At 45.3% G+C, this 141,495-nt stretch overlaps 4 protein-coding genes and 2 long non-coding RNA genes across 18 annotated transcripts in view; 4 read left to right on the forward strand and 2 right to left on the reverse strand.

Moving 5' to 3' along the window:
- The window catches only part of CHD8 (chromodomain helicase DNA binding protein 8), a 74,916-nt gene extending 49,249 nt beyond the window's left edge, over window positions 1-25,667 (forward strand). For 3 of the 4 annotated variants that reach the window (XM_084767329.1, XM_084767332.1, XM_084767330.1), the window contains 25 exons: window positions 209-385; window positions 1,455-1,598; window positions 1,789-2,044; window positions 3,511-3,721; window positions 3,879-4,074; window positions 4,852-5,019; window positions 5,561-5,740; window positions 5,873-5,983; window positions 9,356-9,552; window positions 9,753-9,952; window positions 10,033-10,213; window positions 10,291-10,380; window positions 10,906-11,009; window positions 12,874-13,003; window positions 15,091-15,166; window positions 15,818-15,872; window positions 16,023-16,230; window positions 17,789-17,997; window positions 18,088-18,804; window positions 18,998-19,149; window positions 19,302-19,604; window positions 20,649-20,768; window positions 20,965-21,144; window positions 21,538-21,654; window positions 24,677-25,667. In XM_084767329.1, the coding sequence (XP_084623455.1) occupies window positions 209-385; window positions 1,455-1,598; window positions 1,789-2,044; window positions 3,511-3,721; window positions 3,879-4,074; window positions 4,852-5,019; window positions 5,561-5,740; window positions 5,873-5,983; window positions 9,356-9,552; window positions 9,753-9,952; window positions 10,033-10,213; window positions 10,291-10,380; window positions 10,906-11,009; window positions 12,874-13,003; window positions 15,091-15,166; window positions 15,818-15,872; window positions 16,023-16,230; window positions 17,789-17,997; window positions 18,088-18,804; window positions 18,998-19,149; window positions 19,302-19,604; window positions 20,649-20,768; window positions 20,965-21,144; window positions 21,538-21,654; window positions 24,677-25,240 (5,046 nt within the window). In that variant the 3' untranslated portion in view covers window positions 25,241-25,667. The remainder of the gene's footprint in view (window positions 1-208; window positions 386-1,454; window positions 1,599-1,788; window positions 2,045-3,510; window positions 3,722-3,878; window positions 4,075-4,851; window positions 5,020-5,560; window positions 5,741-5,872; window positions 5,984-9,355; window positions 9,553-9,752; window positions 9,953-10,032; window positions 10,214-10,290; window positions 10,381-10,905; window positions 11,010-12,873; window positions 13,004-15,090; window positions 15,167-15,817; window positions 15,873-16,022; window positions 16,231-17,788; window positions 17,998-18,087; window positions 18,805-18,997; window positions 19,150-19,301; window positions 19,605-20,648; window positions 20,769-20,964; window positions 21,145-21,537; window positions 21,655-24,676) is intronic. The other variant, XM_084767331.1, reaches the window with a different exon arrangement.
- Window positions 25,668-26,528: 861 nt separating this feature from the next.
- SUPT16H (SPT16 homolog, facilitates chromatin remodeling subunit) lies at window positions 26,529-65,350 on the forward strand. Its single transcript, XM_084767339.1, has 26 exons — window positions 26,529-26,706; window positions 40,970-41,062; window positions 41,862-42,032; window positions 42,687-42,839; window positions 43,301-43,447; window positions 43,799-43,950; window positions 44,859-45,031; window positions 45,419-45,509; window positions 47,010-47,083; window positions 47,211-47,323; window positions 48,544-48,609; window positions 48,720-48,815; window positions 49,033-49,148; window positions 49,246-49,399; window positions 50,497-50,624; window positions 51,887-52,022; window positions 52,116-52,242; window positions 52,418-52,536; window positions 53,570-53,695; window positions 53,959-54,071; window positions 54,388-54,463; window positions 55,467-55,636; window positions 60,735-60,864; window positions 62,098-62,227; window positions 62,568-62,645; window positions 63,982-65,350. The coding sequence occupies exons 1-26, from the start codon at window positions 26,641-26,643 to the stop codon at window positions 64,125-64,127; spliced, it is 3,144 nt and encodes a 1,047-aa protein (XP_084623465.1). The 5' UTR covers window positions 26,529-26,640; the 3' UTR covers window positions 64,128-65,350.
- Window positions 65,351-65,524: 174 nt separating this feature from the next.
- Window positions 65,525-115,323, reverse strand: RPGRIP1 (RPGR interacting protein 1). Its single transcript, XM_084768082.1, has 25 exons — window positions 115,236-115,323; window positions 114,758-114,826; window positions 112,105-112,246; window positions 107,766-108,007; window positions 106,751-106,850; window positions 105,652-105,780; window positions 103,049-103,154; window positions 99,405-99,428; window positions 97,738-97,884; window positions 96,773-96,846; window positions 93,224-93,558; window positions 90,417-90,616; window positions 87,631-87,774; window positions 87,127-87,244; window positions 84,356-84,802; window positions 83,966-84,117; window positions 82,387-82,729; window positions 79,943-80,157; window positions 79,526-79,726; window positions 78,895-79,027; window positions 75,410-75,525; window positions 70,451-70,643; window positions 68,969-69,053; window positions 66,497-66,627; window positions 65,525-65,713 (listed from the first exon to the last, which is right to left on the reverse strand). Exons 1-25 carry the CDS (start codon window positions 115,309-115,311, stop codon window positions 65,601-65,603), a joined length of 4,035 nt encoding a protein of 1,344 aa, XP_084624208.1. The 5' UTR covers window positions 115,312-115,323; the 3' UTR covers window positions 65,525-65,600.
- A 4,339-nt stretch (window positions 115,324-119,662) lies between these two features.
- On the forward strand, window positions 119,663-121,734 carry LOC311589074. Its single transcript, XR_014776403.1, has 2 exons — window positions 119,663-119,926; window positions 121,414-121,734. It is a non-coding gene; the product is annotated as an uncharacterized lncRNA (long non-coding RNA).
- Window positions 121,735-126,219: 4,485 nt separating this feature from the next.
- On the reverse strand, window positions 126,220-131,190 carry LOC311589072. Its single transcript, XR_014776400.1, has 2 exons — window positions 131,098-131,190; window positions 126,220-126,340 (listed from the first exon to the last, which is right to left on the reverse strand). It is a non-coding gene; the product is annotated as an uncharacterized lncRNA (long non-coding RNA).
- The window catches only part of HNRNPC (heterogeneous nuclear ribonucleoprotein C), a 24,363-nt gene continuing 9,099 nt past the window's right edge, over window positions 126,232-141,495 (forward strand). For 6 of the 10 annotated variants that reach the window (XM_084767351.1, XM_084767357.1, XM_084767358.1 and 3 more), the window contains exon 1: window positions 131,494-131,631. The gene's annotated coding sequence lies outside the window, so the exon portion shown is untranslated. Of the gene's footprint in view, window positions 126,345-131,133; window positions 131,264-131,493; window positions 131,632-131,665; window positions 132,330-141,495 lie in introns of those variants that run through there. The other 4 variants (XM_084767354.1, XM_084767356.1, XM_084767355.1 and 1 more) reach the window with 4 other exon arrangements.

The following is a 141,495-nucleotide window of genomic DNA, read 5'->3' on the forward strand; positions in this document are numbered from 1 at the left end:
AATCCAGGTCCTCTGGAAGAGCACCCAGTTCTCTTAACCACTTAGCTACCTCTCTAGCCCGGGATCCCATTGTTAACCATTGCATGAGTTAAGACAAATTTACACCGGCTAAGCATACAGCAGTCAGAAATGTGCAGCAATTCAGAATTCTGCAAGTGGGCGTGTGTTTTGGAGGTGCCTCCTCTGACTGTACCAATTTCATGATCAGGGTCGCCTCATCCCAGGTGCATATAAGTTTGATGCCTTGATCACCACTTTTGAGATGATTTTGTCAGATTGTCCTGAGCTTCGTGAAATTGAGTGGCGCTGTGTGATCATCGATGAGGCGCACCGGCTGAAGAACCGTAACTGCAAGCTGCTGGACAGCCTGAAGCACATGGACCTGGTGAGCCCCACAGCGGCTGGAAAGCCAATCTAATTTTCCTGTGCAATAAAAATTGCACTAAAATGAGAACCTTGTATTAAGGGGCCCCTTAAGATCATAAAAGCATTGTAAGTTTCAGAGTTGGAAATGAATTGTAAATGAGGAACAGTTGAGCCATTTGGGCCACATTTGGCTAATATGTTGTTCTGGTAGTCTTTCCTGGGTTGGTTTTTTTCCTTTTTCTTTCTTTTCTTTTTTTTTTGTTTTTTGTTTTTTGTTTTTGTTTTTTTGTTTGTTTGGTTTTTTTTGTTTTGTTTTGTTTTGTTTTTTGTTTTTTGTTTGTTTGTTTTGTTTTGTTTTGTTTTTGTAGACAGGGTTTCTCTGTGTAGCCCTGGCTTTCCTGGAATTCATTCTTTAGACCAGGCTGGCCTGGAACTCAGCTTTGCCTCCCAAGTGCTGGGATTAAAGGCGTGTGCTGCCATACCCCCACACCAGCCCTGGCCTTTTCTGGGTTGTTGCCGCTGCTGCCGCTGCCTGTTGTGGTAGTTGCTTGTTGGAGCACTTAGGCTCTCTTACACATGGCCTCCTGTCTTCAGTGGGCTGCACTGGGTGGCTTCCTTACAGAGTGTTCTTTGGGCCAAGGGGAGCTGCAGAGTCCTGGAGCTCTGGGACTCACCCACCCTTTCAGTGCATTCTCTGTCAGGACAAGCCGAAAGGGAAGCCTAAATTAAAGGGGCGAGCCTTACTGAGAGGAAGGACAGAAAACTAACAGCCATGTGTAGTCCACCCTAGAAACATTCCACGGAGGGCCAGATAAAGATTTCTGTGAGTAGTTGAGTGTTTCAGAAAGACAAGAATTTGGAAACAGTGTATCTGGGTTACTAGTACTTTATTTGACTTAAGTCAGTATTTAGTTAGTTTCAGTATGTTAGATAAGGGCATTGTTCCTAAGTGGCTTTTGTTAGTCAACAAGTAGGCAAGAAAACAAAAGGTTAAAGCAGTAATCTGGCCTGTTACCATAATAGTATAAGTAACTAAACTAACTGTGTATTTGACGGGATCTCTGCAAGTTCTGCCCTCTCACCCACAGGAGCATAAAGTGTTGCTCACAGGAACACCATTGCAGAACACCGTGGAGGAGCTGTTCAGCCTGCTTCATTTCCTGGAACCTTCACAGTTCCCCTCAGAATCAGAGTTCCTTAAGGATTTTGGGGATCTCAAGACAGAGGAGCAGGTAAGAAATCTGTCTTAACTCAGGACCTGAGGCCTTGCTGAAGTTTTGCCTCATCACCAGTAACATTGTCTGCAGTCTTCAGATAGTGGAGAAGTAATTTTTTTATGTTTCCAAATAATCTTGCGTGCTTACTTTTCTCTTCATAATGTAGTGTAATGTTAGTGGTCGTTTTCTCTCTGTAATGAACCAGGTTCAAAAGCTTCAGGCCATTCTAAAGCCAATGATGCTGAGAAGACTCAAAGAGGATGTTGAAAAAAATTTGGCTCCAAAACAGGAAACTATTATTGAAGTAGAACTGACCAATATCCAGAAGAAGTACTACCGAGCTATTTTAGAGAAGAATTTCTCCTTCCTTTCCAAAGGGGCAGGACATACCAACATGCCTAACCTCCTGAACACGATGATGGAGTTACGCAAGTGCTGCAATCACCCATACCTCATCAATGGTGAGGAGTTAAAGCCTTGGGAAGATGCATTGACTGCTGTATCCCAATGTAACTGGGAAATGGGCTGTGGCTTGGGAAAAGATTCTCCTTTTAAAAACAAGATTCTCAGCAGGACATGGTGGCGCACGCCTTTAATCCCAGCACTTGGGGAGGCAGAGGCAGGTGGATCACTGTGAGTTCAAGGCCAGCCTCGTCTAGAAACCAAGTCCAGGACAGCAAGGGCTACACAGAAACCCTGTCTTGGAAAAGCAAAAACAAAACAAAAAAATCCAAGATTCTCATGTATACCATCTTTCTGTAAATATTTCTGAATGTTTCTGTGTTAGCTGCTCTGTGTGTGTGTGTGTGTGTGTGTGTGTGTGTGTGTGTGTGAGAGAGAGAGAGAGAGAGAGAGAGAGAGAGAGAGAGAGAGAGAGAGAGAGAGACAGAGAGACAGAGAGACAGAGAGACAGAGACAGAGAGACAGACAGACAGACAGGGTTAGGGCTGGCGAGCCACAGCACACACGTGGATCTCAGAAGACAGCAGTGTGCAGTCTGGTCCCCCTTTCAGCGGTGTGTGGATTATAGGGATCAGACTCAGGTTGCCAGGCTTGCATGGCTGAGTCTTTTCAGACATCTTCCAACTCTTCTTTGGTTATTTCTACTGCCGTGGTTTTGCATAAAATCCAAAATTAAATACAAATTTTTATGTAGAATTTCATGAGTAATAACTCAAGTTATTCTGTGTTCTAGATAAATGTTCTTATGATGTATAATTTTGAATTTTGGGGGGGGGGAAATGGCTGTATGCTAACAATAATGCATATGTTCTTTTTTAGTCCTTGCCCATGTAATTTTTTTAAAAAATCAGTTTATTCAGAGAATACCTGCCTTAAAATGTTTTATATAGCAGAATGGAATATTAGTTTAGATATTTTGTCGCTGAACTTTTCGTGAGGAGTACTGATATTAGCATTAAAGGTGATGGTAAGAGCATTTGCTGCATGAGCATGAGGACGTGAGTTTGAATCCCAGCACCATATAAAATTGGGCATAACTACCTACGCCTGTGATGTCAAGGCCATAGGGGGGTAGAGACAGGCGCCGGTCCTAGCCCCAGGTCGGTCAGCTGGAGACCCTCTGCCAATAGAATATGACAGAGAATGGTAGAGCAGGACACTTGACTTGGGCCTCTGAGAGAACAAATGTGTGTGTGCGTGTGTAGAGAGGGAGGGGAAAGGGTAAAAGATCACACTACTTAGTTATGGTGGCACACAATTTTAATCCCAGTACTCAGAGAGGCAGAGGCATGCAGATCTCTGTGAGTTCCAGGACAGCCAGGGCTACACAGAGAAGCCCTTTCTTGAAAAAAACCAAAATCATATTAGTTTTACTTTGCTCAATTACCTCAAGCAGCTATATTAAATAATAATTCATATGTTTTTCATTTATTCGAAACATTAACTTTTACTGTTTTATTTGCAGGTGCAGAAGAGAAAATCTTGATGGAGTTTCGGGAAGCTTGCCATATCATACCTCAAGATTTCCACCTGCAGGCCATGGTTCGGTCAGCTGGCAAATTGGTTCTTATTGATAAGTTACTTCCAAAGCTTAAAGCTGGTGGCCATAAAGTTCTGATTTTCTCCCAGATGGTACGCTGTCTAGATATTCTGGAGGACTATCTAATCCAGAGGAGGTAAGAAATGAGCCACTCTAAAATGTCTTGTGGTTATTACAGCTTCATAAAAGCTTCAGGGTTAGTTGGGATATAGCTGAGTGGTGGACTGTTTCTTTGGCATATGCAAGATCTTAGCCATTTTTCCTCACTTGTGACACCCGCCTCTCTTCCCCAGGTACTTATATGAACGCATCGATGGGCGAGTTAGAGGCAACCTTCGACAAGCTGCTATCGACCGCTTTAGCAAACCTGACTCAGACCGATTTGTCTTCTTGCTGTGCACCCGTGCTGGTGGACTTGGTATTAATCTTACAGCTGCTGATACCTGTATTATCTTTGATTCAGACTGGAATCCACAGAATGACCTGCAGGTAAAGGAAATTATTTTCATACAGACTGCCTGCCTAATCCAAAAGGTTTTTAATAAGATCAGGATCTCTATGGAAGACCCTTCTTTCAAAGAAGAGGAAGTTAGTTGTTCGTCTCGGGGTGGCAGCTAGGTCAGGAGGCAGCTAACACCTGCAAGAACCTATGAGGGCGGCGGTGGCGGCGTATGCCTTGGGCGGATCTCTGACTCTGAGACCAGCCTAGACTACAGAGCATGTTTTAGGACTGCCAGGGCCACACAGAGAAACCCTGTCTTGGAAAAACAAACAAACAAAGAAATAGAAGGAAGGAACAAAGGAAGAAAAACCTAATACTAAATGTTGCAGGCCTTAGAGTCTGTAGTTTTGGTTTCAGCTGCTCACTTGTGCTGCTGTGGCACAAAAGCAATAGTGGACAACATGTAAATGGATGGGTTTGTGTTTGAATGAAATATCATTTATAGAAAAAAATACAGCTGGATGAGGTGGTCACGCCTCTAATCCCAGCACTTGGGGAGATAGAGGCAGGTGGATCTCTGAGTTTGAGGCCAGACTGAACTACAAAGTAAGTTCAGGACAGTCAGGGCTATACAGAGAAACCCTGTCTCCAAAGACCAAAAAGGGAAAGAAGGAAGGAAGGACAGACAGACACCCAAACTATTTTGCTGACCCTCGTTCTACCAGATGGGCCAGAAATTTCTTTTTGAAATTAACTTTTGGTTTTGAGTTGGTGTGAAGAATTAAGACTTAATATTATGTATCGTTTGTTGTCTTTTTATCCAGGCCCAAGCACGTTGTCATCGAATTGGACAGAGCAAAGCTGTAAAAGTGTACCGACTGATCACTCGCAATTCCTATGAGAGAGAGATGTTTGATAAAGCTAGCCTCAAGTTGGGGCTGGATAAGGCTGTGCTTCAGTCCATGAGTGGTCGGGACGGCAACATTACTGGAGTGAGTCTGTAGATAAGTTTGTGGTGGGTCATACAATAAAAGGAGATTGAGAGCAAATACTTAAGATGATTAGTGTGTGTGTGTGTGTGAGAGAGAGAGAGAGGGAGGGAGGGAGGGAGGGAGGGAGGGAGGAGACATACAACTTCATGGAGTCAGTCTCCTTCTACTGTTACATGGGTCCTGGAAACTGAGTTCAGGTCACCAGGCTCTTAACACAAGCAGCTCTATTTGAGGAAGCATCTTGACTGCCCAAATGCAGTTTGCACAGGATGTGATTATGCAATTACCTTGTTTATATTATCAATTTAGATTTGTTTGTTTGTTTTGTTTTGTTTTTGAGACAGGGTTTCTCTATGTAGCCTTGGCTGTTCTAGACTCACATTGTAGACCACACTGGCCTTGAACTCACAGAGATACGCCTGCCTCTGCCTCCCAAGTGCTGGAACTAAAGATGTGCGCCACATACTCAGCCTGATGATTATTTCTTAGAGTCAAGACTTATTCTTATTGTATGATTTTATCTTTGTCTTGGTTTTTGCAGATTCAGCAGTTCTCCAAGAAAGAGATCGAAGATCTGTTAAGGAAAGGCGCATATGCAGCCATCATGGAGGAGGACGATGAGGGTTCTAAGTTCTGTGAAGAGGACATAGACCAGATCTTGCTGAGACGAACGACAACCATCACTATTGAGTCTGAAGGGAAAGGCTCAACCTTTGCAAAGGCATGTTCTGCGTGGGCAGACATAGGTGGACACAGCAGCCTCCAGGATTTAAATGTTTTTAAATAATTGCCAATTTCCTTTTATGCGTAAAAGCATTGTAGTTAACTTTATTCTGCATTTGTTTCTCTCTAGGCAAGCTTTGTTGCTTCTGAAAATAGGACAGATATTTCCCTGGATGACCCAAACTTTTGGCAAAAATGGGCCAAAAAGGCAGACCTAGACATGGATCTGTTGAACAGCAAGGTGAGCTTACCTTTCCTTTGAGCGAAGAACTGTAGAAGGCAAAGCACTTGCTTGCACTCTTTTGTTTGTTTGTTTGTTTTTTGTTTTTGTTTTTGTTTTTTTGAGACAGGGTCTCTCTGTGTTATCCTGGGCTGTCCTGGACTCACTTTGTAGACCAGGCTGGCCTCGAACTCACAGCGATCCACCTGCCTCTGCCTCCCGAGTGCTGGGATTAAAGGCGTGCGCCACCACACCCGGCTTGCTTGCACTCTTTAGCAGTTCTAGCTCTTTAATGATAATTGAAGCTCATGCTGGAACAGTATATACAAAAGTTTTGGAGACTTTGTCTAGGATACCCTCTAAAAATACTTAGATGCTATCCAGGCAGTGGTGGCACATGCCTGCCTTTAATCCCAGGAGGCAGAGTGAGTTTGAGGCCATCCTGGTCTTCAGAGAGAGAGAGTTCCACGATAGCCAAGGCTATACACAGGAAAACTCCGTCACCAAAAACAAACAAACCTCAGATGTTGTCTTAGTCACTGTTCTATGGCTTTGAAGAGGGACACCATGACCACAACAGCTTTTATAAAGGAAAGCGTTTAGTTATTGCTCACTTACAGTTTCAGAGCTTTAGTCTGTTACCGGTCAGAAGTGTGGTGGTTTACAGGCAGACATGATAGCAGCAGAAAGAAGACACTTGGCCTGGCTTGAACTTTGAAACCCAAAGCCCATCCCAAGGGGCACACTTCCTTGAACAAGGCCACATTTCCTGATCCTTTGTAATATTGCCACTCCCTGTGACCAAGCATTCGAATCTATGAACCTGTGGTGGCCATTCTTATTTAAACATTTATTTATCCATTAATTTATTTATGTGTACAGTGCTCTGCCTGCGTGTACACCTGAATGCCAGAAAAGGGCATCAAATCCCATTTTAGATGGCTGTGAGCCACCATGTTGTTCCTGGGAATTGAACTCAGGACCTCTGGGTGAACAGTCAGTGCTCTTAACCTCTGAGCCATCTCTCCAGCTCCTGGCTATTCTTATTCAAACCATCACGGATGTCTAACAGTTTTTCTTCCTGAGCCTTGTAGATTATTTTACATGCCCTAAAAATCTGAGTACTTTCATGTCTTAATTAGGGTTTCCATTGCTGTGAAGAGACACCATGACCACAGCAACTCTTATAAAGAGCACATTTAATTGGGGCTGGCTTACGGTTCAGAGGTTAGCCCATTATCATCATTGCGAAGGAGCATGACATCATGCAGGGAGATGTGATACTGGAGGAGCCAGTATCTTGATCCACAGGCTGCAGGAGACTGGATGTGTTTCATGCTGGGCTTAGTGTGCGCATTTAAGACCTCAAAGTCCCACCTCCACAGTAACACACTTCCTCTAACAAAGCCACACTTCCTAATAGTGCCACTGCCTATGGTCAAACACTCAAACACATGAATCTATGGGGCTAAACCTATTCAAACCACCATACTCCACTACCTGGCCCCCATAGTCTTGTAGCCGTAACAATGCAAAAATGCATTTAGTCTAACTTCAAATGTTCCAACAGTCTGTCACAGTCTCAACAATGTTTAAGATTCTGAGATTCATGTAATCTCTTAACTGTAATCCCCTATAAAGTCAAAATTATAAAGCAGGTCCCAAACTTCCAAGATACCATGTCACAGGAAATTCGTTACTGGTCCAAAGTGTAGAGAAGGGAGCATAGTGAGGAATATTGGACCAAAACTTGGCTTGGCACATATGGGTGTGGTGGTGCACACCTGTAATCCCAGCACTTGGGAGGAGGAGGCAGGTGGATCTCTGTGAGTTCGAGGCCAGCCTGGTCTACAGAGTGAGTCCAGGACAGCCAAGGATACACAGAGAAACCCTGTCTCAAAGAACAACCAACCAACGAACAACAAAACTCTAAACTCTGCATCTTCATGTTTAATGTCAAAGCACTCTTCAGATCTTCAACTCCTGTCAACTTTGTTGACCACCATACACTTCTTTCTCTCGGGCTATTTCACTTCCTGTTAGCAGCTTTTCTTGGCATGAGACGGCATCTCTAGCATCATGGGATCACCTCACAGCTTCATGCAGTGGACTCTCTGGGCCTCCATGCCGGGACACCTTGCCACACACCTGGCCTCAGTAACTTGACTTAGTTGCAGAGGGAGATTTCTTGACGCTCTAGCCAGAACCACGAGAGCGATGCTGCCGAGTTCTGCTGCTTTCTGGGGCTGGAACATGCCCCCTTGTTCAGTTAATGTCTTTACCAGCTTTCTGTGTGCCATATCTTTTTTCACTGCCCAAGCTTGGCTGTTCTGGAACTTGCTCTGTAGACCAGACTGACCTTGAACTCAGAGATCTGCATGCCTTCTGTGTCCTGATTGCTAGGATTAAAGATGTGTACTGAACCTAAGTTTTTCTTTAATTCCTTTTTCCAAGAAATTTAGCTGGGTAGAATTTTGCCCTGAGGTCACCATACCCTTAATCCCAGTCAATATCCTTTGAACACAGGATTTAGCGCTGTTCCACTTCCTAGTGCTCACTTAATCCTTGAATCATACGGTTTTGTATTTTATCTAGCACAACTTGCTTCTTTTCTTTTCATAAGAGTGAACCACACACAGGTCAGAGTCTGTGCTAGGCTGTTTTGATTTGCCAGTGTATTTCATCTAAGTCTCTGCATTTTAGCCTCAGGCATTGTCTTTAGACAAGGGTGAAAAGCAGTCATATTCTTCACCAAAATATCACAAGAACGCTGTTTGACCAACATACTAAAATTCTTATCCTCTGAAACCTCTTGAGCAGGTCCCATAGCTCAGCTCACTCCCGGCACCACTGTCTCCCGTGGTCCATTACGCAGTGCTTAAAGCGTTCCACTGCTTTTCTAGTCCCAGGGCCCCAAGTCCACATTTCTCCAAACGAAAGCTTAGTCGGGCTTATCACAGCAGTACCCCAGTCCTCGGCACAAACTTGTCTGAGGGTTTTGTGACTGTGACGAAACACCATGACAAAAAGCAAGTTGGGGCAGAACTCAAGCAGGGCTGGAACCTGCAGCTATGGAGGGTGCTGCTTGCTGGCTTGCTAAGCCTGATTTCTTATAGAATCCAGCACTGCCACCCCAGGGATGGCACCACCCACAATGGCCTGTGCCGTCCTCTCTCAGTCACTAATTGAGAAAATACCTTACAGCTTGATCTCATGAAGGCATTTTCTAAACTGTGAGGGTGTTTCCTCTCTCATGTCTCTAACTTCAGGTTGACACACAAAACCAGCCAGTATATTTCATAGCTTACATTTGCGATTCTGTCAATCCATAAGTGTCTTCACTCTTCTCCTGTGAGCATATCATAAGAGTTCTGTCTCCTGCTCTCTGCATAGAATAACTTGGTGATTGACACACCTCGAGTTCGGAAGCAGACTCGACACTTCAGCACTCTGAAAGATGACGACCTGGTTGAGTTTTCTGATTTGGAAAGTGAAGATGATGAGCGGCCACGCTCCAGAAGACATGACCGCCACCACACCTATGGGCGCACTGACTGTTTTCGGGTGGAAAAACATCTCCTGGTATATGGGTAAGAATGCAGCTTGCCGTGAGCGATAGGGCATCTCCGTTGCCTTCAGATTTGAGGCCAAGAAGCATTACAGAAACCTTTGAGGGAGTTTCTGTTTGTCTTCCACTTTTGGGGAGATGGCAACTCTGGGAGCCAAGATAATATCTCTGAATTTGATTTTCCCAAAACTATTTCTGTTGTTACCTTTCCTGTTTTGTTAGTTGGGGACGTTGGCGAGATATTTTGTCTCATGGACGCTTTAAGCGACGAATGACTGAAAGAGACGTGGAGACAATATGCCGCGCCATCCTCGTATACTGTCTTCTGCACTACCGTGGGGATGAAAATATCAAAAGCTTCATTTGGGACTTGATTAGCCCTGCTGAAAATGGCAAGACAAAAGAACTGCAGAATCATTCAGGTAATTATCAACTCCCACCTTTTCATCTTTCTACAGGTTATCTAGTCCTTTTCAGGTGTCAGGGTTTTTCTCAATCCAAGTCTTCGCTGTCCCCCCTTTGCCAGGTCTGTCTATCCCTGTGCCCCGTGGGCGTAAAGGGAAAAAAGTGAAGTCACAAAGTACTTTCGACATTCATAAGGCAGACTGGATCCGCAAGTACAACCCTGACACTCTGTTCCAAGATGAGAGTTACAAGAAACACTTGAAACACCAGTGTAACAAGTAAGAATGCTATTCAGAGGAATCCTCAGGAAGGCTTGCTATACTGTTGCTAACTGTCTCTCTGTCCCTTCCTTCAGGGTACTGTTGAGAGTCCGGATGCTGTACTACCTGAGGCAGGAAGTTATTGGAGATCAAGCAGAGAAGGTGTTAGGGGGTGCCATAGCCAGGTGAAGTTTCTTCGTTTAACATCTGTATTGTCTGTCTGTCTGTCTATCTCGTCGATCTCCCATCTGTCTATCATCTATCTATCTATTGATTGATCTGTTATTTTGTGTTGTGGGGAGGACAGGGACATGCCACAATATGAATGTGGCACTCAGATTAAGTTGCCAGCGTAAGTTCTCTCCTGTGTGGGTTGCTGGGCCTGGTAGCAAGCTCCTTTACCTACTGAGCCATCTCTCCAGCTTCTCTTTTTATTTATTCATTATTTTATTTTATTTCCTTTCTTATTCCAGGAATGACTGGTTTGCTTACTTCTTGCTATGCTGTCTGAGATAAATTAATCTTTTTTTTTTTTTTTTAATTAAAAATCTCTGCTGGGCCTTTAACCCTTCATTCAGCCTAAGTTCATGGGAGTATGGTAGAAGAAGCATAAGCATTTAAAGTCAGGGATAAAGCGAGCGACCTTGAACAATCTTTGGAAGGATTACCACTTCTATTTCTAACATTGCTTTACTGACTTACACATTTAGTGAGATTGACATATGGTTCCCAGTAGTGGATCAGCTGGAGGTTCCAACAACATGGTGGGATAATGAGGCTGACAAATCCCTGCTCATTGGCGTCTTCAAGCACGGTAGGTACCTGTCCCATGCTGCTTTTGTATTGAAGATGTATCCCAAGAGGTAATACGTTTGCCAGAGTGTTTGTGGTGAGAAGCTAGTTCTTAATCTCTGTAGCAAACTAGTTAGTTGTATACTGTAGTGTTCACGGCATTCCAGATGGACAGTTCAGTCAAAGGCAGCAGGCCGCTGTCCTCTAACACAGTCTCTGTCATGCCACCTCCCTGTGTGTTAAATGACTGTCCTTGTGGCATGTGCTCTCTGTACCCAGTGCCTCCAGTTCTCTGAGGTAGCAGTGAGAACTTACTGATAGCTTGTTTTGTTTTGTTTTGTTTTCCGAGACAGGGTTTCTCTGTGTAGCCCTGGCTGACCTGGACTCATTTTATAGACCACGCTGGCCTTGAACTCACAGCGATATGCCTGCCTTTGCCTCCTGAGTGCTCGGATTAAAGGCGTGCACTACCATGCCTGGCCTCTTACTGGTTTCTTTTCTTTTCTTTTCTTTTCTTTTTTTTTCTCTCTCTTTTGTTTTAAGATTGATTTATTTATTTTTATGTATACAATGTTTTTTTTGCCTGCATGTACACCTACACACCAGAAGAGGGCATCAGATCTCATTGTAGATGGTTGTAAGCCACCATGTGGTTGCTGGGAATTGAACTCAGGACCTTTGGAAGAGCAGGCAGTTCTTTTAGCCTCTGAGCCATCTCTCCAGCCCTCTTACTGATTTCTTAATAGCTTTTGCCTGATAAGAAATTTAAGCCGGGCATGGTGGTATATGCCTTTAATCCCAGCACGAAGGAGGCAGAGGCAGACAGATCACTGAGTTCGAGGCCAGCCTGGTCTACAAATGATGTATTGGAATGTTTTGGATTCTTTTAAACACATAGTTCTGTTTACTTCCAAAAGTAAAGATAATTAATTTATATATTCTTGAGAAATGGGACAAGATAAGTTGTGAACAAGCTAGGCATGGTGGTGTACACCTTTAATCCCAGCACTTGGGATGCAGAGACAGGTGGCTCTCATGTGTTCCAGGCCATCCAGGGCTACACAAAGAGACCCTATCTGAAAAAAAAAAGAAGGAAAGAAAGAAAAAAGTGAGCATTTGATTACTAGTAAGACACAGAAGTTTAGAAGAGTTTAATATAAGTATGCACTAAGAATTTCTTTACAGCCAGGCGTGGTGGCGCACGCCTGTAATCCCAGCACTCGGGAGGCAGAGGCAGGTGGATCTCTGTGAGTTTGAGGCCAGCCTGGTCTACAAAGTGAGTCCAGGACAGCCAAGGCTACACAGAGAAACCCTGTCTCGAAAAAACAAACAAACAAACAAAAAAAGAATTTCTTTACAGGGCTGGAGAGATGTCTCCCAGGTTGAGAGCACTGACTGCTCTTCCAAAGGTCCTTAGTTCAATTCCCAGCAACCACATGGTGGCTCACAACCATATACACTATGATCTGATGTCCTCTTCTGGCCTGCAAGTGTACATGCAGGCAGAGTACTGTATACATAATAATAAATAAATCTTTTAAAAAATAAAGGAGAGAGAGAGAATTTCTTTACTTTCAGCTGTGTTTCTGGTCCTTTGTTTGCAAATTGTAATAAAATCCATAAATTAGAAGGCTAATTCATGTGGAGCAAATGGCTGTATACACCTGACACTTAAGATGAGATATGAGTTATTGATTAAATTACTTTCTACCACTAGACGAAAACCATTGAAATTATAAATACAGTAGTAGTAACATTTACCCAAGATAGTTATATTTTTATTATGAGCAAAGAGGCACACATATTCTAGTGGTTCTAACACTATACAAAATAAGCACAGACAAATGAATGTCAGTTTCTTAACTCTGTGGCCCTCGTTCCTCTAGGCTATGAGAAGTACAATACCATGAGGGCAGACCCTGCCTTGTGCTTCCTGGAAAAGGCTGGAAGGCCAGACGACAAAGCCATTGCGGCGGAGCATCGGGTGTTGGACAACTTCCCCGACCTGGTAGAAGGGTGAGCACTGCTGTTCCCCTCCTCCCCTCAGTGTCCGCTCTGCGCTGCTTGGGCTGTGACAGAACGAAGTAGGGTTTCTTTTTGTTTTGCTTTACTTTTGTTTTCGTTTTTGTATTGAGACAGGGTTTCACAGAGTTCCGGGTCAGTCTGGCTGCCTGTAACCTGCTTTGTAGACCAGGCTGAACTCAAGCTCAGAGATGCACCTTCCTCTGTGTCTCAAGTTCTGGGATTAAAGGCGTGTTCCACCATGCCCCGCCCATCACTAGGATTCTTAGTGCTGGTTTATACTCATGTGTGATAAGTGCTTACTAAAGAATAGGGCTGGCAGATTGGAGCAGACACTGGCCTAAGTAGATCTGCGTTATTCCCAGAAGGCTCACACAATGATCTCAGTATAGCTATAGTAACTGGGAAGAGTCTATTGAAAAATAATAGACACCAGTTTTCATAGGTTGCAGAGCTTTAGACAGTTTTAGCCCTAACTCATCGTTTCCCCATGGTATCTAACACATTTTACCTGGGCATATGTCCCGATGATGAGTTGCCATGCTAATACTGAGTCACCAGGCAGGGCGGTGTTGCCCTGGTTTGGGTGCCAGTGAGTTTAACAAAACTTCTCATGTGGAGACCTGAGGGACATTATGCAGTGATGAGTTTTGTTAAAGACTATCTATAAATTTCTACATGACCAAGACTGTTGATTGCCTCTTTACCAGGACCAACAAAAGAAATGTAGTCATTGCAAATCATTCTGTCTCCCTTCTGCTCAAGGGCAAAGTACTGAAAAATAACACATTTCTTAAGCTATGAATAGGGCATGGAGGGGTGAATAGGTGGTATCTTAGTTAGCATTTGGACCAAAAACAACTTAAGAGGAAAGGGTTTATTTCATTCATAAATGAAGTAAGCTGTTCCTTGTAACAGTTCATCATCAAAAGCTCTGCAAGTAGGAACTCAAACAGGGCAGGAAACTAGAGAAGTCCACCCACAATGGACTGGGCCCTCCCCCATCATCACTAACTTAAAAAATGTCCTGCAGGCTTGCCTGCAACCGGATCTTATAGAAGCATTTTCTCAGTTGAGGTTTCTCTGCTCTGATGGCTCTAGCTCATGTCAAGTTGACATAAAGCTAGCCAACACAGATGGCTCAGGAGTTAGGAGCATTTTTCTGCTCTTTTGGGTGACCCAGTCTTAGTTTTTAGTACTCACATGGCAGCTTACAGTTTCCTATAGCTCCAGTTCTAGAAGATTGTAAATCCTTTCCGACAACGGGCGTGTACATAGTACACAAACACGCATTCAGACACTCATACATACACATAAAATAAATCTTTAAAGGGTGAGGGTACTGGAGAGATTTTTCAGTAGTTAAGAGCACTGGCTGTTCTTCCAAAGAACCCAGGGTTCAATTCCCAGCACCCACATGGCAACTTACTACTGTCTGTAATTCCATTCCAGGATTTCTGACACTCTCACACCAATGCACGTAAAATTAGATACATTATTAGAAGAAAGCTACACAAGCCATGCAAAATAAATAAATGGTAAATAGTTGTGAAGGAGGGGGAAAGTAATTAAACAATAAAAAGGAAGTGTGGATCTAAGTATTTGACACCCTGCTGGTTAAGACAGCATTGTATCTGTAGTCCGGATAGTCTGGAGGCTTAAAGTAGAAAGATTATGCGAGCCTGTCAGTTTAAGACTAGCGTGAGCAACACTTTAGCAAGATTTTATCCCAGGAAATCAGTGCTGGAGAGAGATGCTCAGAGGCAAAGAGCACCCCACATGGTAGCTCACTGCCATCCGTAACTCCAGGCCTAGGCACACTAGGCATGCACAAAGTCAGGACACCCACACACATCAATAATTATTAAAAAATGGTTAAGAGTGTTTTGTTTTTCCGAGTCAGGCAATTTTGATACATGCTTTGTCAATTTCTAGTTATTTGTTTCCTTAGTGAGGTTCTTAACATAACCACCGCTGAAAGCATAAAATTAAGGAGTAGTCTTTGCTGGATTGTCTGTTTCACCAGATCTTCTAGTGATAAAATATATTATTATTTTTTCTTTGTTTTTGGATAATTATAGGATTGACTTTGATAAAGATTGTGAAGATCCTGAATATAAACCCCTCCAGGGTCCCCCAAAGGACCCAGATGATGAGGTAAGACGTTGTTTTCAGTCTAGCTTTTTCAATTAGTAAGTCTTTTTATCATATCCCATTCTCTGAACCTTGACGTAGAATATGTTAATTATACTAATATATGTGTGTATATGGAAAATAGATAAACTATAAGAATGTAAACTACAAGGGCTAGGGAGATGTCCCAGGTTTGATTCTCAGAACCCACAGGGTGGCTCACAACTCTCTGTAACTCCAGTTCCCGAGGATGTGATGCCGTCTTGTGGTCTCCACAGCTACCAGGCACACACGTGAAGCACAGATGTACATGCAGGCGAAATACCCGTACACTTAAAATAAAAATAAGTCAGTCTTAAGGGGGAAAAAAAGAATGTGAAACTATTAATGACAAGGACTGTAGTGCCATCCTAGGGTATGGTTTGTGGAGGCGGCGGGACCCACCTGACAAATCCCTCCGTCCCGGAGCCTCAGTCTTAACTCAGGACTAACTGCTGAGGTTCCACTTGTTCTTTTCTTTGGTTGCTTCTAAGATTCTGTGAGAGTTCCTTTCATTAGAAATTTTTCTTATCCCTTGGTGCCCCGGAAGGACATACACCAGAAAGTGATTTCAGAGTGCCAACTTCTCCCCTTTCACTCCCCTCTCCATCCTGTGGGGTGGATCTCCTTCTCTAGGGTGATCCCTTGATGATGATGGATGAGGAGATTTCAGTCATTGACGGAGACGAAGGTAAATCTAGGTGAAGCGGTGTATCTTTGTACAGGTCAGGTTGGGGGATCACTGGCTGGGTTTTTCCTGTCCCCTTTTCATGGATTGAAACACAGTGTCGTGTCTCCTCTTCTTTCTATACTTCCTATTCATTCTACTTTGTCTCCACAGCTCAGGTCTCTCAGCAGCCAGGGCATTTATTCTGGCCTCCAGGCTCTGCCCTAACAGCTAGGCTCCGCCGCCTAGTAACAGCCTATCAGCGCAGCTACAAAAGAGAACAAATGAAGATAGAGGCTGCTGAACGGGGAGACCGGAGGCGCCGACGTTGTGAAGCTGCCTTTAAGCTCAAAGAAATCGCAAGGCGGGAAAAACAACAACGGTAGAGTATAGCAGGAATTTGGACTGAGCTCCAAGTTTGTTGTCAGCTATGGGCCCTGTACTGAGAACGGATGGGAGGAAAGATTTATTTGAAATTCCCTCCAGAAGGGTCATCTTATCTGCCTTTATCTCCACCTAGTACTTAAGAATTTTGCCATGGGGGTTGGAGATATGGCTCAGAGGTTAAGAACACTGTCTGCTCTTCTAGAGTTCAATTCCCAGCAACCACATGGTGGCTCACAGCCATCTATAATGAGATCTGGTGCCCTCTTGTGGCCTACAGGTGTATATGCAGATGGAGCACTCACAGAATAAATAAAATCTTTTTTTTAGAAAAGGAATTTTGCTATTGGCTGGGGATATAGCTCAGTGGTACGGCACTTAAACCTTCCATGTACAAGGAAGGTCTTGGGCTCAGAAATTCCTATTGCTAACATTAAAATAAAACAAAAAGACAATTTGCTTAGGTTGAATAACCAAAACGATAGGAAGATGTCCTGTGTAGATTTCATTTTATTTTATTTTTCAGTGTGTGCATGTGTGTGTCTGTATCTGTGTGAGTGAATGCCACTTGTTTGTAGTTACTCATGGATGCCAGAAGAGGGCAGTAGAGGCCCTGGTGCTGGAGTCTCAGGCATCAGGGAGCCTCTCCATGTGGGTGCTGGGAATTGAATAGTGCAGAGAACTGCAGAGTAGCAAGCATTCCTGACCACTGGACCATCTCTCCAGCCCCACTTTAATTTATTTTATTTTACTTTATTTATTTTTAAGGTGGGAATACGGCCCCAGTTGGCCTGGAACTTACTACGTAGAGCAGGCTGGCTTTGAACTCAGAGAGATCTGCCTGCCTCTACTTCCCAAGTGCTGGAATTAAACCATGCCCAGGAAAAAAAAAATTTTTTTTAAATTATATTTGTAGGAATGATTGTTTTGCCTGCACATATGTAATGTATGCCATGTGTGCCTGGTGCCCAACAAGGTCAGCAAGGGTGGCAGAGCCCCTGGAGCTGGAGTTGTGGATGGTGGTGAACCACCACGTGAATGCTGGGGATCAAACACCTCTGCAAAAGCAACAAGTACTCCTCACACCCAGCCATCTCTCAGCCCCTTCTTACTTACTATTTTTATGAAGCAAAAGTAGAATCCATTAAGAAAATGATTTGGGCCAGGCGTGGTTATGTACATGTTTAATCCCAGCACTCAGGAGGCAGAGGCAGGTAGATTGCTGTGAGTTCGAGGCCATCCTGGTCTACAAAGCAAGTCCAGGACAGCCAAGGCTACACAGAGAGACCCTGTCTTGAAAAAAAGGAAAAGAAGAAAAAAGAAAAGGATTTAGTATAGATGTAACCCTGTGTTTGAGTGAGAAGGAGATAGACAGAGACATAATAATGAAAGTGTGTGCCCAGTGGGTGGCTTGCACTTGATAAGGGAGAGGTGCCTCATCTGCTCATCATGTGTTTGCCTGCATCATTTCCCCTGTCCCTTGGTAATGCAAGTGTTCTAAACTACCCTACAAAGTCACCAGTTTCCCTGTGTTCTGATCACTTTTCGTGTCATAGATGGACAAGGCGGGAACAAACTGATTTCTATCGAGTAGTGTCCACCTTTGGTGTAGAGTGCGACCCTGACAGCATGCAGTTCCACTGGGATCGTTTCCGCACTTTTGCTCGCCTGGACAAAAAAACAGATGAAAGCCTTACCAAGTACTTCCATGGCTTTGTGGCGATGTGTCGGCAAGTGTGCCGCCTTCCACCGGCTGCTGGCGACGGTGAGACTGTTGAAGCTAGGGTAAGTGGGGCTGTGTTGTTACCAGGTCAACCTTTGGTTAATTTCTTTTTTCGCCTCTGTCTCTCGGCAGAACCCCCAGACCCTAACCTGTTCATTGAACCCATCACTGAAGAGAGAGCCTCACGGACGCTCTACCGTATTGAGTTGCTTCGGCGCTTACGGGAACAAGTTTTATGCCACCCCCTTTTAGAAGATCGGCTGGCATTGTGTCAGCCTCCAGGTCTTGAATTGCCCAAATGGTGGGAACCTGTCCGTCACGATGGGGAGCTTCTTCGAGGGGCAGCCCGGCATGGGGTGAGCCAAACAGACTGCAACATCATGCAGGACCCGGACTTCTCTTTCCTGGCTGCCCGTATGAATTACATGCAGAACCATCAGGCAGGGGCATCGGCTGCATCTCTGTCCCGATGCTCCACGCCGCTGCTGCACCAGCAGTGTACCTCACATACTGCCTCACCGTCACCCCTGCGCCCAGATGCTCCTGTTGAGAAGTTGCCTGAGGAGGCTGCCGTCCAGGTCCCCAATCTGGAGAGTCTGACTTTAAAGCTAGAGAATGAGGTGGTGGCTAGGAGCCGACTCACCCCACAGGACTATGACATGCGCGTGGCCTCTTCAGATACAGCCCCTCTGCCCCGGAGCGTTCCACCAGTCAAACTGGAGGATGAGGACGATTCAGACTCTGAGCTGGACTTGAGCAAGTTGTCACCATCATCCTCTTCCTCTTCGTCGTCATCCAGCTCCAGCTCCAGCACTGATGACAGTGAGGACGAGAAGGAAGAGAAGTTAAGTGAGTGCATGTACCGGGGTGCGGGCTCCTGCTCTGCTCTTCTTTTCTAAATCATCCTCTTGAGAGCAGTTTGAAGTTTTATTTGACAAAATGTCAGGGTCCATCTATTACTCGCTGGGCCTACTCCACATAATACCATTCCAATTTAACATTATTCTGTCCTCTTTGCTCACACATGTTGTGTGACCTCTAGCTGCTGACCGGTCCCGCCCAAAGCTCTATGATGAAGAGAGCCTTCTGTCCCTCACTATGTCCCAAGATGGATTTCCAAATGAAGATGGAGAACAAATGACCCCTGAACTGCTGCTGCTGCAGGAAAGACAAAGAGCCTCTGAGTGGCCCAAGGTACGGATCATCTGTTTATGGGCGTGAGAGTATTAACTAGCTCCTTTCTCCCTTTTCACTGTGGCCTGTGTAGTAACACCAGCTGGCTGTGTACCCGAGGACTGCACACTGTTCACACTCGAAGGATGCTGTGTTCTTTTTATGTCATTCAGGATCGTGTTCTGATCAACCGCATTGACCTCGTCTGCCAGGCTGTACTCTCAGGGAAATGGCCTTCTAACCGCCGGAGCCAGGAAATGACAACAGGAGGAATTTTGGGTCCAGGCAACCACTTATTAGACAGTCCCTCTTTGACCCCGGGGGAATATGGGGACTCTCCAGTCCCCACACCACGAAGTAGCAGTGCAGCTTCCATGGTAGAGGAAGAAGCATCTGCAGTCACGACGGCAGCGGCCCAGTTCACCAAGCTCCGCCGAGGCATGGATGAGAAGGAGTTCACAGTTCAGATCAAAGACGTAAGCTCAGCACTGAGCCCTTTGGAGTGGGGGAGGAGGCGGGACCTGCTAACCAGTTCATCAGCAGGGCCTTAACACGGGGAAGGCAGAAGCAGGCAGATCACTGTGAACTCAAGGCTAGCCTGGTCTACTAGTGAGGGCGATCTGACATAGTGAGACACTGTCTCAAAAAATAAAAAACAAAAAAAGGCTTTGATCCTAGTACTCTGGAGGCAGAAGCAGGCAGATCCCTCTGTAGCCTGGTCCACAGAGTAAGTTCCAGGACAGCCAGAGCTACACAGAGAAACAAACAAGAACACACCCAAAAAGGTACTAAACATGCTTTGTTAGTTAACTTTGAAAATTAGAGTACACAACAATCCATTTAGGAAAAATCTTTAGAGTAAAGGAGGGATGAACCTCCTGAAAATGAAAGTAAAACAAATCATAGGTTGTTTAATGAGAAATCATAATTTTGAGAGGGAAACTTACTAAACACAAAGCTTTTGGAAGGCTAAATTCTAGATTTTAGCCTGATTGTTTAAAAGGGAAAACATTGTGAAAATGCTGTTCAGATGAGACATTAAAACAAACAAACAAAAAAAGTTCCTACTAAAATTGGTTTGTTTTTGTTTTTTTAATTTTTATTTTATGTACATTGGTGTTTTGCCTACATGTATGTCTGTGAGGTTGCTGAGAATGGTCAGCCCTGAAAAACATACAAACAGCACCTATGTATGAAAAATGAGGTCATGAATATGAAAGGGAGTGAGGAAAGTATATGGGAGAGGGAGGAAGTTTGGAAGGAGGAAAGGGAAAGGGGAAATGATGTTAATATATTAACATGTCAAAAATAAACATAATTTTACAAATGATGAAAAACCTATATGGAGACTGTTAGTTGAAGACATGAATTCTTTGTGAGGAAAAGGCGTTGTGTATACTTGATTTCTGTGCTGTGGTTAGACAGCCCAGCTTCTTACCACCAAGCTAGAGGATAACAGTAGCCAGAGTGCTGCAGGCCTAATCCACCTCTGATGGATGTGTCATGTGATGTCTTCACAGGAAGAAGGACTGAAGTTAACATTCCAGAAGCACAGGCTGATGGCTAATGGTGTGATGGGTGACGGACACCCACACCCACTGTTCCATAAGAAGAAAGGGAACAGAAAAAAGCTAGTAGAGGTAAGTGGTAGGGCACCACTTACCTCATGATTCAATTACTGTGTGACTGGATAAGGTCTTTTTATCATCAATGATTTGTAACCATTGGGATTGAGGGACCAAAAGACTAAGCTTCCTCATGACCCCACTGACCCTTGCCTCCCTCCCTCCCCATAAAGAAGTGTCCACACTCATGGGGTGGGTTCTGGGTTTGCAGCTGGAGGTGGAATGCATGGAGGAGCCAAATCACCTTGATCTGGACCTGGAGACCCGGATCCCTGTCATCAATAAGGTGGATGGCACTTTGCTGGTGGGTGAGGAGGCCCCTCGCCGGGCGGAGCTGGAAATATGGTTACAGGGTCATCCAGAGTTTGCTGTCGATCCCCGATTTCTAGCGGTGAGTGGCAGTTCCATCTGGACAGATTTACAGTCTCTTGGTATTTAAAGTGTATGAGATCAGTAAAGCATTGCCATATTTTATTCCACTGTTTCTGCATCTGCAAAGTGAGAATGGTAACACCAACTCTTATTTTCTAGAAATATTCTGAGATTCAAAACACAGAAATATCCAGGCACTTCTTAAACTAAGTGCTTAGAAAATACTACTTTTAACCTGTTCCATAGATAACTCAGTTTGGTGACGTAGAACCCTTTAGTAGCAGTTTTCCACTCTTGACTAATCTTGATTTATAGAACACAGGTTTATTGACAAACAGAAGGCAATAATACCTTAATAATTAGCCCAGAGATTTCCATTACTCTAGGGTAACCATTTTTTTTCCTATTGCAGTATATGGAGGAACGTAGAAAACAGAAGTGGCAGAGATGTAAAAAAAATAATAAGGCAGAATTGAACTGTTTGGGAATGGAACCAGTACAGACAACCAACTCTAGAAATGGGAAAAAGGTGAGAGTGTAGCACATGTGCCATTCTGTCTGCCATGTTCTTAGGGATTCCGTCCGTGGAGATTGGCCCTTTCCCCTTTCCCCCTGTATGTTTTGAGTAAAATTACCTTCAGTTCACCAGAATACTGTATATTATTTTAGCTGTAGCACTTTTTTGCACTAAAAGACACAACAGGGCTTAGTCTTCTCTCCTAACATAACTAAAGAAGTTTCTGTAAATCCTTTACCTCTTTCAAAAGTTGGGTGTTTTAAGCCCAAAGTAGTAGAGAGGCGTACACCTTAATCCCAGTGTCCCAGCACTTACGAGGCAGAGGCAGGTGGATCTCTATGAGTTTGAGGCCAGCCTGGTCTATATAGAGTTCCAGACCAGCCAGAGCCACACAGCGAGACCCTGTCTTTAAAAAAACAAATACTAAAGATTAAACCTTAAGCTTACTAGACAAAATACTTTTATCACTAAGTTACATTATCAGCTAAATAATCTTCAAAAGTTTTATAATTCCATGTAGTATAGGAATAATTGGGGTTTCTTAACATTTGGGAAATTGAAAATAATATATCAGTAATAGAAAAAGCACAAGAAGCCACATTTTATTTTATTTTATTTTTATCGTAAGTGTGTGAGTGTTTGACTTCATGTATGTCTGTGCACCGTGTGCATGCTTAGTGCCCTCAAAGTTCAGAAGAGGGTGCCAGACTCTCTGGAACTAGAGCACACAGTTAGTTGTAAGCTGCTATGTGGATGCTAAGAATCCAGCCTGGCTCCTCTGAAAAAGCAGCAGGTACTCTTAACCACCAAACCATCTCGCCAGTCCCAAAAACATATTTTTCAAATTAATACCAATTTTAGTCAACTAGACTATTTTATACCAGGCCTATGGATCATTTAGAAGATTAGTGTGTATCATTCCTTTTTTCTACCAAAATATAACACTCTTTATCATGCCTGCCTTATTCTATATAGTTTGTGTGCATGTGTATATAATATATGGTATATATACCATACACAGTATATAGCATGTATGGTATATCTTATATACGAACATTTATCATATATATGCTATACAATAGTTTGTGGTATATATATTATTATAGTATATTTCAAATGTAAAGGCATTAACTTTGGTCATGTACTTTCAGTTTAGCATATCAATACTTTGGGCTGACGGTATGTATACATATACGTGCTTGCTGATAAGCTAAGCCTGACAGGCTGCTCACTCCTCAGAGCACAGATAACCATAGGCAGAGAGAACCAACTCCAAAGCTGTCTGTCTGTTCTCTGACCCCTGTATATATGTTCTGGGAAACTCTCATGTCCATATACATCATAAATGTATACATTGTGATTAATATAAAATTATCTTTTGAAAAATTTTTTTACTTTTGGGTGCTGGAGACTGCTCTTCCAGAGGTGCTGAGTTCAATTCCTAACAACCACTTGGTGGCTCACAGCCATCTATAATGTGTTCCGATGCCCTCCTCTGGTATGCACTTGTATACATTAATAAATAAATAGGTCTTTAAAATATTTTTTAAACTTGTTTATGTTCATTGATATTTTGTCTAAATGTGTCTCTGTGTGAGGGTATCAGAAGCTTTGGAACTGGAGTTGCAGAGAGCTCTGAATGGCCATGTGGGCGCTGGGAATTGAACCCAAGTCTTCTGGAAGAGCAGCCTATGGCGCTCTCTCCAGTCCCCCCCACCCACCCACCCACCCAGTCCCCTTTGTAAAGAAATAGATCTTACTATGTTGTCCAGGCTAGGGCCTGCCAAGCTCATGGGCTATAGTGATTATTCTCCCTACGTCTCCTCTGTAGCTGGGACTGTAGTCACATGCCTCCTTGCCAGATACAATTCTTAGCTCTTGGTGTAAAATTGGCAGGTTCTGGTACTACATTACTGCTGAGTCCTGCAGGTGTCTAGGTGTTACTGCAACTGTATTTTGAAAGTCTGTGCATGTGTGTTGATGCTTTTCCAGCCCAAAAAGGTGTATTCTATGTCAGGTGTTAGGCTTCCATTTAAGTCTTGTGATATCCAGAGACATATGTACCAATTGTCTGTGCTTAGTGTTTAGTGTATCCCATGTGGTGCTTGGGCCAATAGCAAAGCAAAGGTCCAGCCTTCCTGAGTGGTATAACAATGTCTAGGGGAAATGTTTAACACTCAGCAAATATATGAGATTTACTTTGTTGTAGAGGTTTATTTGTGTGTACTCTTGTCTCTCCTTTTGCTTGTGTCTGAGACAGAGTCTCACTCTAGCTAAAGCTGGTTTGAAGCTGTATTGGCCAGGCAGCGGTGGTACACACCTTTAACCCAGCACCTAAGAGGCAGAGGCAGGTAGATGTCTGATTTCCAGGCCAGCCTGGTCTACAAGGCTACACAAAAAAGAAGTCACTATATCCTGAACCTTTGAGCTCTTGGCAGTTACCCCGCCCTGTCCTCCGAAGGCTGAGGCATGAGCCACCACACCCAGAAGATGATGGTTTTAATCAATGTAGGAAGTTTTCATTAAATTTGGTAAGACGTTTCCCATAATCTTCTTGGATGTCTTAAACTGACCCTGCTCCTATGTCATAGTAGAGGGTAATGTAAACATCTGTGTAGTTGTGCTGCACACCTCACATAAGAGCATTTCAACAACTGCTGTCAGTCTACACTCACGTGCATTTTCCTGTGCATGTACTGATTGATTGTCTTACTCAAATCTCTTGCTAACAAAGGAAAAGACATTTGTAAAATGATTGGCTGCAGGAAAGTATGATATCATGTGAAGTGGAGGGAAAAAACCTTCCAGGTTAACATGGAAATCAATATCAAATTATTGATTTCACCTTCAATATCAGAATGCTTCAGCCAGTTAAGTACAGCATTTCCTTCCCCCATTAACACTAGTCAAGCCAAAGCTGACTAATGAGCAAGCATTTCTAAGCTAGGACACCTGTGGTTTCTGGGTCAAGTCCTATCTTCCCCCTACCCGAGCCTCCATCTTTTTATTGTCTTCTTTTGTTCCTACCTCACAGGGTCACTATGCTGAAACTCCATTCACCCGGGTTTTGCCAGGGCCTATTGCACCAGAGAACAGCAAGAAACGCGTCCGTAGGACAAGACCAGACCTCTCTAAGATGATGGCCCTGATGCAGGGTGGAAGCGCTGGGTCCCTATCTCTGCATAACACCTTTCAGCACAGCAGTAGTAACCTACAGTCTGTGTCGTCTCTGGGTCACAGCAGTGCCACTTGTGCATCCCTGCCTTTCATGCCGTTTGTGGTGGGTGGTGCAGCAGCATCCCCTCATGCAGACTCCAGCACCATGCTCCATCATCACCACCACCACCCCCACCCCCACCATCATCACCATCACCACCCAGGCTTGAGAACCACTGGCTACCCTTCTTCACCAGCTACCACCGCCTCGGGCACTGCCTTGCGGTTACCCACACTGCAACATGAGGACGATGATGAAGAGGAGGACGAAGAAGACGATGACTTATCTCAGGGCTATGACAGCTCAGAAAGGGACTTCTCACTCATCGATGATCCTATGATGCCAGCCAACTCAGACTCCAGTGATGATGCTGATGACTGAAGCCCCAGAATAGACCCCATAGCTGGGTGGCTGCTGGGATCTCTTACTCTGGCCCTTGGACTTTGGAAATGTGGGAGGGGCAGGGAACAATATGGGGAAACCCAAGACTTCAGGAGGTGAAAAGGAAAAGAAAAGAAAACAAAAAACCTTGTACCCGATTGCTCCCGATTTTGAGAGGATTGGGTGGGCAGGGGAAAACTCCTAAAAAATAATAAATGACCACTTCCTCGTTTCTGGGGAAGCAAAGGAGCCTTGAGCAGCTGGTGTGCTCACCCCTCCCAGGACACCTCCATTAACCACAGACTATGTAGCGCTGGCCCTAGCCTCTGGCAGAGCCTGTTCCTGGCCAAACTGTGGAATACAGCTGGAGGGTCAGGAACTGTTACCTTCCTTCCCCTTGGCATTAATAAATTTAAGTTAATCCTTTTCCATTCTTCCCATGTTCTGTTTGCTCTAATACAATATAAGCACGATTTTAGGCATGCTTGGATAATTTAAACATCACTCTCCCTTTGGTTCAATACTGTTACCACGAACTGAAAAGTCATTTGTATTTCCTTAAGCTAGAAAAATGGTCCAAGGTAAAGTGTTTTGAGTTGCATTCCACATTCTTAGATGAGGACGAAATTCAAGAACCGCGTATATTTTTCTTAATTCATTGAGATAACCAGTCCTGGGGAAAGCCAAAGAATAGTGTTGCTTTTTATGCAATACAGCTAAGATACGGGCTGATAGAAAGGATGCCTTCAAAACTTGGGTCTCCAGGGGGGTGGCAAGAACTACGGGGTTAGAAGCCCCTCAAGCCATTTGTTTCCATCCATCCTACCAGCTCATCTCTTAAAGGAAACCTGAACATTTATCTTCCTTCCTAGTCTGCCCTCCACACAGCTTATTCGCGAAGGTGGGCTCCGTCCCTCTGGGTTGCAGTGTTTTGGTTTAGAGTGCCTTCCCATTGGCAGGCACAGCTCTGCCCTGGGGCAGGGGACTCTGTCCCTTAAGCTCGGTTGCACGCGGGTCCCGCTCTTTCTAACTCTCCTCCCACCTCCGCCCGCCGCCCAGAGCGCCCGGAGCTCGGAAAGTGGGCGGGTCACGTGACTGTAGCCCCCGGCGGCGAAGAGGGGCTCGGGGCTCCGCGAGCCCGCACCGCGTATCGCGGTCCGTTGACTAGTCCACTTTTGCGTCCTTCTCTGTTGCCCTTCTACCCTGCCGAGCGAGGTTTGCTTTTTTTTTTTTTTTTTTTTTAAATCTTCGACGCTATAGGGACCCGGAAGCGGAAGGGGCACCTCGTCCGGTCGGTACTTCCGGGTCACAGAGAGTGCGGGATTCCGGGCCGAGCGCGGGTGGCGGAGCTGGGACCTCGCGTGATTCTCAGAGCCCGACGGGAAGCGGCGTCCAGGGCTATGGCTGTGACTCTGGACAAAGACGCGTACTACCGGCGAGTTAAGAGACTGTACAGTAACTGGCGGGTAAGGAGCCCGGCGCCCCCGGGAGCCCCACATCCCATAATAGCCTGCTTCCCGGCGCCCTTTTCCCCCCTCCGCCAGCAGTCTCCGGCTCCGCCGCGGTCCCGGCAGCGTCCCGCTCGCAGCCGCCGCGCCTGCGGGGTCCGCACGCGTCTGGCCGGCCCGCCCAGGTCCCGCCGGAATTACGGTTTGCGGGAAGGAGGGGCGCGAAAGATGTGCCCGGAGCTCTTGGCGCTCTCCGCTCGCGGGCCTCTGCTGGAGTTGAGAAATGGTGCTCCCGCGCTCCGCTGCCCACGTTAGGCCCTGCGTGGGTCACAGACCCAGCGCCGGAAACCTGCGGACTCTCACAATAATAAAATAGATAGGACGCAGCAAACCTCGTTTCCCGGGGCACGTGTTAAGGAAAGGGTTGTGGACGTTCCAGGGCTTCTTCAAAGATTGGGTAGTTTTCCTGTTTTATAATCGATCTAATTAAAAACTTATTTTTTCTAAGTAATAACTTGTTAACAAATGTTTCTGATTGCATACTGTGATGCTGTCCGAACGGTATAGCATACGTCTGGGCTTGGAACCTTGTGAGTGAGGGAAAATATAACCGATGAAAAGAAACCCGAAAATGCCCTTATAAAATATCAACTCCTGTTTCAGCTTTGTAAACTATCTTACTGGCTGGTCCTCTGCAGTCTGAGCGCATGCCTGTAATCCCATGATTTTGGAGGCTGAGGCAGGCAGATCGCTAGTTTCAGGCCAGCCTGTATCAATTAACCCCGTGGCAAGGGTCAATCAGCTACATTTCCCTGTCTAGAAAATAACTTCTAATGGTCATTGTATCATAGTGGGCTATGCTCATAATCAGAAGCGCTCAGTTTCTGCCATCAATCCTGAAATAATACATTTTTAAAAAAGGGTTTTGTTGTTGGTTTGGGTTTTTTTGTTTTGCCTATGGGTGTTTTGCCTTCATGTATGTTTGTGCACCCAGTTCATGCATTGCCCGAAAAGGCCAGAAGAGGGCGTCAGATACCCTGGAACTAAAGTTACAGGTTATTGGCAGCTGTGTGGGTCCATGTAAACACTAGTCTTCTGGAAGAGCAACCAGTGATCTTAACCACTGAGCATCTCTCCAGCCTCTGAAAAAAGTACACTTACTGCTGTTTTTTCTAGTCCCAGAGTTCATCAAGGTATTTCATTTTAAGGCTGTTACAAATAACATATTTCTTAATTCTAGTTTTCACAGCTTACATTGTAAATCAAGCACAGCATTACACACTTTTGAGTAGATATGTCTAACACAGTAAGCCTTCATCTGAATGTCATCTTTTGGTATTGGTATTTTGGGTGTCTGTTGTAGGAAGCCCTCACACCTGGAGCATGGTCTTTAAATGGTGAAATATTTCCATATGATTTATGCACATGATATGCCATAAGTCATCAGAATACCTACTGAATGTCAGTGATGTGTGTATGTTGTGTAGAAAATAATGTTTTAAATTTTGATGTTCAGAATAGATGTGATTTACCCCCACCCCCACCCCCCCTCAAACATTTTTCAGTCCAAAGTAAGTTGAATCTACAGGTGAACTCTTGGATATAGAAGGCTGATTCTGGGGTCATTTTGGAGATCAGAAAACATGTTCAGCCTCCAGACATGGAAATACATACCTTTCCCAGCACTCAGGGAGGCAGAGGCAGGTGGATCATTGAGTTCGAGGCTAGCCTGGTCTACAAAGCAAGTCCAAGACAGCCAGGACCACACAGAGAAACCCTGTCTTGAAAAACCAAAAAAAGAAAGAAAAGAAAAGAAAATAGGCTCAGTCAGAGATTAGGAATATATTATAGTTCAAGAGTAGAGAATGCTTGCCTAATGTGTGAGGTCCTAGCTTGAACCGCCAATACCACAAAGTTTGGGGAAGAAAAAAAAAGAGGAAGAAGAAGAAAAAAATCAAGTAGGAGCCTTTGATAATACCCAAACCTTACTATTTTACCATTTTAAAAAAGATGCATGTTTGCCAGGTGGTGGCGGCACACACCTTTGATCCCAGCACTCAGGAGGCAGAGGCAGGTGGATCCCTGTGAGTTCGAGGCCAGCCTGGTCTACAGTGTGAGTCCAGGACAGCCGAGGCTACACAGAGAAACCCTGTCTCGAAAAAAACAAAAAATAAAAGTAAAAAAGGTGTGTGTGTGTGTGTGTGTATGTGTGTGTATGAGTGCCACTGCGCACATGTGTGTGTGTGTCTGTGTGTGTGAGTGCCACTGCGCACATGTGTGTATGTGTGTGAGTGCCACTGCGCACGTGTGTGTGTGTGAGTGCCACTGCGCACGTGTGTGTGTGTGAGTGCCACTGCGCACATGTGTGTGTGTGAGTGCCACTGCGCACATGTGTGTGTGTGAGTGTGAGTGCCACTGCGCACATGTGTGTGTGTGAGTGCCACTGCGCACGTGTGTGTGTGTGTGTGAGTGCCACTGCGCACGTGTGTGTGTGTGTGTGAGTGCCACTGCGCACGTGTGTGTGTGAGTGCCACTGCGCACATGTGTGTATGTGTGTGAGTGCCACTGCGCACATGTGTGTGTGTGTGTGTGTGTGTGAGTGCCACTGCGCACATGTGTGTGTGTGTGAGTGCCACTGCGCACATGTGTGTGTGTGTGAGTGCCACTGCGCACATGTGTGTGAGTGTGAGTGCCACTGCGCACATGTGTGTGTGTGTGTGTGAGTGCCACTGCGCACATGTGTGTGTGTGTGTGTGAGTGCCACTGCGCACATGTGTGTGAGTGTGAGTGCCACTGCGCACATGTGTGTGTGTGTGTGTGAGTGCCACTGTGCACATGTGTGTGTGTGTGTGTGAGTGCCACTGCGCACATGTGTGTGTGTGTGTGTGAGTGCCACTGCGCACATGTGTGTGAGTGTGAGTGCCACTGCGCACATGTGTGTGTGTGTGTGTGTGTGAGTGCCACTGTGCACATGTGTGTGTGTGTGTGTGAGTGCCACTGCGCACATGTAGAGGTGAGAGGACAACTTTGTAGAGTCATTTCTCTTTAAGGTGGATACCTTTATTCAGGTGCAGAGCTGCGTGCAGTTTGCCAGGCTTGTATAGCAAGCACCTTTATCTACTGAGCCATCTCGACAGTCTGTCCAGTCCCACCTTTCCTATTGTCAGCATTAGAGCTGCTGAGAGTAAAAGGTTTTCAGTGCCTGTCTTGTTTCTGCTTTAGGAACTCCTAGGTGGTAGTGATGGGTCATGAAAGCGGGGTACAGGTTCGTCCTGTGGCTTTTCTGTTTATGGAGTACCTGTTCAGAGATTTCCCGCCTGCTCATTGTTGCCATTGCTTTTAATCATTACATTGATTTATACTGCTTACTGGGGACAGGGGTAAACAAAGAATCCTAAATTTCTGGCTGTTCAGGCATCTGTACTAGTGATTTGAGACTTGCCTCATTAGGACAGACCTGGCCCCCGCGTCTGCTTTTGTCTAGAGAACGGCATGAAGTGCCAAAATTGCAGCTGTCAGACAAGGACCACTGAACCAGTGCTTCTGTTGGTGTAGTTGTCTGGCAGCCGTCACCTTGAGGTAATGGGTAGCTATGACCCCAGAAGAAAAGAAAGAAGCTTCCGGGTCAGATCTTTGTGCTGCTTTCTGGCTTTGGCTGAGATTTTATTATGGCTGTTTTTTTCCTTTTTCTGAATTTTCTCAGAGAGTAGACGGTTCCAGAAGTTAGGGTTTTGTTTGTTTCTTTGTTTGTTTGTTTTTCAATGTAGAGAGTACCTGCAAAGTAGTGAGTTACTTTGATTTATCTCCATTTTTCTCTTTGTTTTCTGTTAGGGTCTCTGGCCTTCAACTCTCAGAGGCCCACCTGCCTCTCCATCCCAGAGCGCTGGGATTAAAGCCCCACTCCTAGCACCAACAGGTTTCTTATAAGTCTCTTATTCTAAAATTCTCAAATTCTATTTTATTTATTTACTGTTTTAAGCCCTGCCTCCTTTTCATATTATTTCCTCAGCCAGGTTGCTCTGTGAGCCTGTTGAATCATAGGATGTTTTGATGCTAGATTGCCTATATCCTTTAGCCCCTGTTTTTGTTGTTTTTATTTTTATGTGTATGACTACTTTGCATGCATGTGTGTCTGTTCATGTGCCCACTGTATGTGAGCAGTATTGTGCCCCTGGTGGCCAAAAAGAGGCATCATGCTCTGGAACTGGAGTTTCAGACTACGTGAACTACTGTGGGTGCTTGGAGCCAACCCTGGGCCCTCCCGGGGTGGGGGGTGGGGGGGAGAGAAAAGGCTTATGACTTTATTGTCTTCATAACAAAGCCAGCTTAGGACTGGGTCACTCGGCCTTTCTCGTGTCCTCTCCCAGGTCAGAGTGCTTGTATCTCTTACTTGACAGCATCTCCTTAAGTCTGCACTTGGGCTTGGCACACTCAAATCTCAGCACAATCTTTTTTGTAGTTTTAGCCTTTTTGAGGAAAGTAAGCTTAGTCCACCCACCATGCCACACTGTTCCTGTCATAACACCAATTGCCTGGTCAGAGGATCTTTGCCTTATACTGTGTCACTTCGTGGGGCCAGTGCTCGCTACATTTCTTGAAGAAAGTCTGGCAGGTTTTAGGAAGGGTTACTATGCTTTTGTGAGCAGTGTCTGTACAGAAAGTGCAACAACCACTGACTGAGCCGTCCTCCAGCTCTATGACCTTTGGTGTTCGTTTTGAGAACATTTTATCCACAAGTTTGTAAGGCAGGGTGAGTAGAATATAAACTTCTTAGGTCATTTCATGTATTAAGTGTATTATTTTAGGTGTTAGGCAGCTTCCTGCCACTCTTTTAAAAAAAAATCTGAGATATGCCCCGCGAGGTAGTGCACACCTTTAATCCCAGCACACGGGAGGCAGAGGCAGCCTGGTCTACAAAGCAAATTCAGGACAACCAAGGCTACACAGAGAAGCCCTGTCTCAAAACAAAACAAAACAAAATCTGAGATAACTTTAAGTAAAGGCTCAAGTGGGGCTCATGGTTTTAGAGGCTAGTCCGTTGTCACTTAGGCCCGTTCCTTTTGGCATCATGACAGGTGAGTGTACACCAAAGCCAGAACACCTGACCAAACAGCCATCGTACGTCATGGTACCCAGAAAATGAAGAAAGAGGGAGGGAGCAGTATCCCTTCACGGGCACCGCCTACCTAACTTGCTTCTACTAGACCCACCTTCCCAGTGTCGTGGGAGGGAGAGCAAGCCTTGGGCCTACGGACTTTCGGGGAACATTTCATGATTCCAGCTGTAGTAGTTTTCCTTGTTTTGGATTAATATTTTTTTAGATTTTATTTTTATTTTATGTGTCTATGTGAGTATATGCATATATTTCGTGTGCCACTTGCACGCCTGATGCCCACAGGTCAGAAGAGAGGGTCAGAGCTTCTGAAACTAGAGTACAGGTGGTTGTGGGAATTGGACTGCATTCTCTGGAAGAGCAGCCGCTGCTCCTGTTTGCTGAGCCATCTCTTCAGCCCACTTTGGGTTAATTAAAGACTTCGGTGGGCCAGGAAAACGCCTCAGTGGTTAGAGCATTCACTGAGTAAGGCTGACAGCCTGTATTCGACCCCCAGGTCGTCTAACTCTGAAAAGTTGTCCTCTGATCACCATACATGCACGCCCTATGCACAGTATAATCATGGGACCAGCTGAGACCCTGGGGCACTGCTGTGCAGGAGTGGCTGCATCTGAGCTCAGGCCCCAGAAGCCACATGAAGGCAGAAGAGAAGCAGCTCTACAAATTGTTTCCTGACCTCGCATGTGCATTGTGATATGTGTGCCACACATATGTACACACAATAAAATGTCTTCAGTGGAGACCTTGCCCTGGGGTACTGCTATGGCTTAGTGAAAGCCAGCCTGGATTGGCCCCACTTTGGCATTATGCCAAGGTTTAGCTGGTTTCCCAAAATCTCTGCTGAGAGCCCTGCAGTTATTTATTCAGGGCCTGAAGAAAGTGCTCAAATTGGTAGCTTAAAAAAAACTCCACTGTTGAGGAAGCTGTGCAGGATGTTTTGGTGGCTACTAAAGTGTGGGTATGGTTTTATATTTCAGAGATCATAAGCAAGTATGACGTTGTTGGTAGTATTGTTTAAATTCCACACTCTAACATCTGATAATGTTTGATGTATTGTTTGAATATTCTTAGACTGTGAGCCGATCTATCCAGAGAAAAAGAAAAAATTGATAGATAATATGCTTAGGTTGAGCAGGTGATGGTGACGAACACCTTTAATTCCAGCTCTTAGAAGAGGCAAATGCATACAGATCTCTGAGTTTCAGGCCAGCCAGGGCTGTATAGTGAGCGGGTTCTTCTCCTCCTCCTCCTCCTCCTCCTCCTCCTCTTCCTCCTCCTCCTCCTCCTCCTCCTTCCTCTTCTTTTTCTTCTTCTTTTGGTTTGTTTGTTTGTTTGTTTTTGAGACAGGGTTTCTCTGTGTAGCCTTGGCTGTCCTGGACTATCTTTGTAGACCAGGCTGGCCTCAAGCTCACAGAGATCTGCCTGCCTCTGCCTCCCGAGTGCTGGGATTAAAGACATGCGCTACCACGCCCAGCTTTTTTGACATTTTATAATAGTGTGTGTTCAAATAGGTCCCCTTTTCCTTTGCATTGATTTGTAGACCCTTTTCATATCAAATCCAAATGCCATGACACTAATGAGTTTCATTTGCAGTTTCTACCTTAATGCCTGACATCCTTGTCCAGTGATTTTATAGATTTGTGTTAAAATTTGTATTTTATCTTCTTTTTTTAAACTTATTTTTATTTTATGTGTGTTGATGCTTTGCCTGTATCTATGTCTGTATGAGATTGTCAGATCCTGGAGTTACAAACAGTTGTGAGCTGCCATGTGGGTGCTGGGAATTGAACCTGGATTCTCTGGAAGAGCAACCAGTGCTCTTAAGCACTGAGCTATCTTTCCAGCCTAGTATTTTATCTTTTTATTTTACTTCTTATCTGTCTTCTACTTCCAGGAACTGTTTATTAATTTTATTTTGCATCTTTCAACAAGGTGCTTTTTACTTGTTATTTATTTCTAACAGTTCTTGCCTCTTGTGTTACATATATACGTACGCACATACATACATACATACATACATACATACTCACTCCTGCGCTTACAACAGTTGTCATTGTTGGACACAGAGGAGAGTGGAGCTGAAAGTCCTATCACTCGGTGACATTGTAGCTTTTGTTGTGATGCGGCATACTGTTTACATGGTTTTACATGTTTGTGATAATAAAAATAAATATAAAAATAGATATCTTGGCAGTGGTGGCACACACTTTTATTCCTAGCATTTAGGAACAGAGGCAGGTGGATTTCTGTGAGTTTGAGGCCAGTCTGGTCTACAGAACGAGTTCTAGGACACCCAAGACTACACAGAGAAACCCTGTCTCAAAAAATCAAAATAAATAAATAAATATATGTGTGCTACTGGTCCTGTGGAGTGTATGCAGTTCTGTTCAGTAAAAGACACTTGATGATTGGTGGTACCATTACTAGTTGTGTCTTTGTTGCACTGTGCTTCTAGCATTGTTTCGTGTACCTTTTTGGTTATAGGGACTCCTGTAACTCACAGCCATCCTCCTGCTTCTGTCTCCCAGAGTGCTGGGGCCGAATAAGCATGAGCTACTCTACCCAGCTTTTGTACTTAGTTTTAAATGCTCATTGTTCCCTGGAGAGATGGCTGAACACTGGCTGCTCTTCCGTAGGACCCAGGTTGGATTCCCAGTACCCACATGACATTTTTCAACCAACTGTTAAGTCAAGTTCAAAGATCCAATGCCCTCTTCTGACCTTCGTGGGCACCAGGCACAAGCATTGTGCACGACATAGAAGCAAGTAAAGTACCCATACATTAAAGAAAAAAAAATCCTCCCAGTAGCCAGGCATGGTGGCCCACCCCTGTGATTCCAGGTCTTGGGACCTGAAAACAGGCGGGTTAGAAGTTCAAAGTCATCCTTGGTTACACAGGAAGTTTGAGGCCACCTTGTGCTGCATAAAATCTTGTCTGGAAGGGAAACAAAGAATCTTACTGTAAAACAGTGTCTTATGGGGGTGTTTTGCCTATGTGTATGTGTCACCATGTGCATACCTGGTGCCTGAGGAAATCATAAAAGAGCATTGGCTCCCAGCCGGGCCTGGTGGTACACGCCTTTAAGCCCAGCACTCAGGAGGCAGAGGCAGGCAGATTGCTGTTAGTTCTAGGCCAGCCTGGTCTACAGAGTGAGCCCAGGACAGCCAAGGCTACACAGAGAAACCCTATCTTCAAAAAGCAAAAAAAAAAAGGGGGGGGGAGAACAATTGGCTCCCCAAGAACTGGAGTTATAGACAGTTATGAGTTTGAATGCTGAGAATTGAGCCTGTCCTCTCAAAAAGCAACCACTGCTCTTAATAACCGAACCATCTCTCTAGCACCACCACACTTAATTTTAGCAAGGGGCTATGCTCAGTGTTTGACTTGTACCGTCTATGTGCCACCTAGCTTTGGGAGAATGTACTGTGATGTTCATAGTGCTCATTTCTTGTCAGTCGTATCCCTACTTTCTTTCTCTTACAGGAGCTTTTAAGGAAAGATGTTTCAGCTCTTTGTCCTGTTTGCTTCTTTCCTATAGGCGTGTTTGTACATACCTGTAATCCAACACTTGGGAAGCTGGGGTCATGGGGTCGTGAACCACATAACCTACATAGTGACATCTTGTTTCAAAGAAAAAAATTAATTAAGAGTCTGTTTCTCCACATTAAAAATGAGGCTTTAAGCCAGGAAGTGGTGGTGCCCGCCTTTAATCCCAGCACTTGGGAGGCAGAGGCAAGCAGATCTCTGTGAATTTGAGGCCAGCCTGGTTTATAGAGTGAGCTCCAGGACAGCCAAGACTACACTGAGAAACTGTCTGGGAAAAGAAAGGCTTTGAAAGCTGCATGAAGGGGACCTCTCATCTGGAAAGAGTAGACAGGCGGGCTAGGACTGTTCCATAGAAATCCACCAGATGTCAGTATTTAAGGTTTTTGTTTTTGTTTTTCCAGATACCTTAAGAATGTTCAAAGCCGGGTGTGGTGGCGCACGCCTTTAATCCCAGCACTCAGGAGGCAGAGGCAGGTGGATCGCTGTGAGTTAGAGGCCAGCCTGGTCTACAAAAAGAGTCCAGGACAGCTAAGGATACACAGAGAAACCCTGTCTCGAAAAACCAAAAAAAAAAAAAAAAAAAAAGTTCAAAGTTCAGCTGGGTGTGGTGGCCCTTCTTTAATCCCACGACTTGGGGAGGCAGAGGTGCATGGATCTCTGTGAGTTTGAGGCCAGCCTGGCCTGCAAAGTGAGCCCAAGACACCCTGGGCTACACAGAGAAACAAGTATTGTTATCTAGAATTATGTACAATTTTCAGAATTATATCAGGATTTTCCTGGTAATTTAGAGCATCTCTTTTTACCAGATCTAATATCTGAGTTGAGCATTTCTAAGCACATTTCTAAGCTTCAACAGGTGGTTTCTGAGGAAAATTAAGTAATTTTGCAAAATAATTAGATCAGGGCTTCTGAAAATTAGAGATGTGTTTGACCATACAGACCATATTCCCTTCTGTGGCACTTCTGTCTCCTGGGACTCTGAGGCTCATAGCATCTCTTCGCAGTAAGTGCGCCTGTCAGTGAGTTAATACAGGTGTAGCTAGCTCTGCTTGCCTTAGTCATTTACTGCTGTTTTTCTGGAAAAACTAGTGAACTCTTTACATTATTTTTAAATGATACTGTATGTCAGTGTACTGTGTATAAGCAGAAAAGTATGTCAGTTGTCAAAAATAAAAGTAATGTAAATGCCAACAGATTGTAACAAGTGGTAGGGAGCAGCTCAGACGCACACGTTGGGATTAAAAGAGCATGGGGAGCTTTTACTCTGGGTTGACTATGTAGGCTCACACCGTTTCCACACCATCCAGCAGCACAGGCTGTCAGAACCGGGGACACTGCCCCGACCTTGTGCTGCTTCTGTGTAATGGCCTAGCTTGATGGTAGTAACATTAGCTCTCTGATTTGCACTGAGAGTTTTAGTTTTTCGTAGAGATAAACACTTGTATAATGATTCCTATGAGCTAAACACTATTAAGAGCACAGTGACTCTACAGTTCTCAGGTAACACTTCAGGAGATAAGGACTGCAGAGTGAAGAAAGGTTAGGTCACAGTTAAGTGGCATTATGGTTTAAAGCCCACGAATAGTCTGGTCTTAGGAGTGATTTTCCAGTACACATACTGTTTCTCTGAATGCAGAGTACATACAACAGCTTAATAGTCATTACTTGGAACTGCTGAGGGAAATTGCTCAGGGTACTGAGGTAGAAGAAGATCATGCGGTTCAAGGCCTGTCTTAGCTACATAGTGAAACCTTGTCTCATAAGAAAGTCACCAATCTTAATACCCTATCTGATAAAGCTTGCTAGATACTTGGATAAAAATCAGAAACTTCAGGCTGGAGAGATGGCTCAGTGGTTAAGAGCATTGCTTGCTCTTCCAAAGAATCCGGGTTCAATTCCCAGTACCCACATGGCAGCTCACAACTGTCTTTAACGCCAAGCTCTGACATCCCCACACCAGTGCACATAATTTAAAATTAAATACATTTTTCTAAAATCAGAAACCTCCTAATAATGCTTTCCGACGACCTTTGTCTTCCGTAGCTCTGCTGAAAAGTGCTTGGTTTGTTAACAAAGAAGAAAATGGTAGCTGAAGAATAACGCCTGCTGTTCTGCTATTCCTGTCTCTGTAAGAGTTTTTAAGAGTGTGTGTTGTTGCACACGTGTGTGAGGCCAGAGGTAACTCTTGTGTGTGATGCCTCAGGTGTTACCCACTTTGTTTTGCGCCAGGCTTTCTTAACTTGGAACACACTAGGCCCCAGGAACCCACCCAGCTTTTGACGCAGGCCTATGCTTCAGACTCAGGCCTTCATGCAAGCATTTTACTTACTGAGCTTTCTTCCCATTTATATCTTAAACTTAGCATGTGTGGCTTTATTAGATTTTAACATTTTATTATTCATCAGGAAAATGCAACATGCCAGCAAAAATGGGGAGGAACAGAAAGTCTCAGATGCTATTCGTAGGAATGTAAGTTAATGTGGCCATTATGCAGAGTGGTATCAAGGTTCCTCAAAGTTTCAAGTTCCGCCATATGCTGCTGCTGCTGCCCTTGTGAGTACATGTCTAAAGGAGCTAAAGCTGCATTTCGAGGAGATGCTTGCACTCACGCTTGTTGCAGGACTGTTCACAACAGCCAAGATGTGCAGTCAGCCTACTCGTCTGTAGAGGGATGAGTGCACAAAAGGCATATGGTACATAAACACAAGGAATATTAACTACCCAAGCACAGACTAAGCTGGGTACAGTAAGTTCACCTCTGGCTTGAGCTACACGGCATTAGCATGTCTTTAAAAGAAGATAGAGGAGCTAGAGAAATGGCTCAGTTTTAAGATTGCGTACTACTGTTTCAAAGGAGTTGAATTTGGTTTCCAACACCCACAGTCAGCCAGCTTACAACTACCTATAACCAGCTCCAGGGAATCTAAATGTTGTTTAAAAGAAAAGAATTAAATTCTGCCACAGAATTATGTGACTTGATATTATGTTAATTGAAATAAGCCAAACACAAATAACACACTGCATATTCTCTCATGTGGAGGCTTAAAAGTCCACCTGCATTATGAATAGTGGTAACTTTTGCTTCAGAAAGAGGAGTAAGGACAAAGGGAGCTTGGATAATAGGTACCAAAACACAGAAGCAATGTGGTCGGGAGCCCTGCAACACAGTAGGATGTCAGAGTGCCTGTTTATATTTTAGCAATGTAAAAACGAAGAGGTTGGAAGCCCTATGGAGAAGCCATGAATGCCACTTATTATTAGCGTGGAGCTTTCCAAGAGTGGCCAGTAGTCAGAAGACTTGTACATCTCAGTGTCAGACTGCAAGTTACAGTACGATGTGCTGGACAAGAGAGACAACACAGTTCACTGAGAAAGAGTCTCTGGCAACTGAATATACATGTGCAGAGAGTTAAGTAGGACTTCCAGATACCATACATGAAAGTTATTTCAGAGTAAGGGGCTAGAAAGATGGCTGCATGGTTAAGGGAACTGGCTGCTCTTCCAGAAGGCCCAGGTTCAGTTCTTAACATTACATAGCAGCTTACAACAGCTTTTAATCCAATTTCCAGTGGAGCTGATACCCTCTTTCCTGCCTTCCATGGGCACCTGGTCACACCTGGTTCATGTATACTCATTTGTTCAGTCATAACACACAAACTCAGAAAATAAAGCTTTAAAAAAAACATTTCAGAGTAAATCACACACATCTAAGTGTAAGCACCAAAGCTAAGCAGTAAAAATTTTAATTTTTTATTTTTATAAGGGTGATGTGTGTGCCATGGTGCATGTGTGGAGGTCAGAGACAACTTGGGGGTACCTAGCACACACTTTGTACACATACAGGCATGCAAACAAAACACAAAATAAGACCCATATAATTCAGTAACAGATTATAAATTGTATAATAATCTAAATAGGCCTTTCTCCTCTCCTGCTCCCACCTCCCCAAAAGGCACAGTTAGCAAGATGCACATCATTAGTTATCAGGGAAAATCAAATGAACAGCAGTAAGATACTAATTTATACTTACTAAAAAGAATGTGGGCTAAAAAGGTGCTCACAGGCAAGACTGATGACCTGAATTCTATCCCCACAGGGCCTGTGTGCTAGGAGCAAGCCTTTATACAGTCTAGTAAAGAACATAAAGTAGTGTAGTTACTGGAAAGCCATCTACTAGCTCCTCAGAACTTTAGAGATAATAGAGTTACCATATAAACAAACAATTCCTCTCCTAAACATTTACCCAGGATAACTTTACAGACAAAGCCTTGTGCACAAATGCTCACAGTATCATTATTTATAATAGCTTGAAGTGGAAACAGTTTGCAGGATGGCTCAGCAGGTAAAGGCACTTGCTGTACAAACCTGGAGATGTGAGTTCTATCTCTGAATCAAACAGTGGACCACTCCTGAGAGCTGTCCTCCTAGTCCCACAGGAGCCACATGCACACCAGCCCACACCTGTCACACACACAATAAATAAAAATTTTAAAGCACGAATAACCCAGATGATGACTTAAATAAAGAAACTAGGGATTTGGCTCTCGTCATTAAGTGCTTTCTGTGCAAGCGTGTGAGCCCAAGTTCAGATTCTTAGCATCCAGGTAAAGTGCATGGGTCTGTGTGTGTGTGTACCCCAGTGCTGGAAATGGAGAGTTCAGACAGATGCCCCTGGAGCTCACTGTCAGCTCTCCTAGCTGAATCTGTGAGCTCCAGGTTAAGAGAGAGGTCAGGGCTCAAAGAATAAGATTGCACACTTGGGAGGCAAAAAATAGAAGGGTCTCTCTAAAAGCTTGAGATCAGTTGAAGAGGACAGCCGACATCTTGACGTGGCCTCCACACATGCCCAGTGAAATATTGATAATACCAAAACACAGATGAACTTTGAAAGCATGTTTGTTAAGTGAAAGAAAGAAATGCAGCACAAATGCTGCATACTAATGATACTGGTATATGAAATGCCCAGAGTAGGCAAATCATTAGAAGAAACAAATTGCTAATTTCCAAAAGCTGGAGAGGAAGCAAAGAGAGATGAAAATACTTGATAACGCATAAAAGGTTTCCTGTGGAGTTGATGAGGTGGCTTTGAAGTTTGGTGGCCGCACAGCTGAGGATGTTAAGGTGGCACTACGCTGAAAATGGGTAGCTTTTGTGTAGGAATGTATCTCAAGGTGGAGGGGATTTTGTTTGTTTGTTTTGTTTTGTTTTTAAGAGATAAATAATAACTGTTGTTACTAAGTAAGCATGCATGTCAGATTACTGTTAGTAAAAAGTATACCTTGGGCAGATACTGAAATCTGTATTTCTGTTACTAGTGTGTAAAAATAATAAGGTGCTGGGAAGGTGCACTTTTTTCTGCAAGCATTAGGACCTGAGTTAATCCCCCAGTACCCACATAAAGAAGTATTAAAAAGAAACAGGCCTTTAACCTCAGCACTGGGCCACAAAGACAGGTGGATCCCAGGAACTCGCCCGCCACCTGGCCAGCCTAGTGATAGGTTCAGTGAGAAACCCTGTTTCAAAGCAGTAAGCAGAGAGTCATGGAAGAAGATACCCCAGACCCTCCTGGCCTCCAGGAGCACACACAAAGAAAGTAATTAAATTTTACCCTCTATTTTCAGAAAGGAGAAGATGAATATGCCAGTATTGATGCCATTGTTGTATCTGTGGGTGTTGATGAAGAAATTGTGTACGCCAAGTCAACTGCCTTACAGGTAAGAGGCTTACAGCTTTCAGTTCCTGAGTCTAGTGCATAGCTCAGTAATAAAGACGTGCTTAGCGTTGGAGACTCTCTGTTCTGCTCTCCAGCTGGGCCCATTACCTGTGCGGGAGGGTCTCAGTGCTTCTGACTTACAGGTGAGAGTAGATGTACAGTTTATTCATCATCACACTGAAAAGAGTCTAAGAAAAAAAGGAATGTATGGAGCAAATGTATTTAATTGCATATAACAAAAATTCCTAAGTGTCAGTGCGTTGAGCAAAGAATATTTTTCTTCATATAATTTTCAGGAACCCAGCCTTTTCCATTTTGCTCGTGTTATGAAGTAGCTGCTAGAGCTCTGGCCATGCTCTCTGTACTCTAAGCTGAAGTACAGAGAGGAAGGCGAGCAGCCTTCCTGTTTTAAACTGGTTATTTGTGACACCGTACATCTTACTAACCAAGACATAATGTAGTAGCAAGCCATACTTATGTCTTAGGCATATAGAGGCCGTGCTTATGTCTTGGGCATATAGAGGCCGTGCTTACGTCTTAGGCATATAGAGGCCGTGCTTACGTCTTAGGCATATAGAGGCCGTGCTTATGTCTTAGGCATATAGAGGCCAGTGGAGCCGTACGTCTCACACACACCCTCACACTGTTCAGCACCTTATTTCACCCGTGATCCAGGTTGTTTTATTTGTACCTACTGCATAGCTACTCTATTCCAGAGCTTAAAGTTAACCCAGATATCTTATCTGTAAATGTTTATTTGTAACTTTTGTCACTGTTGTTTTTTTTTTTTTTTTTTGTAGACATGGCTCTTTGGTTATGAACTAACTGATACAATCATGGTCTTCTGTGATGATAAAATCATCTTCATGGCCAGCAAAAAAAAAGTGGAGTTTTTGAAACAGATTGCCAATACTAAAGGCAATGAGAATGCTAATGGAGCCCCTGCCATCACACTGCTCATCAGAGAGAAGGTTAGGACCAATTAATGTTGCTACAAATGTGGAATAGAATGTTAAGTGTTGAGCACAGGTGCTTTGGGGGCTTTTAGGATGCATGAGAAAAGATGGCTAGGCATGGTAGAACCCACTTTTAATCCCAGCACTTGGGAGGCCAGAGTGACATAGAGAGAAAGCCTGTGTTTAAAAGGGGGGAAGGGGAGGGTCAGTGACGGGGGCTGTAGCTGTAATTAGAGAGCTGTGTCTTCAGGTGAGTAGGAAAAACGCTCTGGAACTGTTAGCTTGGTGGCAGTAGAGGAGCCATGGGCTCTGATGAGCACTACTAACTTGATTGGCTGTGTATTGACGATGTTATTGTTTCCATTGCAATGACTAATTAGAGCTCATAACCTAAAAATCTTAAAGAAAACTTAGATGTACTCATTTCTCAGAATTTCTGTGAGTATTTGAGTTTGCAGTCTTTTCTTAAAGCAAGAGAATAGTCTTGTCAAAATACCCTAAGAAAATATCTGTCAGCATTCAGTATGTGCTAATCTGCCCTAAAGAAGTAGGTGGGCCTCAAAGAACTCATCTTTTCCATGGCTTAGATTGTTACTCTCTGCTTATTGCTACATAGAAAATAAGAGTCTAATTCTTGAATTAACATCTCTTTTCCCGTGGCATTGATAGAATGAAAGTAATAAGAGCAGCTTTGACAAAATGATTGAAGCCATTAAAGAAAGCAAGAATGGCAAGAAAATCGGAGTGTTCAGCAAAGATAAGTTCCCTGGAGAGTTCATGAAGAGCTGGACCGACTGTCTCAACAAGGAAGGCTTTGACAAAGTAAAGGCCCTGTGGGGAGCAGCGCAGTGAGAGGGAGGTGGGGCGGGCTGCCCTCACAGCAGAGGGTTTTCATTCGGGGAAACCTGTGCTCGTTCATGGTTCTGTTTTTCATGTCCTTGGGCTAAGTGATATTCCAGTTTAATTTTCTGTCACAAAACAAGGCATTCAGAAGTATATCAGCCACATTAAACAACTCACATTAGATAGCTGAGTCTCTCTTAAGGTCATCTTTTCCCTGCCTTGCCTGTCTCCCTTCAGCATTACCGTCACCTCTGGAGAGATCCGTTTATGTTTTAAGTAGTACATTAGCTTAATGTTTCATAGGATACACGCGTTCTAAGAGAGATGTTTTAAATGTTTACTCAGTTCAGGAAGAGACTGAGCATTCTAAATAGCATTACTGCTGATTCCCAAGCCATGTTTGGTGGCTGTGTTGGCGTTAGCATCATCACTGTCTGCAGGTCGACATCAGTGCTGTCGTGGCATACACCATTGCTGTGAAGGAGGATGGGGAGCTCAGCCTGATGAAGAAAGCAGCCAGCATCACCTCTGAGGTTTTCAACAAATTCTTCAAGGAAAGAGTCATGGAAATAGTGGATGCAGATGAGGTAATGAAAAGAGGGGCTCTTCTTACTGTATTGATTAAGCAGCACTGAGTCCTGTTCCGCTTGTGGTACATTTTCAGTGTCTGTTCTTTTGGTTCTTTTTTTCCTTTTGAAGTTTGTAACCGCCATCTCTCCTTCAAAATAAGCTAGCATGTGCTGTGATTTATTGAGGCTATCTGTAGTTTTACTCAAGAACACAGGAAAGCTATGGATCCCATGTAAGCTCCACATTTCCTTTGTATGTCAGTTCACTATACTATCTGGCACATACACCAGCATGGCTGTGCCTTCAGATGGCATATTAGATAGCATGCTACCCTCCAGTGAGAATTACTGTATTTCTGCATATTCTAGAAAGTTCGGCATAGCAAACTGGCTGAGTCTGTGGAAAAGGCCATTGAAGAGAAAAAATACCTAGCCGGAGCAGACCCTTCTACTGTGGAAATGTGTTATCCTCCTATTATTCAGAGTGGTGGCAACTATAATCTCAAATTCAGTGTGGTGAGGTAAGTATGAAAATGTCATCATAGAGCATTTTCACCTGTATTTTCTTTTGACTTTTTCAGCAGGTCAAAAGAGATAAAATAACTAATCTACTAGTCTTACCATGTATGTGTATTTTGTTACATCTTATATGCACTTGGTAATAATATTTTCCAGGTTATTAAATATGCTAGAAAGGGGGGCTGGAGAGGTAGCTCCAGAGCACATGTTGCTGCTGTATCACGAGGACCGCAGTTGAAATCTCACCACCTCCCTCCTCCTGGCCTCACTGGCACATACATACAACTAAAACGTTTTAAATACTAGAGAAGTCAGGTGTGGCAAATGCCCTTAACCCTAGTGCTTTAGAGGCAGGGGCAAGTGGTTCTCTTGAGTTCAAGACCAGCCAGCGCAACCAACGTAGGGAGGACCTGGTGGCGGGTTTTAGGAAAAAATGCAAAATAAATTGGGGGGAAAAAAGTAAAAGATTAAATATATGATCAGGTAACTTCCGTTCTAATTTTAAGACATACGTAAAGGGGGTGTGGCTGGGGCTCTCACTCAGCAGTAATGCACTGGTTAGGATGCTCAAAAGCCTAAAACTTGAGCCCCAACACCACCAAACAAATAAATACAGAGAGACAGAATTATAAGCCAGAGTTCATGGAGGACCAGAGCTTAAGTAGCTTCCCAGTGCCCACTAAGCTGCTCTGGTCTTCCTGATAGAATGCAGTATTCATCTCTCCCTGGGTTTTTGCTCTAAGTTTGGTCACTGATGTTTACTAGTAGCCATAGGTGGTATGGGGTGGGGTATGGCATTTACATCTTTATTCCACTGGAGTTTGGGATGTGTCAAGGAGAGCAGTGAGTGTGGATGTTGTGTGCCAGTGCTAGATTTGGTGGTGAAATGCTTTCTTTCTTTGGTCTATAGTGATAAAAATCATATGCATTTTGGGGCCATTACATGTGCCATGGGCATTCGCTTTAAATCTTACTGCTCCAACCTTGTTCGCACCCTGATGGTTGACCCTACTCAGGAAGTTCAAGAGAATTACAACTTTTTACTCCAGCTTCAAGAAGAGATGCTAAAGGAATTAAGACATGGTAAGAATCCTAAAAGGAGGTTTGGAGCTCCCATAATATTAGTGTTTCGTGGTCCCCCTGCATCGGTGATTCTGAGTAATGACTATCAGAGACTGGGAGTGCAGCATGGAGCACTTTGCTAGCCTGTTCAAGGCCCTGGGTTCCATCCCTAGCACTGCCAAAAAAGACTGGCTTCAGTCCCCGGTACTACAAAGAAACAAATGATTATATGCTTTCTTTTTTAAGAAATCAGATTCCCAATTCCATCATGGCAGACACGCCACCTTTTATACTTTGAGAAACACTGCTTTAAGGGACTTAGTAGGTGAAAACAACCTGATTATATGATGTCATTTTTGTAACTGTTTTCCTCTGAAAAATAACTACTGTCTCTTTGTGTCTTACTAGGTGTGAAGATATGTGATGTATATAACTCTGTCATGGATGTGGTTAAGAAGCAGAAGCCAGAACTGCTGAACAAAATCACAAAAAACCTAGGGTGTGTTATAGTGTGTATTGTGGCTCTTGGCTCAGTGTGGTTTTGTTTTGTTTTGTTTTGTTTTGTTTTTGGTTGGTTTTGGTTTTTCGGGACAGGGTTTCTCTGTAACAGCTCTGGCTGTCCTGGACTCACTTTGTAGACTAGGCTGGCCTCGAACTCACAGATCTGCCTACTTCTGCCTCCTGAGTGCTGGGATTATAGGCGTGCACCACTGCATCAGGCTAGTCTGTATTTTTTTTTTTTTTTAGATTTATTTATTTTATGTATATGAGTACACTGTCTTCATGCACACCAGAAGAGGGCATCAGATCCTATAATCTGGTTATGAGCCACTATGTAAGTTCTGGGAATTGAACTCAGGACCTCTGGAAGAGCAGCTGGTGATTTTAACCACCAAGCCATCTCTCCAGCCCCGCAACCTGTATTCTTAAGACTGATTTTGGCAATATTTGCTAGTGTTTGATTTTTTGTGTTTTGAAATGGGGTTTCCAGCAGTAACTTGGGCTGGCTTCCAACTCCCTATGCAACCCACACTGACCCTCCTGCCATCCTGAGTTACACAGAACCTCCCAGGTACTGGGATTACAGGCATCTGCCATCACAGCCACCTAACTGGTATTTCTGTTCATTTGTTTTCTCACCAGTATTTTACACTAACAAATTCATCTGTGCCAAGCAAATGGTGTTATAAGAGGGAAAGATTTAATTGCTTCTTCCAAGTTGATGTTATAGAAATCCAGACAGTAGATATCCTAGGATCAAATTAGCTCACTTACAAAATTCCAGGCTCTCCCACTGTATTTATTTTTAATTTAATTCACTGTCAAAAATAGGCATTTGACCATTAAGCAGTTAATCAGAAACACTGTTTACAGTGTTACAGAAAGCTCCTAAGGAACAGTTATAGGCATCTCCTCACTATGTGGGTTCTTTCTGGACTTAGGATTATAATTCTTTTCTTTTCTTTTTTTTTTTTTTTCTTTTTCTTTTTTCTTTCTTTTTTGAGCCCCATTATTTTCACTAGCAGTATTTTATTTTTAAAAAACTGCCTCTCAATTCAGTCTCTTCTATATTACTTATAGAAAAACTTCCAACTTCATTTTTATGGTATGTTAATTTTAAATGTTAAAAATACTAGTGTATATTAATATTAAATTTTTATAAATGTCCTATGAAATGACTGAGGAACATTTTGTTTGTTTGTTTTTATGAGACAAAGTTTCTCTGTGTAGCCTTAGCTGTCCTGGAACTCCCTTTGTAGACCAGGCTGGCCTCGAACTCACAGAGATCTGCCTGTGTCTGCCTGAGTGCTGGCATTAAAGGCGTAGGCCACCACCGCCTGGCTCCCTCACTTATTTTTCATTTCTTCCCTTACTAATAGATTATCAAGGATTAATCACTTCCACATGTTGGCCAATTTATCTGAAAGTTGAAATCACATTTGGGCCACATTACTGATGCTATAACTTGCTGCTTATATTTATCTTTGTTTGTTTTTAGATTTGGGATGGGAATTGAATTCCGTGAAGGCTCTCTAGTAATCAATAGTAAAAATCAGTACAAGCTAAAGAAAGGTAATTTTTATATGCATGCAATAAGAAAATAATTTTTGACTGGTTCCCTGACATTTCTTTTCTGTATGAATCCTACTTTTCTGCACCCTTCTGTAGCCACTGACTGATTTCTGTTTTATTATTGTAGGGATGGTTTTCAGCATCAACCTAGGATTTTCAGACCTGACTAACAAAGAGGGGAAAAAACCGGAAGAGAAAACCTATGCGCTGTTCATTGGTGACACAGTGCTTGTAGACGAGGTGTGCTGCTTCCTAAGCTGTTGATGCTCATGAAGTCTGTTGTGGACTCCAGTACTTGTGTCTGAGTTGATGGTTGCTAAGTGGGGAAGTGCGTGGCGCAGACCTGAGAGGGCAGTTAGGAATAGACTCTGGTCCAGACACTTGAGTGCTTTCAATCAGGAACTAACTCAAATATTGACACTTGACTTTCGCTACTCATTTATATGTGTGTGTTTCTGTGCACGTTCTCATGTGTACATGTGTGTGCAAGTATACACACAGACCAGAAAGGGACATTCGATGTCCTTATCACTCCATGTATTCCTTTGGGGCAGTGTTTCTCCTTGAATCTGAAACTGAAGTTTTGGTGACAAGGCTTAAAAACAATTCCCTAGAATCCTCCTGTCTCACTCAGAGCTGGGGTTACAGATACATTTGACTACACACAACTTTTTTTTGTGGGTTCCTCATTAGCAAGGGCTCTGTTCCTGTGGCTAACCATTTCCTTGACACCAGAATTGATTTTTTCCCCCCAAGTATGTATATGTATATATGAGTGCCCACAGAGGCCTTTGATCTGAGCTGGAGTTGCAAGCAGTTGTAGGTTGCCCAGCGTGTGTGCTGGGAACTGAGCCCAGGTCTCGACACCTGTGCAGTAGCAATGTGCGTGCACTCTTGGCCACCGAGCCATCCCTCCAACCCGGTGTTTGTACTAGAAACCGAACACTTCTATATATATCAGATCTTTAGATCTTTACAGCATCTGTATACAGAAAACAGCTTGTTATTCCCATATACAAATAAAGAGACTTTTTAAAAGCACAGTTGCCACAGAGCTAGGTAAAGAGCTGGGTTTCATATAAACCATTGCTCAAATTATAGTTCCTAAGCAAAACTGGGAGAATAAATTCTTTGCTCTTCTTAGAGATTTTACAATCTAGGGGCTGGAGAGGTAGCTCGGGGTTAAAAACACTGTCTTGTTCTTCCAAAGGTCCTGAGTTCAATTCCCAGCAACCACATGGTGACTGACTCACAACCATCTATAATGAGATCTAATGCCCTCTTCTGGTCTGCAGGCACACATGCAAGCAGAATACTTACTGTACAAATAATAAATAAATCTTTTTTAAAAAAAAAAGATTTTTAGAATCTAAAAAATTTGTGATATTGCCCAGCTATGTGGTAAGCTGAAAGCAAGAGTTGACTTTAAATTGGAGGTCTAAGTTCTGCTTTTGTTCTAGGACGGCCCGGCCACTGTTCTTACGTCTGTGAAAAAGAAAGTAAAGAACGTGGGGATTTTCTTAAAGGTGAGAAAGCAGTAAGTGATTGTTACAGGAATCTATGTACAGTGAAGAAGTTAAGCAACATCGCTTTCTTTAAAAGTAAACGGTATTTTTATTACTCCTTATTCCCACAGAATGAGGATGATGAGGAGGAGGAGGAAGAGAAAGATGAGGCAGAAGACCTTTTGGGAAGAGGCTCTAGGGCAGCGTTACTTACTGAAAGAACACGGGTAAGTTTTTAATCACATTGGCCATGTAGCTGGGTAAGCTGATCTGCATCTGTAATCTCACCCTTCAGCAGGCTGAGGCGTGGCAGTCACCAGACTAAGTCAGGTCAGGGCCACATAAGCAAGGTGCCGACCCACCATGGGGGCATTAGGCTGACAGACACTAGAGTCCCATCGTGTGCTCCCTGTGTTCTGCTGACTTGATTCTTTACTCGGCTAGAATGAGATGACTGCAGAAGAGAAGCGAAGAGCACATCAGAAGGAACTGGCAGCCCAGCTCAACGAGGAAGCGAAGAGAAGGCTGACAGAGCAGAAGGGGGAGCAGCAGATTCAGAAGTAGGAGGGGCCCACACTGAGCAGGAGATGGGCTAGGGGTGTATGACTACGCACATTTCTCACTTGTCTTTCTGTTTTGTTTTCAACCCAATGCCAGAGCTCGCAAATCCAATGTGTCCTATAAAAACCCATCACTGATGCCTAAGGAACCACATATTCGAGAAATGAAGATCTATATAGATAAGAAATATGAAACCGTGATAATGCCTGTGTTCGGCATTGCCACACCCTTCCATATTGCCACAATCAAGGTACCAGTATTCCCTGATCTGGTGACACCTGTCAAGGTTGTAAGATTCCAGTGTGTCTACCTAAAAACCTCTGCTCTTCTTTCACTGTGAACTTTCACACACACTTCTGTGTGCGTGTTCTCTGCTCCCTCCGTCATATGCTGCTGTCATTTTTCTTCCCCTCCAGTTTTCACTTTGTAAGGAATTAAATGAGTCCAGAAAGATAATTTGCCAGTCATTTGGCTTTTGAAAATGTGTGGTTGTGTTTGCGTGTGTGCCCCTGGACATGTAGATGCATTTGCCGTCTTGTCATCTGGTGTATAACTCCATAGCTCTCTCCACCTTATTTTTTGAGACAGGATCTTTCCTTGAGCCCTGTGCTTGATGATTGGCTAAGGCAGCTGCCCACCAAGCTCTGGAAGTCAGCTGTCTGCCCACCCTTAGCCCTAGGATTATAGAAGTACACATCTCACTTGGGTTTTATGAGGGTGCTAGGGCTCCAGACGTGGGCCCTTGTGTTTGTGCAGCAGTAACTACCACCTGAGTCACCTCTCTTGCCTCTGCGATTTCTGTGTCTTTCTTTGAGTTTGTAACCATTATTTAACCCTAAATTGTATTCCTGTCACAAGTTACTTTTATAAGTAGGTGTTTCTTTAAAAACAGTCAAATGATTATGTTTTTTAAAAAAAAAAACAAAAAAACAAAACACTGCTGGGCCGGATAGTGGTGGCGCACGCCTTTAATCCCAGCACTCGGGAGGCAGGGGCAGATGGATCGCTATGAGTTCAAGGCCAGCCTGCTCTACAAAGCAAGTCCAGGACAGCCAGGCCTACATAGAGAAACCCTGTCTTGAAAAAACAAAACAAAACAAAACCAAAAAACCCACTGCTGGATATGTCTCTCTCAATTTTGGTTCGGTTTCACAGGTTCAGTCCCAACAGCAGCAAACTCCAGACTTTTTCCCTGCAGCTAGGAATTGAACCAGACCTTGCATGCTCTAGATATATGCTCTGCCACTGAGCCTCATTCTCAGGTCTTCATATTCGTAATTGCTAACTTATTTTTTGCATCCCTATAATCTAGTAACAAGCCTACCCTTTCTCTCTCCCTTTGAACAGAACATAAGTATGTCCGTTGAAGGAGATTACACTTACCTGCGAATCAACTTCTATTGTCCAGGCAGTGCTCTAGGCAGGAACGAGGGCAACATCTTTCCTAACCCTGAAGCCACTTTTGTCAAGGAAATGTGAGTCCCCGGAAAACAACTGTCAGAGTCCTTGCCAGGGGAGCAGTAATCTCAGATGTTCATTCCTTGCTGTATCTGTTGCTGAGGAACCGCCAAGGCCTTGCCTGGTGGCACTTACTTATGGTTACCTTGTACAGATCCTAATCAAGACTCTTCGTGAGGCTATTTTATATTCACGGTACACATTTTACAATAGAACCCTCAGGTGAAAAATGTGTGGACCTACTGTGGTGACGTACAGCACACCTTGAAGTCTACATTAAAGAGTCTGAGGCAAAGCAAATGTGGTGGCGCACGCCTTTAATCCTAGCACTAGGGAGACAGGCAGGTGGATCTCTGTGAGTTCAAAGCCAGCCTGATCTACAAAGAGTCCAGGACAGCTAGGATTCTGTGTAACAAAAAACCAGGTTGGGGGGGGGCGGCAATCTGAGGCAAAATTCACAAGTTCAAGGCCATCCTGGGCAACACAGTAAATTCCACATAACCATGATCTATAGTGAGACCTATCTGAAAACATAGGAAGAAAGAAATGTGTGCTACGATGGATTCTGTTTCATCACGGAGTGGAATGGAATCTTGGAGATACTATGTCACATTTGAAAAACTAAAAGTGTAATTTCCCTACTCCAGTAAATTAGCTAATGATAGTTTCCATTTTAAAAGCTAGATTTTTTTTTAAATTTCCTACCATTCCCATATTTAGTGGTAGTTTTTCTTTTTTTTTAATTTTTAATTTAATTTTATTTATTTATTTATTTGTGGTAGTTTTTCTTATAAAAACATTAACCCATCTGGGCATGGTAGCACTTGGGGGGCAGTGCAACAGGAAGATCAAGAGTTCAGGGCCAGCCTTTAAACATAACAAGGTCAAAGCCAGGTTAGACTATATGATTGTCGTGTAAAAAGATAGTCTTAGAAAGACAGAATTGGGGCTGGAGAGATGGCTCAGTGGTTAAGAGCACTGACTGCTCTTCCAGAGGTCCTGAGTTCAATTCCCAGCACTGGGGAAGTGAAGACAAGGGGAAGCCTGGGTCCTGCTGCCCACCCCATCTAAGCTAGATGTGGGAGAGAACATCTCCAAAAAAAAAAAGGCAAGAGTGATTAAGAAAAACAGTCAGCATTGACCCCTGGCCTGCACAGATAGACACACATCCACACATCCACACGCGCTATTACAGTCGAAAGATTGATCCACTTATAAGCTATCATAACGGCTTCAGATTTCCTAATAAACTTCTATACCAATTTTCCTTCTTCTACAGCACATACCGAGCTTCAAATATGAAGGCTCCTGGAGAGCAGACTGTACCAGCCTTAAATCTTCAAAATGCTTTTCGGATTATAAAAGAAGTACAAAAACGTTACAAGACTCGAGAAGCTGAAGAAAAAGAAAAAGAGGTGGGTCCGTGCATGACAAAGCACCTTTGTGCAGGGCTTCAGAAGTTCCTGTGAGGACGCGTGCACATTCACGTACTGTTCTGTAACCTTTAGGGCATTGTAAAACAAGACTCATTGGTGATCAATCTAAACCGGAGTAATCCAAAACTGAAAGATCTGTACATTCGTCCAAACATCGCTCAGAAGAGAATGCAGGGCTCATTGGAGGCCCACGTCAATGGTATGTGTGGCCTGTGCTGCACTGTAGCAGGCTACGGAAGGGCTGGGAGAAGCCAACCTACAAGGGAGCCAGAGAGAAGAGCGGGATGCATGCTGTTTTCTGTGGCTTGTCAAGTCCACTGAAGCGCTAGGTGCGCTGCCGTTGGCCTGATCTGAGACTGTGCTCTTTGCTGCAGGTTTCCGCTTCACATCTGTCCGAGGAGACAAGGTGGACATTCTGTATAATAATATTAAGCACGCTTTGTTCCAGCCCTGTGATGGGGAGATGATTATTGTCTTGCACTTTCACCTCAAGGTACACCCTTACGAGCTCTCAGCAAAACCTTAATTTTCCTCATTTATTGTATAAAATCATAATCATTAAAGTGGTTTTAATAATATGTTTATAGCCAGGCATGGTGGCACGCACCTTTAATCCCAGCACTCGGAAGGCAAAGGCAGGCAGATGGCTGTGAGTTCGAGGCCAGCCTGGTCTACAGAGCATGTCTAGGACAGCCAAGGCTACACAGAGAAACCCTGTCTCGAGAAAAGAAAACAAAATAATAATAACAATAATAAGTTTATAAATTACAGTGGCCCAGTGACTTTGGTTAGGGTTGTGTACAGGAATATAGTTGAGGTTATTTGCAGTAATCTTGGTTCCTGTAAAGTGGCTACACCACTGAAGAAAATGTCACCACCTCCCCTGGCAACTAAGAACCTCTCTTTCTATGATAGGGCATTGCCAGGAAGTCGCAGCTGCTATGAGGTCAAGAGTACAGTGGTCATGTCATTCCCAGAAGACTTTCCTGCCCATCTTCCTCCTCTTACGTTGTTTCTTCCTTTTCCTCTACAATGTCCCTGAGCATGGAAGGAATGACGGGATGTCCATTTAACCCTGACCGTACAACAACCACTTAGTCTTAGCACTTTGGCCTGTCAAAGTTTCTGTGGTTAACACTGCCCAGTGCAAAAAGTAGCTTCTCCAACCACAGATGACGGACAGCAGGATTAATCCATAAGGAGTAATGCGATTATTTAGAAGGTAATCTGACGGGTGTATCATAACCACTCAGCAAAGCAGCAGCTGTGCTTTCCCCACCAGGGCCTGTGACCTCCCTACCCCATGGCTTTTCACTAGGTTTTCAGTAACAGATTTGAATTTCCTCCTGTGGAGTGAGCCTCAGATCCAGTCACGTCATTGATACATCTTACCTCTTGAGTCAGTGCGAGTACACTGTGTTTTTATGTCTTTAAACAGCGGGTTTGCTTCTTTGAGCAGCTTGTCTTTTTGTAGGCTGAGTGGCCTAAATCTGCTAATTGTCCTGCTGTCTCTGGTTTATCATTAGAATGCCATCATGTTTGGGAAGAAGCGACACACAGATGTACAGTTCTACACAGAAGTTGGAGAGATCACTACGGATTTGGGGAAACACCAGCACATGCATGACCGCGATGACCTCTATGCTGAGCAGGTCTGAGAAGTTCAGAACCATATTTACAGAGCACGGGGGCAGGGTTATGTGTGAGCTGAGATGGAGTTATGCTCCGTGTCGGCACTGCTGCTCCGTGTATTGACCTGTGGGTTAGGCGCAGCTTAGGGTTGGTTTATGGCATATGCCTTGAGTAAGATAGTGTCACTAAGAAGGGAAACCACACAAGAATTTTGAGCTTTTTGAGGGAAATAGTATTAACAAGTCACATGATGACTGCAGATAATACTCTTTTTCCTCTACAGATGGAACGAGAAATGAGACACAAACTGAAAACAGCCTTTAAAAATTTCATTGAAAAAGTAGAGGCTCTAACGAAGGAGGAGCTGGAGTTCGAAGTACCATTTAGGGACCTAGGGTAATGCACTTCTTCCTGCTCTTGTCTTGTCCTGCAGACTCGTGTGTCTAGCTTTTAGGGCATAGATTGCTGTTTCTTCTAGTAATTTCGCACCACATACACTCTTTTTCCTATGACTGATAACCTTTAAGATAACCACTCAAAAATTTTAAGATTTTTTTTTTGTAGCTGGAAGTACTCCTGGATATAAAATTTTTTTAAATCTCAAGGGTTTTCATGAGTGACTTCCTTGGGAGCTGTTTGGCAGAGGGGAAGATGCCTCTGTTGTGTCACCAGCAGGCTCATGGTGACTGGACTGTTCATCTTACTGTTTCAGGTTTAATGGGGCTCCCTACAGGAGTACCTGCCTCCTTCAGCCTACTAGTAGTGCACTGGTAAACGCTACGGAGTGGGTACGTATTCTTGCCTCCTCTTACTGTTACTTTTAATTTTCTGGTCCTTTCCTTTTCAGTTTTCTTGCTACCCTACTACTAAGAGATTGAACCCACAGTCTGCCACATGCATTACTGAGTGCCCCCCCATATTCTTCTTGCTTACTCTTAGTAACAGAATTGTTAGGAAGAGGAAGGGGAAATTTGATCGTTACTGTTCTGATTTTCATCTTTTGATGCTTAGCTTAGATTTAAAATTCAGGACACAAATGGTCCTTCTAAAGCCTCTGTAGTCTTTTCTGAGGTGCTCCTGAATTTTTTTTAATTAATTGATTGATTAATTTATTTATTTATTGTGTGTACAGTGCTCTGCCAGAAGAGGGCAGCAGATCACATTATAGATGGTTATGAGCCACCATGTGGTTGCTGGGAATTGAATTCATGACCTCTGGAAGAGCAATCAGTGCTCTTAACTGCTGAGGTATCTCTCCAGCTCTTTTTTTTTTTTTTTTTTTTTTTTTTCCTTAAAGTTTTTTTGTTTGTTTTGTTTTTGTTTTTTAGTTTTTTGAGACAGAATTTCTCTGTGTTATCTTGGCTGCCCTGGACACGCTTTGTATACTAGGTTGGCCTTGGACTCCCAGTGATCTGCCTGCCTCTGCCTCCTGAGTGCTGGGATTGAAGGCGTGCACCATCACGCCCAGCTATACTAACAAGTTTTAGTGCTTCACTCACAAATAAATTCAGAGCCAGGTGCAATGGCGCACACCTGTAATTCCAGTATTTGGGAGGCAGAGGCAGGTGGATCACTATGAGTTTGAGGCCAGGCTGGTCTACAAAGAGAGTCCAGGACAGCCAGAACTACAAGAGAAACCCTGCCTCAAAAAAAGAAAACAAAAGTTTTTAAATATATCACACCGTGTGTATCTTTAAAAACAACAAAATTTCCTCTGTGTGGTGATTAGATTCTGAAAAGTGTGCAAAGAGAAGTATTTCCATGATAATGATGCGGCTCCTGATTTGACAGCCACCTTTTGTCGTGACATTGGATGAAGTGGAGCTGATCCATTTTGAGAGGGTCCAGTTTCACCTGAAGAACTTTGATATGGTGATTGTCTATAAGGATTACAGCAAGAAAGTCACAATGATCAATGCCATTCCTGTCGCCTCACTAGACCCCATCAAGGAGTGGCTGAAGTAAGCAAGCCTCCCAGCCTCTTCCCCTTTACCCTGTACTATAAAATGCTGTCTGGTGTGCTATGGTGTGCCTGTGGGCCCAGCTGCTCAGGCGGTTGAGGTGTAGAAGGCAGAAGGCAGGATCTTGGGTCTAGCCCATATAACATATAAGGAAGGATCTTGTGCCTTAATTTTTTATTTACTTTTAGTTTTTTTTCCGTGTGTGTGTGTGTACACTATATATATATCCCTTTCTCTTCCTTTTAATCTCCTTCATTCTCCTAAACAGTTGAGTTCTGCTTTAATTTGACCTATTCCTATATGATTTTATATGGCTATATAAATCTAGGACCCACAAATGAGAGAAACATGTAATACTTATTTTCTGGGACTGACTCAGTTCTCTTACATGTTGTCTCCAGCTGCATTTAAGTGTATGTATATTACCTAGTCCTTGTCCATTCTTGTACTACTGGGTTGTTCCGTAGCTTAGCTACTGTGGACAGTGCTACAGTAAACACTGATGTGTTGACTTGGAGTGCTGTAGGTGGATAGGGAGGCAGATCTAGTCTTGAGAAACCTTCACACTGGTTACCACTAAAGTTGCACTCTCTTGTTTGTTTAAAGATTCTCTTGTCCACAGCCACAGTCATTTGGGGTTTTTTTTTTGGGGGGGGGGGGGGCTTTCCGTTGTGATTTATACTCTGACTAGAATAAGATGAAATAATCATTGTGGGTTTTATCTTAATTTCTCTGGCCAGTGAAGCTGAACATTTTTCATATTTTCATCAGCAATATATATTTCTCTCTTTTGTGAATCTGTTTGCCGTGTGTACAAGAAGCCATGGATGCCAGAAAAGAGATAGCTATTGGGCCCTGAGCCCAGGTCCTCTACAAGAGCAGTAAGCACTCTTAACCTCTGCGTCATACTTCCAGCCTGAAATGTTATTTGTTGGGAACAGGACACGCAGCATCGTGCCACAGCTCACATTCGGAGTCAATTCTTTCGTTCTACCTTGTGGGTTCAAGGGATCAAACCCAGGTCATCAGGCCTGGTGGCAGTTGCCCTTGCCTGCTGCGTCATCTAAGATTTTGTTGAGTCTCATGAAGCCAAGGCTGGCCTCAGCTCACTATGTAGCACCAAGGATAACTTGAACTTCTAGCCTGCCTCTGCCTCCTGAGTGCTGGGGTTGCCGCTGTGTGCCCTCACAGTTTATGCAGTGCTGGAGAGCAAACCAGGCCTCTGCATGCCAGGCAAGCACTACTGACTGAGCTGCAGCTGCAGCCTCCTGTCCGCTCATGAGCCCAGTTAGGGTTGGTTTTGTTTGATTTCTTGTTATGTTTTGGGCTCTTTGTATTTTCTCCTTTTTATTTTACTTGTTTGTATGTGTGGGTGTTTTGTCTATGCACTGTTTGCGTGTCTTGTGCCCATGGAGGCCAGAAGATGGATGGCATCTAACTCCCTGGGACTATGCTTACAGTACCCATGTGTGTAGGCATCTTTGTTTTACCTATTTTATTTTAGTTCTTATAACTCTACCTCCCTTCTCCACCCATTGTCCCTTCCAACATCCCAGTACCAGGTAGGAGAGAAGGAAGGCTAGTGGGGGAAAGGGCTGTGGGTCACTTTACTACATCCTGCTGATGAGGGTCGTTGGATTCTTTGGGGCAATACTAATCTTAGTTGTCAGGGTGCCCAGCAGTCCAGCAAACGAGCAATAGCAAACACAGCAGAAGGATGAACCAGCAACAACGTGGGGAACAGCAGCTTCCTCCTTTCTTTGAATGCCACATGGTGGCTCACAAACATCTATAATGTGACCTGATGCCCTCTTCTGACATGCAGGTGTACGTGTAGATAAAGCACTCATACACATTAAATAAATACATACACAAACAAACAAAATGGGTCTTCAAACATCACAGCCAACGATGCCACGTTTGCCTATAATCTTTGATATAAAACCACATCCACATAGCATCCTTAACGGTGAGCTATTTGAAGCTACCAGTTTTAGCACCTTGGCCTGGTGCCGAAATGTGGGCAGTTGTAGCTTCGAGTAAGTTGTGTCAGTGTTCACTAGCACTGTGGCCTTGGAGTCACAGCCAGTTTGACCATGGCCTAAGGTGAAAGCTAGTTTCATTTACTTGAGTGTTTTATATTTATTTGTTTCTTTTTTAGGTTTTTGAGACAGGGCTTCTCTGAGTAGCCTGACTTGCTCTTTAGACCAGTTTAGCCTTGAACTCAGAGATCTGCCTACCTCTGCCTCCCAAGTGCTGGGATTAAAGTGCTGGGGCTGGAGAGATGGCTCAGCGGTTAAGAGCACTGACTACTCTTCCAGAGGTCACGAATTCAATTCCCAGCAACCACATGGTGGCTCACAACCATCCACAGTGAAATCTGGTGCCCTATTCTGGCCTCTGGGTGTACATGCAGGCAGGCACTGTATTATAATAAATAAATATTTTAAAAAATTAACAATAAAATAAAGGCGAGTGCTACCGCTGTCTTTGTAATGTTTGGCATTTTCCCATTCCTGTCTTAATGTATTATCCTAATATGTTTTCTGTGGCTTCAAGGATGTGTTTATTTTGTCTTCAGTCTCATGATTTCCTTCTGGTATTTGACTTCAGTTTGGGTTTCTTTCCTCAGTGTTTCTCTGGAATTCCTCTTTCATGGCTTACATTCTTCTTTCCTTCAGCTATGGTGTTCTCCTGGAATTGGTTTGTGTGGTTTTTGCTTTCTGCGTTCTGGAAGTTTCACCTAGTCACTCACTACAGGGCATCATACAGGCTGATTTGGGAGGAGTAATGTTGCCCTGCTTTTTATATCACTTGTACTTTTGCCTATGAGGTCATTCATTGGTTTGGTTTTTCTTTTTTAGGACTACCCTTATTGTTTCAGAGAGAGTGTAGACTTTTGTAGGGTTGCAGTCTTGTTTTCCCCAGCTAGTCTAGCAGCCAGGATCCCAGCATGATCCCCAGTCTGAACCTTGGTATTAGAATATTGTCTGCAAAATTAATCACTATCAAAGGGTAATTTACAATGAAAGTATGCTTTTAAGTGCCAAGTTACTAGTTTAGGTAGTAAAGGGTTACTTAGAGTACTGTAGATAGCTGATGCATTCACAACCTTGGGTGCAAATAGAAAGATGGGAAAATCTCAGCAACACTAGTGACTAATACTATGTTGACAGAAAAAGAATAGGGCAGTGTGTTTAGAAAGGGGGATGGGAGAAGCAGTAGCAGGCCCAGGAGGCTGAAGTCATCTAGTCAGATGAGGGAATGGCATTCCCAGCCCTTAGGGGCTTAAAACTACAGCGACTCCTAAAGCCTGGCTAGCAAAGGAAACAGAAAAGGAATGTCGGGGTGGAGAGATCAGGGTGGTGTCGGGTATGAAAGCAATCTAGTGTGACTCTTGATTTCCTGTGTTCTGCCTTGAGTGCCCCAAGTAGAACTGAGGCAGATTTAAAACAGAACCCTGTTTGTTTTCCCCCAAAGAACTGGAATACACTCTCTCTCTTTTCATCATTTGTCTAGAAACTGTTCTTCCATTTGGCCTTTGAGTTGTTTCAATATGGAAAGGACTGTAGTCCATGCTTATCTCAATACTAAGAAAAGGAGGGTTTAGAGAAATGGTTCAACAGTTAGGAACTCTTGCAGAAGAGGTTAATTACTAAATATATGTATAAATTACTTAATTTATAAAACTATTCCTCACAATTTCTTAGAGGAGAAATTTTAGAAGGAATTTATGTTTTGTTTGTGGTTTCTTTTGAGGGGAGTTGGTTTTGTTTTTTGTTTGTTTTTGGTTTTGGGTTGTTATTTTTTGGGGGGGTTGGTTTTTTGTTTTTTGTGTTTTTTGTTTTTTTTGGTTTTGGTTTTCAAGACAGGGTTTCTCTGTATAGCCTTGGCTGACCTGGACTCAATTTGTAGACCAGGCTGGCCTCAAACTCACAGAGATCCACCTACCTCTGCCTCACGAGTGCTGGGATTAAAGGCATACACCGCCACGTGTGGCTTCAAAATTATTGAATTTTATTTAATTTAGAAATTATTGATCTGGGTGTGGTGGCACATACCTTTAATACCAGCCCTAGGGAGGCAGAGGCGGGCAGATCTCCGAGTTTCAGACCAGGAGGGTCTACAAAGAGAGTTCCAGCACAGCCAAGGCTAATGATTTATTTTATCTTCACTGTAGTCACTTTTCCTGTTTCCCTTTTCTTCTTCACCTTCTTCTCTTCCTTCTTCTTCAATAAAGTGTTTCTCTGTGTAGCCTTGGCTATTCTAGACTTGCTTTGTAGACCAGGCTGGCCTCAAATTCACAGAAATCTGCCTGCCTTTATCTCCCCAAGTGCTGGGATTACAGGCATGCGCCATCCGGCCTGGCTTTTGCTCTTTCTTTCTTTCTTTTTTTTTTTTTTTTTTTTTTTTAAGATGTATTTAATTTTATGAGTGTTTTACCTGCATGATTGTAAATGTGTGCCTGGTGTCCGTGGACCTTAAAAGAGGAAGTCAGATACCCTGGACCTGGAGTTGCAGGTGGCTGTGAGCCGCCATGTGTGTAATTGGTCCTCTGCAAGAGCTCATAACTGCCGAGTCGTCTCTCTTCACCCTCCTTTTCTCCTTCACTCTAACTTAATAATCCACAGCACAGGTTAGTAAGTCGTTTAAGCGCCTTATAAATTGAAGACATTTTACATACTTAGAAAGAGATGCCTCTGATTTCAGATAGAGTCTTTATCAAATAAGCAAGATAGGAAAGCAGAGGACTGTTGATGGGCAGGGCCAGTGTCTTCATTAGAGGTAAAGGAATGAAGAGAACCTCAGCACTGGTTATCAGTTAAGGTGGTGTGAGGACTAAGGGAGCCGGGGTGAGTCATACAAAGACAAGAACAAAACCATTGGTGCTGAAGAGGGGGAGAGGATGAACCTGGAACTGTTTGAAGGACAAAGCTTGTGTTGGTTGGAATGCTTCTCTCCCATGAGGGTCGGTGCTCTGAGAATGAATGCAGATAGCAGCCATTGGGGCATGCCCAATGCCCGCTAATGGTCATAATGACAGTTTACATTGCAGGAAACACAGAAGCTTGACTCACGTTTGCTAATGTCATTTTAGTTCCTGTGACCTAAAGTACACAGAAGGCGTTCAGTCCCTCAACTGGACTAAAATCATGAAGACCATTGTTGATGACCCTGAGGGCTTCTTTGAACAAGGTGGCTGGTCTTTCCTGGAACCTGATGGGGAGGTGCGTGAGTGTGGGGTTTTTATTTAGGATGCAGTGTTGCCTAATGTCATTTAGGTACTTAAAGAATGTCATCGACGTGTAGTATGTAAAGGACCTGACCAGCACAGGTGTGACCTAAAAACACAGCTTGCGGGGGAAACACAATTTGGGATTATTGTTTCTTAAGGTTAGCTTTACAGGTAAATAATGAATTCACTGTGTATTAGTAGTCACCACCCACATTACTCAGTTTCTTAGTGTTGCAAGGTAATAGGATTGAGGCTTATTACAAAACGTACTTTTAAGGAAAGCAGTCCTCCCGGGATGGAGAGACAGATGGCTCAGAGGTTAAGAGCACTGATTGCTCTTCCAGAGGCCCTGAGTTCAGTTCCCAGCAACCACATGGCAGCTCACAACCATCTATAATGAGATCTGGTGCCCTCTTTTCGCCTGCAGGTGTACATGCAGGCAGAGCACTATATACATAATAATAATTTTTTTAAAAAATTTAAAGCAGTCCTCCCAAAGCTGAAGAGATGACCCAGCAGATGAGAGTACTGCCTAATCCTCCAGAGGACCTCAGTTCCAGAGGATGTGAAGCCCCCTTCTATCTACCACAGCACTGCCACACCGGGTACACAGACATACACAGGCAAAACACCCATACACATGAAGTAAAAAGAAAGGAGCCTTTAGGGGCTAGAAGGATGGCTCAGCAGTTAAGAGCATTGATTGCTCTTCCAGAGGACCTGGCTTCAATTCACAGCACCCACTGGCAGCTCACACAGACATGTGTAGGTAAAACATCAGTGCATATAAAATAAAAATTTTTAGAGAAATGAACCTTAAAAAATAAAGTCACCAAGCACAGTGATACACACCTTTAGTTTCATCATATCACTCAGGAGGCAGAGGCAAGCAGATCTCATGAGTCCAAGACCAGCCACAGTGAGACCCTGTCTCAAAAAAAAAGTTAAATTAAAAGCTTGTTTTTAATAGAGCTCCCATCTGAGCATATCACACTAAATCAAAGTGTGTTTCTGTCATTGATTTCCACAGACAGAAACGAAAAGGCTGTTCCACCATCTAGTAAATGCCTGACAGCATCATGTTAAGACGAGCCCTTTATCTCTTGGTTGGTCCACTTCCTTAGTTTGGTTTTTATATATGAAATGCTGCTGTTCCGAGTACATTGAGTTACTTTGATAATAAGATGAATATGAGAAAAGCAGTCTGCTGTCTGTACTTCATCAGGGCAGTGAAGCTGAGGACGGAGATTCTGAGTCTGAAATTGAAGATGAGACCTTTAATCCTTCCGAGGAGGACTATGAAGAGGAAGAGGAGGACAGTGATGAAGACTACTCATCAGAAGCCGAAGAGTCAGGTTAGCGCGTGTCTGTGGGCTGGAGAGATGGCTCAGTGTGTGTAACAGATTCCCTGCGTGTGTGTAAAAAGCCAGCCACACTCCTGTCACAGCACTAGGCACTGGCAGGGTCAGGAGCCCCAGGCCTGCTCACTGAAGGGAGTAAGGAAAAGGAGACGGCCATCAACACCCTCCCGCCTCCCTGCTCTCCTCGCTGTGCCTGCACACATAACAGTAATTCTGAAGGAGAAAACACTATGGCTTGCTAATGTAGTCTCACCCCTAGAGACTGCTTTCTAAAAAGAGAAACACGCGACATTCTGTTGAGTCTCTGCGTGATTACTGTGCAATCTTTTTCCAGACTATTCCAAGGAGTCTCTGGGCAGTGAAGAAGAAAGTGGGAAGGACTGGGACGAGCTAGAAGAAGAAGCTCGAAAAGGTAGTTTGAAAAAGTGGTATTTTGAATGACTCATTTATTCATGTTTTTTTTTATTAATTTATTCTTGTTACATCTCAATGGTTATCCCATCCCTTGTATCCTCCCATTCTTCCCTCCCTCCCATTTTCCCCTTATTCCCCTCCCCTATGACTGTTCCTGAGGGGGATTACCTCCCCCTGTATATGCTCATAGGGTATCAAGTCTCTTCTTGGTAACCTGCTGTCCTTCCTCTGAGTGCCACCAGGTCTCCCCCTCCAGGGGACATGGTCAAAGGTGAGGCACCAGAGTATGGGAGAAAGTAATATCCCACTCTCCACTCTACTGTGGAGAGTGTTCTGTCCATTGTCTAGATCTGGGTAGGGGTTTAAAGTTTACCGCCTGTATTGTCCTTGGTTGGTGCCTTAGTTTGAGCGGGACCCCCGGGCCCTTATTCATGTATTTATGTGTGAAATTTCTAATAGTTCTTTGAGATGTTAATGTTACAAGCTAATGAGAACCAGAAAAGAACACTAAACTTTTTTGGGCAGGAGGTTGGGGAGATGAGTTTGGATCGCTAGAGCCTACATAAGAACTGGGCACAGAGCTGCATGCCTGCAATTCCAGTGCTGGAGAGGCAACAGTGTGAGGGTCCTTGCGGATACTGGATGGCCAGTCTAGCCACATCAGTGCCTGCCAAGTTCAGGCCTGGACCCTGTCTCATGAGGTGGAGAGCAGCTGTGGGAGACAGTTGATTTCACCCTCTGCCCTGTGTGCCCCAACACACACACACACACACACACACAAACTCACAGGTAGAGCTTGACCAAAGGAAGAGATCTAGAATGTGCCCGTAGGCTGTAAGTTGGCTTGATTCCATCTCTTCAAGCCTTTGATATACACAGAAGTGTGATTCTCCATAGAATGCTACAGTTAAGAATATTGTATAGTTGGTGTCATTACTCTAAAGCCAAACCCAAAATAGAAATTAAAAATTAAAATGAATGTGTTAGCTGTTGTGTCCCTGGCATTGTGACAAGTGATTTGGGCAGGTAGCCTTTTGATTCTCATAAATAAGCTCAGGCTCAGAAAGATTAAGTACTTGTCTTAAGTCAAACAACTAGCAACTGACTAGTTGAAGATTCATACTATCCATTAATAGTAGGTATCTTTTTCATTTTCTAGACTGGGTCTCTTCTGTGTAGCCTTGGCTGTCTAGACTCACTTTGTAGACCAGGCTGGCCTCGAGCTCACAGCGATCCACCTGCCTCTGCCTCCAGAGTGTTGGGAACACAGGCGTGTGCCACCATGCCTGGCTAGTAGTAGGTATCTTAAGTTAATCACTGTGCTTTCTGCTTAGCGGACCGCGAAAGCCGTTATGAGGAAGAAGAAGAACAGAGTCGAAGTATGAGCCGGAAGAGGAAGGCATCTGTACATAGTTCAGGCCGTGGCTCTAACCGAGGTTCCAGACACAGCTCTGCACCCCCCAAGAAGAAGAGAAAGTAATATGAACCTTGGGTCCTTTGCTCCGTTCTCTCTGCAGACAACTCCTAAAAATGACGTGACATAGAAACTGTTTTTCCTTTTGGTTTCATTGAAGTTTTGCCGTTTGTGTTTATGGGTTTAGGGGCCATTTGTGCGGACCAAGCTACTCGGGGAATTCCAGGCCCACCAGGACATGTGCCAGTGGCCCCATTCAGATGCTGGCAAGGGGAGGCAGTGTTGAAGGGCAGAAGGCTCTCCCACTGCTGATAATTGTTCTGTTCTTCTGACAACCTATCTTCGCTGTCTCAAAGCTGAATTACCAAGACAGAGGTATAAGCTGACCATTAACTATTTCTACTATGATTCTTTCTTTACTTTTTATTTTTCCTGGCTTTTTGAGACAGTCTCTCTGTGCAGACATGGCTGACCAAGTCACTGTAGACAAGACCGGCCTCACACTTGAGGTCCTCTTGCTCTGCCTTCCAAATGCTGGGATCACAAGCCTGAGCTACCACTGTACAAGCATGGCTCTGGCTTCGGGCGCAGTCGTGTTCCCCCACCCCAGCCCCCACCCTTTAAGTTCCAGATCTGAAGTTCTCAAGGTTCTTGGGCTTTACTGATGGTGGTGATGTATGCAGCTGAGCTAAGGGCAGAGTGGATTGGTGCCTGGTCTTAAGCTTTCCTGGTGTCTTGCCTCGTGCACATTGTGGGGCGTTTCTGCGGCCTTGGAAGACGTAAGCACTGACACTCCGTGGCTGGGTTTTTCTCTCCTTACAAGTCCTTCTGTGGTACAGTGCTAGAAGGCAGAGTTAGCACTGTCCCTTCTGATTCATCTACGGAAGAATGGTCATGCCTCATAGACTCCAGGTGAAATCTAGATGGAGGCTTAAAGGAGTCAACACAGATCTGAAAGAGTGAGTCCTGTGGTGGCCTAGAATATCTTAAGAAGAAAAGCGGGGAGAAGCCACACCTACGAGGCTGGTCTCTGCTGCTGTGTCCTGTGTTGTCGGTCCTGATGATCAGCTTTGAAGTCCTGGGGACGTTATCTTACCGTCCTCCCCTGCAGGGTCTCTGCACCCGCCTGCCCCACTTTGCCGCCTCTGTCCTGTGACTTTAAGAGAAGGGGCTTCTCAGATTTTATGTTTGTTTGTTTCCTCCCCTTAGCAGTAGGACTTGATATTTTGAATTTTGGAAGAACTAAAAGATAAATAAACTGGGATTTTTTTTGTTTTGTTTTTTGTAAACTTGTTTTATGACTATTTCTTTGCAATTTCTGACATCAAGAAGTCTTGCCTACTAAAGTGTTCAAGGTGTTAGAAGAAAATGCCCTGTTCAACTAGTACCACAAAAGTTCACTGATAGGTGTAAGCCTCATCATTAGTATGAGAAACAGACAGCAGATAGCACAGGAGAGCAGATTCATGGCATAGCAAGTTACTTTATAAGACACTTTGACTGTCATTCCCTCCGCGTAGATTGGAGTAGAGCTTATTTTCATGAAAACAGATCTTCAGTCATCTCCTTGTAAATGCTGTGCAGGGCGGCGGCAGCTCTGACGGACACCTTCAGCCTTCCAATTTGGACGGCCTGGTTTCCGGGGCTCACAACTGCAAAGAAGGGACAAGCAATGTTCTGTTTACACACGTTTGTTTGTGACAGTCTCACTCTGGCCTGTAACTCACTGTGTGGGCCAGGCTGGCGTCCGCGGACTCCCAGAGAGCCTGCCTCTGCCTCCCTAGTTGTGGGATTGAAGGTGTGTGCCTGTCTCCACCCAGACAATATGTTCCTTTAGTGCCTGGGGTTGTCATGTGCCTCTTTTTGTAGGAAAGAGACTAACACAGCTTGATGTACACACATGAAGAAAAGGCTAAGGTGCTTTGGAGACAAAAGGAGAGCATGTAAGCCAGAACAGAGAAGAATTAAAAAGGAGTTTTAAGGATAGTCAGATGGCTCAGTGGGTGAAGACACTTGCTAGCAAGCTTGACTTCAGTCCCCAGACCCTACATAATGGAAGACAAGGCACTGACTCCTACATGTGTGTACACATACATACATGTTTTTTAAAATGTAACTTTTTCTCCACTTCTGGGCATTGAATCTAGAGAAACCTAGACGTGTTCCAGAATGAAATACATGCAGCCCTGGGGAAGACTTCCAGAGCATTTGCCCATCACCTTCGCATGCTAGCAAAAGTTACTCATGAGTAAACGGAACTAAGAAATAGAAAATTTTAAGCCAGGCAGTGGCTAATCCCAGCACTCGGGAGGCAGAGGCAGGTGGATCTCTGTGAGTTCGAGGCCGGCCTGGTCTACAAAGTGAGTCCAGGACAGCCAAGGCTACACAGAGAAACCCTGCCCCGAAATAACAAAGAAACGGATTTTATCACTCACTCTCTAGTTCTTGCTCTAGGATATCTCTTCCAGATTGAAGTATCTGCCACAGTTCAAGATATGCGTAGCCCACATCTTGACAGTCTTTCTTTTCTTCATCCAGAGGCTCACTTACCACTGTAAACTTTAAACTGAAAAGAAAAATCCATTCAGCTCAGCACTGATAACTTAGGTCCTAACATTTTCAGACTAAAATACCTTTGAAAATTATGCACACCCATAGTCTCAATAGGAGGTAAAGGCAGGCGTATCTTGAGTTCAAGTCCAGCCTGGTCTGCATAGGGAGTTCCAGGACAGCCAGAGCTACATAGTGAGAGACACTACCACCCACCCCTTTCAAAGTAATCATGGAGTTTGGAGAGGTGGCTGAGGGATTAAGAGTACTAGCTACTCTTCTACAAGACCTGGGTTTGTCTCCCAGCCCCCACCTGATGGTTCACAACCGTCTCTAACTCCAGACCCAGCAGATCTGTTTCTGGACACTCCACGTAGTACATAGACATACATGGAAGCTAAACACCGGTACACATACAGTAAAAAAAAAAAAAATCAGCCAGACAGGGTTTAATCCCAGCACTCAGGAGACAGAGGCAGGTGGATCACTGTGAGTTTGAAGCCAGCCTGGTCTACAAGCAAGTCTAGGACAGCCAAGGCTACACAAAGAAACCCTATCTCAAAAAACCAAAACACAAATTCTTTTGAAAAAGTAACCATAAATAGTATTTTCCCTGAATCTGCCTCTCTCTTCCTCTAAGGCAATAAGTGCTAAACGTCAGCAATCAGTTTTGGGAAGGGCTAGCACCCACAGAGGTCATAGAACAATTTTTGGGAGTTGGTTCTCTACTTCAGTCCTGGGGGGGTTGAATTCAAGTCATGTGACTTGGAAGCAAGCACTTTTTTTTTTAAAGATGTACTTATTTTGTATGGGGGTGCCCTACCTGTGTGTACACCTGTTCATCAGAAGAGGGCATCAGATCCCAGTATAGATGGTTGTGAGCCACCTTGTAGTTGCCAGGAATTGAACTCAGGACCTTTGGAAGAGCGGAGCCATCTCTCCAGCCCAAGAAGCAAGCACTTTTAACTATTAGTCTCTCTTGCCCTTTTTGAGCGTAGCCCACGCTGACCTGCAACTCACTACATAGCTAGCTGAGACAGGCCTGCCTCCAGCTCCCAGGCATTACGATTGCAGGTATGTGCCACCTCTCCTTGGCTCCTACATTACTCTCTGAAAGCCAAATGCTGCTAAGTGTGATGAGACAGCAAGAACAGGGCTGAAGACTCGGTTCCCAGGTCCACAGAAAGCCAGGCTACTGGCATTATGGGCTAGAGACCAGATCAAGTGCTGCTGGTAATCTGTGTCCCTCTTACAAGAGCGTTCAAGCAACTGAAGAAACCACAAAGTGTGAAGTGGGAGCTGGGATTCAAAACAAGCTCTGACGAGGTGCTGTCTACTGTACCACAGTCAGGAAACTGACTTAGAAGAGGACTGCCTCTGCTAGAGAATAAAGGAAAGCAAGGTGTTTTAAAAGCCAGAGGGGTATGCCGGGCGTGGTGGCGCACGCCTTTAATCCCAGTACTTGGGAGGCAGAGGCTTGTGGATCACTGTGAGTTCGAGGACAGCCAAGGCTACCCAGAGAAACCCTGTCTTAGGAAAACAAACAAACAAAAAAAAAAGCCAGAGGGGAGGAAAAATAGAAAACCATATATGCAGGCAAGCAAACACCCATACACAAATAAAAGGTGTATAAAATTGTATGTTTTACTGCATACCACATGCGTGCCTGTTTGCCTGCAGAGGCTGGAAGAGGATGTTGGATCCCCTGGAACTGGGGTTATGGTTTTGAGCTGCTGTGTAAGTGTTGTAAATCAAACCCTCTGGAAAGACAACCAGTTCTCCAGCCCCACACATAAGATTATTAAAGTACTTGTTTAATACAAGTGTTAAGATTGATATCACAATGGATGGTATTGGTATGCCTGCAATACTTCTGTATATGTGAGAAATTAGCTAAGTAACCTTACAATGTCCAGATGTTCTGTCTGCCCCATGTAGGACAACTGTTAGGATTCGAGTCCTTGTTGCCGTCCACACATCGATCCCTGACTCAGGTGAAGCATGAACAAAGTCTGAAGTAACTGGTTAGGCAGTCAGACACATGAATCAAGTAGACAGGAGATCCAGCGGAAAGTGTAGGTATTGAAATACTAGAGTAAGCACACAGCTAAACTCAAACTTTCTAAGTCCCATCTGAATATCTGCACTGTCAGTTTGAAAAGTAGAGGCTTAAGGCCGGATGTGGTGGCGCATGCCTTTAATCCCAGCACTCGGGAGGCAGAGGCAGGCGGAGCGCTGTGAGTTCGAGGCCAGCCGGGTCTACAAAGCGAGTCCAAGACAGCCATGACTAACACAAAGAGACCCTGTCTTGAAACCCCCCCCCCAAAAAAAAAGAAAAAAGAAAAGTAGAGGCTTACCGTCCCACATCAGGGTCTTGAGCATGCAGCATGGCAAACAAAAACTGCCTTCGGCCATGTTGGCTCACTGGGTCCAGGTCTATCACTGCAGGAAAGGTGGAAGGAAAGCACAGGAGACAGGTAAGGCTGTGGCTTGGTGTTACAATGTAGGCCTAGTGCACAAGAGGTTCAATCCCAGCACTCGGGAGGCAGAGGTAGTTGGATCACTGTGAGTCTGAGGCTAGGCTGGTCTACAAAGCGAGTCCAGGACATCCAAGATAACAGAGAAAAAGCTACTGTTGCTATTTGTATACAGGGCTCTCGTGACTGATGCATCCAACACCAGGTAGACAGCGGCAAAGCTGGCCCTACAGGCTGCCTCCCTGCTCATAAGGTTTGGTTGAAAACAGCTAAAATTGAGCTGGTTATGGTGCAAGCCTTTAAATCCCAACAATAGTGAGGCAAAGCCAAGCAGATAGCTGTGAGTTCAAGGCTAGCCTGCTCTACATTGTGAGTTCCAGAACAGCCAGGACTACATAGTAAGAGCCCGTCTCAAAAAAGAAAGAATAGCTAAAACTGGAGCTGTAGAGATGGCTCAGAGGCTAAGAGCAGTGGCTGCTTTTCTAGAAGTTCTCTCTGTATTTCCAAGAAGATCCAACCCCTCTGGCCTCTGCAGGCACTGCATGTGTGTTGTGTGATGGTGTACACACATGGCTTGTAGAAAAATGCCCATGTGTGTGAAATAAAAATAAATCTAAGACTCTTTTTTTTTTTCAAGATTTATTTATATAGCATTTTGCCTGCATACGTGCCTGCACCCCAGAAGAGAAAACTAGAATTCATCATAGGTGGTTGTGAGGTACCATGTGGTTACTTGGAATTGAACTTGGGACCTTCGGAAGATCAGACAGTGTTCTTACCCTCTGAGCCATCTCTCCAGCCCCCATAAATCTGAAATTCTTAAAAGAAAATAACTAAAGTTATCTACACAGCCAAACAGTGGTGGCACACACCTTTAATCCCAGCACTCCGGAGGCAGAGGCAGGTAGGTGGTTCTTTGTGAGGTCAAGGCCAGCCTGGTCTACAGACTGAGTTCTAGGATAGCCAGAGCTACACTGCGAAACCCTATCTCAAAAAAAAAAAAAAATTATCCAAGATAGGAATATCTACAATGAGTAAATCACAGAACTACAATGGAAACATTATTTAAATATATGAGTAAATTTGTAAAATAGCTGAAAAGTTAAAAAGCCTTTACGAAGAGTTTAATCATGGTGTAGGGACAGAGTGATTTGTAAAGAGACTAGAACACATGACTGCTTAATTACAATCTGTTTTTTAAGATTACTTGATATTTTTACACCATGTGCATGTACTTCATGGGGACATATAATAACTAGAGGAGATGGTTGGCTTTACTTCCATTAGAAACCCAGAGCACATCTGATCCAAACTCAGTGTCCGCTTGCCCCCTCTGCCCAGTCACCACGCAGGAGCGCTCACCCTTGCAAAAGTGGAAGTGGATTTCCTCGCCTGCCCTCGGTTTCCTCAGGGACATTGGAGTCTCTGTCTCTGACAGAGGCAGATCAAAGAATTTATACTCCACATAGACCTGCTGGATACTCTCATCCGACATGACTTCAGCCTCAGGGCAGAAGGCCAAGGAGATGATTTCAATACACATCTTCTCTGAATCCTGAAATGGAAATAATCGTTTCCTGGAGGCTAATGAGGGTGCAGCGTTAGCATGGTACCCTAAAAACTCATCGTGGCACACTGGTAAATCATTTACTGACAAGCCGCAGGCAAACCGGGTCCCAATGGCCACAGAGACACTGGGAGATCTGTAAGGTCTGTGTCCTACTGAGTCACTAGTCCAGCTCAGCCTTCCCCAGCTAGCCCCACAAAGAAGGAAGGAGCCGGGAGTGGTGCCTCACTGGGGAAGCTGAGGCAGGAAAATCCTGAGTTCAAGACTAGCTTGTGTTATGTAGTAACCTAGAACTCGATCTGCATTCCAGGCTGACCTCAAACCTGCCTCTGCCTCCTGAGTGCTGGCATCAAAGGTGTGCAACTGGGCTGCTTCTTCAAAACCACTTCCTTGCCGTTTTCTTCGAAATAACCCACACAAGAAAACCATTGACTTCTTTCGGGTTTTGTTTTGGTTTTCAAAATGAAAGATAAGATAAGATAGATTAGAGGAGTGGCAAGAGGGCTCTGAGGTCAAGAGCATTGTCTGCTCTTCCGGAGGACCCGGTTTCGATGCCCAGCCCCCACATGGTGGCTCATAGCGAGTGGTCTCTGGAGTGGTAACTCCAGTTCCAGGGGACCTGGCTCCAACTTCAGGCCTCCAATGGCACCAGGCATGCGTGGGGTGCAAAGCTGTTTGTTCTTGTAGCGCTACTGTGGGCTCAGCTGGTGCTCCACACTGTACTATTTCCCCAAAGGGATGTGTGCGTGCATGCGTGTGCGCGCGTGTGTACACCTGCATGCAGTACCCAGAGGAGCCAGAAAATGGCATCAGATCCCCTAGAACTAAAGTCACTGCTGTTTGTGAGCTGCTATGTGGGTACTGGGAACTGAACCCAGATCCTTCTCAGGAGCATCCAGGGCTGCTGAGTCATCTCCCCAGCCCTGTGTATTTGTTTTACTATCCCCACCTGGTACAGCTTGCTTACATAGACTCCTGCTGCGTCATAACTTTAGTGTCTAACACACCTGCCACCATCTGTCCCCAAACCTCCACCTTTGTTTCCTTTGCTCTGATCCTTTTTAAACTAGCCAGTCTCATATCGGGCAGTGGTGGCGCACGCCTTTAATCCCAGCACTCAGGGGGCAAGCAGATCTCAGTAAGTTCGAAGCCAGCCTGGTCTACAAAGTGAGTCCAGAACAACCAAGGCTACACAAAGAAACCCTGTCTGGAAAAAAACAAAAAAACAAAAAACAAAACCTCCAGCCTTCATTTCTCTCTCTCAGAATGTCTACTGCCTGTTTTCTGTAGCCTCGCAGGCCTTTAATCCCAGTACTCAGGAGGTAGAGGCAAGCAGATCACTGTGAGTTCGAAGCCAGCCTGGTCTACAGAGTGAGTCCAGGATAAGTAAGGCTACACAGAGAAAAACCCTGTCTCAAAAAACAAACAAAAAAAACCAAACAAACAGACAAAAACAAAAAACAAAAAAAAAGAGGAAAAAAGAAAAGAAAAGAAATGTGCTGAAGGCCTAAGAGTTAGATCCCTAATAGCTAACAGATAAGGAGAGGAGCCACAGCGAGGTAGTGAAGATGCCAAATTTCAAAGAAGGCAAACTTGTAGCTTCTTTCTCACCCCGTTGACCTAGAAGCCAGGCAACAGAACTTGGCAGCTTCAGCCATGTGGTTCTGGATTTCGAGTCGAGAAGGATATGGGAAAGGGGTACAGAATCTTCCACTGTGGCTAAGAAAAGCTGCTGAGGTCAGGCACGTGTCAGGGGAGTCTCTGCATCGAGGCCCAGAGCAGCTATTGTGTGAATCTGTCAAGGTGAAGCCTGGACTCTCCTGCAGACCTCAAGATGCCAGAGCCATGGAAATCTGGAGCCAGGAAGAGCTGCTGAAGAGGTGTGAAGCCAGCCCAAGAGAAAGAAACAGGAGCCAGGCGTGGTGGCGCACGCCTTTAATCCCAGCACTCGGGAGGCAGAGGTAGGCGGATCGCTGTGAGTTCGAGGCCAGCCTGGTCTACAAAGTGAGTCCAGGACGGCCAAAGCTACACAGAGAGACTCTGTCTCGAAAAACCAAAAAAAAAAAAAAAAAAAAAAGAAAGAAAGAAAGAAAAAGAAAGAAAGTAACAGGAAGAGCTGCTGAAGAGGTGTGAAGCCAGCCCAAGGGAAAGAAACAGGAAGAGCTGCTGAAGAGGTGTGAAGCCAGCCCAAGAGAAATAAACGTGCTTCCATCAACAAAACTGGAGAGAGCTGGCCCTGTGGTGCACAACTGTGATCCCAGTGTTCAGGAGGCAGAGGCAAGTGCATCTCTGTGAGTTCAAGGCCAGTCTGGCCTATGGAGTGAATCCAGGACAGCCAGGAATACACAGAAAAACCCTGTCTTGAAAAAAAAAAGAAAGAAAGAAAAGAAAAAGAAAGGAAGAAAGAACAAAACAAAACTGGCAAGAGTTGGAGAAAAGAGCCGTCTCATAAGCCCTTTGACATCGGTAGAGATATCAGAATTTGTAGTGCGCCCTGCTAGATTTCTGTCTTGCAGTATTCCCTCACTGTGCCTCCTTCCCTTGCTTTCGTGATGGCAATGTGTATCCTGTGCCACTGTCTGCTGGAAGGATGTAATTTGCCTTTTACTTCTACAGGGGGCCATAGTTAGGAACTACCTTGGGTCTCCTAAGAGACCTTGGACTTTGAGGCACTGTTTAGCCACGCTAGGATATGGGGACTTTTGAAGCTGTACTATATGTGCGCTGCTTGCATTATGGTATGGCTACACGCCCATGGGGGCCTCCGAAGGCTTGGGCCCCAGTTTGGGAGTGTTTAGGAAGTATGTCCCTGTTGAAGGAGGTGTGTCACTGGAGGTGGCCTTGGAGGTTTCAGCAGCCTAAGCCAGCCCCAGTCTGGATCTCCCTCTTCTGTCTGCAACGTGTGGATCAGGTGTGAGCTCTCGGCTACTTCTCCAGTGCCTGCTGCCGTGTTCCCCACTGTAATGCTCATGGACCAACCCTCAGAAACTGTCAGCAAGCCCACATTTAAAAAAAAAAACAAAAAAGGCTACCAGCTTAAATAAAGGTCTGGTGGCCTTTTCTCCCACCAATAGGACCTCTCCGCTGATAGACCAGAAGGCAAGTTCAAGGCTGGATCAGGATGTGCTTAGCTCAAAATCGTAGACCTATTAGCCTCCCCATCTTTGTTCAAACTGACCAACCCTAAATTCAGGGAGGAAGATCAAGAAAATGACCCACAGACAGACATGCCCACAGGCCGGTCAGATGGAGGAAATGATTCGGTTGAGATTCCCTCTCTGCAGGTGGCTCTACTGCGTGTAAAGTTGGCAAGACTTAACTCGCACAGGGACCAAACGAAGCGCGTGCCTGTTGTACTCCCAGAACCCGGGAGGCTGAGGCAGGGCTGCCACTAGTTTGAAGCAAGCCCAGGCTTCAGGATAAGGCTCCTGTCTTGAGCAAAGTAAAAACAAGGAAAGACACCAAGCCCTGACTTAGGAGTCATTCTGTATGCCCAGAGCCCATCACTACGATGGGCATTCTGTAATTACTTGTACAAGCACGAGCACCTGCAAGGCTCTATGTGCTGTGATGAACATCCAGCACTGAGCACACAGCACAAAAACTCAATCTACATCGGCTGGGACAACTGTGCCTACATTAAAGGTCATGTATTACTCTAACTGAATGCTGGTTATCCGCTAAGGGGAAGGAAGGCGGGCCAGGCACTGTAGGACACATGTCAAATGCCAGCACGCAGCGGGGAGAGGCAGAAGGGTCTCTGTGAGTTCCTAGGCCAGCCCGAGCTACATGGTGAGGCTGTCTTAGTTGGTCACTGTTCTATTGCTACGGAGAGACGCCACCACCAAGGCAACTCTTATGAGAGAAAGCATTTAATTTAAGTGAAGGCTGGCTTACAGTTCAGAGGCCTAGTCTATTATCAGCATGGCAGAACTTGGCAGGAGGCAGGTGTGGTGCTAGAGACTTAGCTGCTGATCCACAAGTGGGGGGGGGGGGGGACACGGGACTGGGTCTGGCATGGGCTTTGAAACCTCAAAGTCTACCCCCAGTGACACACTTCCTTCAACAAAGTCACACCTCCTAAATCCTTGTAATCCTTTCAAGTAGAAAAGCTCTCTGGTGACTAAGCATTCAAATATATGAGCCAATGGAGGTTATTCTTATTCAAACCACCACAGAGAACCTGTCTTTAAAAAGAAAGGCCAGGAGAGCTGTGGTAGCACATCCCTGTAATCCCAGGACTCTAGAGGCAGAGGCAGGCCTCTGTGAGTTCAAGGCCAGCCTCATCTACAAAGCGAGTCCAGGACAACCAAGGCTACACAGAGAAACCCTGTCTAGAAAAAAACTAAAAAAAAAAAAAGAAGGAAGAAAAAGAAGAAGAGGTCAAAAATAGCAGAACAAAAACATTTCTCAGAGCCCTCCCACAAAGAATCTCCTCCCTTCTTACAATCTCCATCTCCACGGTAAGTCTGCTCAGCTGAGCTGGATATGGCCAAGCCCACAGTGGAGGACATAAGCGGCCAGGGATCCAGATAGAAGAGAGCAGTGGTGAACTCAGCTGTCATTTACACCCAACTAAGGAGACACCTTCATTGCTGCAGCAACAGACTTCCGTTGACACAGATGCACTTTTCACCCAACTTGCATTTCTCAACAGGCCTCTTGATCCGGGATTTGGACTTAACACGTGTAGCCCTGAGCACTCGGTGCCAGTAACCCTTCTGTAACAGGTGACGGCCACGTTAGGTACTCACTGCTTTAGGGCACGTCTGAGATTGGGGTGTAACTATGACGTCATCGCTGTCAGTCGTTTGTGCTTCGCTGACTTCAGAAGGTTGGTCACAGGATTCTTGATCTGCTAACAGGGAGCCTGAAAATACAGAACGCTGTCATAGCACCCCCTCCACGCCACACAGCACCCCCTCCACGCCACACAGCACCCCCTCCACGCCACACAGCACCCCCTCCACGCCACACAGCACCCCCTCCACGCCACACAGCACCCCCTCCACGCCACACAGCACCCCCTCCACGCCACACAGCACCCCCTCCACGCCACACAGCACCCCCTCCACGCCACACAGCACCCCCTCCACGCCACACAGCACCCCCTCCACGCCACACAGCACCCCCTCCACGCCACACAGCACCCCCTCCACGCCACACAGCACCCCCTCCACGCCACACAGCACCCCCTCCACGCCACACAGCACCCCCTCCATGCCACACAGCACCCCCTCCACGCCACACAGCACCCCCTCCACGCCACACAGAGAGCCAGTGCCCACAGCAGCTCTACTGTGTCTGGTCACTTCTACTTCAGAATCTAATGTATGTTTCAAAGCTTCATGCATTCCAAAAGTCTGTCATCACAGGCTAGATTTTGGGAGTGGGGGTGGGGGAGGGGGGAAAGAAAAGGAAGGAAACAAAACAAAACAAAACAAAAAAACCAAAGTATGGGCTGGAGGGATGGCTCAGTCAAGAACACTGGCTCCTCTTCCAGAGGACCTGAGTTCAGTTCCTGGCACTGGTAGAGCAGCCCTCATTCTAATTCTAGGGGGAAACTAACACCCTCTTCTGATTTTTGTGGGCACCTGGTGTCATGTGGTACACAGACATACACACAGACTAAACATGCATACACAAAGTAAAATGTTAAAAAGTAAAATTTTATATAAAAATGAAAGGAGGCAGGCAGGTTCATTTCTGTAGGGCTCAAAGAAGACAGCCTCACTGAGGAAAACCAAGCAATGCAATAGAGTGTGGTGGCCGCATCCCCAAGACATCTTCAAACGCTCTTCCCATCCTGGGCTCCTTTGACGATGTGACCGCCACACCCTTCTGATGGAGCGGTGGAGTGTACACGTCCCTCTGCTGGCGTAGATCTCTATGACTTCAACTAACAATCTAGTAGAGACACAGCCAAGGTGGTGCATGACTGTAATCCCAGCCCTCGGGAGGTGGAGGCAGGAAAATCAGGAGCTCAGGGTGGTCCTTGCTACATAGTAAGGTAGCCAATTTGGGCTACATGGGGCCCTCTCTTTTAAAAACGTATGTGTGGTGGTCCATGTTAGCTGTCACTGACAGAATCTTGGATCACTTGAGACAAGGACATCTGTGGTCTTATCTTAGTTGACGTAGAGAGTCTTCTCCTGTCCCTCATGTTTAAGTTTTGGTGTTTGTTTGAGACATGATCTCACTATTTAACCATGGTTGGCCTGGAACTTATCATGTAGACCAGGCTGGACTAGAACTCACAGAGCTCCACTGGCCTTTGCCTCCTGAGTGCAGGTATTAAAGGTGTGCAACACCAAGTGCAGCCTTGGGGAGGACATAAGTGTGGATGGCACCGTTCCCTGAGCTGGGGAACCCACCCCAATAATTTTTTTTGTTTTTTGAGACAGGGTTTCTCTGTGTAGCCAGGCTGTCCAGGAACTCCCTCTGTAGCCCAGGCTAGTCTCGAATTCAGATATCTGCCTCTGTCTGCCTCCTGGGTACTGGGATTAAAGGCGTGCGTCACTCTGCCTGGCCCCTAATAACTTTTTTCCAGATGCATTTGTGTATGGGGAGTTAGTTCTCTACTTCCAGCTTGGTTTGGAGGCAGGGTCTCATATAAGAACCTCCAACTGATTGTTCCGTCCTTGCCTCCCCTAGGGCATGCTCAGACTGTAGAGGTGAGGCACTGCACCCCACAAACGCAGTCCCTCAGGTTAGGGGGCAGGCGACTTTACCTACCAAGTCATCTCAATTGCCTTCCTGAGAATCTCTGTAGTTTTCGCTGTCTAGGTCTTAGATTTCTTTTGTCAATTTACCCCTAAATGTTTTATTCCTCCTTATGATGCTGAGAGAGGACATGTCTTCGGGATTCGATCTTTGGATACTTCATTGTTAATGTGTGTAAATAGGGTTGATTATGGTGAGTCACTCTTACACTGAGCTGAGCTATCTCTCCAGCTACCCCCTTCTCTTAGAAACATGATTTTTTTCCTTCTTTTAAATTTTTATTTATTTATTTATATTGAGACAAAGTATCTCTTTATAGTCTTGGCTATCCTGGAACTCACTCTACTGCCAGACTGGCCCCAAACTCACAGGGACCCACCTGCCTCTGCCTCCTAAAGGCTGGGATTAAAGGCATGCCTCCACCATGCCTGGCCCTCCTATTTCTTTGTAAACATTAAAAGCTCAAAGGAAAGTTAACATATTATAAAGACAGGAAACTAAGCTGGCTTGCCAGCTATCTGTAAACATATGGAAAGGTGACTTTGAGAATTCAAGCCTTTGTTGACCTAATTCTCATTTTCTTATAACATAAGAAAAAAGTAGGAGCACAATGTTTCACTAGTGGTTTATCACTGTGCAGTGGTTTGAACAGGAACGGCCCCTATGGGCTCACACATTTGAATGCTTGGTCCCCAGATGGCAAAACTGTTTGGGAGAGATTAGGAGGTGTGGTCTTGTTGGAAGATGTGTGCCACTGGGGACAACTTTGAGATTTCAAAAGTCAGGCTGTTCCCAGGATATCTTTCTGCCTCATGGTTATGTCTTAAAATATGAGCTCTCAGCTGCTTTTCAAGCACCAAGCCTGCCTGACGCCGTGCTCCCTGCTGCTGTGGTGTGGACTCGCTCAATGCAACTGTAAGCCCCAAAGAAAACCTTTTTTCCCCCTATAAGTTGCTTAGGTCACAGAAAAAAGGGGGGGCAGGTGGTGGTGGCACACACCTTTAATCCCAGCACTTGGGGGGCAGAGGCAGGCAGATCTCTGAGTTCCAGGCTAGCCTGGTCTACAGAGTGAGTTCCAGGACAGCCAGAGCTACACAGAGAAACTCCGTCTCAAAAAAAACAAAACAAAGTAAAAAAAAATTTTTTTAAAGTCTTTAGAAACTAATTCAGGAGCTAGAGAGATGGCTCAGTGGTTAAGAATGCTCCTTCTACAAGACCTGAGTTCAGTTCCCAGCACCTATATCAGGTACCCACAACCATCTGTAACTCCAGCAACAGGGGATTCATGTCTTTGGTCACCACAGGCACCTGCACTCAGGATCCACATGCACACATCCTCAGGTGTGTGCACACTCACACACACACACACACACACACACATCCTCAGGTGTGTGCACGCGCACACACACACACACATACACATGCACACTGACACATAGTTCAAAGTAATAAAAATAAACATTATAAAAGAAAATAATTCAACAATGAAACAGAAAGACTAGATCTTAGGCAGTACCGTTTACAGGCTGCGAGGGGTCCTCCTGCCTTGCTGCCAAATGGGATGACTCCTCTTCCTTGTCCTGAACTTTCAAACCATCATCCTCGGACATCTGGAGCCCAGAGAACCTCCACTCAGTGTGGCACACCTGCTTCAAGGGCAAGGACAACAACGCTGTGGGGGTGATACCATCTTACATTGCTTTCCTAACGCTGGCCATTGTGAACTTTAAAAATTCAGTCCCTTTTAAAGAAACGCACAGCATACGTATTACCAATGTTCTCGGCCTCAGCTGTAGTGTGTGCAGCATTGATGTGCGCTGAGTTAAATTACACTGAGAAGAGGCCATCATCTGGGGCTTTAGAAACGTATGTGGGCCAGCCTGGTGGTGGTGGCGCACCCTGTAATCCCAGCACTCAGGAGGCACAGGCAGTCAGATCACTGAGAGTTCGAGGCCAGCTTGGTTTACAAAGTGAGTTCTGGAAAGCTAAGGCTACACAGAGAAACTCTGTCTCGGGCAAAAAAAAAAAAAAAAAAAAAGAACAAGAAATGCATGTGGAAGCGGCTTGGAGGCTCTATGCCTTCCTTGCCTTGGCTGCCTCTCCTCTGATGGCTGCAAGCGGTCTCTCCAGGCTCTCCTGGGTCTCACCTGCTGTGTGTTTTCATTCAAGATGTTACGGCTCAGATATTCCATTCTGTTCTTGCCTTGAACACCTGTTCTTTTGCTGTGTTTTCTTCTTGAGTAGCCTGCAATTTGGTGGTCTTTTTCCTTCTTTTCTGCTGTTGGAGATGATTTCTTCACTTGATGCTGGACAGCCTCAGTGGGAATCCCCGTAGATGCTGACCGGTCCTGCGCAGATGAACCAGAGACAGGCAGCCTTAAACAACCACAGCTCAGCTCTCGTCTTCCTTCTCCCCAGCTTTAGCTCCCCCTCACAGCAGCGCCCACGGCTCTGCTCCTTCAGGGGGTTCTGGATTACACCCAGTTGCCCATGTCCCTCGCGGGAGACTATCCTCTCCACAGGGTGTGGAAAGGCCGTCTGCCTAGGGAGTTCTGGAGAGTTACCTGGGGAAGAACGAGGTCCGGTTCTTCTGCGGACAAGGCTTCTGGGCTCTTTGTGCTTTCCGTCTCCTCCACCTCTGGTGGCAGGACGTCCTCTGGTGGCAGGACCTCCTCTGGTGGCAGGACGTCCTCTGGGGGCAGGTACTGGGACTTCCATTCCAGTTGCATGCTGATGGATCCATTGGACTTCTCTTCCGAGTCCGTGAGATTAAAATCACCTGAGACACGCAGGGGACCTGGTCAGACCTGGTCTCACAAGGCAGGCTACTGAGTATTTGAGCATCATTTCCCTTTCTCCCCATGTGAAAACCCACTGCATTTGTTAGTAATTTACTAACATACATAAAAATCCATAGCATACAAAAATTAACGTGAGGCAACGGCATTGTGAGATTATCATGAGGGAGACAGGCATTTCCCAGGTCCAGGAAGAGATACTTAAAAGGTTCATGGAGAGCCAGGTGTGGTGGCGCATGCCTTTAATCCCAGCACTCGGGAGGCAGAGGCAGGCGGATCGTTTGTGAGTTCCAGGCCAGCCTGCTCTACAAAACGAGTCTAGGTCAGCCAAGGATACACAGACAAACCCTGTCTGGTGGGGGGGGGGGAGGGCAGGGAAACGTACATGGAGAGGAATGCCGCTTGCTGGTCATCAGTCATCTAGCTGGCAGCCATGACAAAATCATCTTTACTGTCACTAAATACCTACGACCTACAATGCTCCAGCCATCCCCAGAAAACCACCAGCTATGCAAGTGGTACCAAGAAAACAAAGTGACATCTTCCTCAATGGCAGGCTTCTGACTTACAGTTCTGACTAACAGGGGGACTTGCCTCTCCTCTCAGGCAGAAGTGTCAAATATTGTTTTTTAAAGAACTGTGAAACTAACCTGGTGTGTCAGTCGGTGCACGTCTTTAATCCTAGCACTAGGGAGGCAGAGACAGGTGAATCTCTGTGAGTTTGAGGCCAACCTGGGTCTACAAAGTGAGTCCAGGACAGCCAAGGGCTGTTACACAGAGAAACCCTGTCTTGAAAAACCAAAACCAAAACCAAAACAACCCCGCCCCCCCCAAAAAAAAAACCAAGCTGGGCGTGTTGGCACATGCATTTAATCCTAGCACTTGGGAGGCAGAGGCAGAAGGATCACTGTGAGTTTGAGAGTTTGAGGCCAGCCTGGTCTACAAAGAGAGTCCAGGACAGTCAAGGCTACAAACAAAAACAAAAACAAAACCCAACAACAACTGTGAAGGACTGTGATACTGGCCAGAGAAAGACCTCACATACTTCTAAAGGCACTTGGAATCTAGTTATGGCTGACACTGCCTATCCTGGCTATGCTGCCTAATAAAAGTCTGGAAATCACTACCTCTATCTCTCCAGGCAGAACCCAGATAAGCCTTTGCTTGGTGTACCCCACCACCCCGAGTAAGCAGATATGGAAGGCAGAATGCCCACTGAAGCCTGCCTTTGTCGTCATCTCTTTGTCACGGTCAACTCTGATGTTTTGAAAGCAATGAGATTATGAGGGAGTGCCACGTTTGCTCAGATCAACAGTCTAAACAAAGGTGAGTACTGGGAAGCAGGAAGAGGCTTTTTTTTTCAGGTTTGTGTTTTTATTTTTGAGGCCTTATGATACAGCGCTGGGTGGCCTACAACACACTATGTAGGCAGGGTGTCCTCTGCCTCCCAAGTTCTGGGATTAAAGGCACAAACACCATGCCTGGCCCAAGTCTAAAGTAAGGTTTTCAGAGATGGAGGGATGGAATCTAGGCTGTGAGTTGAAACCCCTGGGGAATCCTGACTGTGCAGCTGAAAGGAGCTAAAGCATGTTTTCACATGAGCAAAGTCCTTTCAGATTTTAAAAGGATGCTTTCCACTGGGGTGTGGTGGTACACGCCTTTAATCCCAGCACTCGGGAGGCAGAGGCAGGCGGATCACTATTGAGATCCAGGCCAGCCTGGTCTACAAGGTGAGTGCAGGACAGCGAGGGCTACACAGAGAAACCCTGTCTCAGGAAAGAAGAAGAGGAAGAGGAAGAGGAAGAGGAAGAAGAAGAAGAAGAAGAAGAAGAAGAAGAAGAAGAAGAAGAAGAAGAAGAAGAAGAAGAAGAAGAAAAGAAAAGAAAAGAGGAAAGAAAGAAAAAGAAAAAAGGAGAGACTTTTCCAGGCCAACATGTCTTCAGCACTTGCCACACAAGTCTAGGGCCTGCATTCAATCTCCAGACCCCACATAAAGGTGGAATGAAAGAACTGACTCTGCAGAGTTATCTCATGACCTCCACATGCATATGGTGACATATTCACTCACAGACTCACAGCATGCATACATACACATAATAAAAATAATGTTTTTTTAAATGAAAGATTGACTGTTCCAAGCAAATAAGCAAGCAAAAGCAAGCTGAGGAAGGACAAGGAGATGACACTGGGCTGAAAGGTGCAATGCCCACCTTTGATAGACTTGTTTTGTGCCAGAGGCAGCAAGGGCACGTGGGCTCGGCCAAGATAGGAGCCAGGCTCTGAGTCTTCATCGTCAAAGACGTATATAGACAGGGCTTCCCGCCTCAGATACTGATCCAGGGCGGAGGTGACAAGCACTGGGAACCGAGCCTGGTCTTTAAAGGATGGACTGTTACTGGCTGGAACGGTGGCGGTGTCGTGGTCAGGAAAGGTGAAGAAGCGATACACGGCGTATGGGCTGGGCTGAGTTCCCAGCCATCGGCTCCGCAGGCCGCAGCATGTGGTGATTTCAATCCGCAGCTCATTCTGAGGTGCCCAGGTCTCGGATCTGGACTGGAAAGATGTTGATCTTGGACTAAGATAAAGGGCAGCCTGAGTCGTTGCTATAGGTGAAGAGCACATAGGAGCCAAGAGCCGTGACCTAGAAACCTGCGCTGCCAGGTCATGAGGAAGCCTAAGGACCATACCTGCCTGCCCCTGGCGGGAGATGCTCACCCTCAGGCTCACCCTAGAGAATGAGCGAGCGTGGGGCTGGCTCTGACCTCACTTCCTACACGGTAGGAGAACTGACTCCTGCCCGTTGTCCTCTGACCTCCGTACGCATGCTGTGGCATGTACAAACACGATAAAATGAATCTGTATTAAATTTATTTAACTTAATTATTAGATTTTGTTTTGTAGAAATCCAGTCAAACTATAGCAGTGAGACTACCTGAAGCAAAACTTTGGGGGGAGGGGAAGGGTGGTCCAAACGGGAAGAACTCAGCAGGCACTCCCTGTGAGACAGGGTAGCCAGGTGTTGGGAGCGCTAATGGTTGGAATCGCAGCATATGGCCTATGGCTAGAGTGAAAAGACCATTTGAGAGTTAACAGCCCCCAAATTTCCAACTTCGGTGAAATGGACATGCAGGCACAGGAAGTTCACCAAGCCTATGAAAATGAACGAGCAGGAGGGGACAGCCAGGCCAGACAGCTAGAAACAGGGTGACAAGTGAGACTTGGACAGTAAGCGGTGTTGTAGCTCAGGGTGTTAGAACTGAGCCAGAGTTTCTCTGTTGGCAATTGCAACGGACCTGTGCAACCCCTGTGTGTGAGGCATAGCCCCACCTGCATTTCAGTGCCTATAACTGAGAGGGAGGGGGAGGGAGGGGAGAGAGAGAAGAAAGGGGGGAAGGGGAGAGAGAGGAGAGGAGGAGAGAGAGGGGAGAAAGGAGAGAGGGGGGAGAGAGAGGGGGAGAAAGGAGAGAGGGGGAGACAGAGGAGACAGAGGAGAGGGGAGGGGGGAGAGAGGAGAGGGGGGAGAGAGAGAGAGAAAGAAGAGGGGGAAGAGAGAGGGGAGAGAAAGGGAGAGAGAGAGAGAGAGAGAGAGAGAGAGAGAGAGAGAAAGAGAGAGAGAGAGAGAGAAGGGAGGTTGATGAGTTCACAGCAGAACTCTGTGCTCAGCAGACTCTGGACTGGCTTTGCTACAGCAGCTTTTCACATTCAGCTAATGGCCATAGGGAGAGGAGAGCAGGCCCTTTTTGCCTGGCTGATGTCCCTCTGAGACGCATGAGCACTTCTCTTTCTCACCTCATCCTTCTGGGCCTTCCCAGCTCCAAGCACATTGACTGACAGGTAGGCCTGGGCTTTCTTTCGCTTATTGCATGCCTGGAGGGTGGATTTTAGAGGCAAGCACAGCCTCATCCAGTACTCTAACGCTCCCAAGTCTTCTCCACCAGCTCCTGAGCAGCGAAAGGCATGGAAGGCATAGAAAACAGAGTGTGGTAAGAGTCAAGACTAGAACAGAAGCCTGGCTTGTGGAACGCCCGAGATCCTGGCACATGAGAGGCTGAAGCAGGAAGCTAGCCTGGGGCAGAGGATGAGAAGGGAAAACAACCAAAAGCAGGACCAGGTTTTAGCCACATCTTCATTACTCAAAGCTTCTAGTCCTAAGAACCACAAGAAGCCAAAAGCACTTACCAGTAAGTGTGGCCGAGCCATGGACTCTCGCCACAGTCTCTAGCACCTTGTCAAATGAAATCCATCCAGAGGCAAGGACCTGATGCTCACTAGCCACAGCCTGATGGAGATCAAGCCGGACTGAAGTTCCCTGAAGGTAGTGCAAGAAAAGGGCATCTGTCTGCACTACATACTGAGAGGTGAAATCATAGAGGGGCTGTGGCCCGGTAGAAAGTGGGGTGCAGTGAGTTTCAAAGTCATAGAAGGAGTAAGTGCAGAAGGTGGTAGGTTGGGTCTCTCCAGCCTGGATGAGGGCAGCAGGAGTCAGGAAGGCCTGGTGGATGTGCAGTTCAAAAACGTTCTCACTTCCGTGCAGCAGAGCAATGTCCACTTCATCCTCCCCGCCGCGGGCTGGCAAGGCCTCCAGGGACCACGGCATGGTGCCATAAGCAACGTCTCTGAGCTGCTCTGCAGGGGAAACATCACTGCCTAGCCATTAGAAGGCAGGGAGCTCATCGTCAGGGTAAGAAGAGAGATGGGAAGGGAAATAAACTGGGCAAGTCCAAGCCAAGCTTATCCAAGAAACCACATAATCTAGGAAGAAGAGCAGCAGCAGCCTGGTGACAAGCAAGAGCACTGAAGTCTAAAGGCCGGGTGACCATTGCCTGCAGCACTACAGGCAAAGGGAGCGGCCAAGACATGGACACTACACTCAGGAGATGCGTGCCACCGTGCAAACAGCACTGCCTCACTCACATCAAAGTCCTGCGAACTTGGGTTGCCTCAAAAGGGAACCACTAAGAACAAAAGTGTCACAGAACTGCAGTGTTGGCCTGGGAGGGAGTAACAAGTGACAGACAGTGTCTACCATGTCACCCCCGGCTACCTGGAAAGGGTGCCTGGAGCAGGCCAGCTCAGAGAAAAGAGGGCTCCTTGTTTTCTATTCAGACACTGGGTTCATTAGAGATAAAGAAATCTGCTTTGAATCAAAGGGTAAAGAGATTAAAATGCAAGAAAGAAAACTTACAGGAAACAGGCTGGAAATCCTGTCAGTGGGATGCAAAGCATGGAGGCAGAACCAAATCTGCATATTGTTCTTAAGGCCAACCAATCAGAAGCCTTTTCAGATGGAGGCTACTTCACAGTGGGAACATTTGAGTCCTTATAGTGTGTTGATGGTGAATATCCTACTTTAAGAGTTAAATTAGGTTGGGCATGGTGGCGCATGCCTTTAATCCCAGCACTCGGGAGGCAGAGGCAGGTGGATCTGTGAGTTTGAGGCCAGCCTGGTCTACAAAGAGAGTCCAGGACAGCCAAAGCTACACAGAGAAACCCTGTCTCAAAAAACAAAACAAAACACAAAAAACAAACAAACAAAGGGCTGGAGAGATGCCTCAGAGATTAAGAGTACTGACTGCTCTTGCAGTGGTCCTGAGTTCAATTCCCAGCCACCATCTATAATGTGATATGATGCCCTCTTCTGCAGGTGTACATGCAAGCAGAGTACTGTAATAATAATAATAATAATAATAATAATAATAATAATAATAAATAATAATAATAAACAGAATATTATTTATTTTTATTTTATATGCATGGGTGTGTTGCTGGCATATATGCATGAATACTGCATGCATGTGGTGACCACAAGGACAGGAGAGGTCCTGGGCCCTCAGAGCTGGAGTTACAGACAGTTGTTAGTCTCCATGTGAGTTCTAGGGACTGAAACCAGGTCCTCTGCAAGAGTGACAACGCTCCAGCACCCACCAATGTCTTCATGTTTAAAGGTGAGCTCGGGAGAGGAGAGGCTGTTGGGATGGCATATTAGTTAAGTGTGCTCATCGTCACACCTAAGGGCCTGAGTTTGATTCTGTAGAGCCTACCAGAGAATCTGTATCTGTGTGTCAAATATATGTATGTATGTATGTATGTATGTATGTATGTATGTATGTATGTATGTGTGTATGTATGTATACTTTGTAGACCAGGTTAGCCTCGAACTCACAACGATCCACCTGCCTCTGCCTCCCGAGTACTGGGACTAAAGGCATGCGCCACCACATCCAGCCAAGGACTGCCTTTTTATTTGGCAGCAGCCTTGCCAGACTCGCCCTGGTGTGGTAAGCCATACCTCCCTGCACTGAGCCCACGAGGGAGCCTGCTTACTCCTAACGCCTTTGCCAGAAAGGAGAATGCACTCCACAGTGGTTCCACACGTGCCGACGGTGGTCACCTGCATTCTGTGGTGAGTCTGGCTAAGGTAAAGCCGTCTCTCCCCCTCACTGAGCCCAATGGCAAAGCCTACTTCTCGACACTTCTGAGGTGACCACGCCGCACAGGAAGGACAGGATGGGAAACACGCTGGGCGGCCTCCCCTGCCTCTGCTGACATCCTGAAGTTGCAACAACGATTTTAGAAGAGAAAGCACAGAAAAGAATGACAGGAAATGGGTGGCAAAGGTCTATTACCTGGCAAGACAGGCTCATAAGGGACAGCGATAGGCACGCAGTGAAGAAATGACAGAGGGGGAAGGAGAGGGTCGCCAGCCTTAGGGACTCTCTTCCAACACCTGGACGCACCACTGGCCTTGTTGAAAGGCTCCAGAGAAATCAGAGATTCTCACTGACCAGATGAGACAGACAAGTTACGAACTGTGCATCAAACCCAGAGCGAGGGTGAAAGGAGGAGGCATGAAACCAGGCAGGCGGCTGTTAGTGGTGTGACATTGCCCAAGGTGGAAACAAAGTACAAGGACTTGCCAGAGACTGGAAGGCCGTGGCTTCTTAAAATACCTTCCAGCTGCTTTATGCGGCTGTTCTTGAGGTCTAGGAGGTGATTTAGCCTCTGCACTTTCTCCTTGTGGTCCTTACTTTCGTTGTCAGCTTTTGTCACCATTGCTTCCATCTCCTCCTGAAACAAAAGAAGAGCCAAACTCTCCTCTGGGCACCGTGGAACCTAAGAGCCCTGACTTTAAAAACCGACCCTTTCTGGGGAAAGGAGACTGCCACCTCCTCAGCACGGGAGGTTCGAGACCCAGGAAAAACATTTAGGGTTTCCAAGAACCTTCACGCCCAGTTGCACCCGGGACACCATAGGGTGATTGTTTCCCTTGGACTTTGGGACCTGCTGTGTAGCTGAGGGCTAGGGCTAGGGTGCCTGGGTGTGTGCGAGCCCTCCACCTCTTCCCCGGGCTAACCGTCAGCCGTGGGAACCTGAGCCTCGCTTGCTTCCCCAGTGTGTGTGTGGCTGCCATATGCCCAGCTTCCCGCCCTGGCCTGAGTCATCGCTCCTTGCACCTGATAACACACGTTGATTTTGCGCTGCAGGAGAAGCATGTCTCTGGTTTTTTCTAGTTCCAGCGTCGTCTCTTCATGGGACACCTGCAACTCACTTAGCATCTGGGACAGGTTATTTCCTTCTTGAGCTTTTGGTTCACTGGACTGCAGAGTGAAAACATGGGTAAAAAGCGAACATAAATAGGGCAGGTATGATCATAACTTTCTATCTGAAGTGGCTGCTCCAGGGTGTAAAATGCCAGCTACAAGATTTCCTCCAGAACACACAGCATTTGTCTCCCTTCACGAGGGCTCTCTCCTACCCAGGCCTCAGTCAGCGTGTCACTGCCGAGTGGAGGCTGGCGGGATAAAGCACCTGCCACACAAGCCTAATCACCTGAGTTCAGTCTCTGAAACCTACATAAAAGTGGAAGGAAGCAGCCGGGCGTGGTGGTGCATGGCTTTAATCCCAGCACTTGGGAGGCAGAGGCAGGTGGATCGCTGTGAGTTCGAGGGCAGACTGGTCTACAGAGTGAGTCCAGGACAGCAGAGACTACAGAGAGAAACCCTGTTTCAACAAACAATCAAACAAACAAAAAGTGGAAGGAAGCTGGGCATGGTGGCGCATGCCTTTAATCCCAGCACTCAGGAGGCAGGAGCAGGGGGATCAATGTGAGTGCCAGGCCAGCCTGGTCTACACAGAAAAAAAACCTGTCTTGAAAAAAATTTTTTAAAAGGGCTGGAAAGATGGCTCAGAGGTTAAGAGCACTGCCTGCTCTTCCAGAGGTCCTGAGTTCAATTCCCAGCAACCACATGGTGGGTCATGACCATCTATAATGAGATCTGATGCCCTCTTCCAGTATGCAGGTGTACATGCAAGCAGAACACTGTGTACATAATAAATAAATAAAAAATAAATATTTTTTAAAAAAATTTTTAAAAAGTGGAAGGAGAGAAACAAAGTTGTCCTCTGACCTCCCTACATGAACCGTGACACATGTGCCTGCACAAACTTGTCATATATACACACAACATTATAATATATGAAATAAAATAGGCAGTTTGCTCCTTAGTAGATCATATAAATCATTTCAAGTTCTTATCTAAAGAATTTAGAGACAGGAGAGATGGTTCAACTATTAGGGGCACTGGCTGCTTTTTCAGAAAACCTGGATTCACTTCCCAGAACCCACACTGCAGCTCATAACTGTAACTCTAGTTTCAGAGGCCTCTTCTGACCCCATGGGCACTGCACACATGTGGCGCACGCACGCACGTGCACACACACACACACACACGCACACACACACACACACACACACATACACTGCAGCTCATAACTGTAACTCTAGTTTCAGAGGCCTCTTCTGACCCCGTGGGCACTGCACACATGTGGTGCACACACACACACACACACACACACACTGCAGCTCATAACTGTAACTCTAGTTTCAGAGGCCTCTTCTGACCCCGTGGGCACTGCACACATGTGGTGCGCGCACACACACACACACACACACACACACTGCAGCTCATAACTGTAACTCTAGTTTCAGAGGCCTCTTCTGACCCCGTGGGCACTGCACACATGTGGTGCACACACACACACACACACACACACACTGCAGCTCATAACTGTAACTCTAGTTTCAGAGGCCTCTTCTGACCCCGTGGGCACTGCACACATGTGGTGCGCGCACACACACACGCACACACACACACACACACACGCAAGGAAAGCACTCGTACGCATAAAATAAGAATAAATAAATCTTTAAAAACTAAACAAAAGGGGCTGGAGAGATGGCTCAGAGGTTAGGCACTGACTGCTCTTCCAGAGGTCCTGAGTTCAGTTCCCCAGCAACCACATGACGGCTCCCTACCATCTGTAATGTGATATAATGCCCTCTTCTGGCCTGCAGGGTTACATGCAAGCAGAGCACTGTGTACATAATAATAAATAAAAAAGAACTATTTTAAAAACCTAAACAGAAGGACTGGAGAGATGGGTCAATGATTAAGAGCACTTTTTGCTCTTGCAGAGGGTCCAGGTTTGGTTCCAGAACTCGGATGGTCATTCACAACCACCCATAACTCCAGTCTTTTTTGTTTGGTGTGTGGTTTTGTTGTTGTTGTTGTTGTTTTCTGAGACAGGGTCTCTCTATGTAGCCTTGGCTGTCCTGGACTCACTTTGTAGACCAGGCTGGCCTCGAACTCACAGAGATCCACCTGCCTCTGCCTCCCAAGTGCTGGGATTAAAGGTGTGTGCCAACACCACCCTGCTATAACTATAACTTTCAAAATTTTTTATTTCATGTGCATTGGTGTTTTGTCTGCATGTATGTCTGTGTGATGGCATAAGACTCCCTGGAACTGGAGTTACAGACAGCGGTGAGCTGGGAATTGAACCAGGTCCTCTGGAAGGCCAGCCAGTGCGCTTCACCACTGAGCTATCTCTCTAGCCCCTTTATGTTTTTAAATGAAAACTAAAGAAGAGTCTACCTTTTTTGTTTGTTTGTTTTGTTTGTTTGTTTGGTTGGTTGGTTTTTCAAGACAGAGTTTCTCTGTATAGCCTTGGCTGTCCTGGACTCACTTTGTAGACCAGGCTGGCCTCAGACTCACAGCAATCCACCTGCCTCTGCCTCCCGAGTGCTGGGATTAAAGGCAATAAATGGGGATAAAGGTCACCACTGCCCAGCTGAGTCTACCTCTCATGAGCTGTAAAGCATGATGTACTGTCTACTATAAGCTGCCTTGACACTTTTTAAATACTGTTGCCAGAACCTCTCAGCAGAGTAGCATGTTACCTCTTTCTGATCTGTCTGTGGGAGCAGAGCGGGCAAAGCAGGCAGAGTGGGCAGAGCGAGCAGAGCAGGCAGTTCAGACCACTCTTCCGGAGGAGACGGGGGCTTTGCGGCTGGTGTGCTGAGGCTCTCTTCTTCTTCTTCTTCCTGTTTGTGCTGGTAAAGGATGCTGGTGACCTCAAGTTTCAGCTTTTCTTCTTGAGCTGCAGAAAAAGGAATCCAGAGACTTGAAACCAGTTGTTTGGCAACCGAAGTCAGAGTGGATTCAACTGTGGAACAATGTATGGCTTCTTTTTATACAGAAAAGCAATTTCCTCTTGCGGACACGTAGGGGCCTCTAGCCTGCTGACCCAGCCAACGGAGGTAGCTCTTGTACTTCAAAGGCAAAATCAAGAGGGTAGAAGAATACCCAAGGAATTATGGGATGGAGAAGGAAACATGACTTTTTTGGGAGGGTGGGAGACAGTGCAGATAATAAGCCCTAGGGTCCTATGCATTCAAAAGCACCCTACCACGTGAGCAGAGTCCCCCAGCAAACATTACGTTTTTTAAAGCACCATCCAAGCCAGTCTCCCACCAACTTGACTCCATTATGCCTTCTGGCCATGAGTTCTCTGTGGCCCCATCTCCATACCCACCCTGGATAGAAGAAGGCTACGGGGTGTGTGTGTGTGTGTGTGTGTGTGTGTGTGTGTGTGTGTGTGTCAGGGAAGGAAGGCCACTGAGGGCACACAGTGCTCCACGGGGCACCAGAGACCTTACGTCAGATCTCCTCTGATCTCAGAAAACTGAGTTTGTACTTTATGAATACTGCAAGGTGCTTGGCATACAAGCCTTAGCTTTCATATTTTATGGCTTTTGCCTGAAGGCTCTTCCCTCTTGTTCTGTTTGAGACAGACCCTCTCACTACATAGTCCAGGCTAGCTTCAAACTCTGAACCCTCGTGCCATGTCCTAGAGGGCAAAAGTCAAGGCCCCTGTTGTCCTTGTGTCACGTTTCTTTTCCTATACTTTCTTATTTGAATATACTAGAACCTAAAGAAAAATTGGAAAGACTATACAACAGGATCTACAGCGGGATGAAGAGGGGGTGGGGGGCTCGAGACAGGGTTTCTCTGTGTAGCCCTGGCTGGCCTGGAACTCTCTTTGTAGACCAGGCTGGCCTGGAACTCTCTGTGATCTACCTGCCTCTGCTTCCCAAGTGCTGGGATTAAAAGCATGTGCTACTATGCTAGCTAAATACCATTTAAATAAATATTTCCCATGACATAAGAGTTAAAATATGGCCAGATGTGGTGGCTATTTCTGTAATCTAAGCACTCAGGGAGACAGAGGCAGGCAGATCCCTGTGAATTTGAAGCCAGCCTGGAAGCCGGGCATGGTGTCGCATGCCTTTAATCCCAGCACACGGGAGGCAGAGGCAGGCGGATCATTGTGAGTTCAAGGCCAGCCTGGTCTACAAAGTGAGTCCAGGACTGCCAAGACTACACAGAGAAACTCTGTCTCAAAAAACAAAAACAAAAACAAAAACAAAATGAAGCCAGTGTGGTCTACAAAGGAAATCCAGGACAGCCAAGGTTACACAAGAGAAACCCTGTCTTGAAAGAAAAAGCAAAAAAAGTTAAAATGAGTTAAGCTGGGCATGGTGGTACGTGTATTTCTGTAATCCATACAGTATCGTGGTACATGCATGCATGCAATCCATATGGAACGCGGAAGCAAAAATGTTGGTGCACAGGTACCTGTAATCCACATGGAATGGTAGTGCACATATGTCTGTAATCCTTATGGAATGTGAAGGCAAAAGACTGAAAGTCTGAGGTCAGATTGAATCACATAGTGACACTGTGTCTCAAAAAAAAAAAAAAAAAAAGGAGGGTAGCAGTAGATAGAGCGCCTGGTAGATGCCTTGTCTAGTATGTTTGAGGCCCTCAATAAAACCCCTAGCACCAAATTAATGGGAAAAAGAGACCAGTGGGGGGACAGTGCTGGAGAGAAGGCTCAGCGGTTAAGAGCGCTAACTGCTCTTTCAAAGGGCCTGGGTTCAATTCCCAGCACCCACATGGCAGCTCACAACTGTCTGTAACTCCTGTTTCAGGGGCTCTGACACCCTCACACAGACATACGTGCAGTAAAAACACCAATGTACATAAATAAATAAAAATAAATAAATTATTTTTTAAAAAAAAGAGAGATAGGGACCAAAGTGGTAGTAAAAGCCCAGAAATCAAGCAAGAGTAGTAATTCACTTCTCAATTTTTGACATGAGATAGAAAAAAAACAACAAACAAAACAAAAACTGATTTTTTCACTCATCTCAGAAATAGTTGAATTTAAAAAAATTAAACAGAGAAATTCATTATTTCTACTTTCATTTATGTATTTATTTATTTATTGCATTTTGAGACAGGGTCTTACTATGTAGCCCTAGCTGTCCTGGAACTCATTATGAAGACCAGGCTGGCCTTGAACTCATAGATCTGCCTGCCTCTGCCTCCCAAGTGCTGGAACTACACTCACACCAAGTGAGAATTTTTTTTTAGCATGAAATGTTTAAAAACAATAAATTAAAAATTGATACCATTCCAAACAGGAAGAGGAGTATAGGGAAAGGCAAAAGTAATGAGGCAGGCAGGTATCATGCCTTTCTGGCTAAATCAGACCTAACTGCTTGTTTTAATTCTAGTTATCAACTACCCACAAAAATACAGGGTCAGGTAGAGAGACGAGAGAAGTGGAGACCAAAGTTCCAGCCTCCCAAACCCCACAGAGGGCACTGCACAGGAGAAAGCTCCTCCAGACCTGACCCACCTTCCTGGTTGGTTGCTTGAAGCAAGACTTTGGTCTCCTGCAGCCCAGGGCCCGTTTGGTCCTGCAGTGGACAGACTTGTGGCCCTAGCCGCTCCGCAGTGAGCTCAAGGCCCCAGGGAGGCTGATGACTGCTCTCCAGCATGCTGAAAATCGGAGGCACGGTGTCAGACGGGCCCTCACAGGAGGAGTACGACGCGGCGCTCTTGTGACACAGCTTCAGCATCTCGGGGGCTAGCTGACCATTCCTGTCTCCACATGGTTTTCCTTCTGCCCGGGCTGTATTTGTAACTGTCATTTGCCAACTGCTTTGGAACTTTTGGGTGGCATTGAGGAGTTACTCAGTGTCACCTCTGCTTCAGTCTTGAGGGTTCCACAGTGCTAGCATCCCAGCCGCACGTTTCTCAAGGAGCCTCTCTCCAGCGTGATGGCTTCCTTTGGCAGGGCCCGTGTGTGAGGTCATGCTGAGGCCTCATGAGTTAGAACTGAGAAACGACGTCTTTCTTTTCCCACCCTGTCCCCGTATCTCCCTTTGCCAATGGCTGCTTTAGAGAATGTGTTGTCTTTAAATGACTTGCTATATATATACTCAAGGTCAAAACCAAGCTTTTCAACACCTGTTCCTCCATTCCATGGTATTTAGCTGTTAGACCTGCCTTGAGTGTAAAACATGCAAGGCCAGGTCTTAAGTCATTTGTACAAAGGGAAATGACAGTGGCATTAAAATGTCCTGGGGGGAGGGGGACAAAAACAAACAAAACAAAACAAAACCCTACCTTGTTCAGTGATGGTGGCACACACCTTTAATTGCAGTACTTGGGCAGCAAAGGCAGGCAGATCTCTGAGTTCAAGGCCAGCCTGGTCTACAGAGTGAATTCCAGGACAGGGACAGCCAGGGCTACATAGAGAAACCCTGTCTCAAAAAACAAACAAACAAACAAACCAATCAAGCAACAACAACAAATACCAAACTAAAATAAAAGTAATTAAAAGAAACAAAAAGCTGGGAGTGGTGGCACACACCTGTAATCCCAGCACTTGGGAGACAGAGGCAGGTGGATTGCTGCGAATTCAAGGCTAGCCTGGTCTACAGAGAGAGTTCCAGGACAGCCACGGCTAACACAGAGAGACCCTGTCTCGAAAAACCAAAAAACCAACCAAACAACAACAACAACAACAACAACAACAACAACAACAACAACAAAACCCAAGAAACAAAAAACAAAAAGAACTTCCTGGCCAGGAGTGGTGGCCCATGCCTTTAGAGGCAGCCTTTAGGAAGCAAAGGCAGGTGGATTCCTGTGAGTTTTAGGCTAACCTGGTCTACACAGGGAGGCTCTCTTAAAGAACAACAAAAACAACCTAGTGGGGGCAGGTGGGCCGTAAGATGGCGCAGTGGGTAAGGGCTCCTGCTGCCAAGCCTGACGACCTGAGTTCTAGTCTAGGTACTGAAAGAACTCCTGCAAAAACTGTCCTCTGACCTCCACATGCACACTGTGGCACATGCCCCTCCTAATAAATAAATGTGAAAAAATAATGAGGTGAATGAGTTCTATTCCTTCTAGAGCTTCCGCAAGCCAGAGTCAGCCTTATCCCTACAGCCAGATGCAGGGCACATCTCTGTAATCCCAGATCTCGGGGGTGAGGAGTGGGGGACATGGACTGGCAGAGGCAGGCAGAAATCTGTGTTTGAGGCCAGCCTGGTCTACAAAGTGAGTCCAGGACAGCCAAAGCTATACAGAGAAATCCTGTCTTGAAAAACCAAAAAAAAAAAAAAAAAAAAAAAAAAAAAAAAGAAAAAAAAGAAAAGAAAAAAGTGGGGATTTTTTGTTTTTGTTTTTTCTTTGTTTTTGTTTGTTTTTTGTTTTTTGTTTTTTTGGTTTTTTGTTTTGGTTTTGGTTTTTCAAGACAGAGTTTTTCTGTGTAGCCTTGGCTGACCTAGCCTCACACTGTAGACCAGGCTGGCCTCGAACTCCCGAGTGCTGAGATTAAAGGCCTGTGCCATCAAGCCCAGCTGAAAAGAGATTATTTTAGGTCGGGCATGATGGCACATGCCTTTAACCCAAATCCCCACACTGGGAGGCAAAGGCAAAGGAATTTGAGGTCATTTTTGGACTACATAGTGAATTCCAGGACAGCCTAGGCTTTGCCTGCCTTAAGTGTACATAGAGAGAGCTACATAGAGAGACCCTATCTCAATTTTTTAAAAAAAAGTTTATTATGAGGCTGGGTATGTAACTGTAGAGTGCCCCCCAGCATGCATAAAGCCCTGACTCAGCCCTCAGCACTTCAGCTCTGCATAGACCATACATGATGGCATATACCCATAATCCCAACACTGCAGAGGTGGAGGCAGGAAGAGAAGGTCAAGGTCATTTTTGGCTTCCCTGTGAGTTCAAGGCCTTCCTCCGCTGGACCACACATCAAACACAGCCTCGAGAAGATGATGACACCCTGAGTGATGCAAAGACTCTCCTGTGCTGTCAATCTGCCTCTTGCTCTTCTTTTTATTTTTGAAATAGAGCCTCGTTATGTTTGTGGCCTGAAAATTGTTCTTCTGTCTCAGTCTCCTAAATGCTGAGATTAGAAGTGCAGGATCCCACACCCAGCTCCCTTTGCTCTCTTTTGCCAGGACAGAAGGCACTTTGATTTTAAAAACTATCTTTATAAACTGAGTGTGGGCTGGGCGTGGTGGTGCACACCTGTGATCCCAGCACTCGGGAGGCAGAGGCAGGCAGATCGCTGTGAGTTCAAGGCCAGTCTGGTATACAAAGCGAGTGCAGGACAGCCAAGGCTACACAGAGAAACTCTGTCTCGAAAAACCAAAAATAAATAAATAAATAAACGGAATGTGGTGACACTCGCCTTTAATCCCAGCACTGGGGAAGCAGAGGCAGGTGAATATCTGTGAGTTCGAGGCTGGCCTGACTTATAAAGGGAGTCCAGGACAGCCAAGGCTACACAGAGAGACCCTGTCTTGAGAAAAAAAAAACTAAATAAAAATTTTTTAAAAACCTAGAATGAAATCGAAGGCGCCCTTTTACTTTGCAGTGTCAGCATATTATTAAGCAGACAAGCTGCTGCAGGTTAGCACACCTGTTTACAATTTGTCTTTCCTTTGAACATTATCGTTGTCTCTTTTTCTGTCTTGTTCTTTGAGACAGAGTTTCTATAAAGTCCTGACTGTCCTGGGACTCATTCTATAGACCAGGCTAGCCTTATGGCCTCTATCTCTGCTGCCTTTGCCTCTAGGTCGTGGGAATAAAGGTGTGTGCCACCATGCCTGGTTAATCTCTTTAAAACCTGGAAGGGTCCACCAAGAAAGGAGGGATGTTTTCTCCAAGGCTTCCAAACACAAAGAGGCAAAACACTAGGAATGTAACAGTTATATAATTCCTAATTGTCTTGTGGTCCTTCTTGCTGTATGTGGTTTACTGTATATATATATGTAATAATATAAATGTACATGTAAGAGAAAAAAGAAAAAAAACTTGGAAGGTTCCATAATTGTTTTATAGAAAACAGAGCTCTGGGAACAGACTTTGTACTCACTTTTCTAAGAGTCTGTCATAACTGTCATTCAGCAATTTCCGTTCATTTTCCAAATCTTCAACTCTGACCTGAAACTAAGAATGACAGAACCCTTAAGACGCACTGGTCTTGCTTTCCCTCACACAGCACAGCCTGGTCGCCTCAGTACTGATGGTGCACACCTTCGACCCCAGCACAGAGGCAGGCAAGGCTCTGAGTTTGAGGCCAGCCTGGTCTACAAATCCAGGAGCTCCAGGACAGCCAGGACTACACATTTAAACCTGTCTCAAAAAAGCAAAAACAAAATATTGCAACCGATTGAAAGTGGGCTGGGAAGCCAGGAGATGGTGGATTTTAATCCCAGCACTCGGGAGGCAGCGGCAAGCGTACCTCTGAGTTTGAAGCCAGTCTGGTCTACAAAGTGAGTCCAGGACAGCCAGGACTACACAGAGAAACCCTGTCTCGAAAAACAAAAACAACAACAACAACAACAACAACAACAACAAAACCGCAAACAAACAAAAATAAAAAACATTTGTTTTGCTTTGAGTCAGGGTTTCACCAGGATGGACTGAATTTAAAGACCTTTGCTTCTCAAGTGCTTGAACTAAAGGCATGTGACACCACGGCCAGTGCAGCTTATCTGCTTTTATGCAGGGTTGGGGATCAAATCCAGAGCGTTATGTGTGGGGCAAGCACTCCATGACGAAGCTTCACCTGAGCCAGGAATGTGTGTGTGTGTGTGTGTGTGTGTGTGTGTGTGTGTGTGTGTGTGTGTGTGTGTGTGTGTGTATGGGCACGCTCTGTCTTCACACACAAGAGAAGAGGGAATCAGATCCCATCACATATGGCTGTGAGCCACCATGTGATTACTGGGACTGGAACTCAGGACCTCTGGAAGAGCAACCAGTGTTCTTAACCGCTGAGCCATCTCTCCAGCCCCAATACCACATATTTGATGGAGTTTTCCCACTGCTATTATTTACCTCTTTCAGGGTTATCTGCAAGATAGACACATCTTCCAGTTGGGCCTTCAAGCTCAAAGCCTTCTTGCTCTCTTCTGTCAGCTCTGCCTTGAGCTCATTCACTTGGCTGAGGAAGGCATCGTGGGTTGCATTCAATATTCCCTGATTCTGCAGACAAAGGGAAACTCCTCTAGGAATGATCACATGACTCAGCAGTCATGGCCTCTAGACAGCAGCAACTCCAGCCTTCGTAGGTGAAGGCCACAAAGAAGGACTATGTGGTGGTTTGAATAAGACTGTGCTCACATATTTGAATGCTTGGTCATCAGGGAGTGGCACTACTTGAGAAGGATTAGGAGGTGTGGCCTTGTCGGAGTGGGTGTGGCCTTGTCAGAGTGGGTGTGGCCTTGTGAGAGGGAATGTACCACTGGGGGTAGGCTTTGGGTTTCAGAAGCTCAAGCCAGGCCCAGTGGCTCTTTCTCTTTTCCTGATGTCTGGGATCCATATGTGGATCTCTCAGCTCCTCCAGCCTCCTATCTAGCTGCGTGCTACCATTCTCCCCACCTTGACGACAATGAACTAATACTCTGAAACTGCACGCAAGCCCCAGTTAAATGCTTTCTTTTATAAGAGTTGCTTTGCTCATGGTGTCTCTTCACAGCAACAGAACTCTGACTAAGAGACTTGGAAGATGATGAAGAGTATAGTACCCAGCCACTCTCGAGTGGCCTTGCTTTCCTCCTTGGCTTTTCTCGGCAAGAATAGTCTTCCTCTTAAGAAGGACTTTCCAGCCGGGCACTGGTGGTGCACGCCTTTAATCCCAGCACTTGGGAGGCAGAGGCAGGCAGATCGTTGTGAGTTCAAGGCCAGCCTGGTCTACAGAGTGAGTCCAGGACAGCCAAGGCTACACAGAGAAACCCTGTCTCGAAAAACAACAACAACAACAACAACAAAAAGGACTTTCCATTCTGAGTAACTGTAGCTCATCGCTGCAGCTATAATTGTTTCCCAATTTAATCCCTGGCTTTAAATTAGACGCAACTTTCAAAGGCTGCCTTAATTTTCTAAGCTATTTGGTTGATTTCTAAGATGATAATATTTCTCCTCTTGCCCCTTGGACTATTGTCAGTTCTAGAAGATGTGTGCCATTTTCTGTGCCTGCTTCTGTTGAGGCTTAGAGGAGCTCCTTGATTTCATCTGCACCCACTCACAGCAGAGAACGGACAAAGGCTGGAGAACATCAGAGTATCTGCAACAGCCACAGGGTGCCTGCTGGCCTCGGCAGTGCCAAAGAATACTCCTGTGCTAATAAGCCCGAAAATACCACCCAGCTCAGGAACTGTATTTCAATTTCGCTGGAAACAATACAATAAATATCATTTGTTATAGTAATAGCATAATTCATCTTACTAGAAACAGTATGCCCTAATAACTAATTTAATTACCTTACCTCTACTGTCATGTAACCTGCAAGAATGCAGATTTCTTTGGGTTTGATTGCTCTGATTAGTAGGAAATGGATTCAAAGAATCTTTATTAATTACCTTCTGATGCCAGGAGTAGTGGTGCAGACCTTTCATCCCAGCAGAGGCAGGGGGATCTCTGTGAGTTAGAGGCCAGCTTGGCCTACACAGTGAGTTTCAGGATACCCAAGGCTATCTCAAACAACAGCAACAACAAAAAGTTACCTTCTGGAGCAAGTCGTCGTATGCCTGGAAGAAATAAGTATTATTTTACCAGTTTATCCATTTCACAAAATATTTGACTCTTGTATAAGATAAATATAATTTGGTGTGTGTCCCATGCATTTTGTCCCAGCACTCAGGAGGTAGAAACAGGAGGATCTCTGTGAGTTTGAGTCAGGTCTAGTCTACATAGCAAGTTCCAAGCCAGGCAGAGCTACACAGTGAGACCTTATATCAAAAAGAGAGAGAGAGGAAAAGAAAAGACACATTATGCCTCAGCAGGGTGGCTATGTCGGACCTGCCTGAATGCAGGAAGGTCCCACCATAGAGACTGATGTCACCACCCAAAGCAGGAATCTAGAAGCCACCTTCCATTTCCCTGCTGCCCTCACTCTCTCCCCTCTGGGGACTAATCAAAGCAAGATCCCCTTTCTCTGCAGCTTTCTCTGCCCCCCCCCCCCCCGGGCCTCGCCTAGTTTTCCTTGGTTTCCCTGGCCTGGGCAGGAGCTGCAGGATGTCTGTGTCTGCGGTCTCGATCATCTATTCTAACCTTCATTCTGTTGTCCTGAATTTTGCAAATTGCATTTTAGATTTATTTTATGTGTACGTGTTTTCCTTGCATGTATGTGCACCAAGTACACCACATATGTACTTGGTGCCTGCAGTGGGCAGAGGAGGGCATCGAACCCTCTGGCTCTGGAGTTAGAGGCAGTTGTGAGCCACCGTCTAGCACCACTGAAACTGGATCTTCTGCAAGAACAAGTGCGTTTGACCTCTGAACCATCTCTCCAGTCACGCTTCCTGGCTTTGGTTTGTTTACTGTTTTGTTCTGTTCTGTTTTGAGACAGGATCTCGTGTGATCCAGTCTGGCCACAGACTTGCTAGGTAGCTGATGATTGCCTTGAGATCCTGCAATAAGCAGACATCTGAAGACTTCGGGACAACATATAAACGTTCCTAAGTCCCCTACATCTCTACCACCTGTAACTAGTAACTGTTGGTACTTTGTAACTGTTTTCCTAAAGAGATTCGTTATCTACCAAAATGTTTTGTAAAGCTCATGCTTTTTAAAGGCTATGAGATCTTTTGGAGAAACGAAGTTAATCTTGTGAAAGCTTGTTCAAAAGCCCTCCCCAGATCTATGGGCTGAGGACTTACAGGCTCTAGGACATAACACCTCAGTGTGTCTGCATTCACCTTTCTGGAAACCTTTTCCTTTTCTTGCACACTTGGTATTGCATAATACTCTTCTGATGTTTCAGAATTCAATTTGTGAAGTTATTCTTTCTTTAAAATATATTTTATTAATTTATTCATATTACATCTCAATTGTTATTCCATCCTTTGTATCCTCCCATTCCTCCCTCCCTCCCATTTTCCCCTTACTTCCCTCCTCTAGACTGTGACTGAGGGGGACTTCCTCCCCCTTTATATGCTTATAGGGTATCAAGTCTCTTCTTGGTAGCCTGCTATCCTTCCTCTGAGTGCCACCAGGCCTCCTTATCCAGGGGTCAAGTATGGGGCACCAGAGTTTCGTGTGAAAGGCAGACCCCACTCTCCACTCAACTGTGGAGAATGTCCTGTCCATTGGCTAGATCTCGGTAGGGGTTCAAAGTTTACTGCACGTATTGTCCTTGGCTGGTGCCAGAGTTTGCGCCGGACACCTGGGCCCAGATCTGCCTATCATAATGTTCTTCTTGTAGGTTTCTAGGACCCTCTGGATCCTTCTATTTCCCCATTCTCCCTTGTTTCTCTCACCTAGAGTCCCAATAGGCTGTCCTCCCCTCTGACCCACTTTCCTGGTGAATGAATACTTTGTAAAGTTATTCTTTTACAAATCCTTTTAAAAGTGTTTTTATATTTTAATTTCTATTGTATGTGCATGGGTGCGTTGCCAGCATGCGTGTCTGTGCACCACTGCACGCCTGGTTCTTGCAGAGGCCAGAAGAGGGCGCTGGATCCCCTGGAACTGGAGCTGCTGATGGCTGTAAAGCTGCCAAGTGAACTGCACCTGGGGAATTAAACCTGGGGCCTCTAGAAGAGCATCCAGGGCCCTTAACCACTGAGCCATCTCCTCCAGCCCCCTTTTATGAATCTTTTTCACTTTTACACCTGTCTCTGGGGTCTGATCACTCTCTTTTTGTTACCTCCCATACCTCATATAGTTATTTTATAAACTTGGTATGCTCCTGTAATAGCCTTGGAGACTACAGCCATGTTGCTCCTCAAGGTGATTTTTAAAAAATATTTATCTATTTGTTTATTTATTTATTTATTATGAATACAGTGCTCTGTCTGCATGTACACCCACAGGCAAGAAGAGGCCATCAGATCACATTATAGATGGTTGTGAGCCATCATGTGGTTACTGGGAATTGAACAAAGGACCTCTGGAAGAGCAGTCAGTGCTCTTAACCTCTGAGCCATCTCTCTAGCCCCTGTGTTTTTTATTTTTATTTATTTATTTATTTATTTTTTGAGACAGGGTTTCTCTGTATAGTCCTGGCTGTCCTGGACTTGCTTTGCAGACCAGGCTGGCCTTGAACTCACAGATACCCGCCTGCCCCTGCCTCCCAAGTGCTGGGATCAAAGGTGTGCACCACCACGCCCGGTTGCTTTAATACTCTGTACATACTGGTTCAATAGAAGGATGGTGCTGTGGTCTCACTCAGACCTTGACACCAGATTTCCACCATTCTCACAGTCATTTCTAACCTGGTAATGGGGAAAGCTATGGCTCCATAGCCTGAATCAAATCCTGCTCTGCCTCTTACTCTTTTTATACCTTCATCCAGTTACTTGTCTTACTAGGGTGTGATTCCCTCGCTGCTGTGTGTAGTCACCTTGGTTTTGTCATGTTGAAAGAGGGCACACTCCAAGTACCCACAACTGAGCCCTCAGTGTACAGAAGTGCTCGCCAGCTGGGCACGGTGGCGCACGCCTGTGATCCCAGCACTCAGGGAGGCAGAGGCAGGAGGATCTCAGTGAGTTTGAGGCCAGCCTGGTCTACAAAGCAAGTCCAGGACAGCCAGGGCTACACAGAGAAACCCTGTGTCAAAAAGTAAAAAGCAAAAAACAAAACAAAAAAATACCTTGCCTCCTGCCCCTCCCCCATGATGATTACAGAGTTACATGCTGATCCCTTTGCTTGGGACCTCACACAAATTAACCAAATTCCACCTTTACCCGGCAAAGGGCCTGAGCCTTCTCAGTAACAGAGATAGTGAGCAATACTGAAAGAACAGTAGACTGGCAAGGCTTGGCTCTCAATACCACCCGTAAATTCTATGACCTCAGACAAGTCAATTATCACCACACATATGTGAAACAGAAAACATGGCTGGTTGTGGTGGACATACTGGTAATCCTAGCATTTGGGGGACTAAGAAAGCATTGTTTGAGGCTAGCCTGGGCTACACAGTGAGTTTCAGTTGGCCTACATTACACAGAATGAGGGTCAATCACAAAGAAGGGGTAAATACAGAGTGGAAAAAGAACAGGAAGTGAAGGAAGAGGAGGGAGAGCAGGAGGAAGGGTTGCTTCTGTTTGTTTGTTTTAAACTAACACCCCTCCCCTTCTGCAGTACTGGGGACTGAGCGTAAGCTGGCTTTTTTCCCTAAGAAGCACAGCTGACCACAGCAACTCGCCTCTTGAACGCGTGTGAGCTGGGCTTCCGTGGCCGCCAGGGAGGCGTTCCTTTCATACAAGACCTTCTTAAGCCGGATCAGCTCCACGTTCTCCTTAATGGAAGCTCTGCAAACAGAAGACACAAACGGTTCCATCTGGGGCCCAGGGCCTCCTGCTGTTGCCTGCTCTGCCCCTCATAACACAGTCTGCAAAACAGCCTTCCTCCTGTTTTTAATTATGACAGTTGAGACCTAAGGACCACCAAAAAAAAAATTATGATTCTCACAATTTCTAATACATGCCTTCTTTTCTTTTCTTTTCTTTTTTCTTTCTTTCTTTCTTTTTTATTTTTTAAAGTTTTTCAAGACAGGGTTTCTCAAGACACGACAGCCTTGGCTGTTCTGGACTTGCTTTGTAGACCAGACTGACTTCGAATTCACATCGATCCATCTGCCTCTGCCTCCCAAGTGCTGGGATTAAAGACGTGCACCACCACACCCAGCTACATGACTTATTTTCTTAGAAAACAGGATATAGCCAGGCGTGGTGGTGCACACCTTTAATCCCAGCACTTGGGAGGCAGAGGCGGGTAAATCTCTATGAGTTTGAGGCCAGCCTGGTCTACAAAGCAAGTCCAGAACAGCCAGGGCTACACACAGAAACCCTGTGTTGAAAACCAAAAATGAACAAAACAAAACAAATTATTTGATGGCATACACATTTAATTAAATGCTTTAATCCCAACATTTGGGAACAGAGTCAGACAGATCTCTGTGAGACTGAGTTCAGCCTGGTCTACAAAGTGAGTTCCAGGACTGCCAGAGCTACTTAGTAAAACTGTCTCAAAACATAAAGAGCCAGGCAGTGGTGGCGTATGCCTTTAATCCCAGCAGTCAGGAGGCAGGCGTATCTCTGTGAGCTTGAGGCCAGCATACTCTACAGAGTGAGTCCAGGACAGTCAGGCCTACACAGAGAAACCTTGTCTCAAAAAAACCAAAAAGAAAGAAAACAGACCCTGGAGGTCCACACCTGCTTAGACCATGCCTCCATTGGGGCTTGAGTGCTCAATATTTGATGGGTCTCGAGAGACTGGGGTTTGTAGCTCAGTGGGCAGAGACAAACAGGACTTCCTAGCACACAGGAGGCCCCAAATGTGGTCCCCTGCACTGTGTAAAACCAGGTTGGTGGTGAACGACTCTAATCCCAGTGCCTGAAGGCAGAGGCAGGAGGCCCCGAGGCTCAAGATTATCCTCTACATCACAGTGAGTTTGAACCAGCCTGGGGTTCATGAAACCCTGTCTCAAAAAGCAAATACATGGCCTGGTGGTGAAGGCACATGCCTGTAATCCCAGCACTCTGGAGGCAGAGGTAGGGGCAGATCACTGAGTTCAAGACCAGCCTGTCCTACAGAGAAAAAAAAAAAAGAAACAAAACAAAGACAAAAACAAAAGCAAACAAACAAACAAACACAGAGGCAGCAGTTGGTGTTAAAGTTTCCTCTTGCTGTTGTACATACTGGAGTTTGGACAGATGTGTAACACCCTAAAAATCCCCTCTGCTCTCATGTGTCCCTCCAGAGATGCTAGTGACTAGAGATCCATCTATTTATATATATTTGCCTTTCCCTAAAGTATTGTATTGTACAGCTGGAACTGTACAAATACAGCTTTGAGGGCTTGCTCTTTTTTTTTGTTTTGTTTTTTTGTTTTTTTGTTTTTTTCAAGACAGGGTTTCTCTGTGTAGCCTTGGCCATCTTGGACTCACTTTGTAGACCAGGCTGGCCTCGAATTCACAGTGATCCACCTGCCTCTGCCTCCTGAGTGCTGGGATTAAAGGCGTGCGCCACCATGCCCGGCTTGAGGGCTTGCTCTTTTTTCTGTTTTGTTTTTTTATTTTTATTTATTTATTTATTTATTTATTTTGTTGTTGTTTTTTTATTTTTTGAGACAGGGTTTCTCTGTGTAGCCCTAGTTGTCCTAGAACTCTCTTTGTAAACCAGGCTGGCCTCGAACTCACATCAATCCATCAGCCTCTGCCTCCTGAGTGCTGGGATTAAAGGTGTATGCCACCATGCCCGGCTTTAGTTTGTATTTTATGGAGAAAGGGTCTTACTATGTAACCTTGGCCTGCCTGGAATTCCCCAGTCCAGGTAGGTCTTGAACTCTTAAAGATAGGTCTGTCTCTACCTCCTAAGTGCTGGGATTAAAGGTGTGCGCCACCAGTCTTGGCTTTTAGTACATTTTTGTAATAAAGGCAGCACTTCCTCTTCAGTAGAAAATAGTACTTGGGGCTTTTGGAGAGACAGGGATTCTAGTCCCGGGTCAAAACAGCAGTCACCCCCAGTTTCGGGGGATCTGGCGCCCTCTTCCGGCCTCTTTAGGCACCAAGGACACAGAGCACTACCACCTCTGCAGACAAAATATTCGCACTCGCCATAACACCTAGCCCACCTACCTCTTTTATGCAGGATTTCTTAACTTCCTAGATACTCTGGGTGTGTCTACATGTCAGATTGAACTTATTCCTAAATAATCTTTGTTCCTCTGAAGTGAAGAAAAGCTGCAAGTAAGAACCCTACTTTCTCTGCTCCGTATGGCTTGAGACATAGAACCTTGGCTCTCACCGAAGCTCTGCAGCCTTCTGAGCACACTCCAGCGAGCTTCTCTGATCAACCTCTTCATCCTGGGACATTTTATCAGGAGGCTTGGCTGGCTCTTCCACTTGTGTAGAATTAGCAGTCGTAATGTGAACACTGCTAGGCATACAAAGACCAGTGAGTTTAGCCAAATCAGGAATTGCTGGGTAAACAGTATGCTGTTGCATTTAGAGGAAGAATAAACACAAGAGGGAGAAGCAGAAAGAAACGTTTGCAGGGCTTCGAGCTATCTACTCACCAAAAATGTTAGAAAAGTTAGCAGGGAGGTGGTGGTGCACGCCTTTAATCCCAACACTTGGGAGGCAGAGGCAGGTGGATTGCTGTGAGTTCGAGGCCAGCCTGGTCTACAAAGCAAGTCCAGGATAGCCAAGGCTATCATAGAGAAACCGTGTCTTGAAAAACAAAACAAAACAAACAAACTACATATATATATGTAAATGTGAGCTTTGACAGGACATCACTGTGTAGACCAGGCTGTCCTGAAACTCACAGAGACCCACCTGTCTCTGCCTGTGTGTTGGGACGAAAGGAGTGCTCATCCTTCTGCCTCTTATTTTGGTTTGTTTGTTTGATGGTTTGCCCCTTCCTCCCCCCACCCCCAGGCAGGGTTTCTCTGCGTAGCTTTGGACTCACTTTGTAGACTCACAGGGCTCCACCTACCTCTGCCTCCCTAGTGCTGGCATTAAAGGCGTGAGCCACCATGCCTGGCCTTTGTTTTGTATTTTTAAACAAACAACTTGGAATTGTGACTGACAGCTGCCTCTCATCGTCTCTGATTATCCCAGAAATCACAACACTCACCTCCCCTTAAACGATGCACTTACTGACATACAGAATGACTGGTTTCTCTTTAGGTGTACATATGGACCACTGCTTGTGTGTCCTCCTCTGCCTTCCCCACGCCCTGTAATCCCAGCGGGGGGGCAACGGCAGGCCAGCCTGGTCTACAAGGTTAGTCTAGACAGCCAGAGCTGTTACACAGAGGGACCCTGGGGGGGTGCGGGGGGCAGAGTATTTCCAACGGAAGCTTTTTGGGTACCACGATGGACACACAAGAGGCACTCACGGTTGGCTGGCTTCACTGCTGAGTTCAATTCTGTTGTTTTCATCCATGTCATAGCCCTTAAATATGGGAGGGGCTGTACGGCTGCGTCTGTCTTTTGGTCCTGAAAGTTTAGGAAAAGGGGGGCGGTGTGTGAAATGTAGCCACAGTGCCTTCTAGAACACCACATGCTAAAACCAGGACACCAAGTGCTGTCCACTGAGAGGCCTGAGACTTGAAGGAAATCCTTATGTGAGTGACAATTAGCCACAGAGCTGGGCGTGTTATGCTTCCATAAGATCACACCTATATATAATTCTAGCCAAAAACATTCAGTGAGTCCAGCAGTGGTGGCGCACACCTTTAATCCCAGCACTTGGGAGGCAGAGGCAGGAGGATCTCTGTGAGTTCCAAGACAGCCTGGATTACAGAGCTAGTTCCAGGACAGCCAGAGCTACACAGAGAAACCCTGTCTCGAAAAAAAACAAAAAATAAATAAATAAATAAAAATTAAAAAAAATTTTTTTTAATTAAGTGAGTGGGTACAAGTGGGAGGAAGAAAGATTCAATCTGGCCCAAGAAGGGGCCTGGGTGTCCAGCCCTAATCTGGTACCTAACAGGTGGCCAGTCATGCTTAAATGTGCTCACTTATCTCATTTTGGTTGTTAGGTTTTTTGTTGCTTTTCGATACAAGGTTTCTCTGTGTAGCCTTGGCTGTCCTTGACTTGGTTTGTAGACCACGCTGGCCTCCAACTCACAAAGATCCACCTGCCCCTTCCTTCCAGTGCTGGGACGTGGTGGCTCATGCTTTAATCCCAGCACTCCGGTGGCAGAGGCAGGTGGATCCTTGTGAGTTCGAGGCTAGTCTGGTCTACACAGGGAGTCTAGGAGAGCAAGGCTACACAGAGAAACCCTGTCTTGAAAAGCAAACAAAAAGCAGGGTTTTAGGAAGGTGGAACCTGACTGGAGCTTCAGCCCCTTGGGGGTGGGGGCGTGGTTCCTGTCTTGTTCTACTTGGGTTTCTGCGGTCGTTACACACCGGCTGTCTGGGGCAGTCTGCGTCCTGCGTGGACTCTAGGCTGTGTACCACCTGCTGGGGTCGAGGGACACAGGCGTTGTAGATAGGCTTTCCTCCTGGGAACCGGGGAGCGCTGGGGCGCAGAGGGGCGCAGGGAAGCGGAGGCCCAAGGGTGCCTCTGCCTTGCAGTCGTCGCCTGGAGCGCAGCAAGTGTCCGCATATCGGCTTGGGTAGTGTTGGATCGTTGCACGGTGGTCCTCCGCCTGTGGCAAAACAGACTACATGGATTTTTCTGCCACCAATCCACGCTGGGGTTGAACTCAGGACTTGATTCTAGCTAGGTAAGCCTCAGAGCTAGCCCCAGCTTTGGTGTCATAGTTAGGCTTACTGTTGCTACATATTTGCCTTATATTTCCACACTGTAGTCCATCACTGAAGGAAGCCAGGACAAAAAATTAAACAGGATCTCAACTGGGGGCAGATGTAGAGGCCCTGAAAGATGCTGCTCACTGGCTTGCCACCCTTGGACCACTTGCAGCAGCCCAGGATTAGTACCACCCACAATGGGCTGGGCCCTCCCTCTTCAATCACTAAGCAAATGTGCTATAGCTGGGTCTTTTGTTTGTTTTGTTTTGTTTTTCTAGACTGGGTTTCTCTTGTAACAGAGCCCTGGCTGTCCTGGGCTAGACCAATCTGGCTTCTAACTCACAGCGATCCTCCTGCCTCTGCCTCCCGAGTGCTGGGATTAAAGGCGTGCGCCACCATGCCCAGCATGTTCTCTTATTCACAATAAAAACTTACCCGCTAATGGAGCGGCCATTTCAGCACTTTTTTCTTGTTTGTTTGTTTTTGTTTTTGTTTTCTCCACTACCCTTCCCCTAGCTGTTCTTCCCTCTATAATCTAGGCATTTTGGCTACATTATCCTTTTTACCCCTTTATCTCTCAGCCCAGGCTGACCTCTCAGTTCGTGGCTTTCCTCACGTGGCCTAGCTCAGTATGGCCGTGCTCACCCTGACTCTTCCAGACACCTTTCCTCTTACACTCTCACACATATCTACAATAAGCCTCCTCCACCACACCTAGAAGCAGCTATGCCCTCCTTTTTATTTCTTTTATTCATTCAATGCTGTATATATGCTCTAAATTAATCTCTGAGTCAGGCTTGGTGTTGCAGGCCTTTAATCCCAGCACTGGACTTAACTGCTGTTCAGTCCTACAGTTTTGTTTTTATTTTTTATTTTTTGATATAGGGTCTCTGTGTAGCCTTGCCTGTCCTGGACTCTCTTCGTAGACCAGGCTGGCCTCGAACTCACAGCGATCTGCCTGCCTCTGCCTCCCGAGTGCTGGGACTAAAGGTGTGTGCCACCATGGCCAGCTTCAGTCCCACAGTTCTTTAGGGAACGTTACCACATGAGGAAAAGCAAGACCACTAGAGTGTGACATCTGCTTGTAATCCATCAGAGGCAGGGAAATGCTTCAAGTCCAGCACAGCCAGGACTACATAATGTGACTCCGTCTCCAAAAAAGTACAGAAAGGGGCTGGCTATGCTGACACACTGCTGATTCAGCAATTAGGAGCCAGAGGCAGGTAGAACTCTGAGTTCAAGGCCAGCCTTGTCTACATAGAACAGCAGCTCACAACATTATAAATTTATAACAGTAGCAAAATTATAGTTATTAAGTAGCAATGGAAATTTTTTTATGGTTGGGGGCCACCACCACATGAGGAACTGAATTAAATGGCAGCAGCATTAGGAAGGTTGAGTGCCACTTTCATAGATGGTTCTAGGTCAACCAAGGCTACATTAATAAGACCCTGTTGCTAAATTTTATCAATTTTTTTAAGGCTGGTGAGATGGTTCATCATTTAAGAATGCTTGCTACAAGTTAGGTGTGGTGGCGCATGCCTTTATTCCCAGCACTCAGGAGGCAGAGGCAGGTGTATTGTTGTGAGTTCCAGGCCAGCCTGGTCTACAAAGCGAGTCTGGGGCAGCCAAGGATAACACAGAGAGACCCTGTCTTGAACAACAAAAACAAAAACAAAAAACAAAGAAAGAAACAAATCAACTACACTTATGTTACTAATGTTGATGTTGGTCTTGCCTAGAAGGCCCTGATACCAGTGTCTTAAACAGACTTTCAAGCCAGCCACGGTGGAGTACACCTGTAAATCCCAGCACTCGGGAGGCAGAGGGAAGCAGAATTTTGTGAGTTCAAGGCCAGTCTGTTCTACAAAGTGAGTCCAGGACAGCCAAGGCTATACAGAGAAACCTTGTCTCTTGAAAAATCAAAGGTAGACTTCAGAACGCCTGTCCTTCTGTGTGTGTACCCTCCTGCACCCTCAGACTCTGCACTGCACGTGTACCCTCCTGCACCTGACCCTCAGACTCTGCGCCTGTACCCTCCTGCACCCTACCCTCAGACTCTGCACGTGTACCCTCCTGCACCCTCAGACTCTGCATGTGTACCCTCCTGCACCCTCAGACTCTGCATGTGTACCCTCCTGCACCCTCAGACTCTGCGTGTGTACCCTCCTGCACCCTCAGACTCTGCGTGTGTACCCTCCTGCACCCTACCCTCAGACTCTGTGCATGCACCCTCCTGCACCCTCAGACTCTGCGCCTGTACCCTCCTGCACCCTCAGACTCTGCGCATGCACCCTCCTGCACCCTCAGACTCTGCGTGTGTACCCTCCTGCACCCGACCCTCAGACTCTGCACGTGTACCCTCCTGCACCCTCAGACTCTGCGCCTGTACCCTCCTGCACCCTCAGACTCTGCACTGTACGTGTACCCTCCTGCACCCTACCCTCAGACTCTGCACGTGTACCCTCCTGCACCCTCAGACTCTGCACGTGTACCCTCCTGCACCCTCAGACTCTGCACGTGTACCCTCCTGCACCCTCAGACTCTGCGCGTGTACCCTCCTGTACCCTCAGACTCTGCGCGTGTACCCTCCTGCACTCTACCCTCAGACTCTGCATGTGTACCCTCCTGCACCCTCAGACTCTGTGTGTGTACCCTCCTGCACTCTACCCTCAGACTCTGCATGTGTACCCTCCTGCACCCTCAGACTCTGCACGTGTACCCTCCTGCACTCTACCCTCAGACTCTGCATGTGTACCCTCCTGCACCCTCAGACTCTGTGTGTGTACCCTCCTGCACCCTCAGACTCTGTGTGTGTACCCTCCTGCACCCTCAGACTCTGTGTGTGTACCCTCCTGCACCCTCAGACTCTGCGCGTGTACCCTCCTGTACCCTCAGACTCTGCGTGTGTACCCTCCTGTACCCTCAGACTCTGCATGTGTACCCTCCTGTACCCTCAGACTCTGCGTGTGTACCCTCCTGCACCCTCAGACTCTGCATGTGTACCCTCCTGTACCCTCAGACTCTGCATGTGTACCCTCCTGCACCCTCAGACTCTGCATGTGTACCCTCCTGTACCCTCAGACTCTGCATGTGTACCCTCCTGCACCCTCAGACTCTGCGCGTGTACCCTCCTGTACCCTCAGACTCTGCATGTGTACCCTCCTGCACCTCTACCCTCAGACCTTTGCCTAGGTGCAGGAGGCCCACCTTTGAAAGCCCACAGCCTAACATCACTATATATGGAACGTTTTGGAGTTAAGGGTTTAGCTCTGCCACTTACTAGGTGAGATCATAGGCAAATTATGCAGGCTCCTCAGGTCTCCTTTTCCTCCTAATAATACCCTGCCTGCCCACTAATAAAGGGGTTAACAGATTTAATAGTAAATTGACTCATGTGTGTACAGAACACACAGCATGCCCACATCCAGTAAAGAGCCCACGGATACTAACTCTTTAAGAGAGAAATTCCTTTTCATACTTGTACCTTGTTCTGCCAAGACTTTACCTTTCCCCCTGTCTCCATGCCCTCCCTCTTGGCCACGTAGGAGTCTGCCTTGTCTCTTGCTGTGTGCACTGTTGTGCCATCATAGGTTACTTTGGCTGCTCTGTGGTCTGTGTTAAATTATGAGATGTGTGGTAGAAAAAATAGTAAAGCGATAGTGTTTGTAAAACTATTTCTGAGCCTGACATCTCGGATGTTTGAGTCATTTCGGTATAGATATCTGAGTACCATGTAATCCTTTCTGGTTAGCATGGGGCCAAATCTGCTGCAGGCACAGCTTTTGAAATTTTAAGAATTCTGGGTACTTCTGGGCAGTGATGGCGCATGCCTTTAATCCCAGCACTTGGGAGGCAGAGGCAGGTGGATCACTGTGAGTTCGAGGCCAGCCTGGTCTATAAAGCAAGTCCAGGACAGCCAAGACTAAACAGAGAAACCCTGTCTTGAAAAACAAAACAAAACAAAACAACAATTACAAAAGACTTTGGGTACCTTCTGCTTTTATCTCTTTGCTGTGGAGAAAGCTCCTTTATCAACACAGGCTCTCCATGAAGAGGAAAGAGTCTGCCGTGCCGTTCCTCTTGGCTCGTCCTGCCTGAGCGAGACTGAACCTTTACATTCTTAACTGAAGTCCCTGAAGAAAGCAAGTAGAGAATATTTTCACATGTTGTCTTGTTTATTTATTTATTTATTTTGGTTTTTTCAAGACAGGGTTTCTCTGTGTAGCCTTGGCCATCACTTTGTAGACCAGGCTGGCCTCGAACTCACAGCGATCCACCTGCCTCTGCCTCCCGAGTGCTGGGATTAAAGGTGTGCGCCACCACGCCCGGCTGTTTATTTATTTTTTTAAATTAATTTATTTATTATGTATACAGTGTTCTGCCTGTACACATGTATGCCAGAAAAGGGAACCAGATATCATTACAGGTGGTTGTGAGCCACCATGTGGTTGCTGGGAATTGAACTCAGGACCTCTGGAAGAACAGTCAGTGCTCTTAACCTCTGAGTCATCTCTCCAGCCCTTGTTTATTGTTAAGAGTCTTGGATCTGGGGTGGTGGCCCAAGCCTTTAATCCCAGAATTTGGGAGGCAGAGGCATGTGGATCTCTGAGTTTGAGGTTAGCCTGGTCTACAGAGTGAGTTCAAGGTCAGATCAGGCAGCACAGAGAAACCCTGCCCCCCACCAAAAAAAAGTCTCATAGGCTGACAAGAAAAGATTGTTCAACTGATAAAAGGCTTTCCACCAAAGCTGACAACCTGAATTCAGTTCATGGAATTCACATGGTAGAAATAGAAAACAGATTATCAAAGTTGTCCTCTGATCTCCATATACACAAACCATGGCACCCAACTACCTTCCCATCAGAAAATTAATAAGTGTAAAAATTAAATAAAAGGGGCTGGAGAGACGTCGCAGTGGTGAAGAGCACTTGCTGCTCTTCCGGAGGACCCAGGGTGGATTATAGCACCCTCCTGGCAGTGCACAACCTTCTGTACCTCCATTTCCACAGGACCTGGTGCCCTCCTCTGGCCTCCGAATGCCCTATATAACACAGCACACAGAAACATGTGCAGGCATGATGCCCATGCACACTAGGTTCTGCATTTGATCCCTAGACCCCACAACAACCCAAGAAAGAAAAAGGTCCTGAGAGGCTGAGTAATGAAGACAAGCAAGTTGAGTGGGGGCAAGAGAGAACGACGCCTGTCCTGGTGGCACACGCCTTTAATCCCAGCACTCGGGAGGCACAGGCAGGCGTTATCTCTGAGTTTGAAGTCAGCCTGGTCTACATAGCTAGTTCCAGGACAGCCAGAGCTCTGTAGAGAGACCCTGTCTCAAAAATAAATTAATGATGATGATGATGATGATGATGATGATGATGATGATGATGATAATAATAATATAAAGAGTAAGAGAAAAAACAGCATCATGCATATGTATTACTTTGTAAAGTTACTATATTTTAGGGAGAACTGGAGGAGGTTAGAGAGGAAAACAGGGACAGCATTAGGAAAACATGATAGTTGAGGAAACACACAGGTGCCTGAATTTACAGAGGCAGAGAATGTGACCTATGACTTGAGGAAGAAACCAGACAACATGGTACTGGAGGACGGATCACAGGCGTGTGGGTTTGAGTTTAAATCTCTAGAACCCACATAAAAGTCAGTCATGATGGCACGTGCCTGTGACACACACCAGCAACGGCAAACTGGGTGGCCAAGACAGGTGTGTGCCTGAAAGCTCACAGTAAGCGACCTAGCTTACATAGTCAAGTCCTGGGCAGCACGTGACCCTGCCTCAAAACAAAAGGTGGAGGGTGCCAACCACCAAGATTGTCCTTTGACCTATGTACACCTCCACACACAAATGTGCACACAACACACACACACAGAATCAAAGTAAAATATGAAGAGACCCTAATGTGGTGGGTTGGGTAGGAATGGCCGTCATAGACTCATGTGGCAGCGTTAGGAGGTGTGGTCCTGCTGGAGGAAGTGTGTCACTGTGGGAGGTGGCTTTGAGATCGCATATGCTCAAGCTACACCCACTGTGGCACACAGTCTCCTTCCGCCACCTGCAGATCAAGATGTAGAACTCTCAGCTCCTTCTCCAGCGCCATGTCTGCCTCTGTGCGGCCATGATGATAATGAATGGACTGAACCATGGAAGCTGAAATCCATCCCCCAGTTAAATATTTTCCTTTATAAGGATTGGCTTGGGAGCCGGTCAGTGGTGGCGCACATCTTTAATCCCAGCACTCTGGAGGCAGAAGCAGGCAGATCTCTGTGAGTTCGAGGCCGGCCTGGTCTACAAAGAGTCCAGGACAGGGCTGGAGAGATGGCTCAGAGGTTAAGAGTACCGTTTGCTCTTCCAAAGGTCCCGAGTTCAATTCCCAGCAACCACATGGTGGCTCGCAACCACCTGTCATGAGATCTGGTGTCTTCTTGTGGTGGGAAGGCACACGTGTGGGCAGAATACTGTATAAATAATAAATAAATCTTTGAAAAAAAAAAAGAGTCCAGGACAGTCAAGGCTACACAGAGAAACTTTGTCTTGAAAAACCAAAAGAAAAAAGAAAAAAAGAAAAAGAAAGAAAGAAAAAAAAAGGCTCAGAGGTGGCTCCGTGTTTAAGAGTACTTACTGTTCTTGCAGAGGGCCCGGTTCAGTTCCCAGCACTCACGCGGTGACTCACAACCGTACAAACCTCCTGCTGGAGGAAATTTGACACCACTTCTGAGCTCCACAGACTGTGTGCATGTGATGCATACACATGCTCGGCTATACAAATATCCATACATTTACATTATAAATATTTAAATAAAAAGAAAGTTTAAGAAAAGGGCTAGGGCTGGGCAGAGGCAGGTGGATCACCGTGAGCTCAAGTCCAGCCTGGTCTACAAAGTGAGTCCAGGACAGCCAAGGCTACACTGAGAGGCCCTGTCTCAAAACACACACACACACACACACACACACACACACATAAAAACCAAAACAAGAAAAGAAAAGGGCTGAAAGAAAACAGTTGCCATTGTGAAGACGGCCACGACAGCCTCACAGTGGCAGACAAGGAATTGCCTAATCAGGGAAGACATCCCAACGGAGCCGTTGGCTTCACCTACCATTCAGTAGAGGAGTCGAGTCTGTGTCTCTGACCGGCAGATCCTCTGGTGAACGGTCCAGCAGATGCAGCATCATCCCAGCTAGCTAGAGACACGCTAGGAGACTAAAGGAAAGGTCTCTGTGAGGTCTTGACTTTAGACTGTCTTCAGCAGGGTCGCCCCGGATTGCAGTAGGGATTTCCCAGGACTTTAATGACAGTATTTGACACATCAGAGTTATATTTGTGATCATGGGGACAACTCTAAGGCCATGCATGCAGTAACCATGACGTTATTTCTTCAAAATGAAAATTAACTTTTCTGATTATAGGATTGATAGTTAGCCAGGTGGTGGTGGCGCACTCCTTTAATCCCAGCACTTGGGAGGCAGAGGCAGATGGATCTTTGTGAGTTCCAGGTCAGCCTGATGTACAAAGCATCCAGGACAGTCAAGGCTACACAGAGAAACCTGCCTCTCAACAAAACAAAACAAAACAAAAAGTAAATAAATACGGGCCGGCCGTGGTGGCGCACTCCTTTAATCCCAGCATTCGGGAGGCAGAGGCAGATGGATCGCTGTGAGTTCGAGGCCAGCCTGGTCTACAAAGCAAGTCTAGGACAGCCAAAGCTACACAGAGAAACCCTGTCTCAAAAAACCAAAAAAAAAAAAGTAAATAAATACATATAAATAAATAATAAATAAATAAGGTACCTGCCTAACCTGGTAGCAGATTACAATTCTTTTCTCTGAGAATCAGGCCTCTAAACTCTCTTTCCACTCAGTTCTCAAGGGCTGACTCTTTTTTTTATTTGTTTGTTTTTCAAGACAGGGTCTCTCTGTGTAGCCTTGGCTGTCCTGTACTCACTCTGTAGACCAGGCTGGCCTCGAACTCACAGCCATGCACTTGCCTCTGCCTCCTGAGTGCTGGGATTAAAGGCGTGCGCCACCATGCCCGACTTCAGGGGCTGACTCTTAACAGTTTATACTCCATGAGCCAGTCCCTGTAGCTACTGTGCTGGAACAGACACAGAACACTGAGCCAAGTTCAATGACCACATACTGTCTCCTAACTGCTGAAAGGGGGCAGAGAAGGTAAATTAAGCTAGGTTTCACAGCACATACTTGTAATCCCACTAGTTAAGAGGCCAAGGCAGGAGGATTGAAAAGTTTTTATGCTCTCTGGGCAACTTAGCCAGAAACTGTTTAAAAAAGAAAAGGATCTTGGCATGATAGCGCACGCCTTTAATCTTAGCACAAAGACTAGTTTAAACTCTTCCCTCTGCCTTCCTCTCCCTCCCACTCCTCTCTCCTTCTTATCTTACATGTTGATTCTATTTAATTTTATGTGTATGAATGCCTGCATATGAGTCCAGGGGCCTGTGGAGGTTGAAAGAGGTGCAGAATCAGGGGCTGGAGAGATGGCTCAGTGGTTAAGAGCGCTGCCTGCTCTTCCAAAGGACCCGGGTTCAATTCCCAGCACCCACATGGTAGCTCACAACTGTCTGTAACGCCAAGATATGACACCCTCACACCAATGCACATAAGTTAAAATTAAATAAAATATTAAAAAAAAAAGAGGTGCAGATTCCCTGGAACTGGAGTCAAAGACAGTTGTGAGCCTACGTGTGGGTGCTGGGAACCAAACAGAGGACCTCTACAAGAGCAGTTAGTGCTCTTAACCTCTGAGCCATCTCTCCAAAACCTCTTTCTTTCTTCCTCTTTCTTTCTTTCTTTCTTTCTTTCTTCCTTTCTTTCTTTCTTTCTCTTTCCCTCTCTCTCTTCTTTTAACTTGTTTACTTGCTTGCTTGCTTGTTTTTCAAGATAGGGTCCATCTGTGTAGCCCTGGCTGTCCTGGAACTTGTTTTGTAGACCAGGTTGGCCTGGAACTCACAGAGATCCACTTGCCTCTGCCTCCCAGAGTGCTGGGATCACAGGTGCATGCCACCACCCCGGCTCACATTCCTTCCTGTCCTGAACAGAGAAATCCTCTCTGTAAAATGTCTCATACCTTGGTCGATACTCTGCCCTGGTTTTAGATACTGAGTACAAATTTGCTGCTGCGTCCTAAGTTAGGTGCCCAGGCTCAAGCCTCCCAAGATACCTGATGTCTTTTAAACATCTTAACTTGCGTGGCTCCTGGGTATCTCAAACTCAGCCTGTCAGGCGGACCTCTTGTTTCTCTGATCTCTATTCCTGTCTATGTGTGGTGTCCGCACCCCAAAGCCTTGATACCTCCTCCCCTTTCCCCCCTCTACCCCCTTCCAGTACCATGTTGTCTGGTCTCCTCCTCAAGTCACAGGTCACGTTCTCCTCTGCTGTAAAGTCAGGAACCTGTGTGTGGTTCCTCAACTACCATGTTTTTCAAATGCTGTCCCTGTCTTTCTCTCTAACCTCCATCAGTTCCCCCTAACATATAGTAACACATATGCATAATGCTTAAAAGTTCCCGGTGGGTTTTCGGTACCTTCATACAAAATTTGAACTTCCTGCCAAGGCGCTTAGGAGCCTGTACCAAGCGGTGCCTTCCTCACACTGCCCCAGCCAGGCTTGTGCTTCCTTGGTTAGCTCACCACCCTGCTCTTTCCTGGTCCTCTCTGTGGCTCCAGCATCACTCTCCTTCTAGTCTCCATGGCTCTTGAACTTTACTGGACTGCTTTTTCCCTTGCTCTTTATCACCATCATCATCATCTTCTTCATCATCATCATCATCATCTTTATTTTATTAATTTGTTTTTGAGACAGGGTCTCTCTACAGACCTCTGGCTATCCTGGAACTAGCTGTGTAGACCAGGCTGACTTCAAACTCAGAGATAACGCTTGCCTATGCCTCCCGAGTGCTGGGACTAAAGGTGTGCACCACCACGCCTGGCCTCTGCCATATTCTCAATACTCGAGTATCATTGCCATTTATTTATAGTTATTTGTCTGAGCTCCCTAACTAGATCTAAGGACTCTGAAGAAAGAGAATCAGTGTTGACTTGTTACACTTGTATACCGAGTACAGGTCCTAAAGCACTTCCGAGAAAACAATAGGAACCAAAAGGCATGTACCAAATAAATGAGAGAGAGAGAAGATACCATGAAGGGGACTTTTTCTTCTTCCTCTTCTTTGATTATTGTATTTGTTTTCTTGAGACAGGATCTCGCTATATATCCCTGGATGGCCTGGAATTTTCTATATAGACCAGCCTGGCTGGGAACTCATATTTCTTTGCCTGGGATTAAAGGCATGTCCCATCCAGCCTGGCTATCTTATTTTGTGAAACATGATCTTCTGTGGCCTGGGTGGCTGCCCCTTCTGGAACACAAGAATGGACATGGCTGCCTTGCTTAGACTTGGAGAACAATTTTAAAAAGGCATTTCCCCATCCTTATTAGAGAGACAGGAGGACAAGTCTGAGGTTAGTCTGGGCTACATAGTGAGACACTGTTTCAAAAAATGCTTAAGCTGGTGATGATGGTGTATGCCTTTAATCCCAGCACTCACTCCGGAGACAGAGGCAAACTGATCTCTTTTTTTCTTTTCCTTTCTCTTTTCTTTTTTTGTTTTTGTTTTTTGAGACACGGTTAATCTGCGTAGGCTTGACTATCCTGGACTTGCTTTGTAGATCAGGCTGGCCTTGAACTCACAGCCTGCCTCTGCTTCCCCAGTGCTGGGATTAAAGGTGTGTGCTGCCATGCCTGGCTGCAAACGGATTTCTAAGAATGAAGCCAGTCTGGTCTACATAGTGAGTTCCAGGCCAGTCAGAGCTATTTAGAGACCCCATGTAAAAAATCAACAACAAAATAACCACCACAACAACAAACCCCAAGAATTCCTCTCCTTTGAACAAAAGAGCAATAGAGGTAAAACTGTGGCATTTTGTGAAAATCTTCCGTTATTAGTAAGCTGGGGAGAATGGAGGAAAGCCTGGGTACAATGGCATATTCCTGTAAAGCCAGCCCTCGGGAGGAGACAGGAGGATTACCACAAATTCTAGGCTAACTTGGTCTACATAGTGGAGTCCAGGCTAGCCAGGGGTGCGTAGCAAGACCCATCTCAAAGAGTGAAAAGTAATCAAATAGTGAGTATGGAGGAGAGGACGGTGCTAGGGAGGCTAGGAAGGGTGGAGGTCGGAGGACAGAAAAGTGGCATGCATTGTGTGACTTGATCTTTAATCCCAGCACTTGGGAGGCAGAGGCAGGCAGGTCTCTGTGAGTTCGAGGCCAGCCTGGTCTACGCGTTAGTTCAGGACAGCCAGGGCTATACAGAGAAACCCTGTCTCAAAAAAAAAAAAAGATAAAATAAAATAAAATAAAAAAATTAAAAAGGTGACTTGATGCCTCAGAGGCTGGTAATATGTTACAAAATGAATACATTTATTTTGCTCTCCTCAAAAGTATCAGGGTTAAAAAAAAAAAAAAAAGAAAGATTGTAAATATATATTAGATATAAACTTACAGTCCTGGCTCCTTCCAGAGAATTCTGTGTAGTTCTTCCTCCTGGATCCCCTGCCTCCTGGATCTCTAAGGCCCCTGCCTCCAATCGGCTTGTGTGGCTCCAGGGGACACTAATCCAGGCCTCTAACTGTTAACTCTTTGTAGGTCTGGATTTTAAGCTCGCTCTCCAGTGAAGACTGAACTTGTTCTTGATGTTGAACTCGGAGAGTCAGCAGCCAAAGCATTGCTTAACCCAGGAGCTTCTCCCTGAAACTAAAGCTGGAAAATACGCGTTTGGCTTAAGGTGAATAGAAAGGAGTTGGTATTGGGACAGTGACTTTTACATCTGTTGCTAAGGAGCCAGGTGCAGGGATGCCTGTCCTCGCAGAACTGGGAAGCAGCAGGCCGGAGTGCTCTAGGTCGGAGGTCAGTAGGGCTATGTAGTGAGCCTGTGGCTAGCTTGGGCTACATAGTAAGGAATTGTCTTAACAAACAAAGAAACAGTCAGTGGAGGGCCCAGACAGTGGGAAAGGAGTAAGCCCTCAGATCTCTGAGAAAAAAATGACCCTATGGGATCAGTGTCTGACTGAATCCATCGGACCCAGATGAATTCAGATAACGTAATATTCTCCCTCTAAAGGTTAAGGTATTCCTCCATCTCTCTACCTTCGTTTATTCTTGATTTTTTTTTTTTTTTTTGAGACAGGGTCTCTCTGTGTTAGCCTTGGCTGTCCTGGACTCATTCTTGATTTTTGAGAGTGTTTCTATATGTAGTCTGGCCTTCTTGGACCAGCCTGGTCTCAAACTCAGAAATCTGCCTGCCTCTGCCTCTTAAGTGCTGGGACTAAAGGTGTTTTAGACAGGATTTCACTATGCCGCTCTGGCTGCCTAGAGCTGATTAAACTAGGCTGAGCAAACTCAGAGATTAAAGGTGTGCACAGCAAGACCTGCCTATGCTTTTTGTTTTGAGACAGGCTTTCTCTACATAGGCCTGGCTGTCCTGGAACTCACTATGTAGACCAGGATAGCCATAGAGAATTAATCAAGAAAATTCCCACAGACTTGCCTACAGCCCAATGTGATACACATTTCCTAAAGTAGGGTTCTCTCCTCTCAGACGGCCCAGTTTATAGCAAGTTGACAAAAACAAAACAGAGACAAAACAAAAAAGCAAACAAACAAAAAACCACCACCACAACAAAACTAACCTACCCTAGCCATCTCAAAGTACAGACTCGAATGCTAGGAAGGCAGTGATTTACAGGTGGGCTGGCGATAACAAAATTGAAAATAAGCCCAAGGTTACAGGCAGGGGAGGCAGGTCGGAGTGAGAGTGGGCGTGGAGAGGTGAGAGGTGAGAGGTGAGGGGTGGGGGAGCAGGCACCCCCTGTAGTATCTACGCTCTTGTGACCAAGGACAGAGAGCTAGACTCCTATCTCTCTCATGTTTGGGGCTTTGCTTGAGAATACTTTGTTCACTGTGTGGCACCCAGGGAGGGATGGATTTCAGTCTCTCTGCCAACAGGCTTTGGCTGTCCTGGACTCACTTTGTAGACCAGGCTGGCCTTGAACTCAGTGATCTGCCTGCTCCCCCCTCTGCCCCCCACTCAGTGCTGGGATTAAAGGGGTGTGCCACCACGCCCAGCCCTTATTTAGATTTCTGATATCTCTTCCCTTCTCCACCCCAATCCTTACCAACTCCTCAACACCAGGGAGGAGAGAAAGAAGGTTGGGGGGGGAGGGGGTGTGGGGTTCGCCTTAGGTACTTCCTGCTGGTTAGGGGGGGTCGGGGCCCTTGGGAGCAAGTCCAATCTTTGTTTCAGTAGATCTCCAACTTTTTATAAAACTATATCATCAGCAACCAGGAGCAGCAGGGAAAACACCGGAGCTCTTCTTTCTCCAGGCTCCCCATCTCTTTCTCTCTGTGGGTCTGGCATTTTTTTCCCTCTCAGAGTCCTCAGAATTAAACTATCTGCAGCTGGCAAAGATCACTCGCCCTCTCCGAGCCTGCAGGAGGCAAATCGTTTGCTGCTGTGGACAATCTAAATCAACCCCATGTCCCACACCCTAGGTTAAGCAAAACAAAAAACAAAAACAAAAACATGTTTACAATAACAACTGAGTTGTTTGGTTTTGGTTTTGGTTTTCTGAGACAGGGTTTCTCTGTGTAGTTCTGACTGTCCTGGACTCACTTTGTAGATAAGGCGGGCCTCAAACTCACAGTGATCTGCCTCCTTCTGCCTGCAAAATGCTGGGACTAAAAAGGCATGCTTTGTCACCACACAACTGAGATTTTAAAGACACCAAAACTTCCACTATACACCTGGAAGGGTCCAGACTGAACAGGGCCATGAGAGGAGAAGGAGAGAGCAAAGGAGGAGGCCAAGAGGGCTAAGAGAGTGTGTGGGAACTAAGCCAAGAGGACCCAAAAGAACGAACAACCAGCCGGGCGGTGGTGGCGCACGCCTTTCGCCTTTAATCCCAGCACTCGGGAGGCAGAGACAGGAGGATCGCTGTGAGTTCGAGGCCAGCCTGGTCTACAAAGTGAGTCCAGGATGGCCAAGGCTACACAGAGAAACCCTGTCTCGAAAAACCAAAAAAAAAAAAAAAAAAAAAAAAAGAACGAACAACCAAAATGTCTGAGTTACATAAGGATCAGAAGTTGTGGGGAAGAGACGCAAGAGCAGCCCCTGACTGGGGAGTTTGTTTGGGTTGGGGTGGAGTGGCGCGGAGGGGGATGGGGGGGAACAGGGGCTGACTGATGCTGACAGAGCTGGCCTGCACCTTTTAAAAATGTGTTACAATGTACCTCAGGTAGCCATTTGTCCCGGGTTTCTTTGAAACCTTCCAGAAAGTTCAGGCCCCAGGACCATCGTCTGGATTCCAGCTAGTACTCCTTGCTCTCCACAAGCTGAACATGATCGTGGGAGACGCTGGGGAGACCCCGTGGTACAGCTCCATGACGCTGTCTCCATGGGGGCAGGGGCGGGGACGGGGGACAGGACTGGGCAGTGGTGGAGCGGTGTGGGGTCACTCAGATTTCTGCTCTGTAAACAAGTTCAATAAACTGACAGGGAAACCAAGCTGGACTTGGGATCCTTGGTCTGTATCTTCCAAAGAGAAGGTTACAGCCTCTACAAAACACTGGGGTCAGTACGATCCTGTCTCAGCCGGGCGTAAGGTGCACGCATGCAATCCCAGCACTCTGGGAGGCAAAGGCAGGTTGGTCGCTGTAAATCTGAGGCCAGCCTGGTCTACAAAATGTGTCCAGGACAGCCAGGACTACACAGAGAAAAGCCTGTCTCCTGGGGCTGGAGAGACGGCTCAGAGGTTAAGCGCACTGACTGCTCTTCCATAGGTCCTGATTTCAATTCCCAGCAACCACTTGGTGGCTCACAACCATCTGTAATGAGATGTGGTGCCCTCTTCTGGCCTGCAGGTGTACATGCAGGCAGAGCACTCTATACATTTTAAAGAAAAGAAAAAACCCTGTCTCAAAAAACCTAAAAAAAGCCGGGCGTGGTGGCGCACGCCTTTAATCCCAGCACTCGGGAGGCAGAAGCAGGCGGATCTCTGAGTTCGAGGCCAGCCTGGTCTACAAAGTGAGTCCAGGACAGCCAGGGCTACACAGAGAAACACTGTCTCAAACAAACAAACAAACAAAAAGATCCTGGCTCAAAAGAGAAAAAAGCCTCTGTGTGTCAATTTCATAATGGAAAACTGTGTAATTTTATATTAAGAGATATGAACCCCCCAAAAAGTTCATAGTATTTTTAAAAAATAACATTTGGATGTTTCCTCAAAAGTTAGCCTGGTCTACAAAGCGAGTCTGGGACAGTCAAGGTGACACAGAAGAACCCTGTCTTGAAAAACCAAAAATAAATAAATAAATAAAATAAATAAAGCACTTTTCAACCTGTGCAAAGATTAGTTACAAGAAAAGCTGTCAGAGGATGAACTATTGTACTTCTGAGCCAGAACAACAGATGGTGACTGTGTTAAAGAAGGCTTAATCTTTAAGAAGGCAGATTTAGGTCATGGCTGGGATGAGGGGGAAGAACAAAACAGACAAGGGAAACATTCGAGAAAAATATAGCATACAAGGAAAAAAAAGAAAGCCCGGCATGGTGGTTTGACCCCAGCACTCAGGGTGGTAGAGGCAGGTAGATCTCTGTGAGGCCAGCCTGGTCTACAAAGTGAGTCCAGGACAGCCAGGGCTACACAGAGAAACTGTCTCAACACCCCACCTGACTCCTGCAAGGAAAAAAAAAAAGAAAAAAGAAAGGCAGAATACTGCTTGGGAGATGGCTCAGTGGTAAAGTCCTTGGTACACCAGCATGAGGGCCACAGTTGATTCAGAATTCACAAGCCTAGTGTTAGCTGGGCAGTGGTGGCGCAGGCCTTTAATCCTAGCATTCAGGAGGCAGAGGCAGGCGGATCTCTGTGAGTTCGAGGCCAACCTGGTCTACAAAGTGAGTCTAGGGCAACTAAGGCTACACAAAGAAACCCTGTCTCAAAAGCAAACAAGACAAAAAACCCTTAGCTGATAGCCCACTCCTTTAATCCCAACCCTGGGTGTAGCCTGGTCTACTGAATTTCAGGAAACTGTGGCAAAAGAGAAAAAAAAAAATGAATTAGTAAATAAATACATACATAAATAAATGGAGCTAGCCCAGCAAAGACCAAAATTCCATAAATTTCTCTCATTTTGTAAATTTTCTTTTTTTCTTTCTTTGTTGTTGTTGTTTTATTTTTGCTTTCTTTTGTTTTTGTTTTTTCAAGACAGGGTTTCTCTGTGTAGCCTTGACTGTTCTGGACTGACTCTGTAGACCAGGCTGGCCTCGAACTCACAGAGATCTGCCTGCCTCTGCCTCCCTAGTGCTGGGATTAAAGGTGTGCACCACCATACCCGGCACTTTGTAAATTTTTAAGGCAAATCTTTTAATCTCCTCTACTTGGTAAAACATTTGTTTACACAAATCTTCCCACCTTTGTCGTCCTGGAACCTGATGGCCGGAAGCCATGCCTGAGTTCAATCCTCAAGATTAACTTGGTGAAAGGTGTCAACCACCTAGTGCAGGTTTTCTTTTGTTCCCGGTAAACGATCCACAGCGTGATCTCCAAAATAAATAAATAAGATGTAAAATAGGAGCTAGACATCGTGGCCCACACCTTAAATTCCAACACTCAGAGGCAGGCAGATCTCTGAGTTTTGTTTTTGTTTTTTTTTAATTTTTATTTTTAAGATTTACTATTGGTTGACTGCCGGGCGTGGTGGTTTAAGAGCACTCACTGGCTGCGCTTCCAAAGGTCGGGAGTTCGCCCTCTTCTGTCCTGCAGGCCCACGTGCAGGTGTAACATTGTATACATAATAAATATCCGCGCCCCCCTCCCCCCACACCACACAGGGTTTCTCGGTGCAGCCTTGGCTATACTGGAACTCGCTCTATAGACCAGGCTGGCTTCCAACTCACAGTGATCCACTTGCCTCTGGCTCCCAAGTGGCATGAGCCACCACTGCTCGGCCTAAATATATAAATCTTAAAAAAAAAAAAAAAGAAAGAAAAGAAAAGAAAAAGAAAGGAAGAAAAGGAAGGAAGGAAGAAAAAGAAAATGCCAAAGGTTTAAAAGTCTAAAAAAAAAATAATAATTTTTTAAAAATCAGGAGGTTGCCTTGATCTGGGGTACTTTGATCTTTTTCTCAGCAGGCTGTATGCATTCTGCTGTGCTGAATGCTCGTTCCTATCGTTTCCCTAGAGCTTTTACTGGCAGGCCAGACTTGAGGAAATTAAGCAGCACTGGGGCTATTGCGGGAAGTGGGAAATTCAGGTGGCTGGCGATCCGGTTTGCAGACTGTGTGACGACTTGGGCCCAGGTAATTGCTGCCGTAGGAGAGGCCCTGGGAAAGCAGAGGGTTTGGAGGGAGTCCCCCAGCACGAGGGACTGCGAAGGCCACGTCCTGCCCGCAGCTTATAGAACCTGGCAAGGAGAAGGGATCTGAATTTGAGAAAAAAAACAAACAAGCCCTGCAGGACTGGCTAGTTAGTTACACTTAAGGCGGCCAGGGATTCGCTTCCTCCCTACTCTAAAGCTTCTTCCGTGCTTTCCTTTTTCCAGGCCCGGGGCGAGGGTAGGGCCTTTGCACCCGCTACCAGACTCCACCCAGACTTTCCCACCCCCGCGCCGCGGAAATGCGGTCATCTTGGCCGGACCCGAGATCTCTAGAATGTTCTGATAGGACGAGACGGCCGTCATTCAGATCCGCCGGATACCCGGATGAGAAGCCGTGCGCGATACAAAGGCGAAAACTCCACCCAGCTTTCCGTCGGGCACAGTGACCAATGACCGCCCGTCACACGCTAAATGACAGGAAGCCTAGCCAATTGCTAGCTAGCTCCTGCCACGCAGGTGGAAATTCTCTTAATCAGCCCAACCCTCTTCTCACTGTGATTGGGTGGGGTTGTGAAGAGCGGCCGCGTTGTCTAATTAGGAGCGGGAGCGAGAAAAGTCGCAGCCAATAGGAACGCTCCCGGGAGCGGGGCGGGGGCTGGACCTTCGCCTCGGCGGCCGAGGAGCTCGGGGGCCATTTTGTGAAGAGACGGCGAGCGGACGGTCGAGCGCTTCCTAGCTTGCTGTGGCTTCGGCGTCTCGGCGTGGGCCCGCGGTACGGGAGGCAGCCTCCTCTCTCTCTCCTTCTTCTCCTTCTTCTTGGTAAGCCGAGGGGCTGAGTGCAGGGGAGGCGCTGGGTCCCCGGGCCCCGCGAGGGGGTGTGGGGAGGGAACGGCCTCGCGGCGGGGACCGAGCCCGGCCCGGGTCTGCCCGGTGCGTTGGGCTCAGCCCACGGGGCCTCGGCGCTGGCGCAGGCTCAGCGTGGTGACCTCCAGGCCGCGGTCGGCCCGGGCGGCAGCCTTGTCTGCGCGCTCGCCTTTTAACGGCCACTTTGATTCCCTTCGCCCATTAGGATTCCGTGATGGGGGTTGGGGTGGGGGTGGGGGGAGCGCGAAAGCGAAGGAGGAAACGCTTGTTAATAGAATTGAAGCGAACGTCTTAACCGATTCCGTTATTGTCTCCTAAGTTAAACGTCGCGCGGGGGCGGGGGTTGGGGAGCGAAACCGTGGTGTGGTTGTACTCCTGGAAGCTTCTAAATTTCTCGGGCGGGCCACATGGCATCTGAACGGCGTTTTAACAATAGGTTGAGTAGCCATTACTTTCTTCCTCCAGGAGTAAACGGTAAAAGTCGAGTGTTTTGTGTTTGGAAAAGGAAATGCGGACGATTAATTGCAATAATTGCAGTTTACTTTTTATCTGCAGCTTACAAATCATTTGAAATATGTAAGTTAGTTGGAACTTTGCGTGAGGTAGGTACTGCTGTCTTAGAAGCGAGACGTAAAAGTGGTTGACATGGTAGTACTAAGTCAGAAGTCGAGCAACTAAGATATTTTTAGGCAGGTCAAGAATTTTCACTGAGTTACTGGAATAGAAAAATACAGTTAATCCCAGCAGAGGCAGGGGGATCTCAAGTTCAAGGACAGCCAAAGCTACACAGAGAAACCCTATCTCAAAAGCAAAAGAAAAGAAAAGCAGTTTATATTATAGCTAAGTGTGGTAGTACAGGCCTGTAGTCCTTGCACTATGCCCCCACCTTTTTAAAATTTATTTTTTATTTTTGGTTTTTCCAGTCAGGGTTTCTTTGTAGCCTCGGCTGTCCTGGACTCACTTTGTAGACCGTGTTGACCTCTCACATCTATCCACCTGCCTCTGGCTCCCAAGTGCTGGGATTAAAGGTGTGCGCCACCACAGTACACCCTGCTGCTATGCAGGGTCTTGAGACAGGATCAGTACCCATTGTAAGGCCGCCCAAGACTACATAATAAAATTGTGTTTAAAAACAGAACAGATAAGTTGAGGTCTTGTAGGTATTGAGTTTCTGTTGAAGTAGCCCAGTGAAAGCCGGGCGTGGTGGTGCACACCTTTAATCCCAGCACTCGAGGCCAGCCTGGTCTACAAAATGAGTCCAGGACAGCTAAGGCTACACAGAGAAACCCTGTCTCGGAAAAAACCAAACAAACAAACAAAAAAAAAGTAGCCCAGTGATTGTTAGTGCTTAGAATTCAAGATGCCCTGGAGTCAAAAGCCCAGCATTAATAGTGCAGGGTTTTGTGTGTGTGGGCGTGTGTGGCCTATAAACTTACCTGACACTTGATTTTAATGTTAGCACTAGTAGTGCACACCTTCAGTCCTGGCAAAGCAGGCTGACTGCTTGTAACTTTGAGGCCAGCGAGGCCTGTGAGACCATGTCTCCTCCCCCTTAGCCCCTTAAAAATGTAGATTCCTGAATATATCCTGGTTTAAATGTCCAAGTTAATGCCTGTTAGGTTTTCAGCTACAGACTATTTGAAAGGGTTGTAGATGACTTCTCAACTAGATGAGCAGTGACAGCACTCTGACTTGACTAGAGAGGAAGGGGCTGTAATTGACTCAAGTTGCAAGTTTTGGATGTTCTCATTTGTCAAAGTTAAGCCATTTTCAGAAAAGCGAGGTAGTGATTACCATTCCTTCTGTAGAGAAATATATCTTGTGCTTGCAATTTGATCTCTAGAGGAATTGGATTATGATCTTGTTATTGATGGGCGTGGCTGTTACAAGCAAGCAAGGTTTGTATTCCTAATTAGTTTGTTATGCTAAAGATGCTTTTTAATGGTGACTTTTTACCTAGGAGTATAACAGTTGAGAAATAATCTGGGCCTGAGTAAAAAAGTGTATTATCTTAATTGTAACCAGTATCCAGTAAATGACTTAAATGTCTGGATTCGATTTTGAGCTATTCAACAAGGGGACCTAGATTACCTACTTTTAATTTATGTAGCAAAACTTGAATTCTCATTTAACTCTAGTCATTGTTGAAAGAAGCTGACAAAATGCAAAAAGTTGTTCATTCTCTGGTTGCCTAAATTATCGCTGCCTGGCAGTGATGCTGTACAGCCCACCACTTGGGAGCAGAGGCAGGCAGATCTCTGAGTTGGAGGCCAGCTTGGACAGCCTCCAGGCCAGCCAGTGTTAGATGAGACCCCTTCTTTAAAAAAAGTCAGTGGTACTGACTCGCTTAAAAACATGACGACCAACAGGGGTCAAGTAAACTTACTGCTTTTTGTTCTTACCATTAATTACGGATATCTCACACACTCAATTTTCATTGGAGGGTTTATGTTTTTATTTTTCCGAGACAGGGTTTCTCTGTGTAGCCTTGGCTGTCCTAGACTACTTTGTAAACCAGGCTGGCCTCCGAAACTCACTGTGATCCACCTGCCTTGGCCTCCGAGAGTGCTGGGGTTAAAGATTTTGAAAAGGTACTGAGGAATTTATAGTTAAATTTCAGTTCTCAAAAGACTGATAGAATCAGTTAAAATAGACTGCTGGGCTCTTTACTACCAGTTTCTAATTTACTCCTGTGGTTTCCTAGACTTGAGTAAGTACCAGGTGATGATTCTTGCCTTGATTCATTTCCAGTAACCTTTTAGAAGAGCCCATCCAAATCTTAATGTGCTTTTTGACAGTATAGCCCAGAAATACTTTTTAAGGTTTTTATATTTACTTCTGTGTATGAATGTAGATAGAGTCCTTTGAAACTACTTAGGTTGTGAGCTACCATGGGGGTGCTGGGAATCAAAGCTAAAACCCCTAGAAGTTCTTAACTGCTGAACCATCTCTCCAGCTCATATACACATGCTCTTTATTGCTTTATTTTAGTTTTTAATCCTTCTGGGATTAAAGAGGTGTGTGCCACAAGCCTCATTCAACAGTTTTGTTTTTCTTTTTATTTTTTAAATTTAATTTAATTTATTTATTTATTTATTTTTTGAGACAGGGTTTCTCTGTATATAGCCTTGGCTGTCCTGGACTCCCTTTGTAGACCAAGCTAGCCTGGAACTCGCAGCAATCCTGATCCTCCTGCCTCTGCTTCCTGAGTCCTGGGATATAAAGGCCTGTGCCACCATGCCTGCCTGGCTTTTTTGGGGGTGGGTGGGGGTGGGTGGGGAACCCTCTTGAAGATTTTTGTTTTGTTTTGTTTTTTTGTTTTGTTTTTTTGAGACAGGGTCTCTGTGTAGCCCTGGCTGTCCTGGACTCACTTTGTAGACCAGGCTGGCCTCGAATTCACAGCGATCCGCCTGCCTCTGCCTCCCGAGTGCTGGGATTAAAGGCCTGCGCCACCACGTCTGGCTCCTCTTGAAGATTTTTGTGCTGGGTTCAGGGTTAGTAGTACCAAATAAGAACTTTTCCTGAAATTAGCTCCAAAATACAGATGACTTTAAACTTCTACTCATGAACTTATTCTGCAGTGTTTTTGTTTTGTTGTTTTTATTTATTTGTTTTGGTATTTTTCAGACAGCGTTTCTCTGTATCCTTGGCTGTACTGAAAACTCAAAGATCTATTGCTCCTGCCTCCTGAGGGCTGGGATTAAAGGCATCTGGCTATTCTGCAGTTTTTATATTTATATAAGCTTGTCTATTTGAAATTGACAATCTTAAGAGTTTACATTTACAGTGCTTGTTCTGTTGGTAGGCTTTGGTATTTTAAAATAAGGATTTGCTTGGTCAATACTTTTTAAATGTTTAAAATTTAACTTAGAATAAGGCTTCATGTCTTAATGAAGTTGGAATGCAACCAAGTCTTGCTTATTTGCACAATGAGTAGATACTAACTATATTTCTTTTTCTTAGCTGATGAAACAACCAGTTTGTGTCATGTACATTATTTCAGTTTTATATTATGTGTCAGATTCTTCATACCTTGGAATCAGTTAGGTACATTAGATAAGTGGGACACAAATCCATAAGGGCACAATTTTTATTACCTCTTTCATGATATAAACTGCTCATAGACCCTCCATCTGTATGGTTTTTCACTAGTGATGATGAATAAAAAGGGCTGGCTCCTTTTTAAGACCATCTTTCACTCTGTAGACCCTTATCAAACAGTCTTGTGTGGTCTTTTACTCTTTGGAATTGAGAATAGATGAATCACTTTAAGAGTATGTCTTTATGGTAAACATTCATTCACCTTCAGCCTGTGTTAGTCATAGGAGAAAACTACATGGCCTTAGATTTGAAACTCATGAATTTGTTTGACCTTAGTTCACTTCATCTCCATTTGTTGGCCTAGTTTTTCTTTATTTTTGTTGCCCAAACTGCTGATTACAAAGCAAACATTCAAATGTATACTCCTATCCGTCCCTTTAAAAGGGGACACAGACCCCTTTTAGTTAACTTCAGCCACATACTAATGTTGGTGAGTTGTGGAAAAACAGTCACTAATAGAAGTGATGATTCTCTAAAGGCTCTCTCCATCCCAGTGAAAATGTTAATGTTTTACCAAAATGTGTTAGATGCAAAAGACAGTTTTCTGTCTTGGGTTTAGGGCACATTTCTGAGGAACTATGACTCAATCTGTCCCTTCTCCTTTCACAGGGCAGCAAGGCGAACCCCATCCTTACTCACTGGAGCTCAGCTTTGATTTTTAACTTCCCTTCCCCACCCTTCCAGAACACACACATTCCCATTCCAAAATTGATTTTATAAAGACATTTTAAACATACTGATGCAACTTGGTGTGCACTACAGCAGATATACAGGTGTTTTTTTAAAATTATTTCCAAAAAACAAAACAAGCAAACAAACCGGGACCTGGATTTAAGATGTAATTTTTAAAATTTCTATTTCTATTTTTTCTGCAGCAGTTGGGTTAGAGGAGGAGCCTTTTAGCCTCATAAACTGACCTCTCTACTACCTCGTGTATTTTTAAGATTAACTGATGATGTGGAAAGGGCTTTGCTTGTCTGCTATTGAGAACATTACCCTTGCGGTTTTTGTGGAAACTGCTTTTGGAAAAGAAAAGGAATGAACTTTACTGACTTGACATTTTTAGACCTCCCGTTTTTCTAATCTGGGCTATTTTTATTTTTGTTTTTTTACAGTGAGATTTTTTTGATCTTCAGCTACAGTAAGTTATTACAATTTTTTTTTTACATTTTTCCTGACTTTCGCTGGTTTCCTTTTTATTGTTGTTACTTACTAGTTATTATTATTACTATACTTATAATGGTGATGATGATGATGATAATGATGATTTTTAACCGGATTAAAGTGGAGTTTTTCTGAATGTTAAGATTTCTTCAGCCTCCTGATTGACTTTGGAGTTTTCCATCTTGGGAGAGAAAGTGAAGGTGTTAGCATTTTTAAGTAGTTTGGTCACATAAACCTTTTCTCTCCCAACCCCACCCTTGCCCTCAACCCCTTCCCCACACTGGAAATAATTTTACTGGCTGTTAAGTCTTTGACCTTATTTTTCCTGATCTTTAACTTAACTGTTTTAGAGCATCTCTGGACGTCTGTATTTTTAATTTTTTTATTTTTATTTTTTTTTCTTTTTAATCTTTCATTTGTTAAATTTTTAAACTGTGCTGCAATAAAATGTGTGTGGTACTATTTAACACCTATAATGGTGATGGCATTTTCCCAAAAAGCCATCTTCCTACTGTTTCCCTTGAAATCCCATCCTGCTTTTCCTGTACACTACCCCTCACAAACCACAAGCCGCAGCAACATGGATGCCCAGCCTGGAGCAGCATCAGCCAGGATGACCTGAAGCCAGGGGGGCCTTCGGAACAGATGTACACCCTTCCTGGGTGATGGTAAGAGGTGTGAGGTCCACTTGGTTTCATTGCAGAGACTAGGAAATAGACATTTAAGTTTAGTTAGTGTATCTGTAGAGACCCTGTGAGTGCCTTGATCTAGACAGTTCTTTCTCAGGTTCTCTGAGCTGTTTAGAATAGTCTTTGGGATCTGAGCATATAATTAGTAGACAGAGTGCCTTGTGTACATTAGGCCCTGAGTTTTGATTCATGGCACTCCAAAACCTGGTCCTGGTGACAGCACATTTGTGATCCATGTAGGAGTATAAGCTCAAGGCCTTCCTTGGGTTACAGTTTGAGGCCAGCCTGGAATACATGACACGTTGCCTCAAAACAAAATGTAATTTCTGAGCCTGGCGTGGTTGGCACATGGTTTTAATCCTAGCACGAGGGAGGCAGAGGCAGGCGGGTCTCATGAGTTCAAGGACAGCCTGGTCTACAAGGGGTGGTTCACAGAGAAACCATGTCTGGGGGGGGGGATGTAATTTCTGTATAGCTTTAGATTATATTTATCTTAAAACTTCTGTTTTAAGATACTTACATGATGGCAAAAGCCTATAATAACAGTAGTTGAAACACTGAAAAAAAAAAGCACATGGAAGCAATCATAAGTATGTAATATCTATAGCATCAAAATGCTGTGTCTCAGAAGGATTTTTAAGAATTTAAGGAAAAGGTAGGCACTCAGGAGGCAGGGGCAGGTGGATTGCTGTGAGTTCGAGGCCAGCCTGGTCTACAAAGTGAGTACAGGACGGCCAAGGCTACACAGAGAAACCCTGTCTCAAAAAACAAAAAGCAACAACAACCAAAAAAATAGAGACAAAGCCTCTATAAGGCCCTCACTGTCCTAGAATTCACTGTAAATCATGCTAGCCTAAAACTCAGAGTTGCCTGCCTGGTTCCCATGTGCAAGGATTAAAGATAAGCACCATCACATCTGGCCATTGGTAACCATTTTAGAGTTAGTCTAGTAAGTTTCAACCTGGAAAGAGTGCTGTGACACTTGGGTATATCATATGTTCTCTCATACATAAAAAGCAAAATCTAGGATAAATGAACACCGTCGGCAGCATCAAAGAAAATCTGAGGTCTAAAAAAAATGAAATCTTTTATTCTGTATTGTTACAACTTCTCAGTATTAGAGTCCGGTTTGATTTCTTGTTCTACAAGCTCATTTTTTAGGGTTAGGCTTTTCTTGTTTTGGGGATCTAGTACCTCATGGGAGCCTCAACCTATTGGTGACAGATGGAGTGAGAAACGATGCCATATGATGAGATTTACGCACAGCTCTGTAGAAGAATGCGGTAGTGGAGGTACCAGGAGGCCAGTGACTTAAAAAGAAGTGAACTGAATCTTAGGATAAGGCCAGATAAAAATTTTGAGTACTACATTCAAGAGTACATTTAAAAATAGTCAGTGAAGGGAAAAGTAGGAAGTGGACGTGAAAGTTTCACTTTTAGAAATTACAAAGGCCGGGTGTGGTGGCGCACGCCTTTAATCCCAGCACTTGGGAGGCAGAGGCAGGCGGATCGCTGTGAGTTCGAGGCCAGCCTGGTCTACAAAGCGGGTCCAGGACAGCCAAGGCTACACAGAGAGACCCTGTCTCGAAAAACTAAAAAAAAAAGAAATTTAAAAAAAAATTGGGTTTTTTGCATGTGTGTGTATGCCTGTGACCTGGTGCTCTTGGGAACCAGAAGGCGGCATTAGGTCACCCTAGAACTGCAGTTATAGACAATTTGAAATTGGCATGTGGGTGCTGGTAATTGAACCTGGGTCCTCTGGAATGTTTGTGACTGCTGAGCCATCTATCCAGCCCCAGAAGCAAGCACTTTTAAAAATAAGTTTTGCAGCCAGGCATGGTGGCACACGCCTTTAATCCCAGTACTCGGGAGGCAGAGGCAGGCAGATCTTTGGGAGTTGAGGCCAGCCTGGTCTACAAAGTGAGCCCAGGACAGCCAAGGCTACACAGAGAAACCTTGTCTCAAAAAACAGACAAAAAAATAAAAAAAGAAAAATAATAGTTTTACTAAATACAATCTATTTTTCAGTCGTCACCTCGGCCTTTATCATTTAGCTACGTAAGGCACTGGTTCTCAACCTTCCTAATGCTGCAGTCCTTTAATACAGTTCCTTGTGTTGTGACCCACAACCATTAAATTATTTTTATTTTATTTTTTGGATTTTCGAGACAGTTTCTCTGTTTAGCCTTGGCTGTCCTGGACTCTTGTGTAGACCCGACTGGCCTTGAACTCACAGAGATCCACCTGCCTCTGCCTCCTGAGTGCTGAGATTACAGCCGTGCGCCACCATGCCTGCCCCCATTATTTTGTTGCTATTTCCTAACTATAATTTTGCTACTGGTTTAATGGAAAAAATTTAAACTAAGATTTATTTATACACATACAGTGTTCTGCCTGCCAGAAGAGGGAACCAGATCTCCTAGACCATTGTGAGCCACCATGTGGTTGCTGGGAATTGAACTCAGGACCTATGAGCCATCTTTCCAGCTTCCCATAATGGAAATTTCTGATGTGCAGGACATCTGCTGTGGGTCAGGATCCTCACAGGGATTACATAACCATTTTGGTTGAGAACCCTTGACCTAAACCATTGTGAAGTCCCACCGCCCCACCCCCCACCCCCACCTTTTTTCGGGACAGAGTTTCTCTGTGTAGCCCTGGCTGTCCTGGACTCACTTTGTAGACCAGGCTGGCCTTGAACTCACAGCGATCCGCCTGCCTCTGCCTCCGGAGTGCTGGGATTAAAGGCATATGCCATCATGCCCGGCCCATTGTGAAGTTTCTTTAACTGGAATTACCATGTCACTCTCAGTTTGGCCTTCCTTTTGTGCTCATTCCATAAGATGTTTTATTCCTATGGCTTTTATATATAATCTGAAGTGATTGCTGTCAAATTTAAGTTAACAGTATCGACTTTCCACTTGTAGATTTGTATCTCTTGAGTTACATAGCTGGTAGGTTCACTTGAATATCATCCATACCAACTTCAAGCAGGTGGTTATGTTGACTTACTTGCAATGCAGGACCAAAATTGTCACCTTGTTTTCAAGATCAGCCTGGTGGCCTATAGTGTGAGACTGTCTCAGAAAAGGAAAACAGTTACTTCAAAGACACTGTGTAGACTCTTTCTTCAAATTGGTTTGTTTTGATGTCCTCAGTTCATCGAAGTGCAGTTTTCTTGTCACTTAGGCCAAAGACTGGTTACTATCATGTCATCAGCTTTTCATTTAAAACCATTTACTGCCATCTGTATGTCAGTTCATCATTGTCTCTAGTGTATTGCAAAAGACTTTCATTTTTTTCTTTCTCCACACTAGTCTACTCTGAAGTGGCAGCTACACTGATTGAGCTAAAATGTAGTGGTTGAAAGCTGGCTTGGTTGTCCTATGCCTATAATTCAGCACTTGAGAGGGATGTGCAGCAGGATCACGAAAGAGTTTAAGGGTGTCTTAAGCTGTATATAGTTAAGTGATCCAGAAGACAGGCAGCAGCGGCGGTGGTGGCACACACTTTTAATCCCAGCAGTTGGGAGGCAGACGCAGGCAGATCTCCATGAGTTCAAGGCCAGCCTGGACTACAAAGGAGTTCCAGGACAGCTAGAGCTATTACACAGAGAAACCCTGTCTCTAAAAACTAAAAGAAATAAAAATCTAGAGTCTCAAAAAACGTTAGTTACAAGTTTTTGAGACTTAGGTTCTTGTTTTTGACACAGGGTTTCTATACTTCTCTGTAGCTCTGGCTGTTATGAACTAGCTCTATAGACCTCTGACTGAGATCTGCCTCTGCCTCCGTAGTGCTGGATTAAAGACATGCCACCACACCTGGCACTTTACCATTTCTTTAATGCCCCTAAACATAAAAACATTTCATAATTGTCTATTTTTTGTACACATGGCCTTCTGGTGTTACAGGTAGGGGTTTTGTTTTTTGTTCTCTTTGTGAAGCGCTGTCTAGAAGCTCTGTAGACCAGGCTGCTCTCAGGGTTGATCATCTTGCGCCGTGTCCTCCCCCCCCCACCCCCACCCCCAATTCTGAGGAAATCAGATCTTTGTATAACCACCCCTGTTTTTTTGAGTTTTAAAGACTATAGTCATTGGTTTGTGGTGTCAAATTGAGGGTCACAGTTCAGGATATCCTATTATGTGAGATGGCATTTTACTGTTAAATCTCAATTTTAGATAGACTATTTCCTTATTCAAGTGCTTAAGTATCAAGAATATGGCAAACTAGATGCCATATAAAAGTAACTTAGGTTTACGTGTATTAGTGTTTTGCTTGCCTGTGTGTTTTTGAACCATGTGTACCTGGTGGGTTTGTACCTGGAATCCAGCGTAGGATGTCATTTCTCAAGAGCTGTGTGCTTTGTAAAAATTAGATGTGTGTGCTCTTGTGCCATGCCATAGGACAATCTGTGAGTTGGTTTTCTGTTTACTTAATACATTTATTTAAGTATGCATACATGCTGCATGTGAGGGATATGATTAAAGGCATGTGTTAACCATGCCTACTTTTTTTCCCAGCTTTATTTTTGTTTCATGTATATGGGTGTTTTCTCTGCATGTGTGCCTTGGTGTGTGTGGAGGCCACAGGAGGGAGTTGGTTCATCCGGGGCTAAAATTGTAGAGTTGTGAACTACCAAATGGACGTAGGGAGTCAAACCCAGATCCTCTGGAAGATCATCCGGCAGTTTATAAATACATTAGTTAATGGTCAGCTTGGTGAGGTGTCGCATGCCATTAATCCCAACAGAGGCAGGTGGATTGGTGAGTCTAGGACAGACCAAGGCCACACAGAGAAACCCTGTCTCAAAAACAAAAATAAATAAACCATTTTCCTCTAAACTTTGTGTGTGTGTGTTCAGATAGAACCAAGAGTCTTATGCATGCTACACAAGTGTTCTGCTGAGATATAATTATAGTCCTTCAATGTTTTAATTTTTATTTACTAGCATGTTAATTATACATGATATATTCATCTCCCATCACTTATCTTCATTCTCTCCCACTTTCCTGCTTCCCTTCCTCTTAACTGTCTTGTATTTCTTTGTATGCGATCCGGTTATTCACAGTAATCGATGCATCTCTGAGGAAAGTTTCTTAACTTCTCCGAGCAGACATTGCTGTAGGTCCTCAGGAAAGGGTGGGGGCCCACTAGCTTCCCCTGAAGGTAATCAAAACTGCTTTGACTTAGGTCAAGACAGTGTAATGTCTGGAAAGACCAGTTCTTCAAAACTCAAATCTCATTTTCTGATACTTCTTGAGCATTCATGAGTTTTATTCTTGTGTTGACCAGAGTGCATTTATAAATATTTGACAGGTGCATCAGTAGCGTTTACCACTTGTCTATAGTTTGCCTAGTCTGCTCTTTTGGGCAGGTTGACAGCACAAGGCTAGGAATGACCTCAACCCAATGAGAGTGTGTTTAGTTATCCCCACGACAGTCATGCCGTCATTGCAGCAGTAGACACATTGCCACTGCCAGTCAGTAGGCTAGAATAGCGCTGTAGGCAGATTCATAGCCGGGAGGGCAACTCTCCCACGGCAGTGTGCCCAACATCTTATGTTACTGTAGAACCGTTTCAGTATGATAGTAGAACCTTCAAGCCTGATTTTTGTCTGGTACAACCAAAATATAGTAATTTTCAAAGAGATGAAGAAAAGTATCTATACTGTTCTTCTAGAAGACCCAGGTTTAGCTCTCAGCACTCACACGGTGGCTTACTGGTGTCCTAGAGGATACAAAGCCCCTAGGTGGTGGGACTAGACATAGAAGTGGTGCAGTCGAAATATCCACATACGCACTTTGGTTTTGTTTTTAAAGATGATTACTTTGAAGGTCCCTGGCTGTTCTGGAATTGGCTCTGTAGACCAGGCTGGCCTCAAACTCAAGAGATCCTCTTGGGTCTGTCAAGTGCACTGGGATTAGGGGGGGTGCCACCCCACCTGACCTAAAAAGTATTTTTTATGGATCTGGAACATTCTGTCACAGGGATTTAAGCAATTTATTGTTTCAAACAAAACATAGTATAACTTTAATTAAGCTGTTTAATTAACATGTTGAAGTACTTTTCCATTACTTTAGCTCAAGGTTCGAACAGGTTCTAGCGCCAAGGCACAACTTCTTTTTCAAGTGACATAGAAGTGGAAGTCTTATATTGTTTACCTAGTAGTGGACATACCATTTTTCTCTTGCTTTTTTTCAGTTATTCATTCTGGTAGCCCAGGCCAGCCTCATTTCATCTTCCTGCTTCAGCTACCCCAGCATAAGTTATAGGTGTGAGACACTGAAATTGATTTTTTTTTTTTGGTTTTTTGGGGTTTTTTGTTTTTTTGTTTTTTTAAACTTACTTAGAACTGGGTCTCTTTTTTGTTTCCCTGTGTAGTCCTGCTGTCCTGCATTCCCTTTGGACCATGCTGGCTTCAGATTCAGAGGAATGCCCCTGCCTCTGATTAAAGGCTTGTACCACCATATTCTGTTTAGAACAGGGTCTCTTAATATATAACCCTGCCTGTCCTGGAACATACTGTGTAGACCAGGCGGCCTCAGACTCCCAGAGATTTTGCCTACCAGTGCTCTATTAAAGCCTTTTGTCATCATATCCAGCCCAGGTTTGTGTTTTAAAGCTAATTTGAAGGTATTAAATCTACATAGCACTTTCCCTGTTAAAGCTTTTCTTTCTGTTAGGTAGGAATGCTAGGTTGCACTTGCTCACTATCTTTTCTGCTGCTTCTAGAAGACCTTACTTTTTGGGATAGGTTACTGTCTACTGAGAATAAATGTAACATTACTACTAAAATACTGCCCAATTCCATAATATTATAGCTCGCCTAACATTCTAAAGTTCTGTAGTAGTCACAGAAATGCTATAGTATATTTTAGTAACCAGTCAAAAGTTCATACTTAGTTTTCCTGGGTGTTGGCCCAAACCTATAGTCCCAGGACTTCGGAAGGTAGAGGCAAGGTAGGTCTCTGCTCCCAGCTATGGTGGATGGATGAGGTTTATTTTAGGTAAGGGAGACTATAGCCAAAGGGCAGGGTCATCTGAGAAAGTCCAGAGTGAGTATGACTCAGCTGGGCCATGTGAGAAGAAAAGAGGAGGGAACAGAGAGTGAAAAGTAGAAAAATCCCAGGAAACAAAGTGCCTGAAGTATATAGAGAAGGGCAACTGGGGGACAGCATCCCAAATTCTGGACTGGATATGCCAGCAATAATCTGTACCAAGTGGAGACTGAGGGGATTCTGGGAGAACCTATTGGCATGTCTGCTTTGATATGTTAGGTAGGCACCTGAGGTTGAGACCTAACATTGGAGAGAGTTAAAAAAAAATGGGGTCACCAGGTAGGGTAGCACATGCCTTTAATCTCAGCACTCTCCTAAAAGAGACAGTGGCTCATGGAATTAGAAGCCAGCCTTGTCTACAAAGTGAGTTCCAGGACAGCAAGGGCTATTAGGCAGAAATACTGTCTCCAAAAAGACCAAAAAAAAAAGTTACCTTGTGTAATGATAGTGATGGGTTTTGTCAAGTCAGTTCAGGGTTAGGCTTTGTTTTTAAACTAAATGGTTTAGTTGGTAACCTTTAGATCTGTACTCTTTTTCATGCCTGCCTAATTTTGAAACCTTAACCTCATATTTACAATGTATGCTTTGTGTCATTTAAAAATTTTGATTATGTGATATATGTTTATGTGAGTGCAGCCTCCTGATGTTGGCTCCTTAAATGAAAACTGAACTTTGGTTTTGGAAAAGCAGTACCCACTTGTTTTTTTATTTTTCCCAACAGGGTTTCTCTATAGACCAGGCTGGCCTCAAATTCTGAGACCCAGCTGCCTATGCCTCCTGAGTGCTGGGATTAAAGGTGTGCACCACCACTTCCTGTCAGTTCCAACTTCTGTTATCCTCTCCTTACTCCTTCTCTATTCCTCCCTTGGTAGGTTGAGTATCCATTACCTGTGGGAATAAAAGTGAACATTAACACATAGGCCAGGAACTGAGGCTCATATTAACAAAATTAAACTAACTGGCTTTTGGTCATCATATAGGCAGTTCACTGTTAGCCTGTAATGATAGAAAAAAGAGGGGCTGGAGAGACCGCTCAGGTTAAGAGCCCTGACTATTGTTCCACAGGTCCTGAGTTCAGTGGACCTGGAACTCTTACTAGATTCTAGTAATCAGAATTTCCCCCCTTTTAATGTGAGTATTGGGCATGGAATTCTGGTCCTTATAGGTCTTGGTTTTTCCGTGGCATATATACATTTTACTGAACCCCACTGTCCCCGAGTGCATAAACACTTGAACCTCATTTATACTTTAACTTTTTTGTATACTGGTGGTGGCTTCTGCTACTGAATAATCGTAAACCAAAGGGCCTTGCTTTTGCTGGGGAAGTTATATATTGCTTAAGAAACTTTTCACATACTTGTTTTATTATTACCAGCAGGGTCTAACTACATAGTCCCGGCTGTCCTGGAATGCACTGTGTAGACCAGGCTGGTTTTGAACTAACAGTGGTCTAATTTTTGTAAAGGCTGCCAAGGCTTGAGTTATACTAAAAGATCACAGACTAGATCTAAATGCTGAGGGACCACTGACTTGAGCATGCCCCTACCACTGAGCCCTTTACGTTTTCATTTGTGAGATGCCTTGGTAAAGGGGCATCGGTTCTTTAACTGGTAAGTAGAAGATTTATCTAGGCCAAAGTGGCACACCCATAATCTTCAGTATTCGGAGAAAGGGGATTATGAATTTGATGCCAGCCTTATCTCTAACCCTTGTCAGACAGAGAAGGGGTGGAGAGTGCATAGCAAGAACTAAAAAGGAAACAACAACAAAAAAGAACTAGAACTAAAAAGGACATATCAAGCATTTTATTAGACATATTTCCTAGGGAGAATGTATTGAAATGACAGCTCATGTTTTGTTTTTTCTGAGGCGGGGTTTCTCTGTGTGGCCTTGGCTGTCCTGGACTCTCGTTGTAGAGCAGGCTGACCTCGAACTCACAGCAATCCACCTGCCTCTGCCTCCGGAGTGCTGGGATTAAAGGCATAAGTCACCACTTACCCTGTGACAGTTAGTTTTGTGCTTGTGTGCGCCTTTTTTTTCCTTCTTGTTGTTGTTTTGTTTTTTAAATTGTTTTGGTTTTTGGAGAAAAGATTT

The sequence above is a fragment of the Acomys minous genome (assembly GCF_964271855.1).
Source record: "Acomys minous genome assembly, chromosome: 18".
NCBI classification, from domain to species: Eukaryota; Metazoa; Chordata; class Mammalia; order Rodentia; family Muridae; genus Acomys; species Acomys minous.

Coding starts and splice junctions, on each gene's coding strand:
- SUPT16H (XM_084767339.1), top strand. CDS start 26,641: ATGGCTGTGACTCTGGACAAAGACGCGTACTACCGGCGAGTTAAGAGA. Junction 53,696..53,958: donor ATGACCTCTATGCTGAGCAG/GTCTGAGAAGTT, acceptor TTTCCTCTACAG/ATGGAACGAGAAATGAGACA. Junction 62,646..63,981: donor AGAAGAAGAAGCTCGAAAAG/GTAGTTTGAAAA, acceptor CTTTCTGCTTAG/CGGACCGCGAAAGCCGTTAT.
- RPGRIP1 (XM_084768082.1), bottom strand. CDS start 115,311: ATGATGCTGCATCTGCTGGACCGTTCACCAGAGGATCTGCCGGTCAGA. Junction 103,155..105,651: donor CAGAAGGCTGCAGAGCTTCG/GTGAGAGCCAAG, acceptor TTCTGTTTGCAG/AGCTTCCATTAAGGAGAACG. Junction 65,714..66,496: donor CCTAGAGCAAGAACTAGAGA/GTGAGTGATAAA, acceptor CCTTCTTTGCAG/TTGTGAGCCCCGGAAACCAG.